Source organism: Equus asinus, chromosome 2, assembly GCF_041296235.1.
Source record: "Equus asinus isolate D_3611 breed Donkey chromosome 2, EquAss-T2T_v2, whole genome shotgun sequence".
Classification (NCBI taxonomy): domain Eukaryota; kingdom Metazoa; phylum Chordata; class Mammalia; order Perissodactyla; family Equidae; genus Equus; species Equus asinus.
Window position 1 is genome coordinate 77,776,208 of NC_091791.1, and position 144,179 is coordinate 77,920,386.

Sequence of the window (144,179 nt, forward strand, 5' to 3'; positions counted from 1 at the left end):
AGGAGACTAAGCATCCTAAGGGGAAGGCACGGGGCGGGGCAGGAGGCTGAGGAAACGCTGGATGTGGGGGTCTGCAGCACGAGAAGAGCAAGGAGGGGTCTTGCTCAGCACCTGTGACACTGCCCCTCCCCGTCCCCGCCTCTGCAGCACAAAACTGTCAGCTGGGGACGCGCTGCAGGACTCCCACCCCACCCCCAGGGCAGCTCTCCGCCTCTGAGGCCACGCCCTCCTGGCGTGAGCGCTCGGGAAGGACCTCCCCTCTCAGGTGTGGGCGGGTCTTGGAGAGGCCCAGGGCCCAGGTAAGGAGTCGATCTGTCTCTGGCGATGGGTCTGGCAGTAGCCGCCTTCCAGGGCTGAGCTGGGAGCTCACCCACCCCGGGCCTTCGGATGGACGGTTGACGCCGTGCCCCAGCCCCTGTCTGTGTGTGCCCTTGCCCCAGCTCCCCGGCCTCTGGGGCCTGAGTGGGAATAAAGCACAGTGTCCAGGTTCAGGCTCAAACGCACAAGACGTGCCCCCAAAGACCACTCCAGCCAGGCCGGGCAGCAGCGGGGGTTGGGGTGGGAGGCACGCTGCGGTCAGGAGAGGCAGCCAGGGACTGCAAGGGACAGTCCCCCTTTCGCCGCAAAGTCAGGGCCGTGACTTACCAGAAAACGATCTGAACTTCTGAGAAAGAACAGGTAGAAAGATATTTGTATCAAATATGACAGACCTATAGCTAGCACTACAATATATAAAAAATCCCTTCAAAATTTAATGAATTCATCGAGTCCTTGATCGGGGGAGGTGGGGGCGTGGGGGGCAGGACAACCACATAAAGAAGAGCAAACACGGCAGTCAAAGAAGTTGAGACTGAGTGATAAGGTGCAGCTTTATACCAAATTAATGACTTACCGCCAAACCCAACAGCGACAAGTTTGCGGTGCAGAAGCAGGTAACGTGGGGCCGGTGGCCTGGGAACCGGCCCCATCCTTCAGGCTGGCCCCACAGGCTGCTGCATCCAACGCTCCTACTCTGGGGCAGTGATTCCACATGTGGGCGATCACGCCGAGGAAACAACATAAGAGAGGGGCGACACTGCCCGCGCTGACAGGCTCGCGGTAGCACTGTCTGCATCAGCGAAAAACTGAGGACAATCTAAATGAGCCCCAGCAAGAGGTGGGAAGGCCACCACAACACAGGAGGTCATGCAGAGCCTGAGTCCCCTTTTTGTGGCACAAGGTTAGTGAGCAAAGCACAACACACAACATCGCCTCAGGTACAGGCCAAGACAGCCAAGAAATAGGAAAACCGTGACAGCTGAATGGGGCACAGGGCTTGACCCATTTACCCTCCTGTGCACGTGAGGTTGGTTCATGTTGATTTGCAACACTTCTGTTTATTTCAAGTGTCTGTGTCACACAACACACCGTGATGTCACCATAGGTGTGTGCTCCTTGACACCTGCTCCCTGGTTGCCACCCCTGAGGCCCTCAGTCCCCTCTCCTCTTTCCCAGACTACACGCCTAACCCATCCTCAGCAGAGAGCCCTTCAAGGACACAGTTACCTCCCATCTTTGCTTACTTACTATTTATGCCTGACCTCCTTCCAGAAAGGATATCCCACATTCAGTAATAATGGGCAAAGTATAAAAATTAAACACAAGCTCATGTGATGAAAAGAGAGACCAGGGGCTGTACCAAAAGACCAGCCCAAGGCAAGTAGGTCTGGAACCGAGGGTAAAACTTGTCACTGAGCTTCCTGGAAGCCAAAGTAAAAAGGGAAACAGTATTTATTATAACCCTTATTATCCAGTACAAGAAGCCATAATTATTTGTTGGGAAAGACCAGTGTGTTCCTAACCCTACTCTGGGAGACCTGTTAACGTGTGTTTGCTCATATAAAGGTGATGAAGACACCTCAGGGCCTCCAGTGGTTTCCTGGGTAATACAACATTCTCCACGTGACCTGAACTCACCTCAGCCTCATCAAAATGCCACGTTAAGTTCTGGCTCTCTGACACAGTCTGTAACGTAATCAGGACAGGTCACTTTCTGAACTAATCCAAAACGGAATACCGTCAGAAAAGGGAGGCCGTCTTGGCCGCCACCTCTGGTTCCCCGACACAGTCTTGTTTTTCATTCCATGATAGACATCAACACAAGGGAGGAATGAAATGACAGAGCAGCAAGTGGTGCTCGGCTCCTGAGCCTTGAGGGTCCTGGTCCCTTCTAGGGCATAGAAGACTTTGCTGCCATGGGGCTCAAAGGTACCTGGAGGACTCAGGCAGGCAGCAGAATGGAGGGTGCCTGCAGCCCTCAAAGCCCTCCCCGTGGGCCCTCCCCATTTACAAGCCCTCCCCGTGAGCCCTCCCCGTGACCTCTCCCCTTGGGCCCTCCTCGTGCAGCGGATGGCAGGATGTAAGGACACGGTTCTCCCAAGGGAGCTGATCCTGCCCTCCACTGACACCTGCTTCCTCTCCCAGCACTGCCCTGTGGAGGGAGGGGCAGGGGCCCGGAGAAACCTGGCTCCTACCCAGCCCCATTTCTGTGTCAAGTGTGTCATCTGGGACGGGTCACCCACGGTGGGTCACTGAGCCTCCTGAAGCCCCATTTTCTCCTGTGTCATCTGGGGGTGAGGGAGTGTAACCTGCAAGAGTGGTTTAGGGATTGATGATCTGTAAAGCTCCTGGCACACAGTTGGCTCTCAACACCTGGGAACACAAATTTCCTGGGTGGCGTCTTCAGCCACAGAAAGTGCAGCCCTCACACCTCCAGCTGCAGGCCCGGCTCTCAGCGCATTTACAGGAAAGGGAGAGGAGGAAGTCACCGGTGGGACATGAAGCAGCAGGCAGGTTAGCAGAGGAAACTGAGGACGCCGCCGCCGTGTCATCATCGCCATCCTTGCGTTATCTCCCCCTGTCCAAGGCCCTGACAGTTCTCTGTCCAACTGGCAGCCACTCTGACTAGTCGGACAGTGGGGGCGTGGGGTGGGTTTGTGGGGAATCCTGCTGAAGCCAGTGAGATCTGTCTGGGGACCCTCAGCCTCTGGGGCAGATCCAGGCCTGGAGCCCAGGCTTCAAGAAGCCCCTTGGAGACAGCTGACACCACTCGTCATCTCCTTCCTGACGGCTCCACTCATGGAAGCCACAGAGTGCTGGCCAGAGAGCACAGGGAGGGAGGAGGCCAGCCCTCCCCGCCCCCCAGCTGAAGACAGCTCAGAGGGAACTCCACTCAGCCCCACGTGGAGGGCCACATGGGACAGGGGAGCACATCAGGGCAGACACTCGGAGACATGCCCGGCCACTCGGATGCACTTGGAGAAGAGGTTCTCTGGGAGCCACCCAGGAAACCTGCCCTCCCCACAGGGACCAGCTCTCCTGCAGCGTCCTCACCTGCACCTAGTCCTGCCTCGCTTAGAAAACCCAGACCCTCGACTTGGCCCCAGACCCTGACTGAAGCCCACCCTGCACGGCCCCCAAGGCCCCCACTCACCCGGCCATCACTCCTGCCCGTCCCTCTGCCTGGAAGGCCCTGTCCCCACGTTTCGACCTGCACGACACTGAGTTGCCCCTGAGGTCAGTCCTGGGTGCAGCCGCGGTGGGAAGGTGGGGGCTCAGGAAAACCAAGGAGTAAGGTGCACCCTTCATCTGTCCCGTCTCCCCCCCAATCCCAGCGTCTGCTGAGGGCACACTCTGGGCCGTCCTGGGGAGAGAGCCCACGGGAATGAACACAACGCTTTGTTCTGATTACAGCTTTTTCCCACAACAGAGAGAATTTCTGGACTCTCCCCAAATTTCCTCTCCTCTTAAAATTTTCGATTAAGAGCCTAACCTTGATGGAAAATGGCTGTTTTCCGGAAGGTTCTCCAAGGTGCTGATTCCTCATTGCTGAGTGCTTTTTCTAAACAGATGAAGACTCTTGATAATTCTGAATTAAAAATCAGAGCCCAGGACTTCACTCAAAGAAGGGAGGAGGGGACAAGACACCCTGGTGAGGCTGGCCCCGAGCTGGCCCCTCCCTGGGGGCTGTGGGCTGTGCAGGGGCTCGGAGGCCCTTCCAGCCTGGAGAGAGGCTGTCGGCCGAGGAGCAGCAGGGATGTCCCGGGAGCCAGGCTGGGCTGCCAGCACAGCAGCTGAAGTCTTGAGGAAACTTCCTGATTGCATTAACGAGGTGGCACCACCAGGACATAATCAGATCTCCCTGGAGGACGTGGCTTCCAGAAGGGCTGCTGCTCACACGTGGCAGAATTAGGGCAGCCGGGGCCAGACCCAGTGGAAGGAGGGAAGCCCGTGCTGGGACCTAGGGCAGGAGGTCCGGGGCTGCCCCGCAGGGGCTTGTGGGTGCAGGGCCAGCGAGCAGTGCCGTGGCCCAGCCCTAGGAAGCAGCACTTCCCAGCGATCACGTGTGCAGGCACCTGGCGTGGGAGGCCCAGTTGCAGGCCGAGCAGCCCCCCATCACAGGCCTTCCTGGTTTGACAGGTCAAGAGGGGTGCCTAGAAAAGCTGTGTGCTGCAGGCAGGAGCAGACCTGAGCCGAGCCTCTCACCCCGCTCAGGGCCATGAGCCTGGACTCAGAGGACGGAGAGAGCGAGCTCTCGTTCCAGCTCCCCCATCCTAGCTCCGGCCCGTCTATGCCTCAGTGGGGCAGGACTAATCACAACAGCTTGTCAAGATTGCTGTGAGGACCACCGAAAACCCCAGCACAGGGGCTGTATGATGCAGGGTGTAGGTGTAAGCATCAGAGCTCCACAGGCCTGGCCAACCTAGGCGCTTGCCTCCTGCTGGCTGAGACCTTGGGCATCTGCTTATCCTCACTGGGGCTCAGTTTCCTCATCCATGAAATGGGGTAATCCTAGGGTGGTTCTGAGGTTTGAAATATCAGAATATACGTAAACCACAAAACAGAGCCTGGCCCAGAGAAAGCACCCAGTAGACGTCAGTGGCTGATGCGAAGTTTACTGTCACTAGAAAGAGACGACAGGACCACTCCTGCCAGAGGTAGCAGCTGAGGCAGGTTGTGGGGGCAGTAATCTCAAAGTCTGCTCCTTCACTTTGCAGTTCCAAGACCCTTGGGGACACAACTCCTATTAACCCAACCTCAGAAGACTAAGGGTTATACCCCAGGCCAACGTCCTGCAATGATGCCTCCTGGTTTCCTCTCTAAGAATACTTTTTATAGAAGTTCCCAGGGCAGCCAGCTCTATATTCCTATCTCCTGACCATGAAGAGAAAGTGTATTCGAGAGTTTCTCAACATAGGTTTGATGAAGAAATGTACAAATGCAGGGATGAAGGACACAGCCAGAGACCACGACACAGAGCAGCTCAGGCGACCTGCTGACATGCACAGGGCAGCCTGCTCTGGGCCTCCATCCCCAGCAGGACCCCTAACCCCCTTCCCTATCCAGCACAGCCTCCGTCATCTGGGCCAGCCTCATCCTGCCCTCCTCTGCCTCCGACCCCCTTCACCTCTCTTCTCTTCCCTCGGCCCAGGGACTTTGCTGATGCTGACTGCTCTCACGGCCCCCAAGCCTCACACCTGCCCGAATGCATGTCCATGTCACCCACTTGAGTTCTGGGAGAGGGCGTTTGTCCTGCTCGCCTGTATAGAGTGGGAAGGATTCGGCTCTGGAACCTGGGTGTGGACCCGGCTCTGCCACATGGCCTCTCTGTGCCTTTGTCTCCTCGTCTGCTCAGTGAGGCTCACCGAGTCCTGGACTCACAGCAGAGCCCAGGCTCAGCACACAGAACGTGCTCAGTAGCTGCACCTGACACAGGAAGGCCTGGCGTAAACTAAATGCCCAATGAATGCTTGGTGACTGAGGAGAGCATCGCTTCTTCCAAGAGGAAGAGAAAGAAAGAGGACTAGAGACAGCCGAGATGGTTTTGAGTGTGGCCTTGAAGGATGGGCAAGGATGGACAAGCAGGCAGGGGAGGGTGAAATTCAAGGTGCAGAAACAAGAGGGCGTGGGAGTGCGTGTGTGCATGTGTGTCGGGAGGAGGCCCTGAGTGCACTGTGAGGCTCATAGAACAAGATCCCTCTAGAACCTCACCCTGTGCCTGAAGTCAGGGGGACAAGGTGACTCTTCAACAAGCATTTGTGGCTCCTTCATGTGGGCCAGGCCCTGTGGAGACCCTGGCGGCAGTCCGCCTTCCCAGAGCTGGGAGAGCCAGTCAGCTCCATCCCTCAGGGAAGCCCTGGGGCTGAGGGGCCGATGGAGCTCCCTGAGCCCCCTGGATGGACCCAAGGAGGCTTCTGGCAGGGTCTCTGTTAAGATCAGAAGGGAAGCGGGCACAGGGAGAATGGATGGGCTGGGGGCAAGCCAGAGGGGAGGAGGATGGAAACAGTGACACCATTGGTCTCGTCACTCCACCTCTGCAAACTCCAGTGCCTCTTCAGTAAATGGGGTGACAATTGTGCCTCTGCTTCTAGTACGAGGGCGGAGACGAAGTTCCTGGTAAAGCACCTGAAATTGGGCTTGTGCATGGAAAGTTTCTCCATCCACACCGGAGTGATGGAGAGGATGGTGGAGAAGGTGGACGTGGAGATGGCAAAGCAGCACAGAGCCAGGTCCACCCAGGAAAGCCCACGCCCACCGGCCGCAGGGAGGCCCGGGGCAGATCCCTTAGGACAGGAGAGCAGAACGCTGACGACAGCCAGCAAGTCCAGCCATGGGGAGATTTCAGCAGCGGTAATATCAGGACTAAGTGGCATCACAAAAGAAAACGATCCAAGTATTAAAATCAAGTGGGTAAGACAAGATTACTTAGAAGCGTATCTTTCCATGACTGCAGCGATGGGGAAATAAGCAGGCCTGGAAAGAGCCGTGGAAGGGGCTAAGCAAGTTCAAGCAGGTCCTTAGGCCATGGTCTTTGGGGTGTGGACTTTTCTCTCTTCCCCAAACCTGTAGCAGCAGGTGATGCTTGCGCCCAGGATGGTCTTGGGGTTTCAAACACTGTGTCTCCCTGAGTGTTCCTCTCTCCTGACCCAGGGAGCCTGGACGTGCAAGGCGTCCACGCCGCTGAGGAATCCCTGGGGGCAGCAGCAGGAGAGCCCCCACCCCACCCGTGTTCTGTGTGGTCCTCAGAGGCCCCCCCCCTCCACTCCCTCACCCCTGCTTCCTGGGATCACCGTCAAATTAACCACCAGCTTTTCTTTTTTTATATTTCTTCTCTTTTTCACATTTAAAATTTTAATCCATTTATTCTAAAGCATAGTGTAAGAAGTGACTTTATGTTTTTTCAATGGATTAAGCACAGTCATGCACCAAGGAACAACATTTCAGTCCATGACAGACTGCATATATGACGGTGTTCCCATAGGATTGGTGCCATATAGCCTAGGTGTGTAGTAAGCTAGACCATCCAGGTTTGTGTAAGTGCTGCAGGGGAGGAAGAAATTTTCCTCTACCCTCTAGGTTCTTCTGGCTGGCCTAAGAGTTAAATTGACATGAGACAGATTAACAGGAGAAAAACAAACAAAAGTTTAATAACATGTGTACAGGGGAGAAATCCAAGAAAACTGAGTAACAAAATGGTCGAAGGCCTCACCTTAAATACCATCCTCAGCCAAAGACAAAAGAAAATGTTGCGGGTGGAGAGAGTCAGGGACGTTTTCAAAGGGAGGGAAGGCAACTCACAAGCAGGTGAAAAGGAACAAATATTTGGAAAACAAGTGTTTGGCTGCACAGAAACAGAACCCAGAGGGGAGCCCATAGAACAGGCTTTTCCAGGTTCCTCCTTGTCTGCCAGCTTGTTCGTGTTGTGCTAAGGTGAGAGCTCGCTTCCTGAGACAGGTTTTTTAATCCGAATTCTTTTAGGCAGTTAAGGGGGAGGTAGCAAGAAAAACTGAGTCTTGTTTCTTAAAAATAATCAGCCTAAAATAATCTTCATTTTGGGGTGGCAAATTTTGTTCCCCTTTGGCACACTCTGTGATGTTTGCACCATGAGGAAATCATCTAACAACGCGTTTCTCAGAACACGTCCCCATCATTAAGCAACGCAGGACTGTAGTTGTCTGAACCACACTTGTTAAATAACTCATCTCTCCCTCGTTTCCCTGGCGCCTTGAAGTGGCACCCCCATTGTTGTGTGCCCACTGTGTGGGCCCCCTTCTAGGGTTTCTGTTCTGATAATCCCATGAGCATAATCATGTGGAGCAGCCACCTTCCCAAGGGTCAGCCTTGGCCCAGGCGCCAAGATGCCCTCGCGGCAGCCTGTGCATTTCTTGATGTCTTGGACTTCCCCTGCCTTCTCCGACCACTCGCTCCATCTTCTCAGTCATGCTCCCTCCACCTCCCCTGAGCTGTAGCACTGTCCTGGTCCAGCCCCCAGCACTCCTCTCTCCCTACCTTAAACAGGCTCCCCAGCTTCTTGCCCCAAAACACGACCCCCAGGAGGCATCCTCATCTCAGCTTCTCTCCTGGGCACCAAACGCCCAGCATTAGCTGCCTTCCCAGCATCTCCCCTTAACTCCTCAACTCCACCCCTGGGGGCCTTAATGCACACGTGGTGCAAGCACACAGGCACGTATATGCCAACACACACACACATGTGTACACACACACAGTTATGCTAAAAAATCTATTTTATGTAGAAGAATCTCAGGTTCGAAGATGTGTCGAAAGTCATGCAACTACTGAGTGGCAGAACTCAGGTCTCTACTACTCTTAGCTCTACTCTGGGTATTTTTTAATAGCAGGTTAACAAAAACACAGGGTTCCAAATATTGGGGAAATAAAGTGAAAGAATCCACGTTATGTGGTCAGCCCAGTGCCAGGGAACATAAGAGCTAAATATGCACTAACTGTGGTGATTCATAATTATTTCTGTTCTTATTGTCAGCCCCTGGCATGGATCAGAGACGCAGACTGCCCGCTCTCTCCGGATCACGCTGAAGAGGAGCCGGGTTCACCTGCGGCCCCTCGGCATTTGATTGTCTTTGGCGCCCCCTCCTGGCCTCCGTGTGTAACTCCCTGTGACGGGGGCCGGGAGGAGCCCAGCGCGCGGGCGCTCTCACCCCAGGACATTCGACCCCATGGCCGCTCTGAGACAGGCGCACGGTCCTCCTCTTCTAACCCCCAGGATCGTGAGAAGAAGAAAGTCCCCCGCACTGCTGGGAGCTGGGGCTGTCTCCTGTCTGAACACACAAATGCGCACACTCTCACACAGCTATGCGCACACTCAGGTGCGTTCACACATGTGCCCACACACTCCCTCGCACACTCTCTCTCACCTGGGTGGGCCCATTAGGCTTACACCCGACTTGACACCACTTACCATCATAAAGACACACAGTATTACAACTATGATTACCTCTTATGTTTATTGTATAGTTGGGGAAACTGAGGCCCCAAAGGAAGATACACTATGTCCAACTCACAGCATTGGCTGAGCGGGCACCCGGGCCAGGTGTTAGGGCAGCAAGGAACGTGACATTCGTCATCAGTTCCCAGCCCAGAAGCAGCACCACGGAACCAGGCTGGCTGCAGTGGCGAGGGCCCAGCGAAGGTGCCGGTGCGGCCTCGGTGAGTCACAGCTGAGGACCTCGTCCAGGACCTTAGCATCCAGTGAGGGAAGCAGGTGTCTCAACTACAGACACCTGCAATAAAGTGTTAGGCGAGATGGGACTGACGGCTGTGCGGGGCCCGCGCGGAACCGGGAGGCCTGCGGTGGGGGGCCAGTGGAGGCGACTCCAAAGCTGAGCGTGAAAAACAAGACGTTCTTGGAGGTCATGGAACAAGAAGGGCACGATGGGCAGGGAGGGGTTGCGGAGGCTCCAGTGGGAGGAGAAGCATGGGAAGAAGGCTAGCGATTAACAAGGTGGTAAACCCAGGCCCTTTCTACGCAATCCCCACGGAAGCCCCAGGGAAGGCGGCCGCAGCCTCACAACTCCGCACGGGGGCCTCCTAACAGTTCTGCCAGCATCAGCCCCCGGAGCCATGCCTTCAGATACTAGGATTCCCATTGCACAGAGGAGGCCTGAGGCTCAAGGAGGGTTAGTAATCTGCTTAAGGCCGTAGCACTTAGTGGTCGAGGCAGGATTTGAAACCCGCACACTGGCTCCAAACTCCATGCCCTTTGTAAAAAAAAATTGTGGTAAAATATACATAACATAAAACTTACCATTTTAAGCATTTTTAAGTGTACAGTGGTATAGTGGTTCAGTGGTATAAGTACATTCACATTGTTGTGCAACCATCACCACTGTCCATCTCCAGAACTTTTTCATCTTCCCATCCTGAAACGTGCAACCCATCGGACCACTCCCCATTCTCCCTTCCCAAGCCGCTGGCAACCACTGTTGGACTTTGTCTCTATGAATTTGCCTATTCTAGGTACCTCATAGAAGTGGAATCGTATAGTATTTGTCCTTTTGTCTCTGGCTTATTTTACTAAGCATAATATCTTCAAGCCTTGTCCATGTTGGAGTATGTGCCAGATTTTCCTTCCTTTTTTAAGGCTGAGTAATATTCCATTGTATGGGTACACCACATTTTGTTCATATGTTGATCCACTGGTGGCTACTTAGGTTGCTTCCACCTTTTGGCTGCGTGAATAATGCTGCTATGAACACAAGTGTGCAAATATCTGTTCAAGCGTCTGCTTTCAAAAAATCCACTCTCAGCACCATGAAGAAGTGATTCTCATAAACCTCAGGGAAGGTGAGTAGCATGGGAGAGCAGAGTGAGAGCTGAAGGAGCTGGGCAAATGTAGTGCAAGAGAGACAGGTTGCAGGCTGAGGGGCCGCCCTGGGAGCTGCCACAGGAGGAAAGCCTGCTGGGGAACAGGCGTGCGGTCTCCCAGACACCCTCCATGTCAGGGCAGCAGCACCCCCGGGGGCTTGGCGCTCTCTCAGGAGCCTTGGTTCCTCTTCACTCCTGCTGGCCCATCTCCACATAGTGGGGCAGCCAGGAGCCCAGGCCAGGTGAGAGGCAGCTAACCTACAAGAAGCAGAGAAGTGGGCAGTCCCTCAGCTGCAAGGACAAACAGAATTGGGACACCACCCCACCCTCACCCCCCCTTAAACCAGGGGAAATGCACCCACCCTGCAACTAACCACCAACTGTGCTCACTACGCTCTGAGACAGCGGAGCACTTACCTGGCAAGGCACAGCTAGAGCAGATGAAAATGTCCCCGTCCTGGGCAGACAGAGCTGGCCTCTCTCCACTGCCCCGCCTCCCGACCCCCTTCATCCTAAGCCGACAGAGAAACATCCTGCATGTGTTCAAAGATTGACTAGCTCCAAAGATCTGAGCAAACTAAACAAAACAGGAGAACAGATTGCAGTATCTCGCTCATTTTTACAGAGAGATTTGAACCCACATCCGGCAGAGGGTCAATGCTCCTGTCCGGCTCGTGTAGAGCATTTGGGAACACTAACACTGCCAGATGAGCAAGGAACCTCCACACCTTTCACAAACCACATTCTCTCACCAGGTTACGATAAAAGTAGAAAGAATAAGAAGACAATGTTAAAAATGCATTTTCGAAACAAAATTAAGTTTCATAATGAAATGATGAAATGTTTGGAACTCAATGACAATAAGATGTCCACATAAAAATTATAGAATTTAAAATTGGTATTTAGAGGGAAATTTATGTTCTTAAAATGAATTTATAATAAATAGGATTAAAAAGGCAGAAGGAGAAATCTGATGGGAACTTGGGTTAAAGAGAAAATATAAGAAAGCTGTAACTAAGCAAATAACACAAGAAGCTTTTTTTAAAGAAAGAAGAAATAAACTGATTTAATTTAAAAACAACCATAATAAAAGTAGATGATAAATAAAACCTCAAACCTGTTCTTTGAAAGGACGATTAAAATAAGCAAACTTCTGGGAAGTCAAGAAAAACAAAAAAGGGAAAAGGTACAAATGTGAAAATAGAAGGTTCACAAAAGAGGCATGACTAGGGATCTGAAGGAAATGTTAAACCACAAGAAGATGTAGGCACAGCTTCATCCTGGCCGATTTTGTTTTATCATGATAAAATGGAAGATTTTCTGATACATAAATCACCAAAATTGGCTTAACAGGAGGCAGAAAACAAGCAAGGAAAAAACTAAAGAGGTAGTGAAGGTATGGGAGGGGCCCCAGCAGCCCCAGGGCTGGAGCCAGCGGTATGGACGTGACCAAAGCGTAGGAGAAAATGGGAGGCTCCCCAGCTCTTTCTACGAGACTAACAAACCAAACAAGGGTCTCACACACACATTCACATGCATGTCTGCACAGATGAGCACACACAGACACCCCTCCGACACACACACACACTCACATGCACACACTGCTGTGATATGGAAAGATCCCCCAAGACACTTATTATAGTTAAAAATAGAAAGTTTCCAAAAAAAACAGTCCTATTTATTCTTGGGGTTTTTTTTGTTTGTTTGGTTGGTTTTGGTTTTTTTGTTTTTTGCTGAGGAAGATTGGCCCTGAGCTAACATCTGTGCCAGTCTTCCTCTGTTTTGTATGTAGGATGCCACTACAGCATGGCTTGATGAGTGGTGTGTAGGTCCTCACCTGGGATCCGAACTCGGGAACTCCAGGCCACCAAAGCAGAAGGCGTGAACTTAAGCACTATGCCACCAGGCTGGCCCCTGTCTTTGTTTTCTAAAGACTCCACCATGCGATTTGTGTTTGTTTTTCAAAGACTCTGAAGTATATGGATGTAAGTGTCCAGAAAGAGATCTGGAAGACACGCTCAGACAGAGGAGCAGGGTTAGCTGTGGAGAGGAGAGTCAGACAAGAGGGCGGGGAGGGGGTTAGAGAGGAAATTCGTTCTTTTTACGCTATTCCTATACTTGGAATGTTTACAAACTGAATATATTCATATATTCCTTCAAAATAGCTAAAGTAACAGTAAATCAATCAATTTATAAAAGTAAATAAAACCAATAATTAACTTAATTCAATTAATATGAAAAGTAATTAAAACTTCAATAATTATGAATTAAATACTTTTAAGCTCAAGAATAAAAATTAAAAATTTAGAAAACCATGTGGAAAGATCTTTTATACCAGGAGGATATTTCAAATAGAAGGTCATCTCTGTAACCAAAGAGGCAGGAACGACTCACCCAAACATGACACACAACCTGAAAGCCAGGAAGGAAAATGCCAGATTTGACTGTATGGACATTTAAAACTGCTACACAAAGAAGGGCATCATGGACTAGTCAAAAGATAAGCATCATATTAGGGAAAAAATATTTATAAGATTCATAAACAGCCACAGGATTTATACCCAGAATATGTAAAGAACTTTTACAAAATCAATATGGCAAACAACCCAACAGGAAAATGAGCAAAAGATGCGCATAAATCACAGAAGACATGAGAATGGCCAATAAACGCTTGAAAAGATGCTAAAGCTCTCTAGTTAACTAATAAAAATGCAAATTTAAACAATAATGAAATATTTCTTGTGCCTACCACGCTGACAAAAACTAAAAGCACTGAGCACATTCACCACTGGCAGGAATGGGGAAAATTTTTAGTTATTTTTTAGATATTTCCTCTTATCTATTGATCTTTTCCTCTCCTCCTGGCTCTCAAGTTAGATACCTGTGAACGCTTCTTCCTCCCCCTCTGTCCCTCCTTAACTCTCTATCTCCTCGGCCCCTCCCTTACTCTTCTGGAAGACCCCCAACCTGATCCGGTTCCTTCTTTTGTTCTGTTCTTTAATTTTCCTGTCAAGTTCATCATTTTGGCACTTGCATTGTTCATACCCAATATCCCCAGCTGGTTCTTCCTCATAACGGCTCGTCTAGCCTCCCATTTCCAATATCCTCCTGAGGATATTTATCACGCACACGGAAATGCTTTTCCTGTCTGGTCTGTTCATCTGCTCCCCCTGGTGTTCAGTTTTCCCTCTCGCAGTTTACTCTTCTCACATGTCTCATTTTTGGGCCACTCACTGTCCATGGGGAAGGTCAGCCACCTTAGCTGGTCAAGGACACTGGGAGGAGGGGCAGGGAGCCTTAGCCCCAGTCAACACCTCCCAGGTAAGGTTAGGGAAGGTGGGCGAGGGTGAAAGAACCTGGCTCAGCCTCCCCTCTTTGCTTGTCCCCACTGGGCTAATCTGGCCCTCAGGGAACTCCCCTGTCCTTCTAGTCTGGGTGCTGTCTTTGTCCAGGGGCTGCAAACCTGCTTTGTAATTGACTGCCCCTTGGGATGGGGAGGTGCCATGGGGCAGCCAGTCAACCTGCCCAGGTGTAGCACTCACTCCAGGAAGGTTCCGGGCTGCTCTGGCACTGCCTGGACACCTGTGGCTGGTACAGGATCCCTGGGCAGGCAGTAACCCCAGATCAGTGCAGGTAGGAGAGGAGCCACTCCAGCCTGGTCCTGGATGGACTCGGTAGCTGCTTCCACTTCATAATATGCCCCATCTCCCATCGCAGACCCCACTGGGCTCTGCCTCCCCAGGGATTTCTCATGGGTTTTCATCTTAGGTTCTGGGCTCCATCAATTAATTATACCTTTTGTGGCACCTCCAAGGTCTGGGTTCATAGGATACAGCCAGCAGCCCATATTAATTAATCCATCTTATTAGGAACCAAAAGCAAAATTTAAAACAAAAATCATAACATCAGATGTTTTCATGGGTGAAGAAAATGGAGGCATGCTGACATTGCTGGTGGGAATATGAATTGTTACAACCTTCTGGGGGATAGGTGTTGTGGCAACATGTTCCAAATGCTTGAAAAATTGATGACAAGATGGTGTAGACTCACCTGTCACTGCTCCCTCCCTCTAAATATGACTAAATGCACTGGAAATAAGCTAACAGATAATCATGAGGACTCTATAAGGTGGAAAGAGGACGAGACTGGCTGGGAAGCAGAGGACTTGAAGGACTTGAGCTGAGTTTCTGGGTTTTCTTTTTATCTCCCATTGTCTTAGTCCGTTTGGGCTGCTGTAGCAAAAATGCCAAAAACCCCATGACTTAAAAAACAGAAATTCCTTTCTTATAGTTCTGGATGCTGGGAAGTCCACGATCAAGGCACTGGCAGGAGGGGAGGAGGTGGAGAGGAGAAGGGAGAAGGGACTAGGCAAAGAGTTCTTAAAATTGACACCAAAGGTACAATCCATAAAAGAAAAAATTGATAAATTGGATGGAATCAAAATTAAAATTTTTAAGACAAATTACAGACTGGGATAAAATATTTGCAAATCACGTATCTAACAAAGAACTTGTATCTAGAATGTATAAAGCACTCTCAAAACTCAACAATAAATAAACAGAATTGAAAATGTACAAAAGACATGAACAGATATTTGACCAAAGAAGATATACAGATGGCAAGCAGATGAAAGGATGGTCAACATCATTAGCCATTGGGGAAGTGCAAATTAAAACCACAACAAATTATGACTACATATCTATTAGAACAGCTTTAAAAAAAAAAAAGAAAGAAAAGCGATAACACCAAATACTGGTGAGGATGCAGAGAACCAGAGTGTTCATACATTGCTGGTGAGAATGTAAACTGGCACAGCAAGTCTGGAAAATAGTTTGGCAGTTCCTTTTAAAGCTGAAAATGAACTTTCCACTTGACCTAGAAAATGCAATCTTGGGCATCTATACTGGATAAGTGAAAACTTATTTTCACACAGAATATCGTACATGAATGTTCATAGCAGCTTTATTTCAAAAACTGGAAACTATTCAAATGCCCTTCAATGGCGAATGGTTAAACAAACCATGGTACATCCATATTATAGAATACTATCCAGCATTAAAAAGAAACAAACTATTGATATGTGCAACAACTTGGATGAACTCAAGGAAATTATGCTGAGTGAAACAAGCCAATTTTGAAAGGAGAAATACTACATAACTCCATAAAGTTGTGAAGTAACATAATTACAGAGATGGAAAATAGACAGTTGCTAGGGGTTAAGGATGGGATAAGGGGGTGTGGCTATAAAGTGGTAGCATGAGGAGGCCTTGTAGTGACAGTAGTCATGGATCATGATTGTGGTGGTAGGCAGACAAAGCCACACACATGATAATGTTGCACAGAGCGACACACACACAATTACTACATGAATAACTCTGAAATCTGAATAAACTCTGTGGATCGTAGCAAGGCCAATTTCCTGATCGGGATACTGTGTTACAGCTACGCTGTATGTTAGCACTGGGAGAAACTGGGGAAAGGGCAGAAGGAACTTCCCTGTACATTTTTTTGGCAACTTCCGGTGAATCTATAATTATTTCAAAATAAAAAGTATTTTAAAAAATGGCCTCAGGATCTCACTTGTAGGAATTTATTTTGAGGAAAAAAAGGACAGGGATTTCAGTTCAGGGAAAAATGGTATAAGTACATTTCACTCCATGTCTCAGACTGAAATACAACTATAAAAACTGGGTAGAATGCATGGAGAAGCTATTTGAGGACTTTTAAAATCAAATAACAGCAGGAGACTTGGGAAAGGAGACCATAGTTCAAGGTAACACTGAGCCGGTGATGAGTCTTACGATTTCCTTTCCCCAGCACCTCACAGCCTCTCCTCAAGGCAGCCTGAACTCTGAGGTGGACATTGATGCAAACAGAGAGCTCAGGAAACCCTCGGGCTCAGGCTGAGGAGCAGGTGAGGGTCTCCTAATACCCAGAAAGATGGCGAGAGAGTCCCCCTTTTCGCTACTCTATTTTCTCGTGTCCTAGTCCTCTGCAGCCCACAAGTACCTCCTTTCTTGACAGGTAGAGCTGTGATCCAAGTAGGGTGGCGTTTCTGTTGTGTGTGTGTGTGTGTGGTTTTTTAAACCATTGTTTCATTACTCTCTGTCCTTTTACTGCTTGACCCTGGATGTGGGCATCGTCACTGCAAGGAAGCTGCAGAATGGAATAAACAATGCCCCAGTTTCTTGGATGGAGGACTAACGAAGAGAGCCCCAGGGAACTAGAAAGTACCAGGGAAATCATGGAGTGGGAGGAGTTCAGGACAGTGGCCCCCAAAAGTTCTTTATGAGCTCCTGGGCCCCCTCCTCAGTTGTGCATGCGTAGATCCAACCCTAAGCAGCATGCCATTGACTTTGAGAATGGACCTAAGAGATAGATCGATGTCTAGGTCCCACATAGGCTACTGGGTAGTGCACATGTGGAACTGACCCAGATAACACTGCAAGGGCTTTGTAAATGGAGCTGACATTGTGACCACAACCCACAGAAGGCTGGTTGGGACTCGCAGCTAAACAGTGCTTACAGAGACATGTACAGTATTCACTGCTTATACTAGAAAAGAAGACAGACCTCAAGTCATTTATATAAGCTTCTACCTTAAGACATTAGAAAAAGAAGAGCAGAATAAAATCAAGGCAAGCACAAGGAAAGAAATAATAAAGGACAGAAACCAATGAAATTGAAAACAGCAAAGGAATAGAGAAAAATCAATGAAACCCCAAAGCTCATTCTTTGAAGAAAATCAATAAAACTAATATACCTCTAGGAAGACTGACAAAGAACGAAAGTAGAGAAGACACAAATCACTAATATTAGGAATGAAACAGGTGATATCACTGTAGACCCCCAAGATAATAAAAGGATATAAGGGAATCCTACAAATAACTCTGGGCTCATAAATGTGACAACTTACACAAAATAAATCAATTCTATTTCATAATCTACCAAAATTCGCTCAAGATGAAAGAGATAATCCAAATAGTCCTATAACTATTAAAGGTATTGAATCCATTGTTAAAAAAACATTTTTAAGACATCTCAAGACCTAGATGATTTCACTGCCAAATTCTAACAAACATTTAAAGAAGAAATAACACCAATTCTACCCAATCAGTTCCAAAAACTAGAAGGGGAGGGAACATTTCCCAACTCACTTTATAAGGCCAGCATTACTCTGATACCATAATCAGATAAAAACACAAGAACTCTCCAGACCCATATCCCTTATAAACATAGATGCAAAAATCCTCAACAAAACATTAGTGCATCAAATCTAGCAAAATATTAAAAGAATAATATACCACAACCAAGTGAAGTTTATCCCAGGAATGCAATGTTGGTTCAATATTTGAAAAATACGCCAATGTAATCCACCACGTTAACAGTCTAAAGACGAAAAAAACCACATGATTATATAAATTGATGCAGAAAAAGCATTTGGCAAAATTCAACACCCATTCATGATAAAAATTCCTAGCTAACTAGGCACAGAAAGAAATTTCCTCAAACTGAGAAAGAGCATCTACAAAAAAATTGGGAACAAGGCAAGGATGCCCACATTCACCACTCCAACCATTCCACTTCCATATTATACTGAAGTCCTTGCCAGTGCAATACATCAAGAAAAAAGGGCATATAGTTGGAAAGGAAGGAATAAAAATTGAACCTATTTGCAGACAATACACCAAACATCAGGTCTATGTATAAAACCCCAAGGAGTCTTCCCCTGCCCCAAAAGACCCAGAAATAATAAATAGATCTAGTAAAGTTGTAGGATATAAGTTCAACACACAAAAATCAATCAGTTTTCTAAAAACTAGCAGCAAACAATTTGGCACCTATCATTTGCAATGGCTCCAAAATTATTAAAAACTTAGGCATAAATGTAAAGAAACATGCACAGGATCTGTATGCTGAAAAGTATAAAATGCTGATGAAACAAATCAGGGAAGAACTAAGTAAATGGAGAGATATACTATGTTCATGGATTGGAAGACTCGACAGAGTAAAGATGACACATCTCTACAAATTCACCTACAGATTTAATGCAATCAAAATCACAGCAGGACTTTTTGCAAATGTAGGCAAGCTTATTAAAATTTATACCAAAAGGGAAAGGCCCTAGAATGGTTGCAACAATTTTGAAAACGAGGAATAAATTTAGAAGACTCACACTACTCAACTTTAAGATACTATAAAGCTACAATAATCAAGGTTGTGTGGCAAAGGGATAGACAGAATAGAGAGCCCAGAAATATACCCTCACAAAAAGGCCCAACTGATTTTTGACAAAGATGCAAATGTATTTTAATAGAGAAAGGATAGTCTTTCAACAAATGGAATTAGAACAATTGGTTGTCTATAAGTTAAAAAAAAACAAACACCAACCTAAATCTCACACCTTGTAGAAAAGCTAACTAAAAATGAAAATCATAGAGCTACAAAACTTCTAGAAAAAGACATAGAAGAAAATCTTCATGACCTGGGGCTAGAAAAAGAGTTCTTAGTCATCAAATTCACAATCCATAAAAGAAAAAATTAATAAACTAGATACATATTTAAAATTTTGCCAGATACTGTTAAGAGAATGAAAAGACAGCTATAGACTAGGAGAAAATATTTGCAAATCACATCTGACAAAGGACTTATTCCAAAATATATAAAAAAAACTCTCAAGGTCAACAATAAGAAAACAACTCAAATGAAAAGTAAGCAAAATGCTTAAACATAAACTTCACCAAAGAGGACATTGTATATGAAAGGCAAGTAAGCATATGAAAAGATGCTCAATATTATTGGTCATTAGGGAAATGCAAATTAAAGCCACAATGAGATACTACTACATACCACCACAATGGCTAAAATAAAAAAGTACTGGCAATACCAAGGGTTGGTGAAGCGACAGAGTACTGGAACTCTCCTTCATTGCTGGTGGGAATGCAAAATGGTACAGCCACTCTGGAAAACAGTTTGACTGTTCTGTTAAACCATGTGACCCAGCAGTCCTACTCCTAGGTGTTTACCCTGGAGTAATGAAAACTTATGCTCACACAAAAACCTCTACACAAGTGTTTGCAGCAGCTATGTTCATAACTGCCCAAAACTGGAAACAACCACAACGTTCTTCCATTGGTGAATGGATAGCCAACTGTGGTCTGTCTGTGCAGTTGGATACTATTTGGTCATCAAAAGGAATGCACAATTGATACGCAGAACAATTGGGATTAATCTCAAAGCCATGCTTTTTAGTGAAAGTAGCCAATTACTAAAGATTACCTACTGTATGTTTCCTCTTACACGACATTCTCAGAACAACAAAGCTGTAGTGATGAAAAACACATTCGTAGTTAGCAGGGAGTCAGGGCGGGAGAGGGTTGGGCTACACAGCGTGAGGGAGTGTTATACGAATCTATATATGTGTCAAAATTCATAGACCTATACACTTCTTTAAAGTGGGACCAGAGGTGAAACAAAAAATTTAAAAATCTATTCTGTACCAGTCACTTTGTATGTAGTATCATTAAATCTTCACAAACTGCAAGATCAGTTTATTATCCCCATCTTACAGCCAAGAAACTTGAAAGTTAGACATACTCAGGAACTTGCCCAGAGTCACACCACAGTGAGTGGCAGAGCCTGGAGTCCCTTACCCAGACCCTCTCTGCACCTCAGCACCAGCACAGTCAAGTCTGTGTGTAGTGGTCTAAGACATTGGGAAAGACAGGTTGCCCTCTTTGCTGATGTCGCTTACATGTCTGGCTTCTGTGCACAGCCTTGCTTAGCTGGACCTCCTCAGCTTTTAGCCAAGTGAACCCCAGCAAGATCACCTGGGCTTCTCGGGCACTGGTCTGCATAGCTGGGTTGGACTTGTGATCTTCTTTGCAGGACATGAAGATACTGAACTAACAGAAAGAATGTTGGACTAAGACCTACCTGTGTTCAACCTTGACCCCTCCCTAGATAATTCCATCCGCCCCCAGGTAGGTGTTGATGCCTCTCAGGAGTGCATTTTAAGCTCAGATAAAACATCAACCTGAGCTTCAGACAGCGTTCCTAACTACCTCCTCAGATGTCTCCACATGGCTGTCCCATAGATACCATGCCCTAAATCTGAGCTCATCACTCTACCTGAATCACCCATTTCTCCTCACAACTCCCAGATCCAATGTACCTCCAACTTTACCTCCTAAAGCTCTAGCACCCACTTCCTCTCTGCACCACCTTCCAGCACTCCTGTGTCAGCCTCCTCCCAGGACTTATCCCTGGACTCCCTCCAAACTCTTCTCTACCCCAGCAGTAAAGGGAATTTTTAAATCACGCAAATCTGACCATGTTGTCCCAGCTAAGTTCTCCAAGGTCTTCCCACTATCTTGGGATAAAGATAGGATCTTAATGCAGCCTCATCCCTTGCCTCTCCATTTCCTTCTTTATCTTCCACTCCAGATCCCTGCAACTCTCTGCCTGTCCTGGCTCCAACCACTGCCTTGCAGTTATCATGCTGCCTTGTGCCACAGGGCCTTTGCACATAATTTCCTGGTGCCTGACACTCTTCCCCTTCCCCATCTCCTATCCTTTGCCAAATTAACCTGCTTCTTCAGATTATGGATCAAGGTCACTTCCTTCCTTTAAGCAAGGCTTCCCTGATCTCCATTCTGTCTGGAGCCACAACGTCCTCAACATGGCCACTGACACAAAAGCCATCAAGTGATTGAAATGTGTGACTGCTGCTGAGGAACTGGAAATTTAATTTTAACTACTCTAAATTTAAATTTTAAAACTGGTACTAGATTCAGTTATATTTGAAACAAACCAGGGTATATGAATCTTACTTTTTCAACTAATTTTTGTGAAATCTAAATATAGATCAAGTATTTTCCAAAAAACTTAGCATTTGAATTGAGAGGTGCTGAAAGTAAAACAGACACCAAATTTCAAAGACTTGACAAAAAATAAGAATGTCAAGTATCTCATTAATGATTTTTGTATTGATTATATGTTGCAATGATAGTATTTTAGATATATTGGCTTAAAAATATGAAAATTCATTTTGCCTATTTCTTTTTCCCTTCTGTTAACGTGGTAGCACCGTATTTCTATCAATCAGATGGCAGTGTCCAGAGAGAAAAACCTGGTCACGGTGGCCCTTCAGGCTGGCACTCTGGCTGCCTTCCCTCGGTGGAGGGCAGCAGCTTGCACGGGCCAGGCTCTTTCTCCTTGAGTCAAGCCAGTCCTGTGTGCTGGGGCCATCTTCAGTCAGTTCACAGGAGGGAAAAGAAATTTAAGAGGATGGTGAAACAGCTCCACTTAGATACCAACTTCCCTATTAGGTTCTCATCATGTTCTTTGTTAACTTTGCCAGAACTTATGGGTTTTTGTTTTTGTTTTTTGCTGAGGAAGATTCACCCTGAGCTAACATCTTGCCAATCATCCTCTATTTTGTATGTGGGTCACCTCCACAGCACAGTCAACTGACCAGAGGTGTAGGTTGATGCCTGGGAACCAAACCCGGGCCACTGAGTGGAACACACCAAATTTAACTTCTAGGCCACAGGGCCAGCCCCCAGAACTTATGTTTTTTAAAGCACATTATCACTTTCAAGTCCCCCCTAACCCTGAGATTGGCAAGCCACCTCCTACACATGAGGTCTTGGGCAGGTGGAGCATGCTCAGAATGGCTCAGGTAGGCAGAAAGCTCAGCAGCAGCTCCCCTTCTGTCTTCTGTGCACTTGCTGCCAGGCCACAGTGTCTTGGCAGGTATGGAAAAATCCCAAAGCACATTCACTGATAGAGCAGGAATTTAATTAACTCCTCCATTTACTGCAGCCCCGAGGTGCCCGGCACCGGCAGCACTAGGTCTGAGGACACAGTGGCGAGCAGCACAGGGTGGCCCTCTCAGGAGGGAGTAGTTCAGGGCAGGAGCTCCCAGATATTTGGATCTTAAGATCTTTACACTCTTAAAAATGAATGAGGACCTCAAAAAGTTGTTTTTCATGTGGGTTGTATCTATCAATTTTTACTACGTAAGAAATTAAAGCTGAGACAAATTTAAAGTATTTTTATTAATTTGTTTTAAAATAACAAAAACAAGCCCATTATGTGGTAAGATAAATAGCATATTCTTGTGAAAAATATTTCCCAAAGCAAAAATACTTTGTGGGAAAGTGGCATTGTTTTACAGTTTTGCAAATCTCTGTAAGTCTGGCTTACTAGAAGCAGCTGGATTCTCGTAGCCGCAGTCAGGCTGTCCCACTATTGCATGTCATGTGGCCTCTGGGAAACAGGGCTGTGCACTATACCATACACTCTGCTCTAAAACTTTACTCTAAAGCTGAGGTTTCAAGTTAATATTTTTCCCCTTCTGGAAGACTCGTCATGAAGGTGTCAAAATAAGTAGTTATCCACAATCATCAAGCATTCATCCCTAATGACAACTACTAAGCCAAAATTAACAGGAAAATATTTTAATGATATTTTTGTAGCACAAATAATTAAACTGAGATAGGTAAGAGGAATGTGAGGGAATCTACAAAATCATAAATTATATTGCTTTAATCTCAACATAACTTAGATGCTGCCAGCAGTTTCCACTTCTCCTCTCAAAGGCACAGTCTGGGCGATATATCCAACAAAGACGTCTTTCTTGGGCTCGTCCCCTGACTTGTCGTTTATAAGTACTATAATATTTGAAACCATCCATCTCTATCTGTCTGGAGCTCACTTCGACTGCTCCTCAGGCCCCTTCAGGCTGGACTTCTGATTTCTTCTTTCTTTCTGACCCTGAATTCGGAAGAGCTTCTTCCTGAGGTCCTTCTGTCGCTTCAGTTTCTCTTCCTCCTCCTTCTGCTTCGCTTTGAAGTGTTCTTTATTGTGCAGATGCTGTTGCACCTTGGCCTTCTTCATCTTCTGACTGTGCACTGTGCTCAGGGCATCCAGCAGTGCGAGGATCTGACAAGGACAAAACCCAGTGAGCATCACAACATCCTTAACAGTTCAGCACACTTTCCCTCCAAGAGTCAGGGGCCCAAACACTTCAGCTGACTATCACAACTAGAATTGATCCATGATCCAAATGAATATTAACCTAGCGAAAATCGATACTGAACTATGGAAACATAATTTGCATGGAGATGTAAGTAGGAGCATGTTTATTTAGCAAAATACTTAAATAACAACCTTCACCACAAAACCACCTTCGTTAATCACTCTGTGGATACTACGTACCACTAAAACAGAGTGATTCGCCAGCTGTGTGCCTATTACTCCCCATTAAAATGCGTAAGGCAGAGCAGGACTAAACAAAACAAGGGAAATGGACTTTGGCCTTTCCTCCAACTTCTAGTTTCTAGTGCCTTGAGTAAGTTCGGCCCTTATCCTTTCCAGATGAAAAATGAGAATGCAGTAGAAATGCCAAGTGTGCTGCTGAAAGCATTATTTTCAAGTCTAAACGCAACATGCAGGAAGCCATCGGTCGACAGTACCTTCCTTTCATGAGGCTCCCGTACGACGGCTGGTCTCAGCCTGTCCTTCGGCATCTTGCCTGCCTTTGCCTGGGTCTTGGGTTTGTTCTTAAATGGCAGGGCCTTCTGCAAGGCTTTTGGAATGTGCAGCGAATTAAAATGTTTCTTTTGCCTCATGATCGGCTGAAAAGAAAAATAAAATACAGACTATGACATACTGATTTTTCACAAGATTAATAACACCAGAGTCTGCTGACTATCAGAAATGAGGATTTCATCATCCATCAAAATATGGACTGCCTCAATGGACATGCACGGCTCAAAACAGAAAGACAGCTAGAATGTATTTATAATTCTTCAAGAAATCAACTGTGCCCACTTCTACAGGATGGATTATGGGGTCTCAACAGAGCAGAGGAACAGATGCAACATTTCTTTTAACGCAAAATTCAAGCCTGATCTTTGGGGCACTGAGGTGTTTTTTTTTCCTGAGGAAGATTTTCCCCGAGCTAACATCCACTGCCAATCTTCTCTTTTTGTATGTAGGCCGCTGCTGCCAAAGCATGGCTACTAACAGACGAGTGGTGTAGGTCTGCACCCAGGAACCAAACCTGGGCCACCAAAGCGGAGGGCACTGAACTTAACCACTAGGCTAGCAGAGTTGGCCCTGAGGTTTTTTTTTCCTAGCTTAACAAGAATAATCTAGCTGTTCATCTTGACTATCAACCTCTCTGGATTTAAGGATGTAGTTCTTCCTCCAATCAACAGCCAAAGTGTCCCCATTCCTGATTCTCATTAAGTTTAACTTTACTGTGTTTCTAATGGAAGGCCAGCTGAGAAAAATGAGATTTAAACAACAGAGGAAGGCAAAATACTCTCTACATTCAATTTTTAAGGTAATCTAAGTTCTAAATGCTTAAACTGAGAAGACCAAAATTCTTAATTGCCTCATAAATAGTTAATAAGTTGAAAGTTCTGCCCTAGACATTTAACAAGGTCGATGCCAACTATATAGACAATATTTCTTCTGTCTTTAAATTTATCACTAAAGACACCATCCATGATAATATTCAATACTCTCTGTTTAGGAACCTAAAATGCTTTAAAATAAAACAAATCAGAGAAATCACCTTCTCCAAAAAAGAGTAAGCACCACAGGCTGGATAACAAGTACCATGTCCTGAAGTGTATTTTCCCAGAAATTCATGTAACATGATTCAAATTTTATTATTAACTATTATAGAAAAAGTAATGCTTGGGAAACTTCTGTTTCCAGCAGAATGGCAGACTGATATCCTGAACAACCCTCTCATTACAAAACAATTAAATATCTTACATTAACACAAACAAATCTTTTCAAATGTAGTGTTAACCTGTGAAGAAAATAATGAAAGTTCTCAGAGACCAAAATCTAAATGAAAATGGAAATCCAGACACGCACTGAGAACTTAAAATAAAATACTGATGAGGCCAACTACTCGCAAGGACGCGGAACAACTAGAACTCTGATAAACTGCTGGTGGGAGTCTAACCTGCTATGACTTCAGAATACTACAGGCGTCATCCTCTGTAACCCGGCAATCCCAGCCCTGGGGATCTATGCAACAGCGGCATGTGCACACGCACACCAAACAAGTTGCACGAAAGTGTTCAGGGCAGCATTTGTAAGGGCCAAAAATTGGAAGCAATATCCATCAATGGAGAAATTGACATTGTCACATAATAGAATCCTACTCAATGATAACAATGAATGAATGTCTGCTATATACAAGAACATGGATGAATCTCATAATACCAAAAGAAAGAAGCCAGGCAAAATAGTATACACCATATTTTATAAAAGTCAAAAAGAGGCAGGACTGATTTACAAGTTGGGAGTCGGAACAATGGCTATCTTTGAGGTAGAGCTGGGGTAGTGACTGGGAGAGGTCACAAGGGGGCCTTCTGTTGTGCTGGTAGTTCTATTGTGTGATCCAGGTGGTGGTGATTTGGGCGTGTTAAAATTCAGTGAGCTGTACACTTATAATTTGTGTACTTTTCTGCAGGTACATTAACACTTCAGCAAAACATTTATTAAAACTTTCAAAAAACCAACATTACTTCAGTAAGAATTAGCACATTGTTTGCAAAAGTAATACATGTATATGGTGGAAAAAAAAATAGTTCAAAAGAGTATACAATGAAAAGTTTAAGTCTCTTTTTTAAACCTTAGAAAACCAACATTACCACTTTACTGCATTCTTTCTAAAATACTCTATGAAGACACAACATGTTCGTTCAAATATAATGTTAGACTTTCTACTTGAAAATTCAAAGCCTAGACAACATTATGTAGAAGCATCTGGATGACCTCCATCTACAGGGCACATGCATGGCCGTACCTTATACAGAGAATCCTTGTTGGGCTTCAGTTTGACACCATGGGCAAGGCGGAGTTGACCAGTTGTTCGCATTCCTGACCAGGTATCTTTCTCACCAACTGGCTTCAACAAAGATGTTACTGGGTTATAGAAGGCTGGAATGGAGACAGGATACCAAGTTCTCATGAAGACAATATCTGGAAAGAGAGGAAATTACTTTAACATTTTCAAAAGAAGATTCATATCCATCTAGTCAAACAAAAGAACAAAACATTCACCCCAAACTTCCATAGCTGGTAGCACAGCATTTGAAGAGAGACATCACCTAGTGAACTGCTCTTGAATATCACACAACTTTTACTGGGTGTGAACCACATGGCTCCAGACACAGTGTGACCTGGCACACTGCACAAGATGCTCCAGCTGGGGAGGGCTGGAGCCGACCCTGCTTTTCTAAAGACCTAAACTACAGCCTCTACTCCATGCTGGCTAGAAGTCAACAGTGAATGGTGACATGCTGTCGTGAACACATCACAGAGGATATTTACCACTCATCAGCAACTTATCCTCAAAGCTGGCCCGGAAAGCTCCTTCTGGAGCTCGGAGTGCTTTCTTGATCTGCCCCCTTATTCCACTGACAGTTCGAATCACAGCACCTTCAAACTTTGCCACTTCTAAGGCAGAATTAAACATTCCCTACAGGTACATGAAAAAAAATTAAAACACACAAAATCAGATACTTTACCTCTTAGTTCAAAAATATATCCTTGGTTAAAAAACTCATTGAAGGGTGATAAAATAATCAAAATGTATTTTTCCCCCTAAAAGTGGAATTACTAGGTCAAAAAGAATACAACTGTATTTTCCCCAAAGTAACACTAATCAAGACTCTATTGTGGACTCATTAGCACGTTCATCACTGGTATCTCTGTAGAAGAGAAGGTCAAAAAAGATACTTATTGGACTGAACTGGCCTAGACAGCCTTTGCTATCATCTCACAGGCCTGGACTACAGCTCATATGCTATGACTCAGGCGCACAGACTCAGAAAATAAAGAGAGCTAGATAAACGCTAATGGTACTATTACCTTATATTACAAGAACATTTTATGATAATCTTAACTGTGTTTTTAATGGAAACACCCCCACTAATGAAATTTTCAATAAATGTTGCTCAAACTATCCTCCCACGTTATATTGCAAGGCAGTGTGCCCATTTTTCTGCACACTTGCCAAGTATTTTTTTTTTAATTCAATTCTACTTGCAACTTTTTTTTACTCATTTGTTTTTTTTTTTAAATCTTGAATTTATCTTTTTTTTTTTTTAAGATTTTATTTTTTCCTTTTTCTCCCCAAAGCCCCCCGGTAGATAGTTGTATATTCTTTGTTGTGGGTCCTTCTAGTTGTGGCATGTGGGACGCTGCCTCAGCGTGGTTTGATGGGCAGTGCCATGTCCGCGTCCAGGATTCGAACCAATGAAACACTGGGCCGCCTGCAGCGGAGTGCGCGAACTTAACCACTCGGCCACGGGGCCAGCCCCTTGCCAACAAGTATTTTGCAAACTATTTTGTCTACTTTTCTACTGATCTGTTTGACAAACCTATAATTTCTCCCCTTTCTTAACACAAACCAAAAAGGTAGGAAACAAAGACTAGTGAATGATTGCATATTTTCAGTATTAGCTCTGTGACAGTCTCACACGGAAGTAACAAGTAATAGCCTAAATTATTAAATCTATTTTACTTCACCTGAAGATTTCTGAGCATATTTAAGTAACACAGAGACCAATATAAATAAGTAAATTAAAAATATCAAAGACCAAGTTTATTAAAGATTTCAAATACTTTTCTGAAAACATTAGACTTATATTTTAGAAGTATTTCATTCCTCCTTTAACAATATACACTTTTATAAATATGTGAATATACCGACATACAGACCTTAATGAATGAAGTATTCTTGAAAATTTTAAATGGAAAACCAGTTAGCTTTAATTTCTTCACAATTTTTATGGATTTATCCAGATCAAGAACAACTCCTGTGGCAGCTATCCGGAAATCAGGCTAAAAAGGAACCCCCAAAATTTGAATACAGGACTAATATCGGCAAGAGAAAAGCTACGATTCTTTGTAATGCAATAAATTACCGAAGTGCCTTTCACTTACAATCAGCTAAGAAAGAAGAACATCTGAAAGGCAAAACAGCATTTTAACAAAAGCAACCTGAAACTGTAATGCAACTAATGATGATGTCCTGAGTATTTTCCTGAGGGTGATTTCATATAACATAATTTCACAACAATGATCTATTTGGAATGAAAAGGAATATGAAAATTTGCTCACAATGTTTAATAAGTTAAACTGTGGACCCGCAGGGAGGACTCCATCTGCTCATTACCCTGTTTTCTGTTAAATAGGGCCAATAACACCTGCTCTGATTGATCAAACGAAGACTGTGTGAACAGACTTTGCTACACCAGCATTACTCAGGGTAGTCCTATGTCTGAATGGTATCTGATATACCTACATATGGTGTAAATCTAACTTCTACATGCCCTGGGAAACCAAAAAGCTCCTGTGACTCGCTTTACTGTGGCATTTGCTTTTTTGCAGTGGTTTGGAAGCGAACCCGCAGTATCTCCGAACTACACCTGTATATCACTCAGCACACGGTGAATGCTGCTTAAATACTGTTTGAAAAGAAGTCCAAAAATACATAAAAATATGAAATGCCATCAGTACCATGACAATTATCCTTCTAGCTCCCTCTTCTCTACTCCCACACCCTATTTAAAAAGATGTAAGAAAATTAAAAGCAAAGTTTATTATAAATACTAAAAATGAGTCATTTTCCACTTAAAGTTTCATGTACATATTCCATATTCATATATACTTCTCAAACACAATCTGTAAAATAAAACATCCAAGATATTTACCATTACACCACTAACAGACTGGACTGCCAAGAAGCCAGTTCCCTGTGGAGTGATAGGACCTTAAAGAAAACAGAAACAAACAAACAAAAAATATATATATAGTGAACCACACATTTTGGATTCTGTTTTACATATATACTCCAATCCAAAAAAAGAGAAAAATCTTACGAATTGGGATTTCATGAATGGAAAAAAGCAAAACTATTAATGATGAAGCCCAAAAGGTTTAAATTAACCTAAAAGCAAGTTATTCTAACCATATTTTACCCCAAAAGGTTGCTCCACAATGCATGTGCTGTGGGGTGTATTTCAGAAGCCTCTGTCTTCCATTGTGGTCTTCAATATAATAGAGCGGGATGGTCTGAAATCTCCTCCACCCTACAGAAAAAATGATTGGATCTCGGGACTTCAGGATTTTCTTATACCAACGATGTTTCTTCAGACGCATCTGAGGGAGAAGAGATTTCAGTAAGATTAGTGGTGGAAGCATGTTTGAAGACCCTCAAGTGTCAAGAGTGCAGCAAAGGGTACCTACCTGTACATATCCGACATTGCCCTCACTATTGCCCAAACCACCCAAAATAATTGGGTAATGGGGGTCAAAGTTAAGCACGAATTCACAAGGGACATTTTCTATCTCAATTCGGACATACATCCCAGGTCGAAACCCCTCATATTGAACTCTGGCTTCATCGTCTTGATCTTCAAATTCTGCCCGGTTAAGCTATATATGAGAAGAGAAAAGAACAATGAAAACCCCACAATGCCGTTATCTTTAATAAATTAAGATTAACGTTTAAAAAATGAGCAATTTCTAAATAAAAGAACCATGGACAGAATTATTTAGGCTTTATCGCTATTAAAAACAATATACATTTCACCTTTACAGTTTGTTCAGGATTATGTCCCAGTTGTTTTCTTCTCTGCTGCTCTAAGGTATAGAGAATGTAAACAACCCTGAAAGGAGCCCTTAACGCTGGTCAGCAACCACCCTTCACTTCCCCAGTCCACACTTGCTTTTCTTACTCTCCAAACAATTATTTCACACTTTTTCTCCTTTCTTTGAACACCCATTATCTCCTCCCTCATCCTTACTCTCAGCTGTTGACTAATTCACTCAAAAACTAAGCAATCTACAAGAACTTCCACAGTCACCCCATCTACCAGGGGTGACAGTCATATCCAGCCTTTTATTATAGCTCTGCATTGTTCAATATGGTAGCTACACGTGGCAAATGAAATTGAAATTAAAATTAAATAAAAATGTAAAAATTCAGTCCTTTAGTCACATTAGCCACGTTTCAAGTGGTATCAATATGTGGCTAGAGATTACAAAACAGGAGAACACAGATAGACATTTCGATGACCACAGAGAGTGCTGCTGGGCAGCTGTTACAGATTACTTATCCATGCCTCTATTTAATGCCAAACTCCGCTTGCATACTGGATATCATCCATTCTTGTTGGACTTTATTCTAACAGATCTTGCCTGTTATTTCTCTCACCTTAAAACCTTCTTTTGACTTCACTTCCTCCAACTATTGCCCCATTTCTCTGCTTCTCCCTGAAGCAAAATGCCACAGAAGTTTTCTACAGTTACGGTCTCCAGTTCCTCTGCTCCCATTCTCTTAAATCCCCTAAATTGGACTTTAACCCACACTCCATAAAAATGCTTGCCAAAATCACTAAAGGCCTCCACATTCCTAATCTAGTGGTCAATTTTGTTTTCATGATAGTTAACATATCAGAAGGGTTTAAAACAATTTATCACTTCCTTCTACGGTGGCTTCCTGCAAACCTCACGTTCTCTTAGATTTCTTCTATCTCCTGAGCACTGCTCAGTCCCCACTGCTGCTTCTTCCTCTCTGCCATGCCTCTTACAATGGAGTACCCAGTGTCCATCCTGGTCCTCTTTTCTCCTGTCTCTATGCTCATTCCCCGGGTCATCTCATCCATTCCATGGCTTTAAGTAGCATCTAAATGCTGAGGACAGAATACGTAAATCCCTGGCCCCAACCTCTCTCCCAAACTCCTCACTGACTACTCCACTGTCTGAAAGATTAGCTCAAACTTAACAGATCCAAATTTCATCTTCTGGGACAAACCTGCACCAACTACAGGCTTTCCTATCTTAGTTATGATGACCCAATCCTTCCAGTAAGCCACCCTTATTTCTCTCACACACCCCACATTCAATCCACCAGGAAATCCTATTGTTCTACTTTTCAAATAAAGTATATCCAGAATTTGACTCTTTCTCTTTCACCTCCACTGCCACACTGCTCCTCAGCTCCCAGTGTGAGGCACTTTAATCTTCCTGAACTCTTGCTGGAGCAATCCTTTCAAAGGTAAGCAGATCACGCATGTCTCTCCTTTGCTCAAAACACCCCACTGGCCCCCAGTTCACTTAGAGTAAAAAGTTACAAGTCTTTTACAACAGCCCACAAGGTTTTAGGTAACTTTAAATTGTAAATGGCCTGAAGCAAACACTTCAGAACTAGCTTTACATTTCTTAGTCATGTCTATCAAGGGTCCGCAAAGACGTGAAACCACTATGTTAATGACTAACCAGGAGATACTTCTTTGACTAGATGAAGGTCTACATTGAGCAAAGCCTGTTGACCACATTTTCACAAAGTATATACTTAACTTACATAAGGCATATTAAGGTATGTTCCAGCTTAAAGGGTTTCTTGGGAGCCCCACTTGTCAAAGCACAACTCAAACACTCACCATGACTGCATACGTATCTTGGTGTCTCCTTCAGAGTGAGTTCGTCAACTCAGCCTGTTCAGCCTCCCCAGGCAGGAGGGCCAGACTATCTCCCTTTCAGCGTTCCCCATGCTCCCTTTATCTCCATATCTGACCTTACACTTGAAATATCCTCTGAACTCTGACCAAGGTGAATTTTCAGAAACCCTTCCCTGGAGAGCACGGGTGTGTTCATAAGCCATACAGGCCAAGAATCACATACCCATTCAGAATATATCATTATGGTTCCAGGGAGCAGTAATCAGAATGCTAAAGCAACGCTTGCATTTAAATAAACACACTGTCTCAAATTACTACACTGTGAGACCCTCAAAAGTGGTGGCTGTATCTCAGCCATTTTTGCTTCCTTGATGCTTGGTACAAAATAGGCACTAATATCTTTCTGGTGAATTTCTGACTGAAGAAACAATTACAAGACTGCATGAATGAACACACATCTGCATCTCGACCTAAGAGTCCAAACAACAGGCAGAGAAGCAGGTCAGGGAGCAGACACTTAAATAAAGTTACATATTCACAACACTATACTATAGCCTTGAAATGAGGCTGACAGGAACTGAGTTTTCGTACCTGTGCTTGTTTCTGCATTTCTCCTTTAAGATCGTCAAAATATGTGCTTTCTCCTTCATCATATTCTGCATCAAACATTTCCTTCAATTTTCTCTTCTTATCCAAATGCTTTTTCTTGGCGCTTTCCTCTGTGCTGCGGTCAATTTCTTCCTTAACTTCTTCCTCTACATCTTCAATCTTCAATTTCCAGAAGAAAAAATTGTATAAAAGTTTGTGGAGATCTTTTCTTTAAACATTAAAGCAGATTTTAAAAGTTCTATTTGAGCTGCAAAAATCTTAGTTACAATCATAATGAAAACAAAACAAAACAAGCCTTTGGCTCTAAATAACCTGTATTGCTATAAGAGACGTTTAGACACCTGCATTACAATTAACTGCCATTCCTTAATCTGGCTGGGAATGCCAAAGCACCGAACAGATGCTCCCCAGACACTGTTCTAAAGAAATATTAAGGAGAACAGGGAATTAGTATTTTAAAAAGGGCACTTAAACTTAAGAAGAGGAGAATGATGGCAAAAGGAATGGTGGAAAGGAAGACAGTGACTTAGGAGCTAAATCTTTCAATGACTGAAGAATCCTAATGACAAGAAGAGGTAGTAAGTGTCACCCAAAATATCAAGAATAATAAACCAAAAACCTTTGATCTGTCCCCACTCTCCATATTTTTAGGAAGGAATCCATCCATCTGTAATCTACACAGATAACAAGTAGGATTTGCCTTCTCAATATGGGCCTCTCTCAGAACATAATGACCACAGATCAATGACCAGTGACTGAAACCTGGCCACAGCAAAGTCATACCTGAGTATCTGGGCCTGATTTTCCCTTGTGCACATCTCCTGTTTCCAGGTCTTCAAAGTCACCATAGAGCTCCTCTGGGAAAAGAACAACCAAATGAATCTCCTGTGAATACAGCCTGCATGTGACACTCGAGCACCACCAGGTGGACTGAGCACTTCAATTTCACTGTTCCTACTGCTGCACACTCCAGAAGAATCTTGTACTTACACAGGCTTTTTTTTCTTGTTAAATTATCAGTATTTCATCACCTGTTTGGATTAAGTAAATGGACCCAATCCACGTTTCCATACTTTACTTCGAGATCCCACTTAGCCAAGAGCTACTTTTTGAGTATAGGTGATGGATACTCTGTAGCAGAGAAGCACACAGGTGGGATGCATGGCCCTGCAGGTGAGTGTCCAAGACCAACAGTCCAAGGAGTGACTTGAAAAAAATCAAGGCTTGATAACAGCACACGTGAAAAAGCGTCTTAATAGTAAGATCAATACAACACAATGTGTGCCCTACCTAGGGAAAATCTCAGATTACGTAAAAGACAGCATTTAGAGTAAGAGCAGTATGCAGAACAGCGCCGAGCCACATGAAGAGCTCACTCATTCACACATTTTTGGAGCTCTGACTTTAGTTATGGGTCCTACCTTTAAAAGAAAAGATGTTACAACATCTTAGGAGGCAACATCTAGAATGGCACTAAAATATTTTCATGTAAGAGCCAAAAAAACAAAGAGCCAAAGAAAATATAATAGATGGGAAGATTCCATTTGCAAAAAAAATTTAAAAAGGATAAAATACTCAGGAATAAATCTAACAAGAAATGTGCTAGAAATTTATTTCAAAATTTTAAAAGCTTTAATATGCTACCAAAGGACACATGGAATAACATTAGCTAACACTTTTAAGTGCTTTACACAGGCACTGCTCTAAGGACTTTACACGCCTTAACTACATTCTTCAACATGACCCAACAGAGGTGTTATTAATGTTACCTACTGAACAAATAAAGATGACCATGTATCTGGAAAGGAAGACTCAATATCAGGAAGATTCCACTTCTCCCTTTAACATAATTACAGTAAGAAATACCACTAAGGATTTCTGGTCTGGAAAAGATAGTGTAGACATGTTTCCTCTGTTCCTCTCGACTACGTATAACCAACTCCAGAAAGAACACAAGAGCACTGGAGACAACCAAAGAACTGTGAAAGGTGGGAAGAGAAAGAGGAGCTGGTGAGGGTCCCCAGGACCAGAGGAATGACATAGTGGCCAGTGTCTCACTACTTCACAACCCACAGAAAGGCGACTCAGGGACATTGCTTCCCAACCCCCAAGCTATCAACAGAAGGCAGCTCAGATAGGCTCATTCTTCCTCCAGCTCAAACTGGATCTCACCAGGAACACCAGGCAAACCAGGCAGCACTGGCAAAGGCGATGGATTGGAAGCCCCACTGACAGTGAGGGCAAGTGTTGCCTTCCCTGAAGATCTGAATCTCCCTTCCTCCACCAAGATACACCAGGTGGGCCATTGAGCCAGGCATGAGACTCTCCTCCCCTACCTAAAAACAATGTGTGCCCAGGCAGGACCAGCAAAGAAACCCCCACAACAACAAACTGGCCCCACTGGCCAAGACAACCTTCCCCCACCTAGCTACACCAGGCAGCCCAGCCTGGGGAGGCTTCTCTGTTCCCTCAGGTGACACCAGCAGGGATCAGTGGCACCAGATAAACCAGGCAGACCAAAATAGCACTGCAAAGGCTCTGAAATTAAATTGTCCTTAGAACCACAGTTCACAAAGTAGACCAGGACCTGCACACTAAACCTAAATAGGATGACTGCCTGCTAAACTAAAACATTACATAGGACCCAGTCTCCTAACATAATAACCAAAATGTGTAGGATACAAGAGAAAATCACCTGTCATACCCAGAACCAGGAACATTCTAATTGGAACGTGAAAAGACAAATGACTGACACCAATATTGAAATGAATCAGATATTGGAAGTATCAGACTAGCATCTTAAAGCAGCCATTATAAAAAGGCTTTAACAAGCAACTATAAACCCTATGGCAACAAGCAAAAAATTGAAAACCTGAGCAAAGAACCAAATGGAAATTACATAACTGAAAAACACGATACAAGAAATCTTTAAAAGCTTACTAGATGGGCTCAATATTAAGAGTAGAGATAACAGAGGATAGAATCAGAGAACTTGAGGCCAGATCAATAGAATTCACTGCGTCTGAACAACGTAGGAAAAACAGCCTAAAAATAGATAAACAGAGCCTCATGAACCTGTGGGACAGAAACAAAAGATCTAACATTTATATATCCCACAAGGAGTGGAGGTGAAAGAAATGATGACTGAAGCTTCCCAAATCTGGTGAAAGACACAAACTTATAAATTCAAGAAGCTCAGCAAACCTCTAACAGAGTAAACCCAATGAAAGCCACACCAATCAAACTTCTGAAAACTAAAAACAAAGATAAAAATCTTGAAAGCAGCCAGAAAGAAATGACAGATTCCCTGGAGGGGCATACCAATACAAACCACAGCATATTTCTCCTCTAAAACCATGGAGGCCAGAAGGAAGTGGCACAACATTTTTCAAGTGCTGAAAGAAAACAACTGTCAGCTGCGAATTCTATATCTGGTGAAACTATCCTTCAGAAATGAAAGGGAAAAAAAGGACATTCTTAGATGGAGGAAAACTACAGGAATTTGTTGCCAGCATACCTACCCTTAAAAAATTGCTAAAGAAAGTTCTTAAACAGAAGGGTAATTACAAAAGGAGAAATCTGGGACCACAAGGAAAAAAAGAAAAAACAAAAATAGGCCAGAAATATGGATACATGCACTAGATTGTCCTTCTTCTTATGAATTTTTAAAATCATATTGAAGATTAAAAAAACTTACACCACCATCTAATATTCAAGCCAATGATAGTTAAAAATAGGGAAAGTAAAGGGGTCTAAATGGACGAAAGGTTTCCACATGTTACTCAGAGTGATAAAATGTTAGTACCAGTAGGCTATGATATTACAGTATGGATGTCACAATACCCAGAACAACCACTACCAAAACTATACAGAGATACACTCAGAACACTGTAAACATATCAAGATAGAAAGAAGAAAAGGGAAACAGAGGAGAAACAGAAGAACTAGAACCAGAGTTCTAATAAAATATCAGACAAACAATTACATATCAGTAAATACCTTAAATGTAACTGACATAAATACACCAATCAAAAGACAGATTGACATAGAAGATAAAAACAAATAACCCTACTGCATGGTGTTTACAAGAAATTCACTTCAAATTTAACAGCCTAAGTAGGTTGAAAGTAAAAGGACAGAAAAAGATACACCATGCAAACTCATCTTTTCAAAAAGCAAGAGTGGCTATATTAATAGCTCATAAAGTAAACTTCAGAGCCAAGGAAATTACCAGAGCCAGAGAGGGACTTAATTGAACTGTAGGACCTAGAATTTCATGTGCTGCCTTGACATCTTTGAGCCTCACAGGGCCCCAAAGGCCTAGCTGTGAGTAGGCCACCAGATATGCTGCACCCTTTGGGAAAGGATCCCCATTCTGCTAGTTCTTTTATCAGCTGGAGCAGCTACACCCCACCCAGTCCTCAACCTAACAGATCTCACTTCACCTCTCTGCCAGCCCATGAATTTATTCAAACAAGCTAATCACATCCTCCCAAGGGAACCACTGGTCATCCTAAGCTCTTTTAAGTATGAAGCCTGACTCCCAAAGCCCTGGTTGTTCGCTCTGCTCCCAAGTGCAATCCCTGCATGGCATGCGGTGTCCTCGTCCTTCACGCTCTGAGTGTCTGTGACTAATAAACTGCTCTCACTCTCATCTGTCCAGTGTCAGGTGTTGCCTGTTCTGCCATGCCCATGACTCTGGGGCTGGAATCCCTCCCTCACCAATGGAGTGAACAGGAGGTCACCATAATACATAATGACAAAAGGATCAATTCACCAGGAAGATGTCATAATCCTAAAAGTCTATGGACCAAATAGAGCCTAAAATAGATGAAGGAAAAATTGATAGGGCAGAAAAATAGACAAATCCACAATTGTGTCTGGTGACTTCAACATCCTCCTCCTAGCAACTGATAAAACAGGACGGAAAATCAGCAAAGATACATAAGATTTGAACAACACAGTCAACTCACTAAAATCTAACCGACATATATAGAAACTATACCCAACAACAGCAGAATATACAATTTTTAAAGCACCCACAGATCATCTACCAAGACAGGGCACATTCTGGATAAGAAAGCAAATCCCAATAAATCTAATAGGTTTGAAACCATAAGAGTATGTTTTTAGAATATAATGTAATTAAACTGGAAATCAATACAGTCATGCATCACTTAACGATAGGGATGCATTCTGAGAAATCCATCATTAGGTGACTTCGTCGTTCTATGAACATCAAAGAACGTACTTACACAAACCTAGATGGTATAGCCTATTACATGCCTCGACTATACGGTACTAAGCTTACAGGACCATCATTGTATACATGGTCCATGACTGACTGAACCTTATTCTATGGTGCCTGACTAACAGAAAGGCAAAATGAACATTTATAAACATATGGTAAACAACACGCTTCTAAATAATGCATGGGTCAAAGAGAAGTCTCAAAGGAAACATAAAAATGCATAGAACTGAATGAAAATGAAAACACAACATATGAAAGTTGGTGGGGTGGAGATAAGCAGTGCTGAGAATGCAATTTATAGCACTAAATGCTCACATTAGAAATGAGATAAGGTCTCAAACCAATAACCTAAGAAAACTGAAAAGTGCAAAAGAACCTAAAAGAAACAAAGAACAGAAATAATAAAGATAAGAGGAGAAATGGATGAAAGTGAAAATTAGAAAACAGAGAAAAATCAATAAAACCAAAAGCTGGTTATTTGAAAAAACCCAACAAATTTAATACATCTTACTGACAAAGACAGAAGACACAAATCACCAATATTGTAAATAAAACGGGATTCTTGAAACAGATCATGCAGCCATTAAAAGGGTATTAAGCAAATACTATGAACATTACACTCAGAATACCCAAGCTGGCCTCTTGGAGAAGGCACTTAATGGAACTTCCACTTCCCCAACAGGCTTTAAAATTCCTTGAAAACCATGAGCTACCAAGATTCAGAGAAGATGGAATAGATAACCAACCTAAAAGTCCTATAACCATTAAAGAAATAAAACTTGTGAATATAAGCTCAAAATTTCCAAGCCCTAATGGTTTCACTGGAGAATTAAACCAAATATTTAAAGAACTCATCCCCATTCTACATGATCCATTCCAGAAAAGAGAAAAATTGGGAACACTTCCCAACTCATTTTATGAGGCCAGTATTACCCTGTTATCAAAACCAGATGAATACAAAAGAAAAAAAAAGAAAACCCAACACTACAGATCAGCTTTTCTCATGAATGTAGACATAAAATTCCTCAAGAAAATACTATCAAATGAAGTTCAACAACATAATAACAATTATATACCATGACTAAGTGGGGTTTATTCCAAATATGCACGGCTAGTTCAACATTCAAAAATTAATCAATGTAATCCACTATATCAAAAGGGTAAAGAAAAATTCATACGATCACATCAATGGACACTAAAAGGCATTTGACAAAATTCAACACTGATTCATAATTAAAAATAAAGCAAAACAGAACAAAACTAAAACACCTGTCAGTGCACTAGGAATAGAGAAGACAGAGCACATAAAGAGCATCTACAGAAAATCCAAACTAACATCATACCTAACAGTGAAAAACACTGGGAACAAAGCAGGATTTCTACTCGAGCACTAGTCCTAGCCATTACAATCAGGAAAAATATAGAATATAAATAAAAATAAAAGGCTCACAGCTTGAAAAGGAAGAAATAATACTCTCCCTATTTGCAGATAACACAACTGTCTACAAAGAAAATTGCAAGCAATCTAAAAAAAAACCCCTCCTAGAATAAGTGAGTTCAGCAGAATAAAGATAAACACAAAAATCAATCAAAATGAAATGCTTAAGTATAAACTTAACAAAATATACTCATCATCAGCATGCTGAAAATTATAAACCAAATCAAAGAAATCAAAGAGTTTAATAAATGAAGAGACATATACTATGTTCCTGGATTAGAATACTCAAGATAGTAAAGATTCTGCCTAAATTGATCTATAGGTTTAACGTGACTCCTATCAAAATTTCAGCAAAGATTTTGTAGCCATAGACGAGCTTATTTTAAAATTTATATGTAAAGTCACAGGCCCTAGGATAACTAAAACAATCTTGAAAAAGAAGAATAGAGTGTGAGGAGTCACTCCACCCAATACTAATATTCATTACATAAGGACAGTATCCAAGATAGTGTGGTCTTGGTGGAGGGACCGATATATGAATCAATAGAACAGAAGAGAGAACCCAGAAATAGACCCACACAAAGATGCTCAACTAATTTTTGACAAATGTGCAAAAGCAATTCACCGGAACAAATAGTGCTGGAGGAATGACATGTACATTCACAGGGAAAAACAAACCCTGACCTAAACCTCACATCTTATAAAAAATCAAATAGATCACAGACATAAACAGAAAACAAACAAACAAAAAAAACCTGTAAAACTTTCAGAAAACAACATAGTAGAAAATCTTCAGAATCTAGGACTAGGAAATAATTCCTAGACTTGACACCAACTACACGATCCCTAAAATGAAAAAAACTGATAAATTTGACCTCATCAAAATTAAAAACTTTTGCTCTGTGAAAGGTCCTATTAGAAAACAAAAAGACAAACTACAGACTAGAGAAATTATCTGCAAACTACATATCCAACAATGGAATAAAATATATAAAGAACTCCCAATATTCAATAGTAAAAATACCCCACCCCAATTAGAAAAAGGGCAAAAGAAATCCACAGATATTTTACCAAAGAATATATACAGATGGCAAATAAGCATACAAAAAAGTGCTCAAAATTCTTAGCCATCAGGGAAATATAAAGTGAAACCACAATGAAATACCACTACTCACTTACTAGAATGGCTAAAATAAGTAACAGAACACCAAATATTGGCAAGGATGTCAACAAATTGAATCATCCATATATTGCTGGTAGAAATATAAAAATGGCCCAGCCACTGCGGTAGTTTCCTATAAACTAAATATGCAATTATCATAAGACCCAGCAATTGTATTATTGGGCATTTATGCCATAAAAATAGGAAGTTTATATTTACATAAAAACCTGTACACAAATGTTCATAGAAGCTCAATTCTTAATAGCCCAAAACTGGAAACCCAGATGTACTTCACTGGGTGAATGGTTAAACAAACTGGTACAGCCATACCATGGAATACAATAAAAAGGAATGAAAGGGATACAGTCACATGCAACAACTTGGATGGACCTCTAGGGAATTATGCTGAGTGAAAAAAAAGTCGACCACAAAAGCTTAGCTACTCTATGATTCTATTTATTTAACATTCTTGAAAATGATAAAATTGTAGAAATGAAAAACAGCTAAGTGGTTGACAGGTAGGAACTTGGGAACAGGTGACAGCAGGGAGGTGGATATGTTTATAAAAGAGCAACACAAGGGATCCTGTGGTGATGGAAATGTTCTGTATCCTAACTGCTGATAGATAAATAAACCTATGCAAGTGCCAAAATAGCATAGAACTAAACACACACACATAGACATGCATATGAGCATAAGTACAACTGGGGAAATCCACATAAGATCAGTGGATGCTATCAATGTTAATATACACGTTGTGGTCTTGTACTATATACATAGTACAAAATAAAAGATCTCTCTGTGTTAGTTCTCACAAGTGCATGTGAATTTACAATTCAATCTACAATTATCTCAAAATAAAAAGTTTAATTAGAAAAAAAACCACCAACTTTTCTTTTGGACTGGAAAAGATAATTCTCAAGTTCATATGGAAAAATAAGCAAAATCAGGACAAAACAATGAGAAATCTTTTTTCTATTTTCACAAAAACTTCTTAAGGATAAGATAAATTCCAAAAGCTCTTTAAGGCAAAACCGATATATCTAATTTCATTAAAAAAAAAAAAAAATTCCAGGGCCGGCCCCAGAGCCTCGTGGGTTAAGTCCAGCGCGCTGTGCTTTGGCGACCCGGGTTTGGTTCCAGGCGTGGACCTACACCACTCATCTGCGACCACGCTGCAGCAGCAACCCACATACAAAACAGAGGAAGACTGGCACAGATGTTAGCTCAGGACACATATTCCTCAGGAAAAAAAATTCTACATAAAAGAATCATAAATAAAGTTAAAATATAAATGTACAGTTAAAATATAAATGTTAAAATGAGGGGGGTAAATGTAGCACCTCATTATCACAAAAAGCTAATTTCTCTAACATATAAAGAATTCTTATAAATAAGTAAGAAAAAGATCAATAACAACCCAATAGAAAAATGGGCAAAGCATGTGCAAAGACAATTCATGGAAAAGGAAATACAATTGACCCCTTAAAGACTGCTCAGATTGGAAGAGATCCAACATTTTGTTAGCACTCGTTTATTAACTGTAACAAATGCACCATCCAAATGTAAGATGATAACAATAGGGCAAATTGGATATGAGGTATATAGAAACTCTGTATCATATTCACAACTTTTCTCTAAATCTAAACTATTTTAAAATAAAGCTTATTTCTTTAAAAAAATAGGCAAATGACTTGAACATCTCACAAAGGAAGATATTCAAATGGCCAATAAGCACAGAAAAAGATACTCACTGTCATTAGTCATCAGGGAAATATAAATTAAAACCGCAATGAGACACTATTTCACTCCCACTGGGATGTGAACTGAAAATTCTCATCCTCTGCTGGCGTTCTCTTTGAAGACCTGTGGGGCAGTTTACTTTGTGGTCACCCCATAGAGACAGGATGGACCTCCCACCCCAAATTTGGTTTGGATACTAAGTCAGAGGACAGCCCACCTGCATCAAGAGGATATGGAAAGATTTTTGACTTACATAATTAGTCTTTCTGGGGAGAGCAGAGCAGACTTCCCAAGGTAGTTCAAATATAGTTTGAGAGGGAAAGGAGAATAGCTTGTGGGTGTTAATTGCGTTAGCTGGTGATGCCTGCGTGAGGGCAGGGGTGTACGTGGTTTGAACTCATTCATGGTGCCAAAAGAGGAGCACCTGGGCTTTTTAATCAGCTTGCCCAGATGGAGGACAGGAGGGTACTTAAGAGCTGTCATCAGTCAAACATAGAAATGGAGTCAGACACTATTACAGCTTCTTATCAAGTCGGGCATCCGCCTACTCTATAGTCCAGACATTCCACTCCTAGGTGTTTACCAAGGAGAAAAGAAAACCAATTTCCACAAAAAAACCTTTGTTTTTTTTCAGAGCAGCTTAACTGTAACAGCCAAAAACTGGAAAAAATGTTCAAAGTAGCCTTAATTGTAATAGCCCAAAACTGCAAACAACCTAAATGGCCATCAAGAGAAAAACAGATAAATAATTGTGACATACCCATGCAACAGAATACTACTCAGCAATAAGAAGAAACAAACTATAACATGAATGAATCTCAAAAAAAGTATGCTAAGTAAAAGAATCTCTAAACAAAAGAAAGTATATTTTATTATGTAATTCTGGAAAAGGCAAAATTAATCTATAGTACAGAAAGCAGACCACTGGTTGCCACGGGGCTGGTGTGGTTGTGAGGGCAGGGACCGACTGCAAAGGAGCATGAGGGTACTTTCTGTGGGGATGGTACTATTTTATTTCTTGCTTGTAATGGTGATGTATGAGCACATACAATTGTCCAAACTATATTCTTAAAACAGGTGTATTTAATTGTATGCCAAACGCATCTCAACAGGGTTGATTTATTAAAAAGTAAAACATCATGCTGAGGGAAAGAACCCAGATACTAAACACCCTGTGATTACATTTGTAGGAAGTCCCAGATCATGTGATACAAATCTATGGTGATAGAGATCCAAAAGCGGCTGCCTGGGGTAGGGATTGAGCACGGACGATAAAGTGCACAGGCAAACATTTTGAGGGTGATGGGAAATGTTCTTACCCTTGGCTGATGGGTATAGGTGTATATAATTGCCAAAAGTCATTAAGCTATAGCCTAATTTTTAAAAAGTGCCTTCCTTAAAAACAAAAATAAAAAATTTCTAATCCCACAACTAATGAATACAATTAAAAGGAAAAGTCAAACTTCATTAATTTTCTAATCATGAGGTAAACAGAATTGAAAAATAAATCTAAAAGTTATGGAATTAACAAAATAGATAACTTGCAAATCTAACTTTAAAAAAAGGGACAATATTAGAAATGAGCAAGTGCAAGTAACAGATGGCTTATGTGAGTTTTTCAGTAATGGAAACCTGTAAAACAACCCATTTAGTGCAGCGATACAAAAGGGATGTCTATGAGAAAAATAAAAGTAATAAACTCCCCCCCAAAAGACTAATAGATCTAACCACACGATATTTTAAAATGTATGTTTAATGTAACACTAAACAAAATTTAAAAATTAAATGATAAAAAGCAGAAAAAAATATTTGCAACAAATGAAGAAGGATAAATATTCTTTAGAGAGTAATTTTACAAATCAGTAAAAAATATATTAACATCTCCTTAGAAAAATGGACAAAGGATACAAACAAGGAATTCAAAGAAATGCCAAAGCCAACACACCTTCAATAAATATTCTCACTTACTCGTAATCAAAGAAATGCCAGTTACAAATAGAAGAAGAAACCATTTTCATCTATTAAATTGGCAAAAAATCATTTCTTATGGTCAGTACTCAATACTGAATGAAAGCAGTAAAATAAGTCCTAAGATAGACTGCTCAAGGGCACATAACACAACTTTCTGCAAAACTTTTTGGCAACTGCGGTCCACAAAAACGACTCAACAATTCTCACTTTATGAATCTATCTTATGAAAACAAAAAACATGATCCAAGAGTTACTTCAAGGTGGTCCAACACAGGGTTATTTATAATATGGACAAAGTAAATTGCTTAAATGTCAAACAGAACTGTAAAGTGAATTATAATACTTAAATCATAAATATGAAACCTTTGAAAAAATTTAAGGACACGATTTATATAAAGTATAATTATAACTAGGAAAGTTTATATTTATATATACATATAAAATTTTAAATGATTGGAAGGAAATATCTCAAAAGGTTAACAAAGGTTTCTTACAGGTAGTGGAGGCTACGGTACGATATGTACTTTTTATTCTAAATGTTCTACAATGCATATTACCTTTATCATCAAAAGAAATATAAACATTGAGTACATTTTCCACACACAAAAATCTATTTTTAACAAATGCATGATAAAATTTATGGAAAGCCTTCCTTTTTTCCTCAAGGTCCATATCTAATAAGTCAATTAACCAGGTGGGGAAAAGAAGATCACCACGAAAGGAGGAACCAGAATACTACCCACAAGTCCTGTCAGAGTTCCCCAAAGCATTTCACAATTGACCAATATTTTCAACTTTACTGTTAAAGATAACAGAAGAAAATAAAGAGAAGGCAGTCTTCTCTGAAGAATACAGCCCTTTACTTACCGTCTTCTGCTAAGATCTTGGCTGCATCTTTATCCTCTTCCCACTTCCCAGTCACGAAGCAATCTCTGATACTGTTCATAACCTTATACAGAAAAGTCAGCCTGAGTTGACATGCTCCAATCACTCAACAAAACAACTCCTATTAAGTAGTAGTAGTAGGTGACAACTTGCCCTTAAATACTTTCCAAGCCATTTTATGGATATTCTAATTCCAAGTGGGCCTGAGATAGTATACCCTAGATGTAGAGAGTATAAGCATAGAGATGAAAATATAAATGTCATAACATTAAGCAGTGGAAAAGGAAAGTACTACTAGCTCCCTTACCTCATAAGTAAACAAATACTAATTCAACAGATTTTCAAAGTTTCTTAGTGTTCCTAAGGTTTTTACATTCTTAATAAATTAATGGATCTAGGCATTGACCATTTACAGTTGCTAACATCACAAGATGATGTTATGTGCTTCCTAATTAAAAAAACACCACCACCTAGGAAGCCAAAAATAAAAATCAAACCTAAATCCAATCAAACTTCTAGATGTGCTGTCTATAAAGGAGCTACAACCATGTGGTTATTTAAATTCTAATTAATCAAGATTAAATAAAACAAATAAAATTAAACATTTAGTTGTTCTGTCTCATTAGCCAGATTTCAAGTGCTCAACAGCCACAAGTAGCCACACTGGACAGTGTATACATAGACTACTTCCATCAACACATTCAGCTTTATTGATATTGCTCTCTATCAATTTATAGGAAATACAGAGGAGAGAGGAGTCTGATAAACTGAACACAGGGATGCAATGCAATCTACAAAATTCAGAATATGAGAAACTCTACAAATCAAATACTTGGTTTCTTAAACAAGTAAAATCTAAGGGAAAAAAAGAGATAGGCAAAGGCAAGGATTATAGATTAAGAGATTTAAAAGGCATAGTGAAAAACAACAACAAAAAAACCTGGTAAAACTACACTATGGTGTTTAATGAGGCAAACTTGGAGGATGAAACTATGAAGAAAAGAAGGAAATGATTACCATAAGAGTTGTGGTTCCCTCTGCAGGGAGAGAGAGGACTATGACCAGCATGGACACATGATGTACTCACCTAGTAAGCCGTTAAGTTAATCAATTGTTTTTATGTGGTCTTCTGTAACCTGATTTACATTTTAATGTAAAAAATGGTTACATAAAATCTCACAAAGTACATAAGTGCTACCCAGTGAATTACAATTGGGAATGTGTGAGTGACTGGGTCTCTCTGAGGAGTGACATTTAAGCCAAACGGAATGATCCAAAGAAGCCAGCCTTGGGGGATCAGAAGAACACTTCAGAAGAAGAAAAAAAGAGCGGGCAAGAGGTCTAAGATGGGAACAAGCCTGGCAAGTTTGAGACCTGAATGAATTCCAGTGTGACTAGAGAGTTGTGAGCAGAAGAAGAAAATTTACCCTTGTCACAGATTTCTGTTTGCTTACGAATAGTAGAAACTCTAAATTTAACTCAGGGACACTAGGTATATCCTAGTTATAAAACACAAAATATTTCAAATGTGTGAAAACTTATGTGCAATGCTTGGAAATAAAGATTAATGCTACTATCCACACTAAAAGTTGAACATTTTCCTTTTCTCAGTAACACATGCACGTGGTCTGACTAAACTCTGAACATGTTATTGCCTAGGATGCAAGAAATATTTACTCCAGTATGTGGTGAAATGCCCTTTTATCTTAGAAAAAGAAAAAGCTAATAACAGGTAGGCAATACTGAAATCACATAATCTTCTTTCAGAAGAATTCCTTTATTCTCAAGTCAAACATGCTGTTCACACCCAGCCTTACCTCCTCTAAGTCCCAATCATGAGGCGCCTCCACATGAAATCTGGAGCAGTCCAGAGAGTCGGCCTTGTGCTTACACTCTCTGGCAGGCTGGCTGACACGAAACAACCCTCCAAGCTCTTCCCTGGTATCATCATCATCTTCTTCATTATCCTCTGTCACTAAAAAGACCACCATGATGGAAAAGTGAGAACAAATCCACACTGTAGAGGACTTGGGACTGAGCGTCCCTGTTCAAGGTATGTACGGTAGGGCCCAGGAGCACATCTGCCACAGACAGAGAAAGGCCAAAGAACTACTGTCAACATGTCTGGACCATGTCTGCCCTCCCGCAAGACAGCAGCAAAGAGTCCACTGAGGAGGGAGAATACTAAGGGTTGTGGGAACAAAGGGACATTTAAAGGCAGGGCTTTCAATTACCATGAAGAGCTTCTCTTGTAGAGTGTTGAGTCTCTAATCATTAAGAGTACTCAGGCAAAACCTGAGTGGAAACAGGTACACACCAATCCTCTGATTTGATGCTCCTGGCTCACATATACTCCTTTGGCCTTGGTCTAATCATGTATTAACAGAGGACCACAATATAAAGTTCACCACTTTATGTTTACTTTTTGCATCATTGATTTATACTTTTTCCAAAACAACATATAAACAGTTTAATAAAATACAACATCAGAGGACAAGGGCAAAAGGGAAAAACAGAATGAGTTACACAGAGTTCTCATTCTAGGAAAGGAAAAATACACATTTACAGGTAGAAATATTTTTCTGGCACTAAATTCTATGCAAAAATTCCCATGTAGGACTTTGTATAGGAGGCATAAAATGATGTAATGGAAAGTATTCTCATCAAAAGTTTTACAGTAAACCCATAAATCTAGTTCATATGATTGATTTATGGTCCTCATGAGCTAATGGCTAAAAACACCTGCTGAATATAAACTATGACAGCCAGGAATATCTTATAGATATCAAAAGTAGCACCCAAATCCTCCAACCAATTCCTCACCCCCTTTTCAGAAAAGAGCCGAAGACACTAAAATGTTTCTAGATCTGAACCAGAGCTCTTTACCTGTTCCATAAATAAGCTTTCGAAGGTTTGGAGTCGCTTGTTGCTGCCTCAGAAAGGCCTCAGCTGCCTTCCTGGAAAGGTCTTCCTTCCACTTGAGGGCACCTGAAAGGACCAACACTAACATCAGTTAAGTCTGTTTATCTTTCCTCTGTGTTTCAAGCTTACTGCTCATTCATCCTGAAATCCTTTTATGAGGTGCAATATCTGAACTGCTAATAAAATCTCCAAAACAGCAGACCCCCAAATGTAGACTCTATTTGTAGAACATTTTCAGTGTCAAGTTTAAAATGGCAGTTAAATTAAATTTGAGCATACCTGAAGTTTCTGTGGGAAACTTATTTTCTTCCTTGTAACTTTCTTCCTCCCTGAGTAAGTCTTCTACATCACTGGTCTCGTTAATCAAGTTCTCTAATCCCAGCTTCTGACCACTAACCACCTGAGAAGACTCTGGAATCTTTTTTCTAGTAACCTCTTCGTTTTCTGAATCCTCTCCCTCTGTACTGAGAGAGGAGCTTTCTTCAGATTCATCTTCAGATGCAAATGCCTCTTCAGCTGTGCAATGACCTGAATCTGAAGTGGTGAGGATTGCTTTTTTCATTGTCAAAGACTTCTCTGGATTCAAACTGTCACTCAAACCTGCTTTACTACCTTCTCCAGCAGCCTTAGATTCTAAAATATCCCTCTCTCCTTCTGAAGTGGAATCCTCTTCTTCACTGCTTTCATTGGCTTCCCCTGCTTCTTCTTCCTCTGAGCTCCTCTCAAGGTCATCGTCACTATCAGCAAATGCTGGCAAATCCACCTCAACATCTTCTTCCATCTCCTCAAGTCTCTGCCGTTTGACACCTTTCCCAGTCATATACTCTTTATCAGCCATTTCAGCATCCTCCTCTTTTTCTGTTTCATCATCACTAGAGCTATTTTCCAAGCTGTCACCTTCGGACATTTCTTCATCATCTTCATCATCGCTATCTCCAGACTCATCTTCTTCATCTCCAAAAATGGCTTTCCGACGGACTCGACCAGTTTTCAAATCCATCTGCTTTTCCTCTTTTGGCATCCACAGCCTATATCACCAAGTAAATGCAAAATAATTCAATTTGTACAATAATTGGCCAATCTAGAAATGGCAAGTCAATACATATGCAAAGAATTAGAAAATAATGTCAAGGAATGGCTTTAAATGACATAGCATAACAAGTGATTCGATAATACTGGAAGAATTAATAAGCAAACTCATGCACAATTCCCTAATGCCACTCTTCAAAACAACTTATAAAGAGAAGCAGGAGACAACTTTTTTTCCTAAAAAAAAGGTCTAATTTTAGGAAAAAACTGCTCAGAAGGGAAGTGAGTGTTTAATAGATCTTTCAGAAGATGGATCATTTCCAGATGGTCCTTAGAGAAATGGCTGAATCCAGGTCCACGGCAGGGAAAGTACAAAGTAAGCCTGGAACATCTTGGGTCAGAAAGCAAGGAAGTACTCAAAGACTAATGGGGACATGCCAAAAGGACACAAGAGGCAGACAGAAGGGACAATATAGAATAACTGTGAAATAACGATAGTCATGGGATAATAACAAATGGAATTTTTAAAAAAAGTTTACTAGTCAACAGTGATACTAAAATAAAGGGGTGGAAATGAAAGCCCGTTGTTAAAGAATGCCAGCTAACAAATGTAGAAGGAGAAAGATTAAGAACATTGCCACTTTGAAATCACCTATGCAATACCTGATAAAGGGTCATCATCAAGATGCTAAAACCAGAGGATAAAATAAACTAAGAAGCTACTAATGTAGCAGTGTATATAAAACTGCTGTATATAGAAAACTGAAAAAACCCATTAGGAAAATACTAAAAATTGTACTAAAAGAGGACAGATAAGTTAGAATGCACCAATAATAACAAAATGATAACTATGTAAAAAGACTATAGAAAGAAAATGCTCACAACACAGATACGAACATTTTACATGTATTGTGACTGTAACTGTGAGAAAGAGTATACATGGGGACAAGCATGGCTAAAGGAATACTCAAAAGAAGAAAATAGCTACTAACATTGATTGTAATAATGGGATCTTTTAGTGAATACTTCTTACCTGCCAGACATCATGCTAAGGAGCTTATGTCCACTATTGTATTTAATCATCACAACAACTACGAGATATTAGGAAATTGAGGTTTAGAGCAACCAATTTCCCCAAACTAGTAGGTCTATTGCACTTAACTACCATGCTATATCATCTGCTAGTTAGAGCGCAGCAGATAGTTGTTTCCAAAAAAATTTCCCTTCATTTGGATATATTTATAATAAACTATAAACTCAATAATCTCAATCATTTTCAGACTGATTTTTATTGAGAGTCATAAATCACCACAATAAAGCCAAACATCCACTATAAGGTATACAAATTCCCAATCCAGACTGAAAATAATTCACATTAGCCAGATATTAGTGGAAATCAACCCACAGGAGATACTACAATGCAATCTAATTACAACTTTTAGAGACAAGCTATGTGGCTTCTGGACAGCCACCTGTACAGGCTCCCTGACTCTGCTTGTTCTCTGGATTCTAAAAGAAAGCCAAATGACCTCAGGTTTCCTAAGAAACAAAAAGCAACCTACGGAAAAGGTTTTGTGATATCTGAGGAATATTCTGGGTCTGTTAAAAACTGACTCTTGTACACTATTTCAAGAAAATACTTCCATGTAATGTCACATAAGTGAAGAGCCCTCAGAAACGTAGGCACACACAAGCAAAGCAAAACAAAACCACCTGGAATGAATTCCAACAAAATGTGTTATGACGGCAGAGTTATGGGCGATATGGTCTTCTGTGATATATTTTATTAAAAATAGAAAAAAAAGGACACTTACCCTTGATTATCTATATCCTCTGACCCCAGTGGTTTTGAATCAGAAAAAAGTGTCACTCTACTTGAAGCCATCTTGGCATCGATAGTGGAATGGGTGGAAATGAGACTCTGGACCAGTTCATGGGTGGGCCTTGCCTCGTCCTGTCAAGGCCATCAAGAAAGGGAGAGTGAGGAACACACAAGGATTCTGAAGAGACACACTGGTTTCAATCAGTTTCTCAAAATTACCCTAAACATAGGGGCTGGCCCCGCAGCCGAGTGGTTAAGTTCGCGCACTCCGCTGCAGGCGGCCCAGTGTTTCGTCGGTTCGAGTCCTGGGCGCGGACATGGCACTGCTCGTCAGACCACGCTGAGGCAGCGTCCCACATGCCACAGCTAGAGGAACCCACAATGAAGAATACACAACTATCTACCGGGGGGCTTTGGGGAGAAAAAGGAAAAAATAAAATCTTAAAAAAAAATTATCCTAAACATAGTTCCTGAGAAGCTTTCTTACTGCCTAAAAAAAACAATTCTTACAAAAGCCTAAAATTGATCTGTCTTCATTAAACTTTTCCAAAGGTCATGGAGTATACAACCTGATAACCTTAGTACTAAGCTAGGAAAATCTTAGGTGCCAATGCTACAGAAAGCATTTTTTTTAGCCCAATAAAATCCCATTTCAGAACAAAGAAATAAAAATCTGGAGACCATTTAAAAAAAAATTGTGCTACCGTTTGATTAAAAAATTTCACTTCAAGGGTTCGCTGCATAGAAAGATCTCTCCCAATGAGCAAAGCTGCACGCATGAGGGTGCTCACTGCAGCACGGCCCAAGCCAGGGGGCAGGGGTGGGACCTGTGGCCCTCCGAGGGGTGCTTCAGTAAATGAGGCTTAGCCGTACAATGAAGTACTGCACAGCTTAAAGAGACCGAAGCAGCTTACAAATACTAACAGGGAACAATGGCATCACATATTCTTAGGTGCCCCAAAACGTTGCAAAAGCATTTATAGTCAGATTCCATGTAACAAATATTACTTCCCTCTCTCACACCCACAAATACCATATATATGTATATTTGTATACATATATAATAATCTAAATACATAGAATATAATCTAAATAGATACGTTTATGTTTAGAGAAAAACAGAAAAAAAGAGAAAGACCAAAGAGAGCTAGAAAACACACTGATTTTGTATACAGAGACAGGAAGTACGGTGCCAGACTGCCTGCACTGCTCACGCTGGGAGACGCAAGATCCATGTGTCTTGGCATCAGGGAGGTATGGAGGACACGACTCTTACTTTCTGCCTGGTGCAATTAAGTATTCTGTATATTTACAATGTGCATTGTGGCCTTTATCATAAATATGAATAAAGATAAAAAGCTTCAGTAAATAAAAGCTGACTACATTACTTCCTGCAACCTCTCTCTCACCGATTCCTGGAAACCATGGCTGCCACCAAGGTCGACATAGACAGCATCTTTGTCATACAGCACACCACCAACTCCAGAGAGAGGTGCGTAAACCAACTTCTCCTTCTCATTTAAACAGCGCTTCTTTTGTTGTTCAGGAAGTGCACAAGGGTCTGGGAGGAAACTGACATCACTCACAGCAAAATCTCCTACACCTGGAAGACAGAGACGGGAAGACGGCTTTAGCTGACGGGTGTACTGACTGTCAGTAGAAATGGCCCAGTCGAAAGGCTTCAACCACGACAAGCACATTGTTTGGCACTGTGCCTCTCGGGCCAAACACCACCATCAGAGCAGAGGGGATCCGGTCAACTCAACACCTTTGCTGGCCGATGCAGAGCTGGGTTACTCTTAAAACTTCCAGCAATGTGGCTCTATCTTATTCAGTCCTTTTTCAGTTTTCCTGAGAAAAGAAGTCATCCCAGGAGTTTTACAAATACAGTGTATTTTACAAGAAAAGCATACCTGGCATGTGAATTTGGCTTCTATTTTTCAAGTGTGCTCCTCTTAAGTAACCATAAAGAGACACCTTTCGGTCACACTTGATATTTGTTCGGATATCTTCTGGGTTTGTCAAATCTTCCATCCTAGAGAAATAAAAAGCAATTATACACCAGAAATGAATGTCAGAGTTCTTGTACCTCCCTTAACGTGTCAATGATGCATCACATTCGCTAGTTCACTAAATATGCTGCTTAGAAAATTATTAAATTCAGAAATAAGGAAGCACAGTTAACCATCTACCAGAGGAAAAGGAGCCAACACATGACTGCATCTCTCTCACAAGAAATGAGAAGTGACATGCACTAGAGGTTGAGGAAGAGTAGAGAAAATATCCCAAAAAACCCTTTATGAAAGAGGATTAAGCTGTGATCTGGGTTTTTTAGTGTGGCTTGGATTTTACAAGTGGAGAAAGGGTACTCCAGGCTGAGAAAACAATATGAAAAAAAGCCTAAAGGCAGGAAAGCACAGGGCACATCTGAGTGACTGGAGCACCACAGTCCAAAGACAGTATCACTGAAAGTTAAGGCTGAAAAGGCAGGATAGGCCACATCCTGCGGCCTTAAATGCTTCAAAATCCTCATTTTCTGAACATTTCACACTTTACTCTCAAAACTACAGCATCTTTAAAAATACAAAAAAAGTAGATATTTTCCATCAACTACATTAAAAAATAAGCAGAAAATAAACCTTATTACTATTCTTTTTTAACCTTTTTAGCTTTGAAATATGTAGGCCAGGAAGAAAATGTTTGCATTCACTTTTTACCTGTCTACCAGGATATAAGGGTGAGAGGTTTGCCATGTAAGAGGCCTAAACTTCATAACTGTAATAAAACGGCCCAGATTGTGTATTTCTTGGTTTTGATATTCTCCATGTACCATTCCAGAGAGGTAGAACAGCTTGGCACCCTAAACATAAAAAAAAAATTAATTAATTAAATTCTTGTCGATATTGCACCAAAATAAAGGTCTCTAAATGAGAAGCAATCCTAAGAAAGGGCGACTTCTAGCAAATCACTGTGCAATGCTTCCAGAACTTCTCTGGCTTCTTTTCAGGACTCCTCTTATTAGGGTTTCATAGGGGCAGAACAGCAAACACATTCAGTTTCAAGACTGCTCTCCAGTCAAGCAGTGGCATCGGTCTACAGTACTGCACAGAGAGGGCAGTGAGGCCTGTGAGCACAGAAAAAGTTCTGTGACTGCTGGGCCTCAGTAGTATGGAGGGGAGGCAGGAGTAGCAATATGTGTGCACCACAGTTCCTGGTCCCATAACTAGGAGATACTTCAGAGAAACTCTATTAAATCACAAATCAAAAACACTCAGAGTCAGACACAACCTGGTGCTGGGGGATATGGAGACAAATGACACACCCCAGGAGGTCTGCAATCAAGACTACATCGTGGAAATATTCCACGGACTATGAACAGACACATAAAGGAAACTCAGGAGGTGAATCCTGTAAAGATGTTTGTTAATCTCTCTTACTCATCCTGTCTATTTTTAAAGGTTAACAGTATTAGTATTCAATAATTAATTCTCTTCCTACCGGGTAAACTTCTGTCCAGAACCTGTGTTTTAATCGTTTCTTTGTCTTCTTCAGTTGTTTATTATACTTGAAGGAATCTAGGTGAGTGAGAACGCCCATAATTTTAGGAAAGCCATGTACTTGACAGATGTTTAGAAACTCAAATGTTTCCATTTCAAAGCCAAAGCTGGCATCTATAAGCATCAGGACCTAAAAACAGAAAACACAATTTCTCAAGGAAGCTACTCAAAACAGATCATCAGCAACTATGACCTGTGGGCCAAATATGGCCCATCACCCATTTTATAACTCAAGTTTTACTGGAACACAGCCATGTTAACTCGTTTATGTATTGTCTACAGCTGCTTCTGCACTACAATGCAAAATTAATTAGTTGCAACAGACACTATGATCCACAAAGCCTAAAATATTTACTATCTGGCATTTTACAGAAAAAGTTTGCCAACTCCTGCTCTAGACTAAATCAAATGATTACTTAGGAATCACCATGACAGAGAAAACACCAGGCTTTGACTTGCTCTAAAAGGCAACCATGAGACAATATCCACCATGATATAAACTTCCATTTTAAGAATCTGGATACATGAGAAATAACTCAGAAAAAGCTGGGTCTAATTGGGTCTTCATTTGAAAAGTACTCACTTCAAGAAATAAAGGGGTTTTTTTTGGTGAGGAAGACTGCCCCTGAGCTAACGTCTGTGCCAATCTTCCTCTATTTTCCATGTGGGACGCTGCCACAGCAAGGCTTGATAAGTCATGTGTAGGTCCATGCCAGGCATCCCAACTGGTGAACCCGGGGCTGCCGAAGCAGAGCGCATGAACTTAACCACCACACAACTGGGCAAGCCCCAGAAATAAAGTTCTTTGTAAGGTATTTTTAAGCCAAATAACAGATCCCTGACACCCAAAAAAGGAGAGGAAGTGGTGATCAATGAAAAATTTCAAAAATGTATAGAGGGGCCAGCCCCATGGCTCAGTGGTTAAGTTCGTGCACTCTGCTTTGGTGGCCCAGGGTTCGCCAGTTCGGATCCTGGACAGTGACCAAGCACCGCTCACCAGGCTGTGCCGAGCCAGCGTCCCACATAGAGGATCTAGAAGAACCTACAACTAGGATATACAACTATGCACTAGGGGGCTTTTGTGAGGGAAAAAGAGTAAGATTGGCAATAGATGTTAGCTCAGAGCCAATTTTCAAAAAAAAAAAAAGTATAGAAAATCATTTTTGTTTCAATCTTCTCACGGGGGAAAAAAGGTTTTTGCTGGGAAATCTGTAGTAGGAAAACTGTATCTTATATGTTAATTTGTAATAAGCAAATTGCTCAGAAACTAAAAAGAAGGCTACCAGTTTAGAACTGAGTCAAAGAACAGTAAAGTTATAAATGGTAATCTATAAGAGAATATAAGTGGACAAGTTCAATTTTTAAAATTTATGACTCTTCAAACATGCAAAATAATTTCAGAGTTGATTCCTGCAGACTTCTAGTTTTAAGATATTAAAGACATCTCTATTTTCATATTTGTGTAGCTAACTAGAAAAAAATTTTTTTTTTAAACTTATCTTTGATTAAACCAGAGAACATTCATTGCCCTAAACTGCAAACACAGGAAGGTGGCCACCGAGCACTGTGAGACAGCCTAGCTGCCACTGCAGACTACAGGCCAAGCTGGCACATGGAGTTCTCCAACACCACCAGAAGAGGTCGAAGGTGAGTGGGGTGGCTGTGGACTATCCCTATACCCCATTTGATACCACAGACCGCCAAGTGGCAAACAATTAACAGTAGGGTTAGAAGAATAGCAAACAGTCTTTGGTCACCTAAAGTAAGCCTGTATTACTCCTCCAATGCACAGACATGTGCACGCACACACAAATCCATGCATTATGTGAGCCTTCACTGTGACTTAGGAGGCTTTATGACAACCTAGAGCAATCAATACAAGCCAGGTCAAACAAATCTTGGTACATACAACAGAATACTTTAAAAAAAATGGGGTTGAGCTACAGTACTTATTACATACCTCCAAGACACATTAAGTGAAAAAAAGCAAAGCACAGAACAGTGTATATAATAAAGAGTGTGTGCTTTAAAAAGGTTGCATGTGTATTTTATATATGTATCTAGAAGGATACTGCTGAGAGGAACTAAGAGACTAGGGGTCAGAATAAGGAAAGAGAAAACATGAATTGTGCGTAGCCTGTAGTGCAGTTTGAACATTTTACCAAAAGTGTTGTGTTCCTTTTTAAATCTTAAAAAGATTTATACAAAGGCATCTTTCTTAATATGTGTATGTTTCTAAAATTAGAGACTTGGTATATTTTACGTAAAAGAGAAACTAATGACTCATGCTGAACTATTTCAATCATTTCAAATATACAAGGCTTAATAAGTTTATACTATTTTGTGCTGATAATAACACTTATTTTTATTAACAGTAGCATTACATGTTCAAAATTTGAGTGATATTTAGTTTTCTGACATTAAAATGGCACAGTTGTAAGATCTATATTAAATTACTTTTGATTTTATATTTTAGGAGACTTTCTGAGCCAAAGGAAGTCACCAAACAGCTCGTCAGAAAGTGTTGAATCAAAAAAACAAGGTATCTGTTACCCTACACCTCCTAATCAATATGGCTTAAATTTTTTTTCATTTGGCTTTATCTTTGCTAGTTTAAAAGGTAATTAATGAACATGACCATTTTTGTAAATGTAATGGAGGCTGCACAAGTTCCATATGCTGAGTACTGTCTAGATTTTCTATTACAAACTCTGACAACTTCTCAAGGTAATCCATGTACTTAATCATTAAGCATGGAGGTTCTGCCACCATTAAGAGCAGAGCTCCCATCCTCAGACAAATTACTTAACTTCTGGGAGCCTCAGTTTCATCATATATAAACTGGAGATAATACCTACTTACCTCTAAGGCACACTAGGGGATTAGATGAGCTAAATTTGTAGAAAGCTGTTAGCACAGTGCCTAATAAGGGTCCAAGAAATGGTACTATTATATATGTGAGCTTTTTATTAGTTACGTCCATTAAAGGTTTTCGCCATCCTGTGGTTAGCTTTAAGATTTTAGAATACAATTCACCGTGCATATTCCATTTTTATTATAACAATTATCATCATCATCAATTCAAACAAATCTACCGTATCCTTGATGATACTCACCATTCGTTTAATAATCATAAACTTTTCTTCCCTTCAACATGGGATAAATAACTTATCACGCGGCTGTAAAGAAACCCAGGTTGCCTCCACTGACTTACCAAATCTGCTACTTTAGCCAGATCAATCATCACGTTAATGTCACACCCACATTCAATAATGGTGAGTCTGCGCTTTTTACCTATAAGTGAAAAGATGAAAATTTTATTTTATTTATTTATATTTTTGAGGAAGATTAGCCCTGAGCTGCCATCTGCCGCCAATCCTCCTCTTTCTGCCGAGGAAGACTGGCCCTGAGCTAACATCTGTGCCCATCTTCCTCCACTTTACCTTATGTGGGATGCCTGCCATAGCATGGCTTGACAAGTGGTGCGTAAGTCCGCACCCGGGATCGGAACCAGCAAACCCTGGGCCGCCGAAGTGGAACATGTGAACTTAACCACTGCACCACAAGGCTGGCCCCTGAAAATTTTACTTTTAAAAAATCTTGGAAAAAATCTATCCATTAACTCAAATTATCATTTTTAACTACATCCACTAAAGCATCACATATACTTATAGAAGTATGCCAGAAGTTCATTCTTATAGGAGAAAAGTGATGAAACAAAATAAATTCCATCTTGGTTTTCTTGCTATGTTCTCTAATTTTAAACTAGTATCAAAAGTCCACCCATACGAATAAAATACTCAAACTGGAACAGGCAGACAAGCAGGCTTGATGACAACCATGATCCTGCTGTTTAGCAGCAGACCAATGTTTCTATTTCTATCAAAGTTTCCTGTGTTCCCACCAGAGCTAAAAACATTCTCAAACCTAATGTAACAGAATGTTCATGTAACAATCATTATTTCTAAATTAAGTTAAAAGAAATCAGTAAAGACAATAGGAATGCTTTAAAGATAAAGAAAAGCTTCAGTCCAACTATATTATTGCTATAATAAATTTCAGATTCTACCATTGCCATTTTGGGAATTTGTTTCGTCTTCTCTCTTAGATCACACAGGACAAACTTCCTCACTTCCACAAGAATGTGGCTTCATGAGGGCAAGCAGGTGTGCCCAGTGCACAGCAGGTACTCACTATCTGTGAAATACCTTCAGGTGCTCCCCATGGCCAAGCCAGCCTGCCAGGCCTGTCAAGCCTTTCCGAAGAGCACACTTGGCAAATCCATATAGCAGTCAGAGTAAGGTATACATCTACATCATTATTATCCCTGGGAATCTATCCTTTTCTGAAGCTACAGGCAACTCAGCAAAAGTACGAGAGATGAACTGAAGTGACAATATTACTTTAACATTTACCAGTCAAGAAAATGTTCAACAAAGACATGCATGTCCCTCAGATGATAACACTTGCCACGACAGTCTGTGGCAGCACCCTCCTACCTGACACGATTGTTACGGGCCCTCTGATCTCTGTCAACTTCTGCCTGGTAAAATTCCGAATAAGGCACTGAATCAAAGTGCTCTTTCCAACTTTTGGAGGCCCCATCACCACCACCACTATTGGTGGGGGCTCTAGTGGAGTTCGATCAACCACTGGAATGTGATGCTTTTTTGTCTTCAAATCCTGAGTCCTATTTGTAAAAAAAAAAAAAAATTAAATTCACTTCTAAAATATAAAAAGCCTCATCCTTATAAGTAAAGATTTTTAAAGAGAGCAAAACAGACAATATATGGAGACCACTGACTTGTTAACTCCTGGCCCCAGGTATTTGGATTAAAGTGGACTACACTTCAGTACATATATTAACAGATTGACTTCAACAGTACAGACTAGTGAAAACTATACACATTTTACACCTGATTGTTTTATTAGTTGACTGTACCAGTTTAAAAAGAAAACAAAACAAAAAAGGCCAACATGGAGGCTCATAATGAATAAGAACAGAGGCTTTGGAGTTAAATTTGGCCGTCCTACTAGGAGAATTCAATTCAATAATGTTTAAAGCACACTGCCTGGCATATAATAAAGACTCACTAAATAAAGCTATTTAACACTACATATTACAATTATATGAAACATATCCAGAAAAAAACACAAGCACACCTATTACAATAGAAATTATTTAAAGTTTATGAACAAACAAATTCTCTAAAGAAAAACTCTTGGGGTCAGCCCCGTGGTGCAGTGGTTAAGTTCACACACTCCGTTTTGGTGGCCTGGGTTTGGATCCCAGGCACAGACCTACAGCCTGCTCGCTAAGCCACAACATGGTGGTGTCCCACATACAAAGTAGAAGAAGACTGGCAGAGATGTTAGCTCAGGGACAATCTTCCTCACCAAAAAAAAAGCTCTCAACCTTTTCTCTTGGGCCGAAAATGCCAAACAGTGTGCAGATGCTGACAGCAAGGTGGCTTCCACAGGAAAGACTTCTCTCCTCTTATTAAAAGAAATATGGCACCATCCCCATGTCCTTCAGACCTGGAATAGACTCATGAATCCAATGTCATCTGGAAAGGCTCCTACTCTCTAAAAAGAATAAATGGAAGAACCACTAGACTCCAGCTAAACATACCTGTGAAAGGATCGAGCCATCCGCACAGCAGACTGCACTGCAAAAGCTTTGGGGTTTCTCTTCCGCGCATCTTCCTCGTCTCCAAGTTGGAGATCCTGCAGGTGCCGTTTCCTTTTCTTCTCAGCTTTGGGCCCACTGTTTTTCTTTCTGTGTTTCTTCTGGTCCTTAGTCTCCATAGTGGCTTTTTACCAATTCTCAAGTAACTCTAACCCACCTAGAATTGGGTGAAGATAGGGGAAACATTTTACAATCCAGATAATACCCAGGAAAAACAGTAAAATTCATTTACTTCTTTATGAAAAGATATGTATTTGTTCACCCAAGAGGCATAGAAACTGCTTAATATTATCCCCAATTTCACTTCTCTCTGTTATGAGATAAATTAAATTAGTTACCTCTGCTTAGGTTACTCTTTATTCATTGTAAGTGTCTACACCAGCACTGTCCATTTCTGTAATGATGGAAATATTCTATATCTATACTTTTCAACCACTAGCCACATGTGGCTACTGAGAACTTAAAATGTATCTAGTGAAAATGAGAAATTGAATTTTTAATTTTATTTATTTCATTCAATTCTAAATTGAAATAGCCAAGTATGACCAGTGGTTACCATACCAGATAGCTGAGGCCTAAATATCAAGTGGACTAAAGAAGTGGTTTCCAAACCTAAACTGTTTTTAAGATATTTTATTTTAAAAAATTAAAGCACTTTAATAACCCTCCAACATGACAGCAGTATTACTTTTAGTGTTTGTTGACTCTGTAAAACTTTTAAATTACAATAATCGTCTATTTACATTAAAAGTGAGTATCTATGTGTGCGAAATATGATTCTGGATGATGCCGGGAGACTACATGGATTTGCAGAAACCCTTACAATAATTTCTGAGAGTTCCAGGAATTCACGACCCACAAACTGGGAACCATTGGATTAGTGAGTTTTTTAGGAAATAAGGCTGCACACAATCCAAGCGCTTGGTTAAAAACAAGGGGGAGGAGGGGCCACTTCATTCAATTACGGTACTGAATTGATTTCAGCTCAATAAACATTTGTGTCTGCCTATGACGTGCCAGGAGATGGCTACAGCTATGATGTGGCCAATGAAGAACATCCAAATGTCTTCCGTGTGTATTAAGGCCCACATCAAAAGGCTACACTGTAGGAGGTCAGTCAGCGATTTCCCACGGCCACACACCAGCGGCATAGAAAGTCCATATACACCAGCATAATGTCAAGAAACACTGGCTGGGAGCTAGGAGAGCTGGGCTCTAGGAACGCTTACAAACTAAACAGCTGTGTGATTTCAGAGATATTATTTTTCTTCTCTACTATATTTGGTTCCGAACTTGTACGGATGACTTTCTCCCAGCGAGGGGGCGGGGAGGGGGGCGCCGGGGAAGCGGGACAATTTGGAGTCAACACATCGGACTCAGGTCTACGTCACTTGCTAGATTACGCCGCCATCAAACGACCCCTCATCTCTCCCCGCCACCTCCCCTCCCCGTCTGGGCTGTCTGCACCGATTCATTCAGCCACTCCCCCCAAAAACCTCGGAGCACTTCTCCGGCAGGTACGAAATACGCCTGTCCAGCGCATGAGGCGCTCCTCGGGACTGTCCGGGAGGATCGAGGGAAGACCTTACCACGCGCGAGACTCGAGATCCTCCCAGAGCCTCAGTCCCGGGGACCCCACTACCACCACCTCCCCCCAGCCAGCGGCCGTTACCGGGTTCACACTTGCTACTCCGGCTCAGGCCCGCATGGACAGCGCCGGAAACGGAAATGCACTGTGCGCGCGGCCTCTACACGCCGGCGGGGAACAAATAGACAGAAGAAAGAGACCGGCGGACTTTCAGGGAAAAGCCGGAAGGCAGGCTTGTGATTGGCTAAGGGCGGGCGCAGACGGAGTCTGCGCTGTGCGCTCCACCTGGAGCCACGCCCCGCCACGCTCCACCCCGCCCCAGGACGGCTGGCGCCCCTGGGCCAGTGGCCGTTTGGAGAACAGTGCGTGAGCTAGTCACGCCTGAGTCCTCCCGGAGGCCGCGGCGACAGCGCGGTGTGGAACCCGTTCTTTGGTGCGGGACAAAAGCCGGAAGTAACATATTTAGCTCTGGTCACCGGGGAGTCACCGCGCCTGTCCCCTCCGAAAGCCTCAGGCATCACGTTCCCCAACTGCCTAAAGGAATATCTCCTGGTTGGGAGTCGCTCTGGCTCGTCCACTTGCTCATCTTTAAAGATGACAGAGCTGGAGACTTCTCAGGCTTCCTTAGTGCTATAATTCCCTCTTTTCCCAGGACCAACAGACTCTGAGGACAGGGACAAACTCTGACCCTGCATGAAATTCCTGGGAGACGGGCTTTCCCTGGGGAAACGCAGCCTCTTGCAGTTTTCTTCCAGCGCAGGTTTGCCTTCCCAGGGCTCTGCCCATTCCCACCTGAGGGACACTTTGGAGTTCATCTAACCCCCATCTCAGGTGAGCTGGGATGCTCTTTGCCTACAAAGCTAGGTGCATTTTCAGAGTTTGTATCTCCCTCTTGTCTTGGAGGTTTTCTTTTCAATATGATCCCACCAGTGGTCCCGAGGCAGTTCTTCTACCCCACAAAACTAGGCTTACTCTGTAACTGAGACTCCCTGTGGTTCATGCCTTTTCACACGGGGCTTGTTCTCTCCCTCGGCATCCACCGTGCACTCCGCTGTGCTAGGGAGGCTACCGCACAGGGCACACACTTCCCTCATCTGTGAAGACCTTACAATTTTGTAACTCTCTCCAACACGACCCCTCTTACTTCTTGGAGATCTTGGTGTACAGGTATGTAATCCTTCTAACATCCTCTGGGTTCCACGAATCCCACTCTTGCCTTCTGCCTTACATCAGCCTCTCATTCCTCCTGTGATCATACTGATCATACCCTAGACCTTGTCAGTTCCAAGGCTTGCAACCCCTGAAGCATCCCACTCTGACCACCACCTCCTGTCTTTCCAGGTTACTCCCGCTAATGCTCTGACACCAAAACTCCCGTAACCCTACCAGTGCCCCAATCCAGATGTTACTGCCTTCCTCTCTGATGGCTTCTCTCTCCCTATTAAGCTAGCTTAAACTCCATAGTCAATGATATCATCAGTCTCTTGCATACTTCCTCAGCTCCCTCACCTCCCTGTCACTTCATCATATCTGCTTGGTAAAATGAGAGCCCTAGATAAACCCAATTTTCCATCTACTCCATGCTACTGCAATGCAACTAAACATGGCTGGAGGAAAACCCAAAACCACGCTGACCGCCCTCACTTTAATAATTCCAGCTTTGCCTGGTCTATGCCACTCTTCTGCATGAGTATTTCATACCTCCTCCTCTCTCTTCAGTCCTTCCCACCAACCCCCTTCCTTGCGTCCTCCTTCACTAGGAAAATGGAAGTGGAGACTCCCACCACCACAGACTTTCACCACCACATCCACCCATGTCCCCCTCTGCTGCCTGCCTATTACTGTAGATGAACCACCACTGTGTCCACCTAGAGGAAGCCTGCACTTCAGTGCAGGATCCCATCATCTCCATGGCACCACTCCAGCCAGTCTATTCTCTCCCCAACATTTCAGTTTTTACCTGACTATTCCTATCATCATGCAACATTCAGTTTCTGTCATCTTCAAAACAAACTCCTCTTGACTCCATTTTCTATACCAGATACTACACCTTTTCTCTGCGCCCCTTTGTAGCAAAATTTCACAAAACAATTGTCAATATGTTCTCTGTTCCTCTCCTCCTATTCTCTCTTAATTCACTTGGCTCCCAGAACATCATCTGCAGCCCTGGCTGCTCCTCCTCTATGGCGTTTGCTGGTTTTTCCACTCCTGCCTGACCCGTTTAAGTTGGAGAGAGCCCAGAGTGCTCAGCCTTTGGTCTTATCTTCTGTGTTGATACTTATTCCCTGGGTGATCTCATTTTGTCTTGTGGTTTTATGTGCCATCTGTATCAGTTCTCAATTTATTGTATCTCTGCTACAAATTCATACTAATTTCTTACTGTGCAAGAATGGAGTTGGGCCCTTTAAATATTTTTCCTTTGACTGACTTGTTAAGTTTGGTCAGTACATGTCAATATAGAGATTTTGCAGGATTCAAGCAGTCTTTCCTACAGGTTCTGCTCCATTCCGTGGCCAGGCTTCTGCAGGTGGGTGACTTCTCCAGGGCCATCTCCTTCAGTACGTGGTGGCCAGCAGCTCCCCACTCCCTTTCCCCCATGACCTCCCGGAAGTTTTGTCATTGAGTTACTCTCCTGAGACACATCCGCTTCCCCCAGCACTTAGAAAGGGATTTCCAACAAGTTCCAGTGGGCAGCCTTACAGGGACTCCCCTGACACGAGTGGGCCATGGCCATACTACTCCAGTGAGCTCTAGATCTCACTGGTGGGGGTGAGGGGGCCGTTCCTGGGCCTTCCATCTCTGCCATAGGGTAGTGGCTGCTCCTCAGATCTGCTATTCTTATATTCTTTAGGGGTCTCTTCTTACTAGCCCATGCCTCATTGCTGCAATACCCTGTTGTAGCTAATAATTCTTAATATAAACTTTTCCTGTTCAAATTACTGTGTGGTTTCTCCTTCCTGATTGGGCCCTGACCAGTACACCATCATTTGCCAACAACTCCCAAATTTACATCATGACTCAGACCTCTCTCTTGAACTTTGGCTGCCTCCCTGACATATCCGTTTGGATGTTTAATAGACATCTCAAACATAACGTGCCCAAATGAAACTCATGATCTTCCTTCTCAAACCAGCTGCCGAGTTTTTATTTCAGTTAATGACAGTTCCATCCATAAAGCTGATTAGGCCAACCACCTTGGACACATCCTTGTCTCCTCTTTTTATGTCCTCCATATCCAACCTGTCAGAAAATTCCTGTTGACAGTACCTTTAAAATATAACCAGAGTCCAACCACCTATTACCATCTCCAGTACTACCACTCTGGGCCGAGCCCCATCTTATCACACAGATTCCTGCAAAACCTCTTGATTCGTCTTCCTGCTTCCATCCTTGCCCTTGGACAGCCACTTCACAATGCAGCAGCCAGAGTGACCCTGTTAAAACATAAAGCACCACTGGGAATTTAAATTGGTATAAACAGTCTGGAAAATGGTTCGGCATCCTTATTATTACTGAGCATAAACCTACCCTATAAGCCAGTGACAGAAATATATACTGAAAGACATATACAAGAATGTTCATAGCATTGTCCAAATTTGGAAAACCCCAAAAATCCATCAACAAAAGCATTAATAAACTGTAGTATATTCATACACTGGAGTAGTATGTAATAATGAAAATAAACTACCATGAGCAACAACTTAGATTATGTTTAGCAAAAGAAGCCAGATACAAAGGAGAACATGTATGATTCCATTTATATAAAGTTTGAAACTAGGCAAAATTAACATATGGCAATAGAAGTCAAGAAAACTGTTACTTTACAGAGGAGGGGATGTATGACTGGGAGGGGCCGTGGGTGCAGCTTCTGGAGGGCTAGTGATGCTGTTTCCTCATCTGGTGCTAGTCAGTGGGTGTGCTTCCTTTGTAAATATTTACTGAGCTGTACATTTGTGCTCTGTGTACTTTCTGAATGTATATCCTATTTTAATTTTTAGGTTTATAAAACAAAAAAACATGTAAGATCAAGTCATTCCTCTACTCAAAACCCTTCGATGGCATCCATTTCATTTCAGGAAAAAGTCAAAGTCCTTACAATAACATCTCAGCTCTGCTTGTCTTGGTTCATCTTCTCAGACTTCATCTCCTATTACACTCTCCTTTGCTCACTAGCCTTCGGTGCCACTGGCCTCCTTGCTCTTCTGGGAAGATGCAGGCGTGCTCCTGCCTTTGAGTCTTTGCATTGGTTCCTCTTCCTCCAGATATTCATGTAGCCAATTCCTTCACCTTCTTTAAACTTTTGCTCAACTCTCCCCTTTCTACAAGGCCTTTCCTGACTCCCCACCTTCACCTCAGCTCTCCCAGTGCTCTTATCCTGCCCTATTTTTGATAGCATTTATCATGTTGAAACATGCACACATGTAATTAACTGTCTCTCCCTGCGGAGGGCAGGGAATTTGGTCTGTTTTATTCAGTGGTGTATCACAAGTGACTAGAACAGTCCCTGGCATATAGTAAGTGCTCAGTTCCCACTTGTTGAATAATGAATGGATCTGAAAATGAAAATGTGTTAGGCAGCTTCTGACCTGGCCCCAATGATCCCTACCCCCTGGTTTCACACCCTTGAATTCACCCTTGTGTGTGAGCTGGACTTACTGACTTGCTTCTAATAAATGGAATCCACAAAAGTGGTTGGATGTCACTCACGTGGTTAGGTTATAAACGACTGTGACTTCTGTCTTGTGGGTATACTCTCTATTGCTATCTCAGATCACACATTTTGATGAAGCAAGCTGCCCTGTTGGGAGCCCCAAGTGGCAGGGAACTGAGGACAGCCTCTGAGGGTTCCTCTCAGCGAGGGACTGAGGCCCTCAGGCTAACAGACCTGACTAGCACAGACCTGAATCCTGCCAACAGCCACATGAGCGGGCCTGGAAAATGATCTTTCCCAAGTCAATCTCTGAGATGACTAAAGCCGAGGTTGCTGTCTGTGAAAGACCCTAGGCCAGAGTCACCTTGCTAAGCTGTGCCCAGATCCTGACCCACAGAAACTGTGAGATCAAAGTGTTGTTGTAAGCCACTAAGTTTTCGGGCAATTTGTTGCTCACCAATAGATGACATAGAGGAAAAGAAAACATGAAACTGTTAAACAATATTCATAGAAGGAAGAAGCAGAGAAAAAATATGCATGCTTATCAAGTACCTACATTTTGACAGGCACTTCCAGATGCTTTTAATGTATTTTCTCAAAAATGGCTATAAATGGTGTATTAGTCAGAGTTCTTGAGAGAAACAGAATAAATAGGGTGTGTGTGGAGAGAGAGATTTTAAGGAATTGGCTCACGTGTTGTGGGGGCTGGCAAGTCTGAAATCTGTAGGGCAGGATACCAGGCCGGAGACACAGAGAAGAGTCAAGGTTGCAACTTGAAGTCTCTGGGAGAATTCCTTCCTCTTCAGCAGATTTCAGTCTTTTCTCTTAAGGCCTTCAACTGATTGGATGGATTGGATGAGGCCCACCCACATTACGAGGGTAATCTGCTTTCCTCAAAAAGTCTACTGATTTAAATGTTAATCTCATCTAAGACAAAAAAGACCTTCACAACAACAGTTATTTGGGTACTGTGACCTAGCCAAGTTGACACATAAAATTAACGGACACAAATAGCAAAGTTATCAGATTTCAGATAAGAGAGAAAACATCATCGTGGGCTAGAGTTCTCAGGCCATTCTTCTGATGATTCATCAAAAATGGGTTAGAATAGTTGAGGAGGATTAGGAAGGGGTCTATATGTAAGAAGAGACACTTGAGTAAGACTTGGAAGCATTTAGGATAAGGAGAAGTAACATTTTTGTCCATCAGGTACTTATTTCTTTTCATTATCAAACAATGCAATGCTACTGGCCTCCAGTATAAAAAATAATGCACAGATCACATATAAAGAATAAAACAAACACAGGTGTACACATTACCCAACCTAAGGAAAAGAATATAAGCAATGACTTTAAAGCTCACTGTGTGCCCCTCCTCCATAAGATCCCGAAAAAAGTAACCACTATTTATAACTTTGTATTTATCATTACCCAGATGTTCATTATAGTTTTATTGCTATGTATACTTCCATAAATAATATGTTAAGTTTTAAATATTTTGGACTAATACATAGTTTTTTATTATGTGATTATAACATAATAAATTTATTCATTCTTCTGTCTATGAACATTTGAGTTGCTTCCAGTTTTTGTTTTTCTTTTACAAACAATGTCTCCTGTTACATATATGAAGTTGCCAGATCTTAGGATATATATATCTTTAGCTTGTAGAATACTGCCAAACCATTTTCAAAAATGAGTCAGTCATGACAACAAGATACCACTAAATACATATTACAATGGCTAACCATTTTTTAAAAAATCAACAAGACCAAATGCCGATGAGGCTGTGGAGCAACAGGAGTGTTCATTCCTTGCTGGTGGGAATGCAAAATGGTACAGCCACTTTGGAAGATAGTTTGGCAATTTCTTACAAAGCTAAATATACTCTTACCATACAATGTGGCAATCATGCTCCTAGTTATTTAGCCAACTGATTTGAAGCTTACATCCACACAAAAAACTGCATGCAAATGTTTACAGCAGCTTATTCACAATTGCCCAAAAGTGAAGCAACCAAGATGTCCTTCAACAGGTGAACGGAGAATAAACTGTGGTACATTCAGATATTGCACTATTATTTGGTGTTAAAAATGAAGGAGACACTGATTCATACAACAACATGGACAAGTTTCAAATGTGTTTTGCTAAGTGAAAGGAGCCAGCCCCAAAAGTTTCATTCATATGACATTCTAAAACATGCAAAACTATAGGAATGGAAAACAGATAGCAGTTGCCAGGGATTGGACAGAAGGAATGTTTAACTACAGAAGGGACACACAGGAATTTTTAAGGAGATAAAACTATAAATTTCCCTCCAAGCACTACCTTAGCTGCATTCCACAAGTTTTGATACATTGCATTTGTATTATCCTTCAGTTAGAAATATTTCTAAATTCCCTTGTGACTCTTCTTTGACCCTGGGTTACTTAGAAGTGTGCTTTAATGTTTTCAAACATTTGGGCTTTGTTTTGTTTTGTTTTGTTTCGTTTTACTGATTTCTATTAAAATTCCATTGTAATTAAACATAATCTATGAGTTCAGTCTTTCAAAATTCATGGATTGTTGTTTTATGGCGAAGCACATGGTCTATCTTGGTGAACATACTGTCTGCTGTTGTTGGGTGCACTGTCCATAAAAGTAATTTAGGTCAAGGTAATTGATAGTGTTTTCCAGACCTTCTATGTTTTTACTTATTTTCTGTCTGGTTGTGCTTTCCAGACCTTCTATGTTTTTACTTATTTTCTGTCTAGTTGTGCTATCAACTGTTGAGATAGAGAAGTATTAAAACTTCCAACTCCAATTATAGATTTTTCAGTTTCCCCCTTCTGTTGAATTTTTCTTCACGTTTTGAAGCTTTATTATTAGGCATATATACATTTATTGTGGTGATGCCTTCCTGAAGAACTGACACTTTCATGTTTCTGTAGATTATTTAAATGTTTTTCAGTATTCTAGCTTGATTTCTTTATAATGTTTTTTAAGCATATCACTTTGTATAGTTTTCTTAGTGGTTGTTCTGTGCATTATAGTGAACATACATAACTTATCACAGTCCACTGCTATTGATGTTTTACAACACTTTAAGTGAACTGTAGAAAGATCACTTCCATTTAGGTTCCTTTGCCCTCCTTATTAAATATAATTACCTTAAGTATTTCCTCTACATACATCGAGCACTACATCAGATGATGTCATAATTTTTGCTTCAGCTGTCAAGTAGGATTTAAGAAATTCCTGAGAATTAGGATAGTCTATTATATTTACCCCTATTGCTAGCCATTCAGGCATTCTTTTCCTTTGTGCATGCCAAACCTTGTTATAATTTACCTTCTGTTTAAAGAACTTTCTTTAGCCATTCTTAAGGGCAGGCTTGCTAGCAACATATTTTCTTAGTTTTTCTTTGTCTGAGAATGTCTTTATATGTCCTCATTCTTAAAGGCAATTTTTGCCAGTTGAGATTCTTTTCTTTCAAAAATGGAAAAATTTTGTGCCACTTCCTTCGGACCTTCATGGTTTCTAATGAGAAATCCAGTGTCATTGTCACTTCTTTCTCACTGCTTTCAAGATTTTTTGTCTTTAGTTTTCAGAAGTTTGACTATGTGTCTTAGAGTGGCTTTCTTTGTATTTATCCTCTTTGGTGTTTGCTAAGCTTCTTTAATCTGTAGGTTTGACTTTTGTCAAATTTGCTAAGTTTTAAACTATTATTTCTTCAAATACTTTTTCAGGACTACCTCTTCCTACTCTCTTCTGGGACTCCAATGGCACAAATGTTAGATCTTCTGTTATAGTCCCATAGGCCCCTGAGGCTCTGTTCATTTTTTTTTTCAGCCTATTTTCTCTCTGTTCTTCACACTCGGTAATTTCTATTTTTCTATCTTCAAGTTCGCCAATTCATTCCTCTGTCACCTCCGTTTTATTCTTGGGCATATCAATGGAGTATTTTTAAATAATTAATAATTCATACACCCACTCCATCTCCCCCCAATTGCCCCTATTATTAATATCTTCCATTACAATATATTTGTTACATTTAATAAGCCAATATTGATATATTAACTATGGTCCACAATTTACATTAATATTCACCTCTTGTGTTGGATTTTGGACTTTGAAAAATGCATAATGACATGATCTTTACAGTTTCATAGAAAATAATTTCACCATCCTAAAAATTCCCTGTGCTTCATTCACTCTTCCCTCTCCCTAAACTGCTGGCAATCAGTGATCTTTTACTTTCGCTATAGTTTTGCCTTTTCTGGAATGTCATATAGTTGGAATCATATAGTATGTAGCCTTTTCAGATTGGCTTCTTTTACCTAGTAAAAATGCATTCAAGGTTCCTCTGTCTTTTCATGTCTTAATAGCTCATTTCTTTTTATCACTGAATAATACTCCATTGTATGGATCTACCAGAGTTTATCAATCACCTATTGAAGGACATCTTGGTTGCTTCAGCTTTTGGTAATTATGGATAAAACTGATACAAACATTCACGTGCAGGTTTTTGTGTGGACATAAGCTTTCAACTCAGTTGGATACAAGACTAGGAATGCAACTAGTGGATCATGTGGTAAGAGTATGTTTAGTTTTGTAAAAAACTGCCAAACTGTCTTTCAAAGTGGTTGTACCATTTTGCATTCCCATCAACAATGAATGAGTGTTCCTTTGCAGTGTATCCTCACAAGCATCTGGCATTATCTGTTTATTGGATTTTATCTATTCTAATAGGTATGTAGTGGTATCTTATTGTTTTAATTTGCAATTCCCTAGTGATATCTAATATTTAGCATGTTTTCATATAACTACATGCCATCTGCATATCTTCTTTGGTGAGATGGCTGTTCAGATCTTATGCCACTTTTTAAACCATGTTGTTTGTTTTCTTATTACTAAGTTTTAAGAGGTCTTTGAATATTTTGGATACAAGTCCTTTATTAGGTATGTTTTGCAAATATTTTTTCACATCTGTGGCTTCTATCTTCATTTTCTTAGTTTTTTTTGGCAAAGCAGAAGTTTTCAGTTTTAATAAAGTACATCTTTTTTTCCATCATGGATTATACTTTTGGTGTTGTATCTGAAAACTCATTGTCAAACCCAAGGTCACCTAGATTTTATCCTATATTATCTTCTAGATGTTTTATGGTTTTTCACTTTACATTTAGGTCTATGATTCACTTTGAGTTAATTTTTGTGAAGCATGTAATATCTATGTCTGGATTTTTTTTGCATTTGAATGTCCACTTGTTTCAGCACCATTTGTTGAACAGACTACCTTTGCTCCATTGAATTGCCTTTGCTCCTTGGTCAAAGATCAGCTGGCTATATTCATGTGGGTCTATTTCTGGGCTCTTTATTCTGAATCACTGGTCAACTTCTCTATTCTTTCACCAGTGCTATGCTTTCTTGATTACTGTAGCTGTATATAAGTATTAAAGAGGGGTAGGTCATTCCTCTGTGTTCTTTAGCATTCTGTTGGCTATTCTAGGTCTTTCGCCTTTTCATATAAACTTAGAATCAGTTTGTAAATATCCACAAAATAACTTGCTAGGATTTTGATTGGGATAGAATTGAATTTGTACATCAAGATGAGGAGTATTAATATCTCAACAATACTGAGTCTTGCTATCCTTCAACACAGAGTATCTATCAATTTATTTAGATCTTCTTTGACTTCTTTAATGAGAGTTTTGAAGTTTTCCTCACACAGATCCTGTACATATTTTGTTAGATGTATGCCTAAATATTTCATTTTTGATTTACTAATGTAAATGGTATCCTGTTTTTACTTTCAAATTCCAAGAATTCATTGCTGGTATAGAGGAAAGCAATGGCCTTTTGTATATTAACTTTATATGTTGCAACCTTGCTATAGTCAGGGATTTCCCTGTTGTTGTTGATTCTTTAGGATTTTCTACATAAATAATCATATCATTTGTGAACAAAGACAGTTTTATCCATTCCTTCCTAATCCATATACCTTTTATTTCTTTTCCTTGTCCTATTGCATTTGCTAAGATTTCCAGTCTGGTTTGAATAAGAGTGTTCAGGGTGATATCTTTGCCTTGTTCCAGATCTTAGAGGAAAAGCATCTAGTTTCTCACCATTAATAATGATGTTTGCTATAGGTTTTTTGGTAGAGTTCTTTTTTAAGTTGAGGGAGATCCCCTCTATTCCTAGTTTGCTGAGAGTTCAACATTAATAGATGTTGCATTTATCAAAGGCTTTTTCTACATTTATTGATATGATTATATGATTTTTCTTCCCTGTTGATATGATGGGTTACATTAATTGGTTTTCAAATGTTGAGCCAGCCTTGCATATCTGGAATAAATCCCACTTATCATGGTGTATAATTCTTTATATACAATGTTGGATTCAATTTGCTAATATTTTTTTGAGGACTTTGCATCTGTGTTTATGAGATCTGTGTTTATGGTCTGTAGTTTTCCTTTCTTGTAATGATTTTATCTGGTTTTGGTATTAGCGTAATGCTGATCTCAGAGAATTAAGTAGGGAATGTTCCTTCTGCTTCTATTTTCCATAAAGGATTGTAGAGAATTTATATCATTTCTTCTTTAAATGTTTATTAGAATTCATCAGTGAAACCATCTGGGTCTGGTGCTTTGTCTTTTGGAAGATTATTAATTATTGATTCAACTTCTTTAACAGAAGTTGAAGTCTGTTCGGATTGTCTACCTCTTACCTCTGTCTAGTCTTATTCGGATTGTCTACCTCTCCTTATGTGAGTCTTGGTAGTGCTTTACTTTCCTAGGGCCGCTATAAAAAATTAGCACAAACTAGGTGGCTTAAAACAACAGGAATTTCTTCTCTCACAGTCTTGGAGGCTAGGACGCTGAAGCAAAGGTATTCATAGGGCCATGCTCTCTCTCAAGACTCTAGAGAATAATCCTTCCCTGTCTCTTCTAGCTTCTGAGGGTTGCTGGCAATCCTTGGCATTCCTTGAACTGTTGACTCTAATCTCTGCCTTTTTTCACATGGCCTTCCTCCCTATTTTTGTGTCTGTTTTCTGTTTTCATAAGGACACCAGTCATTGGATTAAGACCCAACCTAATACATTATTAACACACTTTTATTTAACTAATTACATCTATTTCCGGATAAGATCCTATTTCCAAATAAGGTCACATTCTGGGGTTCTGGTGGACATTAATTTTCAGGGGACACTATTCAACCCAGTACAGGTAGTTTGTGTCTTTCAAGGAATTGGTCTATCTGATCTAAGTTATCAAATTCATGAATACACAGTTGTTTAAAATATTCCTCTTATCTTTTTAGTATCCATGGAATCAGCAGTGATGGCTCTTCTTTTATTCCTGATACTAGTAATTTGTATTTTCTCTCTTTTTTTGTTAGCCCAGGTAGAGCTTTATCAATTTTATTGAATTTTTTAAGAACAAGCTTTTGATTTCATTGATTTTCTCTGTTTTCCTGTTTTTAACTTCACCGATTTCTGCTTTAACTTTTATTATTTATTTTCCTTGGCTTACATTGGGTTTAATATGCTCTTTTTTCTTGTTCCTAAGGTGGAGCTTAGATTATTGACTTTGATGTTCTTCTCTAATATATACATTCAATGCTATAAGTTTCCCTAAAAGTTCTGTTTTTGCTATATCCCATAAATTTAGATAAGTTGCATTTTCATTTTTACTTAGTTTGAAATGTTGGGGGGGGGGTAAGATGGGCCCTGAGCTAACATCCATTGCCAATCTTCCTCTTTTTGCTTGAAGAACATTGTCCCTGAGCTAACATCTGTGCCAATCTTCCTCTATTTTCTATGTGGGATGCCGCCAGTGAGGCTTGACAAGCACTGTGTAGGTCCAAGCCTGGGATCTGAACCCACAAACCTTGGGCTGCCGAAGCAGAGCACAAGAACTTAACCTACACCACCGGCCCGTGAAATATTTTTTAATTTCTCTTGAGACTACTACTTCTTTGCCCCATGTGTTGTTTAGAAGTGTGTTACTAATCTCCAAATATTTTGAGATTTTCTAGCTGTCTTTCTGCTATTGATTTCTAATTTAATTCCATTGTGGTCTGAGAGCATACCTTGTAAAATGTCTATTCTTTTAAATTTGTTAAGGTGTATTTTATTGCCAGAATGTGGTCTATCTTGGTGAATGTTCCCTGTGAGCTTGAAAAGAATGTGTAATCTGCTGTTGTTAGATGAAGTATTTTATAAATGGCAATTACAGTTGAGTGATAGTGCTGTTCAGTTCAACTATATCCTTACTGATTTTCTGCCTGCTAGATCTGTCAATTAATGAAAGATCAGTGTTGAAGTTTCCAACTATACTAATGGAATCACCTATTTCTCCTTGCAATTCTGTCAGTTATTGCCTCATGTAATTTTATACTCTGTTGCTAGGTGAACACACATTAAGGATTGTTATGACTTCTTGGAGAATTGATCCCACTGTCATTATGTAATGCTCTTCTTTATCCCTGATAATTCTCCTTGTTCTGAAATTTGCTTTGTCTGAAATTAATACAGATACTGTAGCATTCTTTTGCTTCATCTTAGCATGGTATACGTTTCTTCACCCCTTTCCCTTTTTTTTGTTAAAATACACAAAACATAGAATTTATCACTTTAAGTATACAGTTAAGTAGCATGAAGTACATCCACACTGTTGTGCAACGATCACCTCTATCCATTTCCAGAATTTTTCATCATCCCAAACTGCAACGCTGTGCCCATTAAACAATAACTCCCGTTCCCCTCTCCACCCAGCCCCTGGGAACAACTAGTCTACTTTCTGTCTCTTCAAAGTTGACTCTTCTGGGTACCTCATATAAGTGGAATTATACAATATTTCCCTTTTCCATCTGGCTTATTTTACTTAGTATAATGTTTTCAAGGTCCATCCATGTTATAGCATGTATCAGAATTTAATTCCTTTTTAAGTCTATATGTTACATTGTCATTAATATGTTTTATTTATCCATTCATTCATCAATAGTAACAAAAGAAAACATAGATAAATTGGACTTAATCAAAATAAAGAACTTTTCTGCATAAAATCACACTATCAAGAAAGTGAAAAAACCTACAGAGTGGAAGAAATATTCACTTATCATATACCTGATAGGGGGTTACTATCTAGAATATATAATGAACCCCTACAACTCAACAACAACAAAACCCAAACAACCAATTCAAATATGGGCAAAAACCTGAATAGACATTGTTCCAAAGTAGATATACAAATGGCCAATAAGCATGTAAGAAGATGCTCAACATCTTTAGTCATTAGGGAAATTAAAGTCAAACCCATAATGACATATCACTTCACATGTACTTAAGTGATATAATTTTTAAAAATGGAAAAGAACAAGTGTTGACAAGGATTTGAAGAAATTGGAACCCTTGTGCACTGCTGGTGAGAATGTAAAATGGTGCAGATGCTGTGGAAAAGAGTATGGAGGTTCCTCAAAAAATTAAACATAGACCTACCATATGATACTGCAATTCTGTTTCTGGATATATACCCAGAAGAATTGAAAACAGGGACTCAAACAGATACTCGTACACCAATGTTAATAGCGGCATTATTCACAATAGCCAAAAGGTAGAAACAATCAATGTGTCCATCAGCAGATAAGTGGATAAACAAAGTGTGATTTATACATACAAGTAATATTATTCATCTTTAAAAATGAATGAAATTTTGAACTTTTGCTACAACATGGATACACCTTGAAAACTTTAAGCTAAGTGAAATAGGCCAGGTACAGAAAGACAAATATTGTGTGACTTCACTTACAGCAGGTACCTAAATAGGCAAATTTATAGAGACAGAGTTGAAAGAGGTCCGTCAGGGCTGGGTGGACAAGACTGGGGAGTTACTGTTTAAGGGGCACAGAGTTTATGCTGGGGATGATTTAAAAATTTGGGTATAGATAATGGTGGTTACAGAATATTGTGAATGTATTTAATGGCACTGAACTCTACACTTACAAATGGTTAAAATGATAAATATTATGTTATTTTTATTTTACCATCATAAAAAAATTAGTATGCCCAAATCAGATGAAAAAGTGGTTGTACCTTACTATTTTCCCATCCACACTGTATGAAAGATTTATTTTCACCAGTAGTTGCAATGGCCAGTTTAATTTTTAAATTTTAGACCTTCTGATAGGTGTGTGATAGTATCTCATTGTGGTTTTAATTTACATTTCTCTAATTACTAATGATCTTAAAAGATTTTGACATGTGTTTATTTCCTATATATGTATATCTTCTTTGGTCAGGTTTCTGTCCCATTCTTTAGTTGATTTTTTTATTGAGTTTATTTATTTAGTTATGTATTTTTATTGAGTTGTTGGGGGTATCTTTATCATTGAGTTTTAAAAAAGTGTTATTTTCATTTTATTTTAAATTATAATACAGTAAAATTAACTTTTTCATATGGTTTATGAATTTCAAAACATGTACAGATTCATATAGCCACCACCACTGTCAGGAAACAAAATAATGCCCACCAAGATCTCTCATGATATCCCTCCATAGTCACATTTCACCACACAGGACACTTTGCAAACACTGATGTGCTCTTTTTCGTTCTAGTTTTGTCTTATTGAGAATGTCATATAAATGGAATCATACAATATGTCGCCTTCTGCAACTGGCCTTTTTTCAGCTTTATTGAGATATAATTGACAGATAGCACATGTAAGTTGAAGGTATACAATATGATGATTTGATACACACATATATTGCAAAATGATTACAAAAAGTTATTTAACACCTCCATCCTATCACATAATTACCTTTTCTTCATATGTGGCGATAACATTTAAGACCTACTTTCTTAACAACTTTCAAGTATATAATATAGTACTGTTATAGTCACCATAGTGTATATTAGATCCCCAGAACTTATTCATCTTATAACTGGAGGTTTGTACCCTTTGACTGACATCTACCCATTTCTCCCACCCCTCAGATCCTTGCAACCACCATTCCACTCTCTATTTCTATGAATTCATCTTTTTTAGATTCCACATATAATGAAAAAATACAGCATTGATCTTTCCCTGTCTGACTCATTTCACTTAGCATAATGCTCTCAAAGTTCAGCCATGTTGTCACAAAAAGCAGGCTTTCCTTCTTTTTTATGGCTTAATAATATTCCTGTGTGTGCATGTGCGTGTGCGTGTGTGTGTATGTAACCACATCTTCTTTATCTATTCATCTGTCGATGGACACTTGGGTTGTTTCCATGTGTTTGCTGTTGTGAATAATGCTGCAATGAACATGGGGTGCAGATATCTCTCTGAGATAGTGATTTCATTTCCTTCAGAAATATACCCAGCAGTGGGATTGCTGGATCGTATGGTAGTTCTATTTTTAATATTTTGGGGAGCATCCATAATGTTTTCCATAGTGGCTGTACCAACTTACGTTCCCACCAAGAGCGCACAAGGGTTCCCTTTTCTCCACAGCCTCATCAACACATCTCTTTTTGATGATAGCCTTTCTAACAGCTGTGAGGTGATATCTCATTGTGGTTTTGATTTGCATTTCCCTGATGATTAGTGATGTTGAGCATCTTTTTATGTACCTGTTGGCCATTTGTATGTCTTCTTTGGAAAAATGTCTATTCAGGTCCTCTACTCATTTTTTAATTGGATTGGGGGTTTTTGCTATTGAGTTGCATGAATTCCTTATATATTTTGGATATTAACTCCTTATCAGATAGATGGTTTGTAAATATTTTCTCCCATTCTGTACATTGCCTTTTCATTTTGCTGATTGTTTCTTCTGCTCTGCAGAAGCTTTTAGTTTAATATACTCTCTTGTTATTTTTGCTGCTTGCGCTTTTGGTGTCATATCCAAAAAATTATTGCCAAGACCAAGGTCAAGGAGATTTTTCCTTTTTTGTGTGTGTGTGAGGAAGATTGGCCCTGAGCTAAAATCTGTTGCCAATCTTCCTCATTTTACTTAAGGAAGATTGTTGCTGAGCTAACATCTGTGCCAATCTTCCTCTATCTTACGTGGGATGCCACCACAGTGTGACTTGACAAGTGTTTCTAGGTCTGCACCCGGTATCCAGACCTGTAAACCGTGGGCCACTGAAGCAGGGCATGTGAACTTAACCACTACACCACTGGGCCAGCCCCTTTCCCTGTAGGAGTAAGTCTTGAATCCATTTGGGGTTAATTTTTGTGAGTGGTGTAAGATAGTCCAATTTCAATCTTTTGCGTGTAAATATTGTTTTCCGAACACCATTTAATAAAGAAATTATCCTTTCCCCATTGAGTATTCTTGGCTCCCTTGTCAAGTATTAGTTGATTGTATATACATGGGTTTATTCAGTGCTCTTGGTTCTGTTCCACTGGGCTATGTGTCTGTTTTTATGTCAGTACTATACCGTTTTGAATACTACAGCTTTGTAATAAAGTTTGAAATCAAGAAGTGTGATGCCTTCAGCTTTGTTCTTCTTTCTCAGGACTGCTTTGGCTATTTAGGGACTTTTCTGGTTCCGCACAAATTTTAGGATTTTTTTTTCTATTTCTGTGAAAAATGCCATTGGAATTTTGGTAGAGATTGCACTGAATCTATAAATGGCTTTGGGTAGTATGGACATTTTAACAATATTTATTCTTCCAATCAAAGAACATGGGATATCTTTCCACTTGTTTGTGTCTCCTTCACTTCCTTTCTTCAAAGTCTTATACTTTTCATTGTACAGATTTTTCAGTTCTTTGGTTAAATTTATCCCTAAGTATTTTATTGTTTTTGATGCTATTGTGAATGGGATAGTTTTATTTCTTTTTCACCTATTTCTTTGTTGGTGTATAGAAATGCAATGATTTCTGTATGTTGATTTTATATCCTACAACTTTACTGCATTTGTTGATTCCAATAGTTCCAATAGTTTTTTGGTTGAGTCCTTATGATTTTCTCTATATAATATCATATCACCTGCAAATAATATTACTTCTTCCTTTCCATTTTGGATGCCTTTTACTTCTTTATCTTGCCTGATTCCTCTAGCTAGGACTTCCAGTGTTATGTTGAATAAGAGTAGTAATGGTGACTACTATTATCTTGTTCCTGATCCTAGAGGAAAATCTTTCAAACTTTCACTGTTGGGTATGATGTTAGCTGTGGGCTTGTCAAATATGGCCTTTATTATGTTGAAGTATGTTCTTTCCATACCCAATTTGTTGAGAGTTTTTATTATGAAAGGATGTTGTATTTTGTCAAATGCTTTTTCTGCATCTATTGAGAAAATCATGTTTTACCCTTTCATTCTATTAATGTGGTGTATTATGCTTATTGATTCATTTATGTTGAACCATCCTTGCATCCCAGGAATAAATCCCACTTGATCATGGTATATGATCTTTTCAATGTGCTTTTAAACCTGGTTTTCTAATAATTTGTTGAGAATTGTTGCATCTATATTCATCAGGGATATTGGTTTACAGTTTGCTTTCCTTTTGTCTTATAAGACAATTTTTAAATTATTTTTATTTTTAAGATAAGCATCCACATTGACAATCTAGAAACAGTCCTTGCTGACACTTTGGATATATACGAATAAAATGGTTAAAAGTGATTCCCCAATTTTCAGTGAAAAACTAGGAAAAAAGAACATGTTCACGCTGCAGCTGAATTTCTCTGTCCTCTTTTTCAAAAAATCTTATTTTGCTACCAAGCCACTCCCCAAACCATGAAAAAAAGACAATTTTTCAAAAAGCCAACAAAACCTAGAAACAAGGATCTAGATATCAAGCCAAAAGTACCCCTCCTAGCAGGACTGTTGCAAAAAAAGGGTAGGAAGCCAAATTTCCATAGCTCATTAGAAAAGACCTTTAAAAAGAAAGAATTCAGAAAGTTAGGACTGGAACTACAGTGGGGTGGAGTTCAAAAAAGGGATAATTAAAGAAAGTTCAGCTTGTGCAGTTTGGAAATATATTAGGCTTTCTCCTGTTCCAGCAAAGGCAATATAAATATGAGCTGGTGGAGTTAATATTAAAACTGTTCTTACCAGCGGAGGGTAGCGTGAGAGTAAAGGGAGAGAATGCAGAACCAAAGGAAGCAAAGTCAAGTCATTCTGAAGCTAGGCTCTACTGCCCAGGAAAGTTGAATAGGGCTGAATTCCCCTGAGCCAGCACTGTTAAACCCCAGAGTTGGCTCAAAACCAGTGGACTATATACCACTAATAAATATCAGGTGACCCACAGTGTTTGTGGTATTAAAAAATATTTTTAAATTTATCTATAAATTTCTGTTCTGAAAAGCAGTAGATCAACATGACACTGGGCCATCCAATCAGTTATAGAGTAAAGGGCTTCCTCCAAAGAAAACTTAGCAGAAACTTAGGTTGGAAGGAATGTAACATGGAGGAAATGAGATCAAGCTCTTGGTACAATTTTAATAAGGCTTCTACCCGCCTCAGTTGTAAGGAGTAGCACTGAGGGGGCTCCCATAGAATCTCTAAGAGGGATGCTCCTCAGAGATAAAAAGGTCCATAAGTTTAACCCTTGACTCCTCTCCTCATCTAAAGCTTGGGGAAGAAAATAAATACTTAATTTTTAATTAGTCAGAGCTTCGGGCACACTATAGAATTTAATATTCTCTAGTTTTAATTTTCTGAAGCTTTGGCTTATACTTTTCTCAATTATGTTATATTGAAAAATGTATGAATGTGCCTTAATCAGTACTACCACACGAAAACATAAACCTTGTTCTTCCAAATCTCCTTACATAGGAAGAGTGACTGAACAGTACCCTAAATATCCTGCAAAGTTACTTTGTGTACTTGACAAAAGATTAGGGCAAACCATTCCACTTCCATATCTTGAGTAGTAAGAGTCAACTAGTCTTCAATCTCATCTTCCAAAATATCTCCATTACCATCCACAGCATGGAACAACCGGTTAAAATACAGCAAAGCAGGATCATTGAAACATTCATAAGGGCTTGCTCTGGAGAGAGAACTCATGCAAATCCAGCAGAAATACTGCATACAGTCAGTACATGTCATCTTGTTACATCCATCTAATTTATCTATGGTAGTCCCACAACACGCAAAGTTGAGGGAGGTGTGGATTTGGCACTTTGAGAATTGGGGGTGCCTGTGCACCAATCGAGGGATCCTCAGGTAAGATTTTTCCCAGTGATTTGTGAGCAGGCCTCCTACTGGGGTCTAGAATGCTGTCAGCAGGAACTGCATCCCTTTAATGCCCTCTGATATTCTTACTTGCCTCTTTCCTGATCTCCTCCCTCTCCCTAGCCATGGAGCTGTTGATTTAACACTCTGGGTGACGCAGGAGAGAGACCAGGTTCTTTAGCAGCATCCCACACAGCTATGGAAGCTGGGCACTCACTCACTACTGTCCCTTTTATTCTGCAGGAGGGATCCTCAGCCTCCTTTCTCTAAGCTGTGCTGCCTCGGAGAAAGGAACGATGCAGACAAAGTTCCTCTTACCCACGCCAATGTGTCCAAACTTGTTTTTTGCTCCAATGGGGTGCTTGAAATTCTCCTCTAGAAACCTGGGCTTCTACAAAGGCTCTTTCATCCATGGGTGTCTATCCAAGTCAGCATTTTCCAGGTGCTCCTGGACCAGGGCCAAGAGGTGCTGGAGTTGGATCACAGGCTCTAGTCAGTTCCATAACCCATATGGGGTCTGTCTGCTTATCAACAGATGCACAGATGGGCAAGACTCCTTCCAGGTTGCTTGCTGTATAATGCTGGATCCCACAGCTCCATAGAGGCACTTTTGTTCACTGACAGACGTCAAATTTTAGATATTCAAAGAGTGAAGAAAACAAGGGATGTCTTAGGCCACCATGATGCTGACATCACACTCCTGCATCTTTTTCTTTACTTCTAATTTTGAGACAATTTTGAACCTTCAGGAAAGTTGTAAGTATGGTACAAAAAACTCATATATATATTTCACTCAGATACCAAATTCGAGTTTCACCAATTGTTCTAATAATGCCTTTTAGGAAAAGGATCCATCTAGGGTCATGTGCTTTATTCAGGTGTCAGATCTCTCTAGTCTCCCTCAACTTGAGACAGTTCCTCAATTTCCTGGACTTTGATTACCTTGGCATTTTGAGGATTATAATACAGCCACTTTGTAGATTGTACCTCAATTTTGCTTTGCCTGATGTTTCCTCATGAGTGGACCGTCATTATCCATTGGCTGAACTGTCACTGAAATGACGTTGAGTTTTCATACTGCATCCTCTCAGGTGTACATGATGTTAATTACAGGTGGCACATGATGCTGCTTAAACCGTTAGTGATAGTGTTACCTTTGATCACTTAATTAAGGTGGTGTCTGCCATGTTATCATATTACAGCCCCGTTTTGGGAAACCCTTTGGCAGTTTCTTATAAAGTTGAACATATATTTGTCATACGATCGAATACCACCACTCCTAGGTATTTACACAAGGTAATGAAAACCTATGTTCACAAAAATATTTCTATATAAACGTTCACAGGAGCTTTATTTGTAACAGACAAAAGTTGAAAACAAACCAAATGACCTTCAACAGGTGAATGGATAAATTGTGGCACATCCATAGAATGGAATACTACTCAGAAATAAAAAGCAATGAACTACTGATGCATGCAATAACATAGATGAATCTCAAAACTACTATGTAGTCATCAAAGATTACATAATCTATCCATTTATATGATATTGTAGAAAAAGAAAAATTATAGGGAGAGAAAACAGAGCAGTGGTTGCCAGAGCTTGAGCATGGTGATAGTTACATGATTGCATACATTTGTCAAAACCTATTAAACAGTCCACTTGTAAAAGAGTGAATTTTATTTTATGTAAAATTATACCTCAGTAACCCTTATTTCAATAAAAATACTATTGGGGTCAAGTCAAAAGAACACAGGAGTCAATTTGAAAGGACTCCAGGGACCAAAGACCGGACCATTTAGGCACAGAAGAATAGACTGCAACTGATTGAAAACCTGCAAATATGTAAAAATCCATGAGTCCAAATGATGCAAAGAGAGAGAGGGAGCAGAAGATGAAAAGAACTTCATTGGTCAACATTAGAAATATCCAGAAAATCAACTCATTAATCAGAATTAAAAATGGAGAATTTTTCTTGAAGAATTCCAACCAATACATATGGAAATGATAAAATTAGAAAAACATGTTTTGACCATCACGAAACAGTGTTTCACACAATTATCCATGATGATAAAATCATTAGAAGAAAGTTGACAGGGAATATTATAACAAAACCATCAAGCTGTCACCACCTAAACCCAGTGATCAATCTAGTGTCACTATAAGTGAGAGTGCCACAGATTAGGTCTCTCATATTATGACAACCAAGTACACAGCACCATCTATCAAATTTTTGTTGTTAGTGCTGTGGTGTTGATTCCAACTCCTAGTGACCTTCTATACAGCAGGGCAGAATCCTGCCTGGTCTTTTTGCATCATCCTTTCCTCTTCTAGAGCTATATCAATCAATGCTCTGCTATTCAGAGAGTTTTCATGGCCAATTTTTTTGGAAGTGGGTGACCAGGTCCTCCTTCTTAGTCTGCCTTAGTCTGGAAGGTCTGCAGAAACCTATCCAACATGGGTGACCCTGCTGGCATTTGAAGTACCAGTGGCATAGCTTTCAGCATCACAGCAACACATAGCCACCACAGTATGACAACCAACAGAGGGGTGGTGTGGTTCCCTGACTGGGAAACAAACCCAGACCATGGCAGTGAGAACACTGAATCTTAACCACTAGACCACCATGCTGGCTCATCTAGCAAGTATTCCTGGCTAAAAAAGTTGAACCTGAATCTAGTTCTAACTTCCCATTTACAGGAAATACAAGGGATTTGAGAATAATTTCAAATGCCACCACCAGGAAGCAATCAGCCAAATAAACAATGAAGGAATATATTACAGGACAGCTAACTTGGTTTTTTCAAGTCACAGGCATAAAAAATAGGGGTGGGAGACAGAACTCAATATGAAATGATTTTACAGACCTAACAACCAAATGCAGTGAGTGGACTGTGTTTGAACCCTGATCTGAACACACCAACTGTAGAAAGATATTTTTGGCAACAATCAGGAAAACTTTTTCTTTTTTAATCTATCTCCCCTCAAGGACCCCCCCATGTTTTTTTTCCCCAAAGATTGGCACCTGAGCTAACATCTGTTCCCAATCTTTTTGTTCTCCTCCTTCTTCTCCCCAAAGGCCCCCAGTGCCTAGCTGTATATTCTAGTTGCAGGTCCTTCTGGTTGTGCTATGTGTGACGCCACCTCAGCATGGCTTGATGAGTGCTGCTATGTCCGCTCCCAGGATCCAAACCGGAGAAACTCTGGGCTGCCAAGGTGGAGCACATGAACTTAACCACTTGGCCACAGGGGCGGCTCCAAATCGATTAGACAGTAAATAACATGGAAGAATTATTAATATTGTTGGGTTTGCTAACAGTACTGTGGAGAATGTCTATTTTTTATGGACTTAACACTGAAGTATGTAAGGGTGACATGACGTGCTGTCAGAGATTTACTTTAAAAGTTGACAACTAAAGAAACATGAAAGAAGAAAGATAAAGGAACTATATCAAAATGTTGACATTTGTTGATCTAAGTGAAGGGCATCATTATATAATACTCTCTTCCTTTGTGTATTTTTCTTTAACTTCTACAATAAACAGATTTTTAAACATCCTCTCTCCTTTGGCTGCACATCATCCAGCAGCAACATACTTTTTCTTTCTTCCCTCATAAAGAAATCCTTTTCAAAAGTGTTGTCAACTTTGTCTCCATTTTTTCACTTCAACTCACTTTCACTCCACTAAATTTTAATTTCACACCCACTGCTCTAAATTACCTTCAATAAATTCTCCAGTGATTGCCGTCATTACATTTGAAAGTTCTTTTCAATTTGTACTTATTTGATGTCCAAGTGCCATCGAACAATTACAAATTTTTGTTCAAAAGCCACTTCCTCAGGCTTTTTTTTATATATTTACATATCCCACTGGTTGCGTTTCTCTGGAGAACCCTAACATACATTGTTTATCTTTACATTATCCTGAATATTCTGTTAACGTGCTTATTGCCTGCTTCTACCACAAGCGTGCAGGCTCCATTCAGGTCAGGACTTCATCTCATTTGTTCACTGTGCCTACCCAACAGAACAGAATCTGGCACATAGTTGATGCCCAACAAATAATTGTGAAAGCAATAAAGTTTTATTACTAAATACTTTGACAGATCAGTTTTTTTATTCTAAATCCTGAATCCATGTGAAACTTTTTGTTATCATACACGTTAAAGATCTAGCCTTATCTAGATAGTTAGCGGTGCTTCTGAAGGCTCTATTATTTGCTATCCCAAGAGCTAGGAAACCCATGCCAAGAAACTCGTCCAAATTTCATCAGATTTATAGTACCTATAAATTTGGATGACTTGTTCTCAAAATCCCCCAAATTCGCTAATGTTCCCAGCATTCCAGAAAGTCATCTTTCTGAGTACTAGGCAAGACTGGAATTCTGTAAGCTGAGTATCAGGCCAGTTTTCCTCAGAGGGCTTTGTAGGCATTGGCTTCATTAGTCAAGTAGACCTTGTTCCTTAAGAATGATTTACTATAGGGGCCGGCCCTGTGGCCAAGTTGGTTAAGTTCGCGCGCTCCGCTTTGGTGACCTGGGGTTTCACCGGTTTGGATCCTGGGTGCAGACGTGGCACCACCGCTCATCAGGCCATGCTGAGGTCCCACGTAGCAAGCCAGAGGCACTCACAGCTAGAATGTGCAACTATGTACGGGGGGTGCTGGGGAGAAGAAGGGGAAAAAAAATAAGGCTGGGCAACAGATGTTAGCTCAGGTGCCAATCTGTAAAAAAAAAAAAAAAATGACTATACCTGATCAAATGGACATCGTTAACAAATATGACACTAGATAATTCCTTGGTTGCACAATCAACTTGCCCAAATATATCCTGGTTAAAAAGGACAGATTCTTACCGAACCTACAGAAATAACTATATTGCCATGAAAGTAAGGAGACTTAGTAAGAGTTTCTGAATTCAGAGATGTTGGTTAAGAATCAGATACTATTTCTAAATGTTTCATTTTAGTTTACAAAAGCAGAGTCTACTAAATTGTTTTGGGTTACAAATAGCTTTTTAAAAGTTTCCTCATATATCCAGTGTATTAGTCAGCTCAGGCTGCCATAACAAAACGCCACAAACTGAGTGGCTTAAACAACAGAGGTTTATTTTCTCACAGTTGTGGAGGCCACAAGGCCAAGATCAAGGTCTCCATAGGTTTGGTTTCTCATGAGGCCTCTCTCCTTGGCTTGTAGATGGCCGCCTTCTTGCTCTGTCCTTAATGGTCTTTCCTGTATGTGTGTGGCCTCTCGTGTCTCTCTGTATGTCCAAATTTCCTCTTCTTATAAAGACACCAGTCAGATTGCATGAAGGCCACCCTAAAAGACCTGATTTTAACTTAATCACTTCTTTAAAGATCTAATCTCCACATACAGTCACATTCTGAGGTACTCGGGGTTGGAACTTGAACGTATAAATTTCACAGAACACAATTCAGCCCATAACATACAGAAAATAGAAAGTTAAAACTACATCAAAAAATTCCTAATGAGTAAGAAAATTTCTCCCCTCAATTCATTTGAGCCAATGTAATCATTCTTATTCCTCTGGGTCTTGGGTTAGTAGTCTGCTCTCCTGAAGCCACCTACTTTTAGACTGAAGGGTCCTGGAAATCCTAAGTCCACTGGTACAGTCTGAAAGTCGTCCAAGTGACGTTATCTTAGAAGCTGTACCCAGGAGTCTATTCTTTGAAGTATCCATAGTTGAAGTACCTTGGACAGTCCTATTCCATGAGGCTCCATGACTGTCCTTTGTTGAAGACACAAATTCGGACCTGTTGAACTTACAGCAGAGTGCTCAGGCAAGCATCAGAATAAAAACTATCTGCAGGTGACAGACACTTAATGGCTGTGGTTAGTTTATAACTGTAACCAATAATATCAGAATGAGAATACAATTCTCCATTGGAGAATTGCACATAACTATTTCCTAAGAATTTTATTCCTAAGGCTATAAACATATTATCAATAGAGAGGGCACTGACAAATCTCCAGAGCCATCCATAAAGAATATAATTTCTGGAATATTTATATTAATAACAATTTATCTTTACAAACTCCACCTAGGGAAGACGGACTTATCTCTTCTGATTTGACTACTCTTCCCATGCAACTCTTACAATAGTAACTCATTAAACCAGTCTAATTGTTTCTAGCATCTCTCCTAAGTTGAAAGAACAAATCTTTGTGATTTTTCTTTGAAAAAATATCATATAGTTCTGAGTGTAAAAGCTATCCTGGCCACACAAAGATGCATTGTCTTTACTTATCCTCAAGCAGAAAGACACCTGGTATCTTTTCCTTTATCCCTCAGTTCTGAGATAAAGGGCTCTGCATGAGCCAAGGAGAGAATGCTCTGTTGTTCTGTGCTAACGGAGATCATCAGGCAAGGAAGGGTCAGATGGACTCCCTTGGACCTCTCTTGGAGTCATCTACACAATTTCTCATGGCCACTGAGGTTGTCATAAGAGCAACTGCTGAGTCCACACACTTGATCACACCATTCCAAATGAAGCTCTGACACTCAACTCCAACTCTTTAATCTGGCTCTCCAGACAGAATGAACCAGTGAAATGGTGACTGAGGGTAGTCTAGGACATTTGAGAGTTTTCTGAGGATCTCACTTGAGCTCTGGTTCTTGGGTTATTAACTTTTTGCAGAATATGATGGAAGCTACTGACACACTCCCAAGAAACATGCAGTTCATGTATGAATGACAACATAAAACTTTTTGGGTGCTAGGTTAGGCAGTGTGCTGAATTAAGAATGTCAGTTTCCTCATCATCTGCTTATGAAACCCTGAATATATTCCAAAGGGGAGAACATGGGGGTGCCAGAATCCCATAAAAGGATGAGCAGAGAAATTCTAATCAAGCCACTCATCCTGGCAAAACCCCTTCATCTGTGTTAGTTACACAGCAGGCTCTCTGCCATTCTGGTCAGATAAATGGTTGGTAAAAGGTTAGCCATTTAATCAGCTAGTTAACAAGATAATCAGAGGCTAGATAGTAAGGTGAGAGGCAGGCAGCACGCTAGAATGTTGCTCAGTAAGGCTAAAAAGGAAACGGAGTTACAGCCTAAAGAGAAGGCTCATTACTAGGTATTTCCACACCCAGATGGGAACAACTGCTGTAAATACAAGCACCCATACCCCCTAACTATGCCAACCTGAAGAGTCTGCAAGCAGGTGGAAAGAAAACCTGGAGCTCCTTGGGCCTCCAGATGAGGCTTCCATTTGCCGGAAACAAAGAGAGAGAGAGACCTGCTATGGAAGAACCACCAAGCAAGGGGGAGGCAGGACAAGGGCTCAGGGAGCTCTCTGTAAGCCAGTTGGTGGTCTTGGGGCTGCTCTGAGGGGCTGTCCAGAAGTGGGAGAAAGCAGCTGCAGGCTGAGCCTCTAATCCCTGGACTCCAGCCTGATCTAGGAAAAGGCCCAGGCCAACTGGGGAAAGTGTTCAACCCTGGGAAATACCTTGGAGTAAATTTAATGCAAACCCATTCAGAATCCAAAACTCTCTTGTGTGAGAAGTGATAGAAAGTAACAAATAGAATATAAATAACATCGTAAACAACAAAAAATATATGGGGAAAAAAACTTCAAAAAATATAAAGGACTTGCTCTATATCAAAAAGGCATTATGAAGCCATACTAATTAAAAGATTACCTTTGGCATGAGCACAAAGAATTCAGTGAAACAGAAGTCAGAAGAACTGATCACAGTATATGGAGGATGTTAGCATTCATTGGCTTAATGATGAAACCACAAGGACAAGATGGTATGGGTCTTTGGGATATCTAGAACAAGAGAGTCAAACTGACTGGTCTTGTGCAACATCAAGATTCCATCTGCCTCTTAAATGTTTCTCTCCACATGCTGACTATTTTTCTTCAGGCAGACACACTCATGGCCGCTGGCAGTTCCAAGGTCACCAACCCACAGAACACAATGTTCTCCTATAACAAAAGTTTCAGGTAGGGCTCTTCTTGGCCCATTTGGATCAACTGTCTTTGCCTGGAATAAATGTGGAGCCAAAGGACGTGAAATCTTTAGGATATCTGCCATCCCTTATGTCAAGAGGGCAAGGTTGGCTACTAAAAGAATAAAGGGATGAAGTGCTGATCAGAAATACTCCTTGCAAATGGTAATTTAGCACCTGATAAAGATAGTACTTCAGATTAGTGGAAAAGGAACAAATTAATCAAATGGTGTTGAAATCTGGCTATTCATTTGGGTCTATATTAGATCCTTATCTCACATCTAATCAAGAAATAACATAGAGACTGTACAACAGACAAATTTAACTTAATGTTTATTTCACATAGTTCAAATATAAGACATACATGAGGCAATGATAACTTCCAAGAGATTTTCTCAGGCTGATGATATGAAAGCTCAATGAAGCAGAGACACTTGTTTCATCCAGTGGAATAATGAAGAGCTTTACTTCTGTCAGGCTCACTATATGGAGCTTTACAGGGCTGAAAACAGTCACCCCTGAATCAGTTTCCCCTAAGAACATATCCACCCCTGAGATTGCTGAATGTTAATGTTTCTGAATAATTCTTCAAAAAGCTGTACCTTTAAGTTGGTTAAACCACTGTCAGCTCTAAGAAACAGAAAATCTCAACTTAATGGGTATAATGAGGGAAAAATTATATTTCATATAAAGAAGCTCCAGGGTTGGTTAATTCACCTGCTCAAAACACATCACTGACCCAACTTCTCCCCAGCTTTGTGTTCTGCCATCCTCAGCTACTACCTCAGGATCAAAAGATACATCAGATGTCATGTCCAGACAGAAAGATAGCCAGCAAAATCAAAATCAAAGAGCTGTCTTATCAAATGTCTATTAACCACTGAGGAATCCTGTTGCTCCAGATCTCACTGAATATGCCTCAAAGTTTTTCACTGGCCAGAGTTGGGTCACATGCTTACTTCAAATGAATCACCAACCAGGAAACACTTTTCAAAATTAGATTAGACCACAGAAGCTCTAATGTATAACATGGTGACTACAGTTGAAAACACTGTATTATTATATGATTGAAAATTTGCGGAGAGAACTTAAATGTTCTTACCAAAAAAAAGGTAAATATGCGAGGTGATGGGTGTGTTAACTCAATTAATTAAATAGCAGGAATCCTTTCACAAAGTCTACTTAAATCATCACACTGTACATTTTAAATACCTTACAATTTATTTGTCAATTATACCACAATAAGCTGGAAAAAATTAGGTTAGCTCAATCATTGTTTATTTCCTGAATTATATGGAGGAAAGCTGTACAATGAAACAAAAACAACATTGTGCTGGCATGGAATACGTAAGGGACAGCTGCTGAGTAGCAAATCAAAAGCCTGTAAAAGCTCCTACAAATCCGCTGCAAGGAAACAATGCAACTCACAGAATAGCTAACACTTGTGACATTCTATACAACAGTCCAAGTACTTTACATTTACTAATTTACCTAATCCTTACTAGAACCCCATGGGGTAGGTAATATCATTACTACTGTTTTTCAGATAAGGAAACTAAGAACAGATGTGAAGGATTTGCCCCGGGTCACACAGCCAGTCTGTAGGAGAACTGGGATTTGGGCCCAGGAAGTCTGGTTCCAGAGTCCCTGCTCTTAACCACTGCGTCAGGGGTCAGTCAACTATGGCCCACAGGCCAAATCTGGCGAACAGCCTGTTTTTCAGTGGTCCATGAACTAAGAATGGTTTTTGGATTTTTAATGAGCTATAAGAAAAAACATGACAGAAAGCATATGCGGCCTACAAGGTTAAAATATCTACTATATGGCCGTTAAAGAAAACGCCTGCCAACTCCTCCACCATGGTTGCCAATGTTAGAAAGTCAAGGCAGAAAACAACAGACAGGATGTTACTACGCTTTAGTTACTGGGTTACATGCAAGTTCGGCTTGGCACTCAAACCTACTTAGGCTCCCCATTTAAATATTTCAGGATATTTAAAGACAGGGTTGTTTTCTTACTGAGTGCATTTTATGGTGATAAGTTCAATGAGCATTACTATTAACAGATGCTTTCTTAAATCCAGGCTTGTGCTAAATGTAAAAATTGTTTTCTTGACTTCTGTATTGCGTACATAAATAATTGTTTTTAGAGAAATCTGTGGCTGACAAAAACACTGTTTGGCTTCTTTATTGAACAGACAATTCAGTAATGGCTATACCCATTAATATATGCCAAGAAATACTAGAGGAAAACGTGTGTAATATGATACTTTAAATGTGTCAAATAGTATTTCACATGAAATATTTGTGAAGACTCTAGTGATATTTACAATAAGAAATGATAATATACATTATAGTGGTTATTAAGGATTTTGATTTTTTAGTTTGATTCTGTTGGCTTCCAGTGAAAAATTTAAACACAAAAAATATCAATTATGAAAGATACATATAAAAGTCCCCCACAGCTCAAGGACTCTTCACACATCCATTTAATCCATACATCTGATTCCTTCAAAATATTTGTGACCGGGGCTGGCTCCGTGGCCGAGTGGCTAAGTTTGCACGCTCCACCGCGGCGGCCCAGGGTTCAGATCCTGGGTGAGGACATGGCACCGCTCGTCAGGCCACGTTGAGGCAGCGTCCCACATGCCACAACTAGAAGGACCTGCAACTAAGATATACAACTATGTATGGGGGGTTTGGGAAGATAAAGCAGAAAAAAAAAAAAGAAGATTGGCAACAGTTGTTAGGTCAGGTGTCAATCTTTAAAAAAAGAATATTTGTGACCTTTTATAAAAACATATGTTCTATAGTGACTACATCCATAGGAAATATTTTATCATATTTAATGAAAATTTTGTTACCACAACTTAAATATTTTTTCTTAAGAAAAAAATTCTCTGGCTTTTCTAAATTTAGTTTCTCTAAGAATTCTCTAAAATATAATAAAGTATGTTTTGCTGAAAACTTTCAGAAAACCAAACATTTACAAGGTTTTATTCTATTTCATTTACCTGAGGTTCAAGGAGTTTCACCTTTTGGTAAAGGCTTTTCCACATTTGTTGTAATCTCTAGATTTCTTGACTCCAATTTCTCCAATTACAATGAGTTTGATTTATGGATGAGGCTTCTAAACAATCAGGACGTTGAGAGGTGTTTCTACTCTTGCGTGAGTTCACCAACACACGGTGTGTGCTGACCTCTCAACAGAAGCCATCTACATTCCTACCCCAGAGGGAACACCAAAGATTGCCATGGAGCCCATTATGTCTCAGACCTGGAAGTGAATGACATCATTATGCTCACATCCTATTGGCCAGATATCATTCACATTGTCCTATCTGGATGCAAGAGAGTCTGAGAAATAGAGACTAGCTCCATGCCCAGGAAGAAAAGGAAGTGCACACTGGTAAAAGCACTGCCAGGGTTTCTCCCATGTGAGTTCTCTGACATAAACTAAAGGTTGATTTCTAGTAGGACTTCTCACATACACTACATCCACTGAGTTTCTTCCCTGCATACACTGTCTGTCATACCAAAGGCTCTGAATTAGGGTAGGAGGGTTCTGCACATCCATCTTTACATCATTGCCCTTCTGTGTGTATTCTCTGATGTGTGAGAAGAGCTGGTTTGTGGTTGAAGGTTTTCCCACATACATTACATTTATAGGGTTTATCCTGAGTGAATTCTCTTATGTTTAACGAGGGTTGAACTATCATAGATTTTCCACATTTTTTACATTCATAGGGCTTCTCTCCTGTGTGTGTTCTCTGATGTACACTGAGGGATGCCTTCTGGCAAAACGTTCTCCCACATTCTTTGCACTTATAGGGTTTCTCCCCTGTATGAATTCTCTGATGTTGAATGAGTTGTGACTTTTGGCAGAATGCTTTCCCACATTTGTTACATTCAAAGGGTTTCTCCCCCGTATGAATCCTCTGATGTTTACTGAGTGTTGATTTCTCAGAAAAGGTTTTCTTACATTCAACACATTCATAAGGTTTCTCCCCTGTATGAGTTCTCTGATGTTTAAGGAGAACTGACTTCCCACAGAAGGTTTTCCCACATTCATTGCATTCATATATCTTCTCCCCTGTGTGAAGTCTTTGATGTTTGTTGAGGGTTGACTTCATATAATACATTTTCCCACATTCGCTACATACATAGGGCCTCTCCCCTGAAAGTATTCTCTGGTGTACAGTGTTTTGACTTTATACTGAACGATTTCTCACACTCATTACATTTATAAGGTTTTTCTCCTGTGTGAGATCTCTGATGCACAGTCAGGTCTGACTTTTGGGAGAAAGATTTTTCACATTCACTACATTTGTAAGGCTTCTCCCCTGTGTGTGTTCTTTGATGCTGACGGAGGGCAGAGTTCTGGTAGAAAGTTTTCCCACACTTAGTACATTCATAGGGTCTCTCTCCTGTATGAATTCTTTGATGTACAGTGAGGGCTGGCTTATGGTAAAAAGATCTCCCACATTCATTACATTTATAGGGCTTTTCCCCTGTGTGTGTTCTCTGATGTACTGTGAGGTTTGACTTCCGGAAGAAGGTTTTCCCACATACATTACACTCATGGTATTTCTCACCCATGTCAATTCTAAGATGTTTCTTCCAGAGAACTGACTTACCACAGGTTTCCCCACATTCATTAAATTTACAGTGATTCTTCCTTGAGTAACTTGTCTGATGTAACATGAGGTTTGACTCATCCCTGAAGATTTTCTCACATTTACTATAATCACAGAGTTTCTCTCTTGTGTGAGTTCCCTTATGTGTAGTGAAGACAGCACTAACTGTGGAAGGCTTTCACGCATTCATCATATTCACATAGGTGCTCCACAGGATGAATCTCTTGTTGCTGAATAAAATCCTCACTATGATAGAAAATGCTCTTATTTTGATTAAATTCATTAAGTTTTTTTGTAGTATAAGTTTTCTCATGATTAATATCAGGAAGCAATTTATCACACTCATTGGCATCATCAGATTTCTTTCCTGCATAGTTTCTATTGTTAGTGGTTAACTCTGACATATTTTCTAAACTGATTCCATCTGGGTTAGATTTACTGGGCATTTTTCTAGAAGGAATAGAGTCTATGCCCAGAAAAAAATGTTTTGCTTAATATATTCTCTCTCTGTGTAATCACTTTTTTGTTATTGATAAAAGCAGTTTGTCATATAAGTCTGTCTTGGTTTTCTTTGTTCTCAGTCGTGCTATCAACTTTCAAGTCTTCTAGAAATAAGAAAAATTAAATGCACCTTATGAATCTGAAACTACTTCTTATAAAATTGGGATAATACACAAATACCTTTTATTTATCTGACTCTTTGATGTCAGACCCAGTCTTCTGAGATAGAGTAGTACCAAAGAAATATTTTCCATTCCCTCCACTTTTCTAAGGAGCTGGAGGCAAGAGGTGACAATGAACCAACCAACTAAACAAAGCTACTACGATGGAAAAGGGGAGAATAAAATTGGCAAAGAATGTACATATATTTCTTTCAGTCTTCACGAATATGCCCTCCAAAACGAGTAGAAGGGGTGAAATAAACATAACGAATAGAGACCAAAGGATTCAGTAAGAGTGGACGAATTACCAAGAGAGGACTTCACAGTAAGATATGCTCAATCAGAAAATTATGTAGTAAACGTGATATGCAAAACAAGTAGACAACGGTGTTGTTCCAAGAAATTATCAGAGGAATGAAAGTGTTTAGCGGAGGTGGATTTGAGTCTACGGGCTAATTTTGGTGCTCCTACCTTCTAATATACACCCAGAATCCAATCACATTGCATCCTCTGTCAGCTTGAACCTAGTCCATGGCACTATCGTTTTCCTAACTGGTCTCCTTGCTTCTACTCTGGCCACCCCTCTAAAGGATTTGCTCACGTGGCAGTCAGCTTCTTGTGTCTCTCTCCTGCTAATACGTAAGTTACATGAGATCAAGGGACTTATTTCCCCCACTGCTATATCCCTTTCATTTAGAACATGACTGGCATGGAGCAAGTTCTCCATTAATATTGGTTAATTAATTAATTAATTCCTGAAAACAAAAGAAGTCCTTGACAATGAAGGAATTTTAGGCAACTGAGAAGGCTAGAGGAAAGGAGACTAATGAAGATAAAATATTTATTATGATTTATTATGAGATAGGAATGAAATTCAAGAAGCAGGTAATAGGGATTAAACTCTAAAGCCAAGCAAAAAAGAGAATGTTTACGTCTGAGAGTGTATCTGGTGGTGAATTTAGGTATCTGAGGCATGCAGGCTGAATATCCTCAGTCACTTCCAAACGGAAGGAGTCTCTAAAAAGACGTTCTTAAAAACTGCTTCAAAGATGCCTACACCTAAAACAACCTCCCAGGATCTAATTTCCCCTGGATTACTCACCTGGGTAACCCTGGCTTGCAAATTCTTCCTCTAATATCCATGTTGCTTCCTGATCTAACTTGAAGACCTCTTCTGGTTTGGCAATGCACTGCCCTGATAATGGAAAGTGATACATGACACAGGAAAAGCTGCTGGGCTTCAGGAACTCAGAGGAAAAACTGCAGTCCAGCTGTAGGAGCTGCACAATGAAGGGGCCCAATGGAATCTTTCAATGGGGAGGTGAAAACACAAACCATATTCCTAGTATCCAAACCTAAATACCATTAAACTCTAAAAGAGATCCATATTCTTTGGTAACGAAGAAGGGATACCCCTGATGCTGTTACTCAGAGAAGTTCGCTTACCCAGTGAGATGAGGATGTTGTAGTTCTCCAGCATCACGTCCCTGTACAAGGTCCTCTGATCAGGGTCCAGCTGACCCCACTCCTCCTGGGTGAAGTTAAGAGTCACATCTGCAAATGAAGTTGATCCCTGTAACAGCACACATCTGATCATTCTGACATGTTCAAAACTGTACAACAGAGAAAAGATATTTAGAAACTAATTCTTCACCACGTTCACTATTGATTTTATTAGAAAAAGTTTATATAAGATATTTTGTGTTATATGTGGGGGAGTAAGGGAAAATAGTAAAAATACCCAATTAATTAATTCATGCATAATGTATGTACACACACACACGCATAAAATACATTATATGCATGAAAGTGCCCTAGTTTCTGTGGATATTAAAATTCAAAAAACACTATTTCTACCCTCAGGAAGCTTCCAATCTGGTATGGACGCAAAATGGATTAACAAATAGCACAAAATCAGGAGAGAATTGAGTTTGGGGCTTTAATGATATAAAATGTCCCGATCTGTTCTGAGACTAGATGGTATCATAATTTCGGGGTTATTCCTTTATACAAGAGTTCTCCAAAGTATCTGATGACTCACCCTGCCAGGAAAGACTTCTAAGCATCTACACACTTGTTGTAATAGATAGATATGTATAAATGTTTATATCTATACACGTAATCCACACTTTACACAGTTCTGATATGTACAAATTTCAGTTACCACAATTTAGTTAAACAACTCCACTCCCCCAACAACATGGGTCAGATTTCAGTTACCATGGCAACTGTGAATAATCACATAAAGTACAAACAGCTTGCTCTTCAGTCCACAAATCACTACATAAGTAACAGACGCCCATCGTGAACAATGACTACATCATTTTTTTCAAAGTCTGCTAGTGATTGGTCACTGCGCATTCATTACTCAGTTCACACACAGACAGCAAAGCATGCGGTTGTGTTGCCTTCCTGTCTCCCAGAAATACATTTGCAAAAATGGTTATATGCAAAAGAGGACTGGCCAACAAACATGAAGGAGGAATAAAGAAATGAAAAGTGATTAAATTAGAAGTGAAATTAAAATTGAATATAAATGAAGTTTTAGAAGAAATAGCTGACGGTGGGAAGGTTGACACTGCTGCCACTTGAGACACTCTACATCTGCAGCCAGAGGAACTTAGTGAAGGGGAACTGGTGCTAAATATCAGTTGTACTATTTTCTAATTTCCACATAGATTTATCATGGAACAGTAAGAGAGATTTTTTTTAACGTCCTGACAAATACTTTTAAAGGTCACGGAACAAGTACAATTCTCTCTACTGACTAAAATTTCTTTGCATGGCTTCAGTGTACACAGACATTTTCACAGCCCTACCCTACAAGACAAAGTGAGAACTGCCTGGCTGTGTTGCATTTAGGTGTCTGCATATATTTAGTATATAGTATATGTAGCCGCCATGGATGTCTAAGCTCAAAGTGGCCGGTGTGCTGACTGACTGGCTGAGGAATTAACTGAAGGACTGCCAGACCACTCTGGGCATTTGCTACTCTGTACAACACACAGGTGATGGCTGAAGGATAAAGCAGATTAAACAAAATATTTTACATAAATGCTTTGGGGGGTCTGGCAATAGCCAATTCAGTCAGAAAGAAAATGGACAGGGCTTTTGTTTTAAGGCAGGTCTTTGATGAGACAGCTCATGATGGCCTGGCTCCACAGTGTGGAAATCTGCACTTCAGGAACCAACAGTCCCTTCAATTCCTTATATGCTCACTGCCAATAACCCAAAAGGAAATCCATCAATTTCTATCTGTCCAATAATTTCATTTACAGATCCTTGAAGTCAGTTCTTTCATTGAGGAGAGAAACAGATAAAGCAACAGAATTCCACATTTCTGAATAAACTCACACAGCTACCTACATGAATCGAACCACATCTCCACTTATAAATATAAATGGACAACGAAGGTTCACTGGAAATTTGAGAACCTCTAACAAAAAAACTGAACTGAAAAAGAGAATATGAAGAAAACAAAATTACAGTACGAATCAGAACAAACTGTTTTTGGAGACACTGGGTCAATAGTATTCAAGACAATATTATTTCACCTCACATCCATTAGGACGGCCACTATTAAAAATAAACAGAAGGGGCTGCCCAGTGGCATAGTGGTTAAGTTCACCAACTTCACTTTGGTGGCCCGGGGTTCACAGGTTTGGATCCCGGGTGTGGACATACACACTGCTCAACAAGCCAAGCTGTGGCAGTGTCCCATATACAAACTAGAGAAAGACTACCAATGGATGTCAGCTCAGGGCCAATCTTCCACACCAGAAAATAAGTAAATAAATTAATCAATTAAATAAAATAAATAAAAACCAGAAAATAAAGTGTTGGTAAGGCTATGGAGAAACTGGAACTGTTGTGTACACTGTTGATGGGAACGTAGAATGGTACAGCCACTGTGGAAAACAGTAAGGTGGTTCCTCAAAACCTTAAAAATAGAATTACCATATGTACTGGTCTGCTAGGGCTGCCATAACAAAGAACCATATACTGGGTGGCAGTAAACAACAGAAATTTATTTTCTCACAGTTCTGGAGGCTAGAAGTCCAAGATCAAGGTGTCTGCAGGTTTGGCTTCTCTGTAATTTTCACTCCTTGGCTTGCAGATGGCAGCTCTCTTCCTAACTCTTTACGTGGTCGTTCCTCTGCGCTCACCCATACATCCCTGGTGTCATTTTGTGTGTCCTAATCTCCTGTTCTCATGAGGACTCCAGTCACATTGGATTAGGTCCCACCCTAACAGCCTCATTTTAACTTAATTACCCCTTTATAGTCCCTGTCTCCAAATATTGTGACATTCTGAGGTCATGGGAATTAGGGCTTCAACATACGAACATTGAGAGGACACACAACACCAGATGATCCAGCAATTCTACTTCTGGGAACATACTCCAGAGAACTGAAGGCAAGGTCTTCAAGAGATATTTTTACACTCGTGTTCAAAGCAGCATTATTTAGAAGAGCCAAAAGGTGTAAGCAACCTGTGACCATCCATGGATGAAAGGATAAACAAAATGTGGCATATATACCACAATGTAACATCATTCAGACTTAAAAAGGAATGAAATTCTAATACGCACTACAACATGGATGAACCTTCAACACATTATGCTAAGGGAAATAAGCAGATGCAAAAGGGCAAAAACTGGATGATGCCACTTACAGGAGGTTCCTAGAGTAGCCAAACTCACAGAGACAGAAAGTAGAATGGTGGCTGCCAGGGGCTGGACGCAGGGGAAATGAGGCGCTATTGTTTAACAGGAACAGTGTTTCAGTTTTATAATATGGAAAGTTCTGGAGATTAGTTATGCAACAATGTGAATATAATTAACACTATTGAACTATAAACTTAAAAATCATTAAGATGGTGAATTTTACCACAATGGAAAAAAAAAAGAAAAACACTGCTTCCATTAAATAAAAACCACCTGTTATAACAGGAAAGCATTCTAATAAGAAGGCAAGGAGTATTCAGAAATCAAAAACTTCACTGCTGAACTGTGAAACAAAACCCCTTACAGAAGTGCTAGAGACATTCAGGGTATTTAAAAACATTTCCCAGATTACAGAATTTAAAAAAAACCAGAGGCGTAATCATACAACAATTAAGAAATGTAGAAGGTAAAGCTAGGAGATGCAATGTCTTTTTTTTTTTTTTGAGGAAGATTAGTCCTGAGCTGACAACTACTGCCAATCCTCCTCTTTTTGCTGAGGAAGACTGGCCCTGAGCTAACATCCGTGCCCATCTTCCTCTACTTTATATGTGGGACACCTACCACAGCATGGTTTGCCAAGCAGTGCCATGTCCGCACCGAGATCCGAACCGGTGAACCCCGGGCTGCCGCAGTGGAACGTGCGAACTTAACTGCTGCGCCACTGGGCCAGCCCTGCAATGTCACTTTAAAAGAAATTATAGGAGAAAAAAATAGAGAATAGAGTGGAAGAAAACAATTAAGGAAACAGAATACTCCCAGAGCTTAGGACACAAGTTGTCGGAACAAAAATGTACACTCAACTACCACACAGGGGTTCTGAGAAAAGAGCAAATCTAAACACAACCCTAAGAAATTTCTAAACTCTAATAATAAAGAAATCTACAAACTTGCAAAACTACAACAAAAATTACACAATTATAAAGAATTTAGATTTCAACTGACAGCTACTTGTCATTTACAACCCCAAATACTAGGAAAAGAATTCTGAACCGGGAATTCCATTCCTAGCCCAACTATGACTAATGTATAAAACAAAGAAATACCAATACAATGAAAGTAGATCACCCATGCACCCTCCTGCAAAATATTACAGGATATATGCCACCAAAACAATAATAAAAATGAATGGAAGGAAGAATTCATAGCATTTGAGGAATGGCAGTGACCAAATATGAGACCAATAAAAACTGGTTTATGTGGGAATTGGCTGTAAAAGGGAGATGATTTTGTGGCTTACTAAGTATGTCTACTCATCCCATTAAGTTCCAAGCAAAGGTTAACATAATCTTCATATCCATGGTAGACGTAACAATGCTGAGACTCCCTGAGACATCTGAGGTGGGGCTGCTCCACTGAGCAACAGAGAAGCTGAAGCCAGTCATGGAAGTTTACTAACGTGCAAGCGGAAATGAGGTCATGAAGTCAGTTACAGAAGACAAGGACATCGGTGTTCGTGTCACTAGCAGTCTGCTCCTCATGCCCCGTTTAGGAAATCTGCAATTCTCATTCCACCAAAGAGCTCTCATATTCCAAGTGAGAAGCTGCCTCACATCTAAGAGAGCCAGGCAGTTTGACGTGGATTGTGATCCAGTTATCAATTGTATTTATCCCCTTGAATAAACTAGTCTCTCTTACAGTCCCTTTCTCTGGGTTCATCAGTTTCAACATCTGTAAAATGGGTATAATTACAGCACTTGAAGTTGGTGTTGGGATCATATGAGCTAATTCAGAAAAAGCTATTAAGTTACTACCTGGAACACAGTGTGCTCACACATTCAGTTATCATTTTGGCTGGCTGAGGAGGAAGGTGTTAAAGCAGCTGGCCTGCGATATGCTCAATTCTATCAGAGTAGAATTTTCATGAAGGAAAGAAGACAGGAAACCCGGTCTAACCTCCTTGTAAATAAGTTAATGATATTTGCCGAGAGGAAGAGACCTGATCCACATAATACCCCTAGCAGAATGTCTGCGGCTCAAGAATCACTTACAGCAAATTAAATCAGAATCTATGGATTGATGAGGCATGGACTCCTGAAGAATGTCACATAAGCTACGTAACTTTCTGGAGATATAAAATGGAGATACTTCATAACTTAAATGCTCCCCACTGTGTGAAGCAACCCTGCATACCCTCTCTCAGAGATCCCATCTCCTATTCTGGGTGAGAGAAAGTGTGTCCTGCGCAGAAAGGAAGAACTGGGAATCCATGTCTTTCTGTTTCATCTGTGCCTCTAGATTGTCTGTATCCCTGAAATGATTATTAAACCTTGATAATGGGTAAGATCTCTAATTTGTGTAAGTTTGATTTGACAATCTGATCCTGTGTGTTAGCTCACTGACCTCCTCTTATATCTAAACATTTTAATCTAATTATCTTTGAAATTAAGAGAGCAGAAACCAGATAAATTAGTTATGTCTAACTACATAACTACACTTGTTAAGAATGGATTAAAAAAATTTAGCATATTAAAAAAGGACTCAGATCATTTCTATAAAACATAGGATGTATGAGGAAGGGACAGTAAGACATGCACAAGGTCAGGTCTAGAAAATAAAAATTCTTGATGCTGGTTGAAAAAATACAAATATAAGCCTATGTTAAACATTTCAAGGATAACCAATAATGGAATAAAAACAGAATACTGAATTTTCAAATCACTAGAGGGGATAAATATAATCAATAGAGAAAAAGTAAGGAAAGGAAAGAAAATGTGATAAATAAAAATACAAATAAAGACAGAGAGACTAATCACCATCAGCAACCATAATAAATGTGAACGGGTTAAATTCCCAATATAAAAGGAAATCTCATGTATGGCATAAAAACAATCCAGCCAAGTACTGTTTACCAGTCATGCAATTAAAAAATAAATATATATTCATTTATATCTGTATTTATATATACAAATACAACATACATATTAATATGTATACATGTATTTATTTATACACTACACACACAATATAGAAAACAGGTCATCACTTTTACTCACAGCTTTTTTATAGGGCTTGTGATGGTTAGTTTTATGTACCATCTTGGTAGGCTATAGTGCATAGTTATTTAATGGAACTCTAAGTGTTGCTGCAAAGGTAATTTGTAGATGTGGTTAATATTTAGGCTATAGTTCACAGTTATTTAATGGAATACTAATCTAAGCGCTGCTGTGAAAGTAATTTGTAGGTGGTTAATGTTGACAATCAATTGACTTTAAGGAAAGGAGATTACTCCCAATAATGTGGGTGGGCCTCATCCAAACAGCTGACGGGCTTAAGGGCAAAACCAAGGTTTCCCAAAGAAGAAGGAATTCTGCTTTGAGACTGCAGCACTAACTCCTGCCTGAGTTTCCAGCCTATCAGTTTGCCCTATAAATTGTAGACTTGCCAGCCCCCACAATCACGTGAGCCAATTCCTTAAAATGAATGAATATACACATGAATACATGTGTATATATGTATCCCCACACACATCCTATTGGTTCTGTTTCTCTGGAGAACCCTAATGCAGGGCTTAAGGAATATTTATGTCCCTCTGTTTTTCTCCTCTCTCTCTCTCAAAGGTCACCAAAAGCTGAGATGGGGAACAGAGTCTCCTCTAGAACCTTAGGTGGGTGTATAGCCCTGACAACACTTTGATTTCAGACTTCTGGCCTCCAGAACTGTGAGAGAATAAATTTCTGTTGTTTTAAGCCATCAAGTTTGTAGCAACTTGTCACAGCAGCCACAGGTAACTAACATCCCAACTCTTTGCAAAAACCCTCCAACAGTTTGCTTTGCTCACTAAGAATATATCAGACCAGTGAAAGCTCTCATTTACTTAAAGAGGCACAAAATTCAGCTTTTGAATTTCAAATTTTGAGTAGTTGTCTCATCCTTTGATATAGTTAAAAATCAAGAGAGTATGAAATCAGTCTAGAAAACTAGTAAGGTAAGAATTATAATGGACCAAGGATGAACACACGGGGATAAGCTTTGCTAAAAAGTAGAGGAAGAAGACAAATACCACAGAGCAGACAGAAGAAATCATCAACTTGAATGAATTGAGTTATGCTTTGGCTCTCTGCCCTCTATGCCAATAAAGAACAATCAGAAGTGAAAATCATAGGCAGCAATTCATTTTAGGCTTGTTAAGTGAGGTTGCCAACTACCTCACTTTTATTAAGACAAACATTTTTTCAGGCTTCAGGCTTTTGTTTTTTCTTATGGTCAAAGTAAGCATCTTCCTTTTGTACAGAGTATCAGAGATAAATATGCACAGAATTATTGTAATAAAAATCACAGTTACACAATATAATGTATAATATACACTAACATAAAACAATTATAATTATGATTATCTGCACATAATTAACATGTTGACTTTTCCTTGTTTTAGATCTGTTAACTCTATATATTCCCTGATCATTTTTTATCACTTTAATCTTTTATCATTTTATGCAATGGAAAACAATGTGGGAAATGAATAAACAAACAACTCACCTGGAATTGGCTCTCTTCTTGTTCTTTGTGAGAAAGTACAGAGAAGGCTGAATGCATAGCTATGGGAGAAGAAAACAGGAAAGGGTCATGCAAGATGTGGCTGATATGGACCTTTGAGGTTCAGCTTCCTAAAAATCTCTTCCTACCAGCTGGTTAAATGGCCCCCGAGGGAAAACATTTCTTTGGCCCCTGAGAAGAGTCAGCAAGAACCATGTGAAGGGAGAATTCACATGTGCGACTCTGACAGCCAAGCCATAGAGCTAAAGAGCATGGCTGAGCAATTTAACACTGAGCTTACTTCCTAATGACTTATTGATTTCCTTCTTCATTTAGAACCAATTCAAGACTAACTTAAACAATACTACATAGGAAGACAAACTTATTTTTTCATTACCAATGTTTCAGGAAAAATACTCAAGACATTTATTTACTTACATTCCTACTGAGTTGCTTATCCTTGGAGTGAGAGAAATCACTCTGCAGAAAGGGATGGGGTTGCTTTCGAGAAAGGTCTATTTTAAAACTTGTTTGTTTCTAACTAGGTTACAATAGGACCTGGTGGGTGACTGACCTGTTATAACGTGGACAGTGTTTTTACACTAGGTGACTCTGGGCAAGTTACTTGTACACTCAGAGTCCAAGTTTCTCAGCTTTGACAAGAAACAGACACATGTGATCCTATTTTGAGACTCAATAAAGTCAGGGTAGATGGAGCAGCAACATACCTTCAGTGGGCACCCATCACGAAGGATATCATATGAAAGCTCAATCCGGACTGAATGAGTGGAAGTTGAAGGCACGGCATGTTTATTAAAAGCTGGAGATAAAATTCCTTCAGCTGTGTCTAATGATCTCTCTCTGCAGACCATGCGCACAGGAACCCTCCAATGAATTAATATTTCCAGGCAGCCTGCCACTCGCTCACCACTCAATGCCCCACTCATCCATCTTTTCTGAAACTTGATCCAGACTTTTCACCATCATGGTGAGGCCTTCTGGATGTGGCGATATTAGTGAGGCACTGCTCATTCTGAGCAGGATAAAGGATCCCTACTTCAGGCTATGCAAACCTAGCCACAGCCTTTCTGGCAGTTTCCTGCCTCCACTGTGAAGTTGTGATGAGAGGGTAAGAGCCGTGATTTTCAAGGTGGAATTCCTGTCCTTGGGGCCCCCTCCTTCTTACTTCACAAGAGCTGCTTTCTTCCAAGGGAGCTAGAACATAGGCTTAAAAGGGAAAATCATTTTATTTAGAAGTTTCATTCAGGGCCCCAAACCTCACAGAACCGACTTATCTAAATTCTAAGGCCACTGAGGATGCTGAAGGTTGCTAGATGGTGCAGGAGTCTAGGCAACATATTATGCAGCCGGACCCAAGGGTTCTGAGATGCCATAAGGCGAGATTCAGTCCACACACTTAAGGACTGTTTCCCTGAACCCTGAGGGACCGGCTGTGAGGAATACAACGCTGATTTTAGGCAGAGGCGTCTACCGTGGCTGTGAGGCCTTGAGTACCTCACTTGTACCCCCTCACCCTGTTTGTTTATGAAAACACAAAACAGTTACATAAAGGCCACTACGAGGATTCAATAAAATTTAGCCAATGAAAACAAAGTATCTTCCAAACTAATAAGCTAACATTAACTACCAAGTTCTGTGCCATATGTAAAAACTCCATGTACATACTTTAAAGACGTATGTTACAAATGTAATTCTCAGAACAACTCGGCGCTGTTGGGCACATCTTAATATTCTGTTTTTTAGATGAAGAAAGCCAGTCTCACGTAGACCAACACCTCGCCGGTAGTACCTGATTTACACCCGCCTCCAAAGCTCACGCCTCCGCCCGCAGTCGCGCGGACTCCGCAGCCTCCCCGAGCCCCGCGACCCGCGCCTGGCCGCCCCCACCCGCCCTTCGAGCTCACGTGCTGGGGGCTCCTCCCCACCGCCGCCCCGCCTGCCCCCGCGCCACGCAGGCCCCCGTGGGACCTCGCCCAAGCATCCGGGGCTCACCCACCGCTCCCACTCGGGCAGCACTACCACCCTGAACGCACGCACACTTGGAGGCTCCAGCGCTTTCTCCGCGGGGAGCAGAAACGGGAGGAATACACCTGAGAGCCCCGAGGACACACACGCACAACGAGCCCAGAAAGACTGGCTGCCTGAACACTGCGCATAGCGAGCCGAGGAAACGTAGAACTACATTTCCCATAAGCCGCGGCGCCACGCCCTTCCCTGAAAGTTTCCCGAAGGGCGATGGCTTTTCTCCAGGCTTCTCCCTGGGGCGCCTGGGGCCTGGTTGTTTCAGGACCGCCAGAGACTGCAAAACACTGCAGGGCAATGTGCAGTTGTTGAGTGAATCTGTTAAAAAGAACAAACTTTGTAAAGGACGTTTTACGCACCATTAGGGAACGTGAACTGCACCATTATAAGAAGGGTAATTTTGTCCGTTTCACTGAGAACAGTGCCCCTTCACCTCCAAATTCATGTCCATCTGGAACACCAGAATGTGAGTTTATTTCCGAATAGGGTCTTCGTAGGTTTAATTAATTAGGTTAAAAGTAAGTCATACTGGATTAGGGTGAGCCCTAATTCAAAGACTGGTGTTCTTACAAGAAAACAGAGGAGACGGAGACATAGGAGAATGCCGTGTGAACGTGGGGGCAGAGATTGGAGTGATGAGTCTACAAGCCAAGGGATATCAGAGCTTGCCAGAATCCACCAGAAGCTAGGAGAGAAGCACGCAACAAATTCTTCTTTAGAACCTGCAATAAGAAACAACCCTGCTGACACCTTGATTTTGGACTTCTAGCCTCTAGAATTGTGAAAGAACACATTCCTGTGGTTTTAAACCACCCAGTTTGTGGTACTTCATTCAGGCAGCCCTAGGAAACTGATACACTGTTCAGCTGTGTAGCTGGCAATCCAGGCACATTTGTCAGGCTTCCCTGGCCCCATGAGCTGAATCTAAGCCTTGATTTTGGTCTCAATCCTGGAATATAGATGGACACCCTGTGTGATGGTATATCCAGATGTTTACCTGAGTGGCTCAAATCCGATCATCCTGAACCAACATTTGTTGGTTCCACCAATGTTCACCGTCAAAGGGTCCTTTTCAGTGGGAGTCCACATGGGTGATAACAGGGGTAAATGATCCAATCTGCTGTCATAATGTCAGACTGCACCGGGGCTAGGACTTGATCTTGCTGCCAGGCACTGCCATCCTGTTGGCTCCTGCTCATGAGTCAGTGAATATATAGCAAGGGGCATTTTGAGGGAGTGTTTTCCAGGGCAAGCACCAGAGCCCACAACTCTGCCTTGAGTGGAGTTTTCTTTTTAATGTATAGTTTCTAACAATTTTCTCTGTGGTTACACAGCCATAGCGGCTCGGTGCACCTGTCAGCCTTTAACTTAGCTAATCTGTTCGTCAACCAGGTCCAGGCCTCCTCAGGGACTTCAGTGTTGCAACACAGCCAAGGAGCATGAAGTGCTGGCACAGACTGCAGCCTCTGGGAGAGCCACATCTGGAGAGGTAAATGGCCATATTTTCATGTAAGTGGGAGATCTGATTGATGCCTGGGTGGTTCTAGTTTGCATAGGGGTCAGTCTCTGACACTTGCAGCTCAAAAGGCTTACTAGGACTAATTGACCCAAATGGGAGAGCAATCTGTACAGCCTGTTGCATAGTTAAGTGCTCCTATCTCTACCAGCTCTTTAATCAAGATGTTTATCTATCTCCCTAATCTGTACTGCTTTACTGCTATTAGATGACCAGGCAGTGGGGAGCTGGGCTGTGCACTTGTCCCGGTACCTGTGTCCAAATTGTGGCATTTCCCCACTGGAAACATTCCTTACAATTAACAGAAGCATCCCACATACTTAAAGCATCAATTTTTATAATACATTTAACAGTATCAGTTATAGCCACTTGAGTGTATGGAATGTCCATTTCATAAAACATGACACGGTTTAATTTCAAAGGCTGAAACAGCCAAACTAACCTGATCAAAGTGTTAACAGCAATGAGGCATCACTAACAGCCCTTCAGAGGTTCAATGCAGTCAGTCTATCAGGATCATGCGGGGCCAAATGTGACCTCACCTCTAGCCACATGTTCCACATCATTGTATTTTGTGAATAATTTGTTTTCTAGTTTCACAGGTCTGTGGACAAAGAAGAATTCTGCCCCAGGATGGACCATACCCAGAGTCGCACTGCTTCCTGATTTAGAAGTTGGGATTTGCGACTTTTTGAGTTGATTATATTTAGATGAGATTTTTGGATTTAAAGAGAAGGCTGGAATGGGTTAAGATTTGGGGGGAATTGAGACTAGGTGAATGTACTTGGCATGTAGGAAGGACATGAGTTTTGGGATGCCAGAGGGCAGACTGTTTTTGGTTGAATTGTGTCCCCCCAAAAAGATATGCTGAAGATCTGACCTGTGCTACCTGGGAGTGTGACCTTATTTGGAAATAGTGTCATTCCAGATGTAATCAAGTTAGATGAGGTCATACTGGATCAGAGTGGGCCCCAATCCAATGCCTGGTGTCCTTGTAAGAGGAAATTTAGACACAGAGATATACAGGGAGTACACCAGGTGATCACAGAGGCAGATATTGGACTGATGCATCTACAAGTCAAGGAATGCTAAGGACTGCCAGCAACTATCAGAAACTAGGAAGAGGCAAGGAAGGAGTCTTCCCTGTAGACGTCAGAGAACACATGCCTGTGCCAACACCTTGATTTTGGACTTCTAGCTTCCAGAACTGTGAGAGAATAAATTTTTGTTGTTTAAGCCACCTAGTTTGTGGTACTTTGTCATGGAAGCCTGAGGAAACTAATACAATGGCAAAGGGAACTCCAGGGCACATAGTTTGAAGCATCAAACCTGGCAGGTCCTGGCAGTTAGACTATACAGACTCTCTACCTTCCTATTGAGGATACCACCAGGCATTAACTGTGCTAGAAACCTTTGTCAGGCATGGCACAGCAATTCTTGTTTAGATAGTGGATGCAGGCAATATGATTCAAGAACCCCAAAGTGGACTACGTTACACTCAAATTCCCAAACACATCCAGTCAAAGAATGGCGCTACCTTTATAGCCAAGAATCCCCAGCAGTAGGCAACTCTCTGGGGCATTCACTGGGCATATCATGCCCTGTATCACCCCCAGGAAGTAATTACCACTGAAAGATAAATTGTACTATTAAAGGAGAACCTAAAAACCTAAGTAGACAGCTCAGACTCCTAGTGGAGTATACACTTAAGCAGAAAGTATGGGCTCTAAACATGGCAATTTCCCAAATGGGTGCCTTCCCTATGGATGAAATTATGAGGTTTATTTATGATGTTGGGAGATGGGGGGATAAGAGGCCCAGACTAGCTATATGAGACCAAAACCATATTAAAAAAAAAACCCTTCTTACTCTTCATTTCCTCTCACGTACCTGAGGAACTGGGCTGCTGGAATTTATGGTGGCAAAGAAGAGGCAGGGGTGTGAGACTCTAACCTGGTGTTTCTCTTACCATCTGCTTATGGCCGCTGGATCTGGGAAGTTATGGATATTGATGATAACATTTATAAGTATGAGATGACGGTACATAAGGTCCAGGTGTGGCCCACATACCAGAGGAAAGATAATGATGGAAGGATGGCACAAAATGTACGAGGCAGAAACCACTGAATGGTTGGATGGTATATCTGGTTGAATAATGTTAGTTAACTATGATAAGGATGGGGGAAAATGGAAAGTAGTTGCTTCAGGGATTGGTTATACTGATCACATGGTCATGGAAGGAGAGCAACCCTGGCTGGTAGGGAAGAAACACCTTAGAACCTGGAGGTCTAAGGCAGGTCAGGGTTGGTGGAAGGGATGATTAAATTCTCTTGGCTCTTATCTGCTGAACACCTGGTCTGGTCTGTCATCTTAGAATCCTTTGGTAACCTTGTTTTAGACTATCGCTACTGCCTTCAACCTAACTACTGGATCCTACTCTACTGGGGAACCTTAAACTGGGGACTGCCAATTTTAGAAGTGGATGGCCTCCACCCAAGATGACAGAATAAGCATAATTTTCTGGACAATAATGATTTCCCTTAGCCGTATCATATTATTGCTGGTACCTGGTAGTCTCCCTGTATTGATTGCCTCAGGAAAAAAAGAACTCCCTTGTCCACTTTTCCCAGATCGTAGATATAGCTCTGAAACTGACTGCTGGATTGGTCATCCTCAACCTGACTATGCCGATAAAAACTTAACAGCTGCTCCTTTGTACACTTCAGAAGGTAGCATCCCTTCTACAGGTCCTTTCTGGCATTTAAAATCCCTCACATTATAATCCCACATTTTAGACTTGTAAGAACTGAACCCTGATCCCAGGACAGCAAAAGCTACTGCAGAGGTGACTACAACCAAGAATAAATTTTCTAGTGTGAGTAGTGAGGGACAACCACATCACCCAGGATTTCCTGTCAGCCAGACACAGCAAAGTGTGTGTGACTGTCAAAACCTCTTGCTTCAGTTGGATTACTGAACCATGGAAGGTGAATAAATTGATCTCTGACCTTAGAGAGAAGCAGTATGACTCTTTACAGTTAATTTCAATGGTATCTGCAACATATTTACCTGGATTGACTCTGGCTGCAGTCTTCTCTCAAGTGGCATTGACCATATTGCTGGCGCTCATAGCTATGGTCATGCTCATCTAATGTTGTCTAAGACAAATAGAAAAGAGGAGTACAATTAATTAGGGTATATGATGGGATAGCCTACGCTTCAAAGAATTCTTAGGTGTTTACATGAAAGGTTGAGGGTAGGACTGTAAGCAAATATCTCTGCCATGACACACTGGTGGACTAGTGCATCTGAGTCTTGGTGCGATGTCCTGCAATTTCTTTTAAAGCAAGGAGAGACAAGCCTGGCAAGGAGCTGCCATGAGACAGCTTCTCATGCCTGTCTTGTAGAAGACTTCTATAAGGAAATTTCTCATCCATCTCCCTAGTCTCAGTTGAGTGCAGGACTTTCCACTTTCTCCTCTTCTCCTTTCAGATACAGCTGCAGGCTTCTGTGTAAATCTGAGTACTGCTTGGGTAGTTACTGGTGGCCCTTCCACAGCACAGCAACTCATCATCTGTGCCATCTGTCATCTGACCCCTCAAGTTGTATGTTGTGCTGTGGGACTACAGACAAGTGGAGGTGAAATGATGCTGAGCTTGCTTTTGTTGTCCTTATAAGTAATAAACTGTGAATCTACTTGGGATCATTCTTTCCTTATCAGCCAAATTTATCGATGTGTAGCAATCCAACCTAGCAGCCACTCTGTGAGCTATCATGCTGCTGCCTACAGACTGATGGACCACCTAACAATTAGGAATAAAATGGTAATCTGGATTAAAAATAAAGTTTGGTGAAAGTGATATCAGCAAAATGACAAACTAAGAAGCTCCAAGCTCTGGTTACCCTACAAAAAAAAGTATTTTTTAAAAAGCAAACCAGAAACTGGTTGGTGTGAACCAACTTTGTAGGCATTCTGGAATTCAGTAAAATGTTTACTGTAACCAAGCAAACACCAATCAAGAAAAAGCCATCTTCAAATGATAGGAAACTTTTGTGTTGTTTTTACCCACGCTTGTACCACCCACTCCCCAGCACTTTACAATCTTGGTCATGAGCAGGAGGTACTTGGTTCCAAATTCTCCTCTTTAAATGGGAGCAAACAAAGCAGACCTTATTTGAAAATTATTGTGTACATCTGTTCTAACCTCTCTGGGGGTATCTGAAGGGCTGATGTAAAGTGCTTGTTTCACATAACTCCAAATGCAGGCAGGAAAAGCAGTGGGCATTTTTTATATAAGCTACAAGGTAGACTATAAACATACAGATGCCTGGGGCAATAGATTACAGGAGAGACATACAATACACTATCTGAGACCTGGCGGAGAAGCTGAAGTGAGATTCTGAGAAATCAGGAGATTCAAAGCAGCCATGTATACAGAGAACTTAAAAAGCCATGCACATACCCAGGCAAGATGCATGCTCAGCAAAGTCCTGAGAAGACTTTAACCTTTCACCACTGGCTGCTCTCTAGGTTCAGAGCAAGACTTGCTAAGTTGTGAAGGAGTGCCCCAGCCAGAACCAATCTAGACAGATGAGAGAAGATAATGTTCTCTCTTTTTTGGTTTTGTGCATGTGTGTGTGTGTGGTTTGTTTGTTTCAGCTCCTTGCATTCAAGGAAATCTTGATCAAAATTTAGCTGAACATGAGATAAAGGAACTGAAATATCAGTAATTACACACAACATGCAATAGTCTTTGCAAAAATATTTTGGAAAAGTCTCAAAACAAACAGACTACTGCAGCTTCAACCAGAAATCTGTGGAAGGAGGAGAATATGATTCCTAAAGTTACAACATTATAATAGTCAAATGCTCAATAGTCAATAAAAAAAATCACAAGGCATACAAAGAACCAGGAAAACATGGCTCATTGAAAAGAACAAAATAAATGGATGGAAACCATCTCTGAGGAAGCCCAGACATGAGACTTATTAAACAAAGACTTAAAAATGAAGGTCTTAAATATGCTTAAAAAGCTAAGGGAAACCATAGGAAAAAAGCTAAGGGAAATTAGGAAAACAACATTTGAAAAAATCAGAATATCAACAAAAAGACAGAAATTATATAAAAAAAAAAGAAACAAATTCTGGAGCTGAAAAGTGCATAACTGAACTGAAAAATTCACTAAAGGAGTTCAATATCAGATTTTAGCAGGTAGAAGAATCAGCAAATTTGAAGATAGGACAATTGAAATTATTTATCTGAGGAAAATAAAAAAGAATTAAAGAGAGTAAACAGAACCTAGGGGACTGTGGGACACCATTGAACAGAGCAGATACACATCATGGGAGTCCCAGAAGGAAAAGAGAAAGAGGTAGAAAGATTATTTGAAAAAATAATGGCTTAAAACTTCCCAAATATGATACAGGATGTTCATGTACAAATTCAAGAAGCTCAACAAACTTCAAGTAGGATAAACCCAAAGAGACTCACACTGAGACACTTTATAATCAAACTATGAAAAGACAGAAAGAATCATGAAATAAGCAAGAAAGAAGCAACTCGTCACATACAAGGGATTCTCAATAAGATTAACAACCAATTTCTCATCAGAAACCATGGAGGCCAAAAGGCAATTGGATGACACTTTCAAAGTGATGAAAGAAAAAAAGCCCCTGTCAATCAGCAATTCCCTCTCTCTATAGATATAGATAGATCGATCTATAGATATCTACATATATATATATATATGTGGCAAAACTGTTCTCCAAAATTGAGGGAGAAATTAATACTTCCCAGAACAACAAAAGATGAGGGATTTTGTGACCACTAGTCTTGCACTACAAGAAACACTAAAGGGAATCCTTCAGGTTGCAATGAAAGGATGCTAGAAAGTAACTTGAAACCATATAAAGATCCTCACTAAAGGTATATACACAGGCAAATATAAAAGTCAATATTAACATAATTTGGGTTTGTAACTCCATTTTTTATTTTCAAAAGAATTTAAAAGACAAATTAATAAAATAATTATAAATCTATGGTATTGGGCACACAATGTATAAGGATATAATTTGTAAAAATAAAAATAAAAAATAACTAAAAATTTAAAAAGATTTTAAAAAAGCAAAAAGGGGGCTGGCCCTGTGGCCAAGTGGTTAAGTTCGCACGCTCTGCTTTGGTGGCCCAGGGTTTCACCAGTTCAAATCCTGGGTGTGGACCTAGCACTACTCATCAAGCCATGCTAAGGTGGTGTCCCACATGCCACAACTAGAACGACCCACAACTAAAAATATACAACTATGTACTGGGGGGCATTGGGGAGAAGAAGGGAAAAAAAAAGATATAATTTGTGACATCAATAACATAAAGAGGGCACTGACACTCTATAGGAGCAGATTTTTTTCTATGTAACAGAAGTTAACATCTGTATACATTTGATTAGTTTGTTATAACTTTAGGTTGTTATACGTAATTCCAACAGCAACCACAAAGAAAACACATATGTAATATACACAACAGGAAATGCTAAGGCAATCGAAACATATCAATACAAAATATTAACTAAACAAGAAAGAAGACAGTAATGGAGGAAATGGGGGACCAAAAAGCTATAAGATATACAGATAATAAATAGAAAAATGGCAGAAATAGGTCTGTTTTATTTATTTATTTTATCTATTTATTTTTTTGAGGAAGATTAGCCCTAAGCTAACATCCACCACCAATCCTTGTCCTTTTGCTGAGGAAGACTGGCTCTGAGCTAACATCTGTGCCTATCTTCCTCTACTTTATATGTGAGACACCTGCCACAGCATGGCTTGATAAGTGGTGTGTAGGTCCATGCCCAGGATATGAACTGGTGAACCCCAGGCCATTGAAGTGGAGCATGCGAATTTGACTGCTGCATCACTGGGTCAGCCCCAAATAGGTCCTTCTTTATCAGTAATTACAATAAATGTAAATGGATTAAATTCTCCAATTAAAAGGCAGAGATTGGCAGAATGGATTTCAAAAAAAATCATCCAACTATATGCCATCTACAAGAGACTCACTGTTGATCAAAAATACAAATTGGTTGAAATCTAAATGATGGAAATAAAAGATACTCCATGCAAATAGCAACCAAAAGAGAGCTGGAGTGGCAGTACTCATATCAGACAAAATAAACTTTAAGTAAAAAACTGTTACAAGAGACAAAGAAGGACATTATATATTGACAAAAGAGTAAATTCACCAAGAAGAATAACAATTATAAATATATATTGCACAAAATAGAGCCCCACAATATATGAAAAAAATATTTAAGAATTGAAGAGAGAAATAGATAATTCTACAAGTATAGTTGGATACTTCAATACTCCACTTTCAATAATGTATAGAACTACCAGACAAAAGATGAATGAAGAAATAGAGGACTTGAACAACACTACAAAAGCAATTAGATCTAACAGACATATGCAGAATAATCCACCCAACAACAGCAGGATACACATTTTACCCAAATGCACATGGAAGAGTCTCCAAATACATATGTTAGGTCACAAAATAAGTTTTAATAAATTTTAAGATTGAAATCATATAAAGTGTCTTTCCCATTCACAATGGAATAAAACTAGAAATCAATCATATAAGGAAAACTGGAAAATTCACAAGTATGTGGAATTAAAAGATACGTCCTTAAGCAACCACTGGGTCAAATAAGAAACCACAAGGGAAAATAGAAAATTCCTCAAGACAAATGAAAATGAAAACACAACATACCAAAACTTATGAGATGCAGCAAAAGCAGTGCTGAGAGAGAAATATATAGCTATAAATGCACACCTTAAAAAGAATGGTCTCAAAATAATAAGCTAACTTTACATCTTAAGGAACTAGAAAAAGAAGAGCAAACTAAACTCAAAGCTAGCATAAGGAGAAATATTAAAGAGTAGAGTGAAGAAAAACGAAATAGTGAATAGAAAAACAATAGAGAAGATCAAAATAAACAAAAGTTGTTTCTTCAAAAAGACCAAGAACATTGGTAAGTTTTTGGCTAGATTGACTAAGAAAAAATACTAAAATTAGAAATGAGAGTGGGGACATCACTACCAATTTTACAAAAATAAAAAGGATTCCAAAACAACACTATGAGCACCTGTATGTCAAAAAATTGGATAACCTAGATGAAACGGACAAATTCCTAGAAACAGACAATTTTCCAAAACTGCATAATGGAGGAAAGGCAATATTGTTTTGATGGCAGTACTACTCAAAATGTTCTACGGATACAATGCAACCTCTACAGTGTTTTTGCACATATAGAAAAACCTCTCCTAAAGTTCATATGCTATCTCAAGGGACTCAGAATAGCCAAAACAATCTTGAAAAAGAAGAAAAAAGTTAGAAGACTCACTTTCTGATTTTAAAAGCCTACTAAATAGCTATAGAAAAAACAACAACAACAAAACTGTGATACTGGCATAAGGACAAATAGAGCAACAGAAAAGAATAGAGAACAGAAATAAACCCTCACATATAGGGCCAATTAATTTTAGACAAGGGAGCCAAAAACATTCAATGATGGATAGACAGTCTTTTCAACAAACGGTGTTGGGAAAACTGGACATCCACAGGCAAAAGAATAATATTGGATGCTTACCTTATGCCATATACAATAATTAACTCAAAAGGACCAAAGGCCCAATAGTAAGATGTAGAACTGTAAAAACTCCTTGAGGAAAACACAGGGGAAAGTCTTCATGGCAAGAATTTCTTGGATATGATACCAAAACACAAACAAAGGAAAAAAGATAAATTAGACTTCATCAAAATTTAAAATTTCTTTGCATCAAAGGAAAGACAACCCACAGAACAGGACAAAATATTTGTAAACCATTTATCTGATAAAGGATTCATATCCAGAATATATAAAGAACTCCTGAAACTCAACAACAACAAAAACTAAACCAATTAAAAAGTGGGCAGAGGATCTCAATAAAATGGGTATAGAAGGAAAGTACCTCAACATAATAAAGGCCATATCTGACAAACCCACAGCCAACATCACACTCAATGGGCAAAAACTGAAAGCCATCCCTCTGAGAACAGGAACAAGACAAGGGTGTCTGCTCTCACCACTCTTATTCAACATACTACTGGAGGTTTGGGCCAGAGCAATTCAGCAGGAAAAAGAAATAAAAGGAATCCAAATAGGCAATGAAGAAGTGAAACTTTTGCTGTTTGCAGACGACATGATCTTATATATAGAAAACCCCAAAGAATCCATTGGAAAACTACTAGAAATAATCAACAGCTACAGCAAAGTTGCAGGGTATAGAATCAACTGACATAAATCAATAGCATTTCTATACTCTAACAATGAACTAACAGAAAAAGAACTGAAGAACACAATACCATTCACAATCACAACAAAAAGAATAAAATACCTTGGGATAAATTTAACCAAGGAAGTGAAAGACCTATACAATGAAAACTATGAGACTTTTCTGAAAGAAATTGATGATGACATAAAGAAATGGAAAAACATTCCATGCACATGGATTGGAAGAATAAACATAGTTAAAATGTTCATTCTACCTAAAGCAATCTACAGATTCAATGCTATCCCAATCAGAATCCCAATGACATTCTTTACAGAATTAGACAAAGAATCCTAAAATTCATATGGGGCAACAAAAGACCCCGAATTGCTAAAGCAATCCTGAGAAAGAAGAACAAAGCTGGAGGCATCACAATCCCTGACTTCAAAACATACTACAAAGCCACAGTAATCAAAACAGCATGGTACTGGTACAAAAACAGATGCACAGATCAATGGAACAGAATTGAAAGCCCAAAAATAAAACCACACATCTATGGACAGCTAATCTTTGACAAAGGAGCTGAGGGCCTACAATGGGGGAAAGAAAGTCTCTTCAACAAATGGTGCTGGGAAAACTGGACAGCCACATGTAAAAGAATAAAAATCAACCATTCTTTTTCACCATTTACTAAAATAAACTCAAAATGGATCAAAGACCTAAAGATTAGGCCTGAAACAATAAGTCTTCTAGAAGAGAATATCGGCAGCACACTCTTTGACATCAGCTTCAAAAGAATCTTTTCGGACACCATAACCCCTCACATGAGGGAAACAATAGAAAGAATAAACAAATGGGACTTCATCAGACTAAAGAGCTTCTTCAAGGCAAGGGAAAACAGGATTGAAACAAAAAAACAGCCCACTAATTGGGAAAAAATATTCACAAGTTATTTATCTGACAAAGGGTTAATCTCCATAATATACAAAGAACTCACACAACTCAACAATAAAAAATCAAACAACCCAATTACAAAATGGGCAGGGGACACGAACAGACATTTCTCCAAAGAAGATATACGGATGGCCAATAGACACATGAAAAGATGATCATCATCACTAATCATCAGGGAAATGCAAATCAAAACTACACTAAGATATCACCTTACACCTCTTAGAATGGCAAAAATATCCAAAACCAAGAGTGACAAATGTTGGAGAGGCTGTGGAGAAAAGGGAACCCTCATACACTGTTGGTGGGAATGCAAACTGGTGCAGCCACTATGGAAAACAGTATGGAGATTCTTCAAAAAGTTAAGAGTAGAAATACCTTATGACCCAGCCATCCCACTACTGGGTATCTATCCTAAGAACCTGAAATCAGCAATTCCAAAAGTTCCATGCACCCCTATGTTCGTCGCAGCATTATTCACAATAGCCAAGTCATGGAACCAACCTAAGTGCCCAGCAACTAATGATTGGATAAAGAAGATGTGGTATATATATAAATGGAATACTACTCAGCCATAAAAAAGGACAAAGTCGTCCGTTTCACAGCAACATGGATAGACCTTGAGGGTATTATGTTGAGCGAAATAAGCCAGACAGAGAAAGACGAACTCTGTATGACTCCACTCATAGGTGGTAGTTAACATATGGACAAAGAGAACTGATTGGTGGTTGCCAGGGGAAAGGGGGTGGGGGGAGGGCACTAGGGGTGAAGTGGTGTACCTACAACATGACTAATAATGATGTACAACTGTAATTTCACAAGGATGTTAACTTTCATAACCTTAATAAAAAATATTTAAAAAAAAAACCTAGGCAAACTAGGAGTAGATGGGAAGTTTCTCAACAGAATAAAGAACATTTATGAAAAACCCACGGCTAACATCATATTCAATGGTGAAAGACTGAAAGATCCCACCTTAAGATCAGGAATAACATAAAGATGCCCCCCTTTCACCACTGCTATTCAACAGCATACTGAGAGTTCTAGCCAGAGTAATTAGAAAAGAAATAAAAGGCATCCAAATTGAAAAGAAGAAGAAAAACTATCTCTATTCACAGATGATATTATTCCTTACATAGGTAATCCAAAGAATCCACAAAAAACTACTATAGCTAATAAATTCCGCAAAGGTGCAGGGCACAAGAACAACATATAAACTTCAGTTGTTTCTACACACCAGCAATGAACATTCCAAAAAGGAAATCAGGAAAACACTTGCATCTACAATGGATTCACCTTACATTTTTCATTCTTGCATCTTTTAAGAATAAAATACCTAAGAATAAATTTAACCACGGGGGTGAAAGATGTGTACATAGAAAACACTGCTGAAAGAAATTTAAGAAGGCTTGAATAAATATAATGACAACCTGTAACCATGGATTGGAAGATGTAATATTAAGATGTCAATACTCCCCAAAGCAATCTACAGATTTAAAGCAATTTCTGTCAAAATTCCAATTTTTTTTCCCCAGAAATGGAGAAGCTAATCCTCAAATTCATATGGAATTGCAAGGCACCCCAAAACAATCTTGAAATAGAAGAACAAAGTTGGAGACTCACACTTCCTTGATTTCAAAACTTACTACAAAACTACAGTAACCAAAACAGTGTGGTACTAGCATAAGGACAGACATTTGGAGCAATGGAATAGAATTGAGAGTCATAAATAAACCCATGCTTTATAGACCACTGATTTTCTACAAACGGGCCAAGACTGTTCAATAAGGGAAGAACAGTGTTTTCAACACATGGTGTTGGAACAACTCAATTTCCACATGTAAAAGAAGGAAGCAGGTCCCCTCCCTTAGAACATTTACAAGAATTAACTCAAAATGGATAACTGAACTAAATATGACATAAAACCATAACACTTTTAGCAGAAAACATACGGGCGAATCTTCATGGCTTTGGATATGGTATTCATTCTTAGATATGACACCAAAAGCACAATCAGCCAAAGGTGCAAAGATAATACAGCAAAGACATTATCAAGGGGCTGGCCTGGTGGTGGAGTGGTTAAGTTTGCGTGCTCTGCCTCGGCAGCCCAGGCTTTGCAGGTTCGGATTCCAGGCACAGACCTACACATCAAGCCATGCTGTGGAGGAATCCCACATACAAAATAGAGAAAGACTGGCATGGATGTTAGCTCAGGGCCAATCTTCCTCACCAAAAACCCCCACAACGAGAAGACCCACAAATGAGATTATCAAGAAATTGAAAAGACAACCCATAGGTGACTTCCACAAGCACTTAGCTTATGTAATCAAAAACAGATCAAGAATGAATGAACTGAAGTCAGCTGGTGTAATGAAAAAATAATCACAATCTCTCATCCAGTTTTCATCCCTGAACCAGTTCTGAAATACAGTTTTTGATGGAAGGGAAGGTATAATCTTCTTGAGGGCCACCCAAAACCACAGCAATATATACAATAGCTAGTCCTTTAATCTTTCCCCCAAAGAGATCTCCACCCATTTACCAGAGCAACAGTATACTGACAAAAGAGGAATATCTAGATCTTTGGAGTGTAACTGATAGCCGGGGACCCAAAATGCCATCATTGTGCTTGTTAGGTTGTGAGTATACAGAGGCCATATGCTAAATAGAGTCCTCATCCAAGTCCCTCTTAATGTCCAAAGAATATACAGACCTACCCTGCAATCACTTCCCCAGCCCTTGAGTGAATAACTGGAATGAATATCCGTAGTCACTAGTAGAACCCTCACACTACTTGCCTGACTTGTGGAGTTGGAGCCATTATTGAAAGAAAGGTCAGGTGGTGCCCTTGCCTGGCTAAATCAGTAAGTCAAAATCAATATTGATCCCAGAATGTCAATAATCATAGCAGATGTGCTATTTTTACTAGAAAAGACTAACATAGTCTTTGGAGCTTAATATGCAGCTATTAAACTGCAAAAGCATTCTTTTCAATCCCTCTAAAGAAGGAGACTCAAAGCCAGTTCATCTTGTTCTGGGATGGATAACTGAACATACTCAGTTGCGCCCTAATCTTCTTCACTCTCCTGTTCCCTGTTACAGCATAGTCTTCACAGTCACCTCCGCAAAACATCATCTTGGCCCACCATACTGATAACATGTTTATGGAACCTGGTGAGTAGGAAGTGGCAAGTACTCTGCTTAACCTCGTAAGATATGTTGAGGAGAGGACAGGAGATAAAAATCCTATATCAGTTTTAGGTGTCTGGGATAAGGCTGGATATTTCTCTTGATGTTAAGATCAAATTATTACACAACCTGCACCTCCCAGCACCAAGAAAGAGGGAAAGTACTTGGAAGGTCTGTTTACACACTGAAGAAGCACCTACTACACTTGGAAATACTGCTGTGTCCCATTTATTGGGCGAGTTGGAAAGATGCCACTTTTTGTGTTTTAGAAGATTGGCACCTAACAACTGTTGCCAATCTTTTTTTTTCCCCTCTGCTTTTTCTCCCCAAATCCCCCCAGTACATACATTTTAGTTGTGGGTCCTTCTAGTTGTGGCATGTGGGATGCCGCCTCAATGCGGCCTGACGAGCCATGCCGTGTCCGCGCCCAGGATCCGTCCGAAGCAGTGAAACCCTGGGCTGCTGAAGCAGAGCATGCAAACTTAACTACTCGGCCATGGGGCCGGCCCAAGATGCCACTTTGGAGTGAGGCATAGAGCAAGAAAGGGTTTCACAGCAGGGTCAGTCTGTTGTCCTTCATCCAATGTGTGAGCATTCTCAGTGGTAGAACATGACACTATGTGGAGCTTCTGGCAAGCTGAGAAAAGCCACAGTGAAGACCTCTAGGATTCTGGGCCAAAGCCATGACATCCGCAGCAAAGAACTTCACATTGTTTGAAAAGTAGCTGTTATGTGACTATGGGTAATCTGTGACTATGTGATTAGAGCTTCCCATCACATGGGTTACTGTCAGATCCACCAAGTCATCAAACAGGTAAGGAGATAACATTGCTTGTTGTACAACAGAAATGCTACTTTGGGAATTGGATGTGAGCAGGCCCAGACAACTCAGAAATTTGTTATATAAACAGGTGACCCAGGGCACTTACCTCTGTTGTACACAAACCTCCACTTCAATTCACGTCTAACACTCCATGGGAGTGTTCCCTGTGACCAACTGTCAGAGGAAAGATCCCAGGCCTGTTCCCTTCATGTTGGTGTCTTTCATGGCCACTACAATTCCCCTCAGGATATCCCTGAAAGACAGTGGTGAGGGGGAAATCCTCCCAGTGAGTAGGGCTTTAAATCATACACTTGTTTATCATCTTTGTAGCAGGAAAAGTGATCTGAGGCAAAGATATACTCATACTCTTGAAGATTGGGAAGTGGTTTGGCTGGCTGGGGCAAGATTCGAAGCCTGAAGCCAAGGAGGCTGGGAAAAAAACACACAGTTGGAAATACAGTAGCAGGCACAAACAGTACAGATCTTTGAGTATTTTGTCAATGTCCATCAAAAAGCCGCTACCACAGAAGAGGCAATGGACATTCAGGTAGACAGAATCATTCATCCAGCGTATGTCAGCCTCAGCCCCATGAGCCCACAAATGGAGTAGCCCTTATATCTGGGATGGAGACTATTCATGAGCTTGACAGATGGGTTTTCTCTCACCAATGCTGATCAAGATACTGCTAAATATCTGACTTTTCAGAAGTAGAGATCAATGCAGAGCACTCAATATAGTACAATTTCTTGCAGAGATCAACCAGATTCTTTTTTTTGGCAGGTTGATTTCACTGGAGTCCTTCCATCCTGGAAATGCAGTGGTTTTCCTATTTGGGATTCAAACGTAATCTGGTTATGGGTTTTCTTTTCCTGCCCTGGGTGCCTCTATGTCTAATGTCATTCCCACATCATGTGGGGGAAGGGTGGATATCCAGGCTGACAGCAGGGAAATAATGTGGAATGACTTGTAGAGTAGGCAACCAACGTCAGCTCCAATGTCCTAGTATTAGTTCCAAGGCAACCCAGTAAAAATTAGGAAAACAAAAGAAAATGTACTATATGCATTACATAACTACAATGTAAAATAAAGATACACAAAATTTGGCAGTTGTATAGTTTTGATGTTTTGCACATTTATACATAACAAGCCATCCCATTGAAAAATAAGAGGAGTATGAAAGATCAGTTTAGTTGTTTTAAACAGTACTACTTTTTATTCTATAAACTTCGAGGTATAACACAGTTTACAGCTTTCTTTCACAAAACTCGTTTTGTCGTGTTAACAATTGCATCCTACCTTTGCATATTCTATGTAAATTTTGATTTACATGAACTGAATAAATGAAGAGACATTCCATGTCCACAGATTAAAAGAGTGAATATTGTTATGATGGTAATTCTCCCCAAATTGAACTGCAGATTAAACACAATCCATATCAAAATCTCCCCTGGTTTTTTGTGAAAACTGACAGCTGATTTTAAATTTATATGCAAAGGCAAAGGATCTAGAATAGCCAAAACAATCTTGAAAAAGAAAAACTTCGGAAGACTTATACTACCTGATTTCAAAATGTACTATAATACTACCGTAATCAATACAGTGTGGTACTGGCCTAAGTACAAGCATATGGATCAACGGAACTTAATTGAGAGTCCACGAATAAACTCTTATCACACAGAATGCTATGTGTCAATGATCAACTGGCTTTTGACAAAAGTGCCAAGACAACTCAAGGGGAAATTACGTTTTGTGCTAAAACAAATTGGATGTGCACAATTAGTGCTGGGACAACTGTAAACTTGCACAAAAATGAACTTAGACTCTTACCTACCACAATAAACAAAAATTAAAGAAAACAGATCAAAGACCTACATATGAGAACTTGAAGTATAAAAAGTATAGAGGAAAATATAGGAACAAAATCTTTGTGACCTTTGCAAAGAGTTCTTAGACAAGATACCAAAGGCACAATCCACACAAGAAGAAAAATGATAATCTGGATTTCATTAAAATTAAAAGCTACTGCACTTCAAAGGGTAGCATTAAGACAATAAAAAGATAAGCCACAGATTGGGGAAAAATATTTGAAATCATATTTATGATAAGAGACTTGTAACCAGAATATATAAAGACTTACAACTCAATAATAGGACAAATAACTCAATTCAAAAAATGCACAAAAGATGTGATTGAGACATTTCACCAAAGATGATACACAAATGGCTAACCAGCACATGCAAAGGTACCAAACATCATTAGTCATTGGGGAAATGCAAATTAAAACTATGAGATACCACTTCACACTCACTAGAATGGCTATTATAAAAACAGACAATATCAAATGATAGTGAGGATATGGAGAAACTGAAACTCCACAACATGAATGAACCTAAAAAAATGATTTTGTTAAATATAAGTTAGACATAAATGACTATATATTTATATGAAACATCCAGAAAAGACATAGTATTTATAGAGACAGAAAGCAGATCAATGGTTGGCTGAAGGTGGAGTGGAGACTGACAGCATATTGACTCAAGGGATTGCTTTTGGGTGACAGAAATGTCCTAAAATTGGACTTCAGTGATGTTTACATAACTCTGAAAATTTACTAAAAATCATTGAATTGTACACAGAGTGAGTGAATGTTGTAGTATGTAAACTAAACCTCAATAAAGCTGTTAAAAAAAAGCCAATGGAAGTTGCTTCTAGCAACAATGCCCTCTCTACAGATTAATTTTTCAGACTCTATATGCATACTGTTAGGTGGAGGGAGCAAACATTTCAGAGAGGACTCAAAGGTAAGTGTCTGCTAAATATTGATGTCAGTTATAATGGGGTTTTATGGTCATCCAAAAAGACAAGCCACTTTGAGAAGAGTGTTCTTTTTTGATGTCACCTTCTCAGTACTTGCAAGGGACAGGGCAATAAAGATCTCCTTCTCTCTCAGATAAGATGTAAATATAATTGCAGAACACCAGGTAATTTATTAGATTATGCATTCCTCGCACTAGAGAATCAAGAGTGGAAAATCCAAAAACCCATCCAAGTACACAAAGCCTCTCCCTGATTCCTTTAAAGTTTCTTCTAACAAAACCTGAAAATACTTTTTGGGTAAATGTCAAATGTATATATCCCTTTCAGAATTTTATTAGGCGATAAGCATGGGGCAGCTCAAACAAACCAGGATTCTCAAACGTCAGCTGTGTCAAGTTAGAAGCCTACAGGAACAGGCTTTCAGCCTGTATTCATCTCTTTACAGGTGGATGTTGACAAATTTCATGCAGATGGTGAAAGGAGTTATACACTTCTGAATAAACAAATGTTTGCTCTAGACCAGAACAAAGAAAAATTCCTCAGCTTAATTTACTAAGAATACCTGAAGTTTTAGGATAGACACCTCAGCATTTAGTAGCAGGTAGTGAGTGAATGGACCACAAGCTTTATGTTTTCTTTCTATTGCGCTTAAAATCTACCTTGAATAATAGAAGAAGTTTGGAAGGCAGATGTGTGAAGTGTATTCGGGTATCATTAACTGTCTCTCCTTCAGAGACCTCTTGAAAACGTACAGTATAAGTTAGAGTCAAATTCCCATCTTGGGCCTGAAAAGTGGCGTAAGCATTTGTTTGTCTTGTACTTTGTTGTTTCTTTCCATACAATGTCGGTGTTACGTTAAATGTGAATGCACTGATACAAGAATTTGAGTAAATGTCTAGCACAGATTTAGCACAATATCAGTTTCAGGAATATGCATGCCTGTCTCTTCTGCGTGGGACTGCTTGTTTTTCATACACTAATTGAAGAGGTGGAGATCAGCCTCTGTCAGAGTTCTCTGCTGAACTTGAAACAGCTACCCCACCAATGGAGGTAAGACAGATGGATTTCAATGGGATGTTGTCATTATGAAAAGCATATACCCTTCCCCAAGTAACTAAAAGAGTAACAAAAGACAAGCAACAAACAACCATATGAATGAAAATAAATTTTACAAATGCAACAAACATTTTCAGTCCTTTAAATGAAACAAATAACAAGGACAACAAAAGGATGATGGGAGCATGTCAAAAGGGCACAGGAACCAACCTGAAAGACTCTGTTGGTCTCCACGAGACTTGCCGCTGTGCCACAGATTTGCCTGGTAAGGCCACAGCAAGCACAGATGGACTGAGACTGCTTATTGCTCACCCAGATAGCACACTGCAAGATCAGCGTGGTGTCAGCTGCCTGCATCTCCTCTCCCAAAGGATGATACCAAAACAAATGGGGCCGCATGATGGGCAGCTTGAGTGGGTGGGGTACTGGCTTGTGAGGAGCCAATTCTAGACTGTAGCTAAGTGGTTTTATAGCCTGCAGCTCTACCTAAGGGAGAAGAGGACAAGGTGCAAAGTCCCATAACCACCTGGAACCAGAGGCAGATGAGAAACTGTCTCATGGCAGCCTCCCAAAAGACAGAAGGTAGATGAGAAGCAGCCTTGTGACAGCTCCCCACAAAATGCATTAGCCAAGATATAGGTGAGCCTGCAGCTGAGCCAGGCCTACGTGGCCTACGTGGAGATGTGCAAGATTTCTGGAGTGCTATGGTGGAGATGTTTCCCTATAAGCTCCCAATGGCCAAAGCTGGAACTATTTGAAAACAAAAGGAATAACCCAAAAAATAAAGTAAATATCCATGAGGCCATACTGATATAAATGATTGAATAAATAAATAAATGAGAAGGACTAAATCTTCTTTTGGAAGATTCCAAATAATATATGTAGGTACTCCTCTCTCCAGGAGGTGGAGCTTAATTCCCCACCCCTTGAGTGTGGGCTGGACTTACTGACTCACTTCCAAAGAACAGAACAGAGTATGGAAAGGGAAACACAGTAGCTTTATAGAGAAATCAAGCAGACACCACCATAGCTATGGGATCAAGGTTAACATCACCAGTGATTAGTCATGTTGCTATCATGTACACTCTCATATGATGCAACGAGGGAGCCTCATCTCTGTGGTATTCTTCCCCTAAAATCCATCATCCCAGCATAATTATGAGAAAACATGACACATTCTAGAAAATATTTGACAAGTATTCTCCCTAAGTGTCGAAGTCATGAAAAAGAAGGAAAGACTGAAAAACTGTCACAGACCAAAGACCAAGGAAATATAACAATGAAATGCAATGTGGTATCCTAGACTGGATCCTAGAACATTAACAGACCATTAATGGAAACTCATGAAATCCAAATAAAGCCTTTAGTTAATGGTATTGCATCAATGTCAGTATCTTAGTTTTGACATATTCCCCAAGGTTGTGTAAGATGATAGCATTAAAGTGGGTGATAGTCTTTGGACTCTCTTTGCAACATTTCTCTAAGTTTAAAATTATTCCAAAATAAAACTGTCATTTAAAAAAGCAGATGGAAGCATAAACCTCTTTATTAAAGATATGATTCAACAGCAATGGCCAATACTATCTAACTAAGCCAGCAAATGTTGGAGAAAGGGTATTAAATATAATATTTTAAATTTGCCAAATATAATTAATATATAGTGTGTTGAAAGGTATTAAGGCAAACAGATGTGGAAAACTCAGTGGGAATAATTCTTATTACACTAAGAGTACATTATATACCCACTTATTCTGGAATCACATATGCAAATACAATATATATTTCATTACTGTGATGAAGCATATGCATACATCATTTCAGAGGCTGCTTATATACGTTTAATTCTATTGTCTTGTTCATTTAACTCATTCAAATTTTAAAGGGTTTCCTGTTTTTCAGTGAATATATGTGGGTACCCATACACATATCAGAATATTGGCTTATATTCTATACAATATTTCACATTATATCTGATATTAAACCCGTGATGATATATTATTTCTTTGTAACATATTTTTCCATGTTAAGATTCTGCTAAATGGATTCTCTGATGTATAATTTTTTGAAATCTTGTCAAACACTAAAACATACTCAAACTGTCCACAAAGTTTTAATCATAGACCAATAATTTGATGTACAATTAGCTTTGGCTGCTTACAGAAGGGCTTTTTTTTCACATTTGTTGCATTATTATAATTCTTTGATGCTCAGTGTTGTATCTCATCAGTTTTTTGACATACAATGAGTTTGATTTATGGATTTGATTTTTGGGTTTTTAATATTTAAAATATTTAAAGACTTTTTCTCTCATGTGCTATCTGATGTGCCATGGAGTTTGCCTTCCAGCAAAAAAGACTTCTTACATTCATGATACTCATAGTCCTTCCTTCCTTTTTGAATTCTCTGGCATTTAGTAAGGACCAAATTGGGGCAGAAGGAGGTATCACATTTATCATATTGACAGGGCTTCTGCCCTGTGTGTGTTCTGCAATGTTCATTAAGATTTGTGACTGTAAGTTTTCCCACAGTCAGTACATTCACAGGATTTCTCTCCTGTGGGTGTTCTCTGATGTGCTTTGAGATTTGAATTGCTGCTGAAGGATTTCCCACATTCAGTACATTCATAGGGTTTCTCCCCAGTATGTGTTCTCTGCTGCTCAATGAGGGAAGACTTGTGGCCAAATGTTTTCCCACATTCTGTACATTCATAAGGTTTCTCCCGTGTGTTTTCTCTGATGTGCCGTGAGGTGTGAATTACCACTGAAGGTTTTCCCACATTGGATACATTGATAAGGTTTCTCCCCAGTGTGTATTCTCTGATGCAAAGTCAGTTTTGACTTTACACGGAAGGATTTCCCACATTCGGCTCATGCATAGGCTTTCTCCCCTGTGTGTGTTCTCTGATGTTCAGTGAGTGTTGACTTGCAGCTAAAGGTTATCCCACATTCGGTACACTGATAAGGTTTCTCTCCTGTATGTGTTCTCTGATGCACAGTAAGTTTTGATTTTACATAGAAGGTTTTACCACATTTAATACCCTCATGGGGTTTCTCCCTTGGGTGTATTCTCTCAAGCACAGTAAATGTTGACTTCACACAGAAAGTTTTCCCACATTCAGAACACTCATAGGGTTGTTCCCCTCTGTGTATTCTCTGATGCCTAGTGAGGCATGTCTTGTTGCAAAAGGCTTTGCCACACTGATTACATTCATAGGCTTTCTTTCCCGTGTGATTTCTCTGAACATGAATGAAGTGAGACTTCTTGTGTAAGGCCTTCCTACACTCAGTAAACTCATAAAGTTTCTCCACTGTGTCAATTCTCTCATATTTAAAATTTGAAATCTGAAGTGCTTGTTTACATTCATTATATTCATTGGGTCTCTTTCCTATATGAGCTCTCTGAGGTTCAGTGGGCTGTGATGTCTGGATTACAGCATTCACACTTTGAGGATACTCATGGAGTGTCTCCTTTGATTGATTTCTTTGATGTACAATAATGGTTGATGAGTAACCAAAGGCCTTCCCAAATGAATCATACTCAAAGGGCTTCTCTCCTGTATGTGCAGTCTGATTTAACATTTTTGAGACTGTGCAGGATTGCCCACATTCATTGCTTTCATAGGGCTTATTTTTTATATGAATTCTCTCACATATACTGACAAGTGACTTTTGGATCAAAGTGCTTTCATATTCATTACATTCAAAGGGATTTTTCCTAGCATGGGATCTCTTTTGGCTACCAGAGTCTCCCATGTACAAGTCTTTACCAGACTCATAAAATCCACAGCATAGCTCCAAAGTGTGAAGTTGAATAAGGGATCCATTATGACAGATACCCTTCCCATTTTGATTATATTCATTAATTTCAGCAGACATTTCTTCAAGCTTAGTATTGAAAAGTGACTTCCTACATATATTACATACATCAGTCATCTTTCTTACACAGTTTCTATTAGTAATCATTAATTCTGAAATATATTTCAAACTTTTCTCACATGAGTCACATTTATACTGTACTTTTCTTGAACCTACAGGATTCATAACCACATGAAATGCTTTTCCACGTGAAGTATTTTTCTCATTAACTAGTATTTTGTTTTTGATTAATGTAAGCTGCTTGGACTGTTGGTCTTGGATGTTCTGGCCTCTCTAGACTTTTTCTAGAAGAGAGGAAAATTAATCACATCTGATGAATCTTATATTGGTTATGAATTGGTTCTATAATTGTACTTAAATGTGGATAAGTTTTGGCTTTAGTCCTAGTCTTCCAGAAAGAAAATGCAAATTCCTCTTAATTGGTTGTCTTCTGTCTATCAATCAATCTATTTATCTATGAGAAAGAAGTTTTTGTAGTGCTAAAAAGGGGGAGAAAACAGGTAATAAATACAAGTACCTTTGGTATTCTCCAAATGAGACCTTTAATACTGGGTAAGAAATAAGTAGATAAAGTCGTGATCCTTGCATCAGGATCAAACTAATAGTTTTATTTTGAATGCCAAGATAGTCATTTTAGTCTGAGTTAATACTAAACCTATGCTAATCATGAATTCTCATTTTTTTCCCTTTCAATATTTTAACTTACCTTCTTTTGCAAAGAAATCTTGCTGCTGCAATAATCTTATTTCTCAACTCAGTTTTACATCTTGGTTCACACATCTCTGGGCTCTATTAATTTTAGGAGGGCAGAAAAAGTTTTCTTTCTCAACTGGCTCCTCCATCAATCAATTAGATAATCACTGAATAGTTCTGTTAGACATTAACATTAGGTAGAGAAAAAAGACACTCATCTAGCAGAATTACAAGCAAGGTGAGAAAAAGAAACCTCATGAATCAACATATGTAATTTTTGGTAGAACCTGTAAATGCAAATGAAAAACAAGAAGGGAGAGAACAATAACAACATCTAACACTAATTAACACCTAACTGATTTAAGCCTCACAACCCTTTGAGAGGGGTTCTATTATTATCTCCATTTTACAATGAGGAAACTATGGCACATAAAGATTAAGTAACTTGTCTAAAGTCATACAGCTAGAGTCATAAAGATAGTTTTTTGAAAGTAATTAAAACTTGAGCTTAAAATTAAAGGTTTAAAGTTTCTGGGGAGGCAAAACACACTTTAATAAAAGATCGGGATATGTTTCAGGATATTTAAGAATGTGGATCAAATAGAATTTAACATGAATTTTGGGTGAATAGAGAAAAATAAAATTTAGATAGGCAACATGGGCCGTAATGATAGCAGAAAGAGAATTGTAAATTTTGGATACATATAAGTACAAATTTATCTTCGTAGGCTAATATCAAGATAAATAAGACAATTTGGGTCATCAAATTTGACAAATACAAATAAGAATTCAGATATGTGATAATACGGTTCTGGGTATGGTCAAAAGTTCATGATAACTGAGCACACTGAGGGAACTTAAGGCATAATAATAACAGACAACAGATACTGAGGTAAAATTTATGAGAGGATGGCAGAGACGGAAGCTTCAAGATGACTCCATCCTTGCAAACAGGAAGATAACAGAGCCCAATGTATAAAAGGGGAATATGGAAAGTGAGTAGACATTATAAAATGGAAAGTTAGTGACTTTAGTTTCTGATATTCTGAGAAGGAAGGAAATGGTCTAGAAGGCAGAAGTGAAATGTACCAGAAATAAGAGGCAGCACAGAATAATTATAAAGAGCACAGTCTCTGGAGCCAGACTTCTTGGGTATGGAACCCAGATGCACCACTTATTAACTGGAGGACCATGGGCATATTACTTAATCTCACTGGACTTGTTTATCTGGAGAAATAGTAATAGTATCTGTATCATGGGGCTGTTGTGAGGAGCAGATGAATTAATATGTGTAAACTGCTTAGAAAGGTGCCTAGCACATTGTAGACTACAATGCAAGTGCTGATTATGCTGATTATGATATTGCCACTAATTCTGGAATCATGAACATAAAGAAAGCTTAAGCCTTGAATATGGATTAATCACTTAGAAACATCTGAGAAAAGAAGGTATAAAACAGTGCCTTTGTAGATATCTTAGATTGAGCAGAATGATTGTGTAAATCAAAATTTATTGATTTAATTAATATTTACTGTATGCCAACTACGCAATAAGCACTGGTGTTGGGTGGTAAACTAGACAGACAACAGAAGGATAGGTAGTTAGGAAAGGTTAGCGGGATCAAATTAGTTAGCGGGACCAAAAGTTTAGGTCTATTTTAGAAAGGATACTGGGCACTATCAAATAAAGCACAAAGGTACAGATGGCAGTTTATCAATTTGGGGGGAAAAAAGGCTATGAAATCTTAACAGCAGGGGCAAAAGAGAAAATGGGCAATCTAGATACATAAAAATATGAGGCATTCGACCACAAAAGGAAAGGAATGAGTAGGTTAACTTGAATAAGCATGAAAATCACAACTGTATAGTTATTTCTAAAGGAGATATCTAAAAATGATAAAAATCAAAAGAAGTATGTGAAAATGGGAGTAAACTGGGCAAGTGAAAGTGCTACAGAAAGAGAGGAATAGTGAGGAAATAATTATTCAAGATGCAGTCACCAGGAGTTAGATGTGGCTAATGTCAGACTACAAAGTTTCTCTATAAACATCAAGCATAGAATGAGCACATGCTGTGAGGAAGGTGTTAATTTAAGTATTTTAGGAACGGTGGTCAGACGTCTTCAAATATTTACAAAGATATGAAGTCTCTAAAAAGAGATTCCCAAAAATGCCTCAAAGATCTTATACTGGATTGAATAATGTCCCCCTAAAATTCATGCCCACCCAGCATCTCAGAATGTGACCTTATTTGGAACTAGGGTCTTTGCAGATATAATTAGTTAGAATGAGAGCATACTGGATTAGGGCAGGCCCTAAATCCAATATGACAGGTGTCCTTTGACACACAAAGAAGAGGACACATAAAGGGAAGAAGGCCATGTGATGATGGACGCAGGAACTGGAGTAATACAGCTATGAGTCAAGGAATGCCAAGGATTGCTGGCAACTACCAGAAGTTTAGGGAGAGGCAGGAAGGATTCTCTTGTAGAGCCTTTGGAGGGAGTGTGGCCCTGCTGACACCTTCATTTTGTATTTCCAGCCTCCAGAACTATGAAAGAATAAATTTCTGTTGCTTTAAGCCACTCAGTTTGTGGTGCTTTGTTCCAGCAACCCCAGGAAACTAATACAGATGCCAAGCAACCCACTGTCTGCTTGAGATCTAATTTCCACTAGCTTCCATCTCTTTGGTATACAATAACTCACCTGGAAGGCTCTGGCTTGAGAACTCCACCCCTACTATCCATGGTTCTTCTCCTTGTTCCAACTGAGAGATCACATCTGGTTTGGTTATAAAACACCCTGTCAATAGGAAATGACACAGGACTCGTACCCAGACACTTGTGCTTCATGGTGTCTAAAGACTGTCATGCATGATGATAGTCCTTATTTCAAGCTTGGCAGAGTAGAACCTCTCACCAGAGATGAAGACACTGACATCCCTTCTGGAGCCCCAAAGCAACTAAGGATTTTTTAACTCAAACCCTTAACACTAAAAACAATTCAAGTTTTCCAAAGTTTGATGCATTCCATCAACTGAGAATGGAAATTCACGCTCCGGGAAGTTACATGGGAAACTCTGTTTACCCACTGAGACCAGGTTATGTAGTTCTCCAGCATCACATCCCTGCAGAGGATCCTCTGAGCCAAGTCCAGCCACTGCCACTCTGCCTGAGTGAAGTTGACTAACACATCCTTCAATAATACTAGTGCCTGAAACAGTACATTTTGTTTAATCTGAACTGTTAACAATTGGAGAATGTGGAAAAGACGGATAAGAAACAGATCTTACTACATGCATTAATAGAATTTACAAAACTTATATTTGACATATACAATATACCTTGTTTTCATTTTTATGGGAAAAAACAGATATTATATTAGAAATATCTTGTCACCATGCTGATTAATTACTTAATAAAAAAGGTTGTATTGAGCTCTCTACTCTGTACATGGGAATATCCCAGTTGCTGGGAAGAAAAATCAAGGTGCTTTAACATTGTTCTGGCTCTTGGTAAGTTTACATTCCGGTAGTAAAGCAGATACACAAACACCTATTTACAATAAGGTACCTTATTACAGGAGCTATCTTAGAAACATTCACAAGGTATTAAGTATAGTGTAGAACATAAAGAAGGGAAAAATTTGTTCCGTTCTGTGTTATTGGGTGGGTGTTATGAGGCTGAAAATCTTTTGAGTAGCTGTATTATGCAAGAATGTGAACTAGTCTCCACATGATCAAATGCACAGAGGCATTTTAAAAGTGAAGTCCAGGAGAAAGCAACTAGCATAGTGTGTTAGACGAACAGGGTGAGGGGACATGGTAAGATAAAGTACTAAATAAGTATTCAGGGGCCAAGACAAGGAATAATTTTAGACCACTTCCTACAAATCAGTAGTCTCCAAACATCCTTTGATCACCACTCCATCATTTGAACTGATACTATTTGTACATATGTACTTATATATACTGAAAATCCAAGCATTATTAATGAAGTTAACTGCTTTCTTAGTTTTAGATAAAAATATAATACAAATTCTAACATTTTCTTCAGAGACCTCGATGGATACTCTTGCACACCTCCTGGGATGTCCATCTTCCATTCCGGAGACCCCTGCTCCAGAAAATGTGAAACCAGCGATGAGATGTGAGTAAGCCCTGGCCTTACATAATTTCAGATTTAACATTCTAGAACAGTGGTTCTCGCCTCTGGCCGCACATCTGCATCACCTTAGAAGATATTAAACCAGACCTTATCATCTATTTTGTAAAAAATTGGAAAGTTGTCAAACTTACAGAAAGACTACAAAAATAAAACGTGTACAAAAAACACCCATATGCCCAGATTCACTTATTGTTAACATTTGACTCCATTTATTCTATCATTCACATGTCTTCTCTCTCCCTTTCTCTATATAAACACATATAAGCAAACACACACATTTTTTTTCTGTACCATTTGAAGAGAAGTTACATATATCCTAGCCCTTTACCCCTACATATTTCAGTGTGTATTTGCTAAGAATAGGGACATTCTCCTATATAACCGTGGTACAGTTATCAAATTCAGTACATTTAATACTGGCATGATACTTTTATCTAAATTACCCTTCCTATGCCGGTTTTGTTAGTTGACCCAATAGCCTCTTTTATAGCATCTTCCCTCCTTCCAGGACAGATCCAGTCCAGGGTCAAGTATTGCATTTAGTTCTCATGTCTCTTTAGCCTCCCTTAATCTGGAACATTTCCACAGCTTTTGACTTTTATGACACTGGCATCTTTGAAAAATACAACTTCCCACACTTTCTAAAAAGTACAATGCTCATTTTCAGCTTGTCTGATGTTTTCTCATGGTTAGATTTAAGTTGTGATCTAGGCTGGAAAGCGCATTAGTGATGTTGTTTTCCTTCACAAGCATCCCATCTGCGGGCATATGCTGTTATCTGTCCCTCAATGGAACACTAACTCTAATCACTGGGAAAAGGCTTGACCGATTTCTCCAGTGTCTACTTACTGCCTTTTTACCTCCCTTGGAACTAATAAGCAATCTGTGAGGAGACTTTAAGACTGTACAAATCCCCAATTTTCATCAGACTGTCCCCTAAATTTAGCATCAAATGTTAAATCTTGCTTGATGTGATCTTTACTAGAATAGGTGCAAAATGCTGCTTTTCTAGCTCCTGCACTCCCTCCACATTTACCAGTTGGTCCTTAGCAATCTAGCATAAGCAAGAAGCCTCCCTTCTACCTCATTTACTTATTATAAGTGTACACTGAAGAATTCCTGTTTTCTACAATGGTTTATAATTCATTACTGTACTTAGTTTGGTGTTCAAATTGTCCCATATTTGGCCAGTAGAAGCCCCTTCAAGCTGACGTGCCCCCATGATTACTTTACTTTCCTACTTTCTGACACAACACGATGTTCCAAGCTTATCTTGTACCCATCTTGCCCCAGCCCCAGAATCAGCCACTTCTCCAAGGAGCCCTGGTTCCTTTCAGTGGGGAATGGTATTAGACACCAAGCTCCGGATGCTAAGTGTGTGCCACAATGCTGTTTTTTCATCCCTAACTTCTTAATTTGGATATTCAAACCTAAAGAAAAGTTGAAAAAAACATAAAATGAACACTCGAATAATCATCACCTAAATCCTTTTTGCAATCTTTGCTTTATCTCTTTTTATATATAATTATACCTTTTGCTGAATCACCTGAAAGTTGCAGCAATCCTGAGACTTCATCCTTCTATATTTCAGCATGTATTTCCTAAGAATAAAGTCATATTCCCATACACCACATTCATACCTAAGGAAATTCAATAATATTATATAATACACAATCCTTATTTAAATTCTTCAATTGTTTCAAAATAGTTCTCCAATTCAGAATTCAATCAAGTCTCACATATTGCATTTGGTTGTTATGCCTCTTTCATCTTCTCTAATCCAGAACAACAGTCTCCCTAACTTTTTTATTTGCTCTGATGTTTTTTAGAATTCAGGCCAGTTGTCTTGTAGAACATCTCATATTCTGGATTTGTCTACTTCCTTGAAATTAAATGCAGATCAATTTATCTTTTGGGCAAAAACACAACACAGGTGCTTTCACATACGTCTTATTACAACAGACGGGGGCACTAAACAACAGACTGTCCCTCTACTGATGAAACTCAGGATGATCACTTGGTTAAGTGGTGGTCACCACTCTCTGCATTGCAAAGGCACATTTCCCCGTGTAATTGATAAGTAATCTGCAGGGAGTGGGAGGAAGCAATACTTTGAAACCATATAATTAATTATCTTGTTCACCTTCACCTTTCAGTTAGTGGTTTTAGCATCAATGAATGATACTTGCCAAATCAATTATTACCCTAGGGCTTGGAAAATGGTGATTTTCTTATTCTTATTTCTTCTGTATTTGCTAGCTGGTATTTTTCTATAAAGAAGAGCTTTTCCTTTCTTATGTATCTTTCTCTCTTCTGTATCACTAGGGACTTATGGAGTTTTTGTGGGCATTGTGCAATAACCCACGATCAGTTATTCTTTTCGATGTTGAGCTGCCCCAGTTTGGTCAATGGTGGCCTTCTGTGTCCTCCTATCAAGTCTTTCAGTACATTCTTGTTTCTAGCATAAAATTATTTTCCGTAATTACTTTAGACTTTCCATGTTCCAGTTAGGTTTCTTTTAGTGGGGAGGGGTATCTGGAAACCAAGTTCTGGCCACCAGGTGTGCAACACATGGGTTACTGCTCCTAGGCCCTTTCAGAAGCCAGAGCAGGAAAAAAAATTTTTTTAAAAATCATGAGTTCATACTGATTCCTCCAATTCAAATCCAATAACAATTTTCCCATTCCATACTTGTAATTCCCTTCTAACAGAACTCAGGTTCCCACAACTACATCAATATATTTACTCATTCAATTGATACAAAATAGTTTCAGAATTATAATACCAAGACCAGATCTACTAAGTAAAGTTAAAAATTTCTTTGTGGTTTTTAACTTATTTTTAAATAATTTTAGAGTTAGAGAAAAGTTGCAAAAATAGTACAGAGAGTTCCTATATACCCTTCACCCAGCTTCTCCTAATGTTAAGATCTTAATTAACAAAGTGTAAATATCAAAATTAAGAAATTAACAATGGTATGCTATTAACCAAACTATAGCCTTTATTCAGATGTTACCAATTTTTTCATTAATATCCTTTTTCTGTCCCAAGATCGAATCCAGGATTCCACACTCCAAACTGTGACAGTTCCTGTCTTTTCTTGTCTTCCATGACCTTGACACTTCCAAACAGCACTGGTCAGTTATTTTGTAGAAAGTCTCTTAGATTTATCTGATGCTTTCTCACGATTAGGTTGAGATGAGGCATTTCTGGCAAGAATACCAATTTTGTATCAGTATGTATCACAATGTCTTACGACCACAGACGTTAATGTTGATCACTTGGTTAAGGTGGTGTCTGCAGGATTTCTCTTCTGTGAACTTACTATCTTTCCATCTGTAATTAAATATTTTGGGGAGAAGATACTTTGAGTCTATGCATATATCCTGTTCTCCTCAAACCTAATCTGAGCCTCCATTAAAGGATCTTTCCTGCAACAATGATTCCGATGGTGTTCTAGTGGTAATATTTCTATTTTCTTCATTCCTTCCATATTTATTCATTGGAATTCTTCTGTAGGGAAGAGCTGTCCCTTCTTGTCTATTTTAAAATAAGAATTGAATAAATAAATATCAGTACGGGTTTATGGATATTTATTTTATTCTATGGGCTATAAGTGAATACAATTGTTATTTATTTTCTTGCTCAAATTGTTCAAGCTTTGGCTACTTTTAAAACTTTTTTCAGGTTTCTCCTGTTTCCTTTCAACATGCACTCATCTTTTCTAGGGACACTTCCTTACTTTCTGGCACCACAAGATGCACCAGGCTTATCTAGTAGTTTCCCTGTCCCAGCCATGCAACCAATCACTTTTCCAAGAAACCCTGGTTCCTTTTGCTGGAGAATGGCATTTAGAAACCATGATATGGGTGTTAAGTGTGCTTAGTGTTACAGGGGACTTATTGCTTCTAAGCCCTCTCTGTAGACACAGCTTGGAAATATTGTATGAATACTAACCCATGGATACCTAAACATCTGTATTTATTTCAGTATTCCTCTATCTATACATGTGTGTACGTATGTATATGCACATATATGTACTACATTCAAAATACATGTGTAACTGATCGCTTACGCCAAAATTACTGCAAGACTCTTGATTCCACCTTGCTTCCTCACATCTTTTCTCAACACTGAAACCAGTGATTCTCGTAAGATATAGTTAGATCACGCCACCTTTTTGCTCTAAAGCTTTCAGTGGCTCCCACCTCACTCAAAGCAAAAGCCCAAATCCTTATAATGTACTCCACTGTGCCACACAAATTGAGTCCATTAACTCTAACCTCATTTCCTGCTACATTCCTCTTCACTCAGTCTGTTCCAGCTAAACCAGCCTCCTTGCTACTCCTCGAACATACCAGCATCTCTGCCCTAGATGTTCCCTCTGTGTAGTCTGAGTGCTTGACATTAAGCCTTTTGATTGTTGAGGCATCCATTTCAAAAGACCCATCTTGAAGAAACATACTGCCAGCAATATGACATAGCTACTAGCAAACCAACCACATAAGGAGTTAGGCCACCCCCACCCATGAAAGTCCCTCTTTCAGAAAGCCCTGGGTAACCTAGATAACTGACAGTTTCAGTGACCCTGCTGCTGCCTAATACCTGCTCTTATGCTTTAAATTAGCCAATAAAGAGCGAACCTCTGAAACCTTAGACACTTCACCCCCAGGCCCTAACAAAGGCGAGCCCCAGGTCCATTCTCTCTCTCTATTCACCACCTCATTGTGCCCGTGTGTATGCGGTGTACCTTCTAGGACTTGTGACTAATAAGTCTTGTTTCTCAAGGTTCCCTGATGGTTTGTGCTGAAGTGTGTCCTATAATCATAGCCAGAACCACAAGGGCCATTCTAGCCACAACATTTGCTCTCACTGGAGAAATGTCTGTGAGGGCTCTCCACAAGTAATATGGGCCAGTCAATGCCTCAGGCATTCCCAGCCCATTCACCACTATCAGTAGGCTGGGACCAACACAACACTCTGGAATGCATTACTCTAGTGGTTCTCAAAGGATGGTCCCTGAACCAGAAGCATCAGCATTACATGGGAACTTGAAACGTAAGGAAATTCTTGGGACCCATCCCAGGTCTACTGACTCAGGGAATCTGAGGGTGGGACCCACAATCTGTGTTTTAACAAGCCCTCCAGGTAATTCTGATGCTGTTAAAGTTTGACAACTATTGCCCCACGCCATCACTTCCTTACGGTTTTGTACAATGTCACCTCCTTGTGATTTCTACCCAGACTATACTATTTAATACTGTAACTCCACCTTTCCTGCAACTTCCCATGTGCCTTATCCTGCTTTATATTTCCATATTATCTTCTAACAATACATTATAATTTACTGGTTTATGATGTTTGTTGCCTTTTGCCCTCTATTCTAAAAGAACAGGGGTATTTTTAGTCAACGTTATTCACAGCTGGGGCTAGTGGTTGCTGGAGCTAGCCCATACCAGCCTGCTGATGTATACCTCTCCCACCAACTCCATGTTCAGTACTGTCAGGTTGGCAGCCTGAAACTGGCTGTGATGGTAGCACTGACACTACAGAAATGAGAAATCACTACAAATCAAGTTTGTTTTTCCCTAAAAGAACCAGCTGCTCAACATTTACCAGCACACCACTGACAGTGTCCCTCGTACATAAAACACTCCCTGGCAAAAAGCAATGCTCCATTAACAGTCACAGAACTAAGGGATGTGAGTTAATGAGCTGCTTTCCAGTGGGACTGCAGAATGGTACAACCACTGTTCAGGGCAATTTTACAATATCTATGAAATTACAAAATGGCCTAGCTTTGACCTTTTACTCAGATATTCTAATTCTAGAAAATTTTTTCTAAAGATTCACACATATGAAATTATGTTTATATATGGTTACTCAATGAAACTCTGTCAGTAATAGCAAAAGACTGTAAACAAGTGCCCTTCGACAGAGAACTCATTAAATAATCTGTGACAAATGCACACAATGGAAAACTGTGCAGCTGTAAAAAATGAGGAGCAAAAGTAATGAGGAGCAGAGTAAGGACTTTCAAAGATTCTCTCCTCCATAAAAGAGATAAGAAAACTAGCACAAATTATAAGAATTAACCTTTTAAGAATTTTGGAAACTAATAAAAGGTTTGCAGAAATCCAGGAAGCATTTATTTAATAAACACTGCCAGTCAGCACTGTGCTGACATGAAGTTTGTGGCATTTTAACTAGCTCTAGTCCCATCCTTTACTTGCCAGCTCCACAGGAGCCTTGAAAATGAACAGCTTGTAATCATGGTGAAAAGCAGCAGCTAGGCAGCCACCAGAGAGTACAGAACAGGGTTGCAGCTCTTCCAAAGCCTCATTCTCAGAGAACCGTCAATATTTGCCTGTCTGGTGGTTCCTTGGAAGACTCTACTGTCTTTATTTAACCTGACTTGGAGCTTCCACAGTACAAGCAGCCTTTTCCTCTGGGGACATGCATGGAAAAGAATTAGAGGAAACTGATTAACTTCACAGCTGCCTGATGTGGTAGATAACAGCTGGAGCAAGCAATAGGCTAACTTAAAAGCTAAAAAGGAAAAGCAGGGAATGAGATATCCATAAGAGCTTTGAAAACTTCAACATATTCCTGGGAATCTAGAAGGCCACGTGCATGCCCAGAACTGTGCGCATGCTCAGGCAGGACCTCAGAAGACCCTAAGCTGTCACCTTGGGCTGACCTTGAGGCTCTATGCAAGCAGGAAGTGAAGACTGAGGCAGAGTTGTTAAGTTGTCTGAGTACTGAAGGTGTGCCCCAACATGCACACAGAGCACCTGAGCATAGTGTGGGAGACATTAATTCCAGGCATTTAAGGAAATCTGGTCAATCATTAGCTGACTAACCTAAATGGGCAGAGATTTCAGTGGTCACACATGAATAAAGAATACAAACTTGACAGAATCAGTTTAGAAAAGTCCTAAACAAACAATATAACAACAACAAACAGCAATAACAACAAACACTGGGGAGGGTGGAAACTCTGATTTCCAAAGATGCCACATTATATTATTTAAAATGTCTAGTTTTCCATAAGAATTATGAGATAAACAAAGAAATAAGAAATCATGGCTGATACAATAGTAAAAAAAGCAATTGACAAAAACTGTCTGTGAAGAAATGCAGATACTGGACTTACTAGGCAAAGACTTTAGATCAGCTATTTTAAATATGTTTAAAGAACCAAAGGTAATCACACCTAAAGAACTAAAGGAAAGTATGAGAAAAATCTCTCACCATATAGACAATATCAATAAAGAGAAAAAATTCTAAAACAAGAAAGAAAAAGATATTCTGGAGTTGAAAAGTACAATAACTAAAAAGAAAAATTCACTAGAAGGGCACAAGAACAGATCTGAGCTGACAGAAGAATTAAGCAACAAACTTGAGTGAAGACAGGTCAATTGAATTTATCCAGTCTGAAGAACGAAAAAAAATAATTAAAAAGTTGAACAGACCCTCAGAGACCTGTGGGACATCATCAACATATGCATAATGGGAGACCCAGAAAGAGAAAAGAGAAACGGGCAGAAACAATAGCTGTAGAAAATGGCTGAAATCTTCCCAAATTTGATGAAAGACATGAATCTGCATATCAAGGAAGCTAAACAAACTACAAATAGGATAAACTAAAAAAAAATCAAGACCAACATGCATCATAAAGTGTTGAAGGACAAAGACAGAATCTTGAAAGCAGCCAGACAAAAGCGACATCACATACAATGAATCTTCAATAAGATTAAAGTTAACTTTTCATCGTGACGACAAAGGCAAGAAAGCAGTAGGAGGACATATTTAAAGTGCTGAAAGAGACTGTCAATTAAACTATCCTTTGAAAATGACGGAGAAATTAAGACATTCCCAGATAAACAACAATTGAGAGAATTCACAGCTACCAAATCTGCCTCACAAAAAATACTAAAGGGAGTTCTTCGGGCTAAAACAAATCAACATGAAGAAATAAAAAGTGGAAAAAGGTAACTATATATGCAAATAAAATATATGTGTATTTTTTATTTGGAAGTCTATTTTTCTCCTGCCAGATTTAAAAGACACTTCATAAAGCAAAAATTCTAAATCTGTATTGATGGTACACAGTACATAAACATATAATCTGTATGACAACAGAAGCACAAAGTAGGGGTGAGGGAATAGAGCTATATAGGAGTAAGGTTTTATATACTATTGAAATTAAATTGGTATTAATGCAAACTTGATTGTCAAAAATTAAGATAATTGTATATCCCAAGGCAACCATCAAGAAAATAACAAAATCTAGCAAAAGAAATAACAAAGGAATTAAAATGGTACATTAAAAAATACAGACAGGAATGTTATAAACCACTCTGTCGCAATTTAAAAGCCTGGTGTGAGTGGTCAAAAAGGCCCCTGGGGCATGGAGGCTGACAGTGGACTACTGCAGTCTGAATGCAGTCCTGCCCTTGGTACCGTGGTGCCAGATGTCATCACCATCATTGAGACAGCAGCAACCCATATCAAAGAATGGTACACTGTTATTGACTTGGCTAATGCCCTACTCTCAACCCTCATGTTGGATGAGGACAAGGACCAGTTTGCACTCACATGGAAGGGCCTGCAGTATACTTTCACTGTGCTTCAGCAAGGATACCTCAATCGCCATTCTATATGCTCCAGTGGGTGGGGCTTGATGTTCAACAAGCCCAAGTTCCCACAGAAGTTTTATTTATTTTTGTTAGCTTTTTCAGTTTTAAAATTTTTCTTAGCTTTATTGAGGTATAATTGACAAAAACTGTATCTATTTAAAGTACACTATATGATGTTTTGATATATGTATATACTGTGAATGATTTCCATAATTGAGCTAATTAGCATATCCATCAACTCAAATAATTACCTTTTTGGGTGTGTTAAGATCTACTCTCTTGGCAAATTTCAAGTACACAATACATATTATTAATTATAGTAACCATGCTGTACATTAGATCTCCAAAACTTACACACCCTTCACGAATGAAACTTTATATCCTCTGACCAACATCTCCTCATTTCCTCCAAAACCCAGACCCTGGGAACCTGTTCATCTCTCTGCTTCTGTGAGTTCAACTTTTTTTAGATTCCACATACAAGTGCAATAATACAGCATTTGTCTTTCTCTGTCTGACTTATTTTATTTAGCATAACGTCTGACAGGTTCATCCACGTTGTCACAAATAGCAGGATTTCCTTCTTTTTTTATTTAAGGCTGAATAATACTCCATTGCATATATATATACATATATATATATGTATATATATATATGTATACATTCTCTTTATCCTTTCATCTATTGATGGACATTTAGATTGTTTCAATATCTTGGATATTATGAATAATGCTCCAATAAACATAGGAGCAATGATTTCTCTTTGAGGTACTGATTTCAACTTTTAGGGGTATATACCCAGAAGACGGATTGCTAGATGATGTGTGGTTAGCAAACATTTTGTCCCACTCTACGGGCTGCCTTTTCATTTTGTTGATTATTTCCTATGCTGTGCAGAAGCTTTTTAGTTTGACTCAATCCCACTTGTCTATTTTTGCTTTTGTTACCTGTGTTTTGGGGGTTATATTTAAAAATTATGGTCTAGACCAACATTAAGA

At 40.0% G+C, this 144,179-nt stretch overlaps 3 protein-coding genes, 1 long non-coding RNA gene and 1 pseudogene across 7 annotated transcripts; all 5 read right to left on the reverse strand.

The window, feature by feature from the left end:
• Positions 1–23,110: 23,110 nt before the first annotated feature.
• On the reverse strand, positions 23,111–62,051 carry BMS1 (BMS1 ribosome biogenesis factor). Of its 4 annotated transcripts, none has more exons than XM_044758159.2 (23): positions 61,919–62,051; positions 60,190–60,403; positions 59,057–59,247; positions 57,772–57,851; positions 54,499–54,687; positions 53,718–53,860; positions 52,914–53,035; positions 52,410–52,603; positions 50,993–51,132; positions 48,429–49,177; positions 48,114–48,215; positions 47,045–47,202; positions 45,210–45,291; positions 33,561–33,634; positions 32,760–32,936; positions 29,953–30,141; positions 29,685–29,865; positions 29,418–29,476; positions 28,423–28,545; positions 27,031–27,178; positions 26,504–26,679; positions 24,144–24,305; positions 23,111–23,610 (listed from the first exon to the last, which is right to left on the reverse strand). In XM_044758159.2, the coding sequence occupies exons 2-23, from the start codon at positions 60,363–60,365 to the stop codon at positions 23,380–23,382; spliced, it is 3,846 nt and encodes a 1,281-aa protein (XP_044614094.2). In that variant the 5' UTR covers positions 60,366–60,403; positions 61,919–62,051; the 3' UTR covers positions 23,111–23,379. The 4 variants fall into 4 exon arrangements, with proteins under 4 accessions (XP_044614094.2, XP_044614098.2, XP_070348030.1 ...); XM_044758163.2 differs by having other exon boundaries at positions 61,836–61,961; XM_070491929.1 differs by lacking the exon at positions 28,423–28,545.
• Positions 62,052–64,947: 2,896 nt separating this feature from the next.
• On the reverse strand, positions 64,948–106,109 carry ZNF37A (zinc finger protein 37A). The gene is made up of 5 exons (XM_070491950.1): positions 105,919–106,109; positions 104,112–104,170; positions 96,356–96,482; positions 96,012–96,104; positions 64,948–65,268 (listed from the first exon to the last, which is right to left on the reverse strand). Exons 2-5 carry the CDS (start codon positions 104,166–104,168, stop codon positions 65,078–65,080), a joined length of 468 nt encoding a protein of 155 aa, XP_070348051.1. The 5' UTR covers positions 104,169–104,170; positions 105,919–106,109; the 3' UTR covers positions 64,948–65,077.
• LOC123280685 (uncharacterized) lies at positions 89,928–92,750 on the reverse strand. Its single transcript, XR_011496140.1, has 2 exons — positions 92,625–92,750; positions 89,928–92,294 (listed from the first exon to the last, which is right to left on the reverse strand). It is a non-coding gene; the product is annotated as an uncharacterized lncRNA (long non-coding RNA).
• On the reverse strand, positions 93,056–94,447 carry LOC139039693 (zinc finger protein 33B-like). Its single transcript, XM_070491947.1, is given in 2 exon segments — positions 93,056–93,813; positions 93,815–94,447. Coding segments are annotated over 2 exon segments (1,119 nt in total). The 5' UTR covers positions 94,315–94,447; the 3' UTR covers positions 93,056–93,194.
• A 22,005-nt stretch (positions 106,110–128,114) lies between the features above and the next one.
• Positions 128,115–129,682, reverse strand: LOC123275832 (zinc finger protein 658B-like; annotated as a pseudogene).
• Positions 129,683–144,179: the final 14,497 nt, after the last annotated feature.

Bases quoted from the DNA above. Each gene is read 5' to 3' on its own strand.
- BMS1 (XM_044758159.2), bottom strand. From the start codon at position 60,365: ATGGAGACTAAGGACCAGAAGAAACACAGAAAGAAAAACAGTGGGCCC. The intron at 26,680-27,030 runs GTAAATATCCTC...CTCTCTTTCCAG, and splicing joins GGATAAGTTGCTGATGAGTG to ATATTGTCTTCATGAGAACT. The intron at 24,306-26,503 runs GTACGGCCATGC...TTTTCTTTTCAG, and splicing joins ACAAGGATTCTCTGTATAAG to CCGATCATGAGGCAAAAGAA.
- ZNF37A (XM_070491950.1), bottom strand. From the start codon at position 104,168: ATGCATTCAGCCTTCTCTGTACTTTCTCACAAAGAACAAGAAGAGAGC. The intron at 96,105-96,355 runs GTAAGCGAACTT...TTCCATTATCAG, and splicing joins CAACATCCTCATCTCACTGG to GGCAGTGCATTGCCAAACCA. The intron at 65,269-96,011 runs GTGAGTAATCCA...ATGTTTTAACAG, and splicing joins TGCAAGCCAGGGTTACCCAG to GGTCACTCTGGCTGCTGCAT.